General features: G+C 42.4%; 4 protein-coding genes, 2 long non-coding RNA genes and 1 other non-coding gene across 10 annotated transcripts in view; 3 read left to right on the forward strand and 4 right to left on the reverse strand.

Annotated features, from left to right (window-relative positions):
• Positions 1-1,811: 1,811 nt before the first annotated feature.
• On the reverse strand, positions 1,812-34,653 carry LOC138969155 (sorting nexin-25-like). The gene is made up of 23 exons (XM_070341876.1): positions 34,460-34,653; positions 32,950-33,497; positions 28,059-28,228; positions 26,734-26,865; positions 18,715-18,899; positions 17,786-17,972; positions 17,254-17,327; positions 16,953-17,029; positions 15,826-15,951; positions 15,368-15,459; positions 14,583-14,622; positions 14,013-14,132; positions 13,246-13,432; positions 11,944-12,116; positions 11,295-11,435; positions 10,451-10,681; positions 9,045-9,158; positions 8,325-8,455; positions 6,375-6,434; positions 5,424-5,570; positions 3,708-3,889; positions 3,175-3,275; positions 1,812-2,620 (listed from the first exon to the last, which is right to left on the reverse strand). Exons 2-23 carry the CDS (start codon positions 33,154-33,156, stop codon positions 2,516-2,518), a joined length of 2,982 nt encoding a protein of 993 aa, XP_070197977.1. The 5' UTR covers positions 33,157-33,497; positions 34,460-34,653; the 3' UTR covers positions 1,812-2,515.
• LOC138969790 (5S ribosomal RNA) lies at positions 25,410-25,528 on the reverse strand. Its single transcript, XR_011456586.1, has one exon. It is a non-coding gene; the product is annotated as a 5S ribosomal RNA (ribosomal RNA).
• A 265-nt stretch (positions 34,654-34,918) lies between the features above and the next one.
• Positions 34,919-89,138, forward strand: LOC138969141 (inositol polyphosphate-4-phosphatase type I A-like). 4 transcript variants are annotated; one of them, XM_070341861.1, is made up of 26 exons: positions 34,919-34,983; positions 36,077-36,571; positions 37,117-37,181; positions 38,614-38,701; positions 39,928-40,137; positions 40,953-40,976; positions 46,875-46,913; positions 57,192-57,313; positions 58,428-58,544; positions 58,972-59,051; positions 60,092-60,191; positions 60,596-60,801; positions 62,069-62,126; positions 64,074-64,176; positions 69,396-69,506; positions 69,778-70,055; positions 72,243-72,452; positions 79,646-79,840; positions 81,910-81,978; positions 82,761-83,008; positions 83,529-83,564; positions 83,748-83,891; positions 84,533-84,630; positions 84,929-85,038; positions 85,535-85,689; positions 87,335-89,138. In XM_070341861.1, exons 2-26 carry the CDS (start codon positions 36,457-36,459, stop codon positions 87,465-87,467), a joined length of 3,114 nt encoding a protein of 1,037 aa, XP_070197962.1. In that variant the 5' UTR covers positions 34,919-34,983; positions 36,077-36,456; the 3' UTR covers positions 87,468-89,138. The 4 variants fall into 4 exon arrangements, with proteins under 4 accessions (XP_070197962.1, XP_070197959.1, XP_070197963.1 ...); XM_070341858.1 differs by lacking the exon at positions 64,074-64,176 and adding an exon at positions 66,076-66,178; XM_070341859.1 differs by lacking the exon at positions 64,074-64,176 and adding an exon at positions 66,076-66,178 and having other exon boundaries at positions 34,955-35,039.
• A 4,106-nt stretch (positions 89,139-93,244) lies between these two features.
• Positions 93,245-103,861, reverse strand: LOC138969142 (thyrotroph embryonic factor-like). Its single transcript, XM_070341863.1, has 5 exons — positions 103,706-103,861; positions 102,014-102,412; positions 100,939-101,061; positions 99,206-99,288; positions 93,245-97,838 (listed from the first exon to the last, which is right to left on the reverse strand). Exons 1-5 carry the CDS (start codon positions 103,797-103,799, stop codon positions 97,599-97,601), a joined length of 939 nt encoding a protein of 312 aa, XP_070197964.1. The 5' UTR covers positions 103,800-103,861; the 3' UTR covers positions 93,245-97,598.
• Positions 103,862-125,913: 22,052 nt separating this feature from the next.
• On the reverse strand, positions 125,914-135,472 carry LOC138969627 (protein mono-ADP-ribosyltransferase PARP12-like). The gene is made up of 4 exons (XM_070342486.1): positions 135,429-135,472; positions 134,800-134,815; positions 130,845-130,998; positions 125,914-127,910 (listed from the first exon to the last, which is right to left on the reverse strand). Exons 1-4 carry the CDS (start codon positions 135,470-135,472, stop codon positions 127,597-127,599), a joined length of 528 nt encoding a protein of 175 aa, XP_070198587.1. The 3' UTR covers positions 125,914-127,596.
• A 3,409-nt stretch (positions 135,473-138,881) lies between these two features.
• The window catches only part of LOC138969144 (uncharacterized), a 9,964-nt gene continuing 4,666 nt past the window's right edge, over positions 138,882-144,179 (forward strand). The window contains exon 1 of the long non-coding RNA XR_011456383.1: positions 138,882-139,098. This is a non-coding gene — a long non-coding RNA (uncharacterized lncRNA). The remainder of the gene's footprint in view (positions 139,099-144,179) is intronic.
• LOC138969143 (uncharacterized) overlaps positions 140,197-144,179 on the forward strand; it is a 5,082-nt gene continuing 1,099 nt past the window's right edge. Inside the window, exons 1-5 of the long non-coding RNA XR_011456382.1 lie at positions 140,197-141,193; positions 141,478-141,519; positions 142,046-142,124; positions 142,848-142,944; positions 143,623-143,669. This is a non-coding gene — a long non-coding RNA (uncharacterized lncRNA). The remainder of the gene's footprint in view (positions 141,194-141,477; positions 141,520-142,045; positions 142,125-142,847; positions 142,945-143,622; positions 143,670-144,179) is intronic.

The raw sequence follows: 144,179 nt of genomic DNA on the forward strand, positions 1-144,179 counted from the left end.
GACCTCACTGTAACCCCGACATTCTACTATGGTCAACCAAACTTAATCAATCAATGAGTCTTATATCGCGCATATTCCGTGGGTACAGTTCTAGGCGCTCTGCAGTGATGCCGTGTGAGATGAAATTTTATACGGCCAGTAGATTGCAGCCATTTCGGCGCATATTTACCTTTCACGGCCTATTATTCCAAGTCACACGGGTATAGGTAGACAATTATTAACTGTGCCTAAGCAATTTTGCCAGGAAAGACCCTTTTGTCAATCGTGGGATCTTTAACGTGCACACCCAATGTAGTGTACACGGGGGGAGGTTCGGACACCGAAGAGAGTCTGCACACAAAGTTGACTCTGTGAAATAAATTTCTGCCGAACCTGGGATCGAACTCACGCTGACAGCGGCCAACTGAATACAAATCCAGCGCGCTACCAACTGAGCTATATCCCCGGAGCTATAAAACGGAGACTATCAAACCCTGGAATTGCCAGAAGTGTTTTTTAAGAACTGTAAACATTGAGTCTGAAAAAATGATGTCCGTTTTTGAACTTGACCCTGCTATGACCTTGAAATTTGACGAGGGTCATCCTAAGTTGGGACATGTCTGGATGTCATCCAACCCTAGAAGTGTGCAAAGTTTCAAGCCCTAGGTTTGATAACATCTGAGAAAATAATAATTTTCCTTTATTTTTTACGTGAACTCAACCCTGTCATGCCCTTGAAAATTGACGAGGGTCAACCCGACTTGGGGTATATCTGGAGGTTGTCAAACCTCAGAAGCGCACAAAGTTTTAATGTTGTAGCTTCAAGAATCAATAACAATTCCAAGAAAACCTATAAACGTAACTTTTGTTGTGGTCTACGCAAGGAGGGCTAAAACACTCTTCATTATCAAAGCTCACCTGAGTACTCACACGAGTCAAAAACAACATAGAAGCCTGGCTGTATTATTTTATGCATACACAATGAGATCAACATCACTCCAATTATCACATATTTGCAGTGAATGTACAAGTTAACATATTCCATTTTCACACACCAGGCATGGGAATTGAAAAAAGTAACAAAGGCTGAACATTTGTAAGTAAAGGCAAAGTTGACGGCGTGAAGCGCCTAGCCCTGCTAGGGGGGTTCGGGGGCATGCCCCCCCCGAAAAAAAATTTCTCCAAAGAACCCAAATGGTGCAATTTGGTGTCTTCTAAGCTCCAAGTTTGCCATTAAATTCAGTTTTTAGAACCATTTTTGCCTCCCCCATTTATTTTTTCGGCGGACACTTTTGCTTTTTCGGCAGAACAAAAAAAAAATTCGCCGGAAATTTGCCTTTCGGCGGACAATTCCCATGCCTCACTCACACACACACACACACACACACACACACACACACACACACACACACACACACACACACACACACACACACACACACACACACACATTTTTTCTTTCTTACATTACTTTCAAAGCGGAAATCCAGAAGAAACACAGTGAAGTGAGAGAATTCTGTCAAGTTCACAAGTTCCTCTTCTCCTTTTCAAAGTTTCAAATTATTCTCATTACTTGAAACAGAGAAAGACAAAAAGCTGAACGATTGCTTTTTATGACGGATTCCCCCACAATTAACTGATTCACACTTCAAGGACTTGGATTTTTCATTTCATGAAAATTACAATTACATGACTAGTATATTGTTTCAGTCAACGACTAGCAGGATTTCTGCAAAGCACCTCTTACTTTTCTCAATATTATGAATAAGTACATTAACTTTATGTGCAATTTTTCATCACAAACACAAGACTCCTTCAATCTAGATCAATTGTGTGTCGGCACGCACACTTGATTTGTGTCGGCACGCGCACTTGATTTGTGTCGGCATATGCACTTGATTTGTGTCGGCACGCGCACTTGATTGTGTCGGCACGCACACTTGATTTGTGTCGGCACGCACACTTGATTTGTGTCGGCACGCACACTTGATTTGTGTCGGCACGCGCACTTGATTTGTGTCGGCACGCGCACTTGATTTGTGTCGGCACGCGCACTTGATTTGTGTCGGCACGCGCACTTGATTTGTGTCGGCACGCGCACTTGATTTGTGTCGGCACGCGCACTTGATTTGTGTCGGCACGCGCACTTGATTTGTGTCGGCACGCACACTTGATTTGTGTCGGCACGCGCACTTGATTTGTGTCGGCACAAGAGAACTTGAACACTGTTTATTATTTACACGTTTTAGATTTGTGATAGAAGTGCAATGCATTGGTTAAATCTCTTGCCATCAACTCGTGTATGTGAGAGTGTGCGTGCAAGGGTGTGTGTGTATGTCTGTGTGTGGGTAGTATGGATGTGGGCGAACGTGCCTGTCTGGAGTACTTTGGGTGTTCTTACTTCGTATGTTTTATTGTTTTTATGTTTATGGTTGTTGTTATATGTTGTTTGGTTGTTTTAATGGCAGATGAACCACATGTTTCCATCCATTGTTTAATTGTATGGACAATAAATTAACTTATGTCTTATGTGAACTCAGGCAACAGCCTGGGCTGCCTGGTGCTGTAAGGACTCCAGCAAAGACTGTCGAGTTTTCTTCAGCTCCGGACAAAGCTCCAACACGAAAATCTCCAACAGATTCTGAAACAAAAGAGATGAGAAAATGATGCAGGAAAATTTTATTTTTTATAAGTAAAATGACTTCAGTATTTCTAAGAATTCTCATCTCAATTTAACTAATAGGAGTTACCTTACTTACGAATGCTAGCCTGAGAAGCGTCCCTTGTTATAAGAAATATCACAGCCTCACAAGCTGCATTAAAGTTAACTGTCCTAAAAAGATACCCTTACAGACCTTCAGAGATGCATGGCCAAGCTACTGGAGAACCTTCGCTTATAAGTTATAATTGCGTCTCTGACAAAGGTCATGGTTTGCCAATCAGCAATCATCAAAGACAAATTCTCATTGTGAGCTACCAAAGCTATCTAACTTCTGAGTCACAAACAAAGCTCAAACTATCCAGTCACCGCTGGAGATGCATGTTTAAAGAGTATGTTTTTATTCATAGTTAATATGTAAAGTGCGGAGAGCATAGATTACTGTGGTTCGCACTATATATAAGCTGTCATCATTGTTATTATTATTATCATTATTTCACAATCATGGTGACAAAAACAGCAGTACTCAAACTTACATAGATGAGGTGTTTGTTGAGAGTTTTGTTCTGCAGCACCTCAAAGACTTTGATGGTCCCTCGACGCGCATTGTCCTCTCCCACCAGAGTTTTCAATGCATCTGTATAGGACAAACAACACCATAGATCTCAGTTATGTTTAGAAAACAAAAATGATGATCAAATAGAACAAAACCACAAGAATGGGAGCATCTTTTTGTATCAAGCATACACGTACACACACACTTTTGATAGTTTGCTACTCAGCAACAATTTGTTCATCAGCTTTTTCCTTTTTGAATTCATCTGCTTTAAATGCAACATGTACTCCTAAACTAACTATCTGACATTCTCAATATCATGTTCCAGTTTCCCCTGAACTCGCCGTATGCTGCTTGAATGCCGGGGTAAAAAGGGTCATACATGTACAAATCCACTCATGCAAAAACATGAGTGAACGTGGGAGTTTCAGCCCATTAACGAAGAAGATGTTCCAGCTTATTTGTCCAATTTTAGTCTCAAAATATCTGCAAAACTTGAAGGTTAGTCCTCACCAGGTATGTTCTTGAGCAACTTGTTTTTTGCGGCCATCCTGGTTTCAAACTTCTGGGCGTCTGTCTTGGTGGGAGGTGACTCTGCCAGCTTTCCGCCGGGCCACATGGCCTCATTGAATGTTCTGATGTAGAAAAGCAGCATCTGCTCTGAATATGTCCATTTCACCATCTCTCTCAGCTGTCTGTGTACAAATAGAGAATACACTCAGTGACAAAGACACAGACTGCAACAAATTTTTCAAGAAAATAAACTGTGAAGATGCTGACAATTGGTTACAAAGAACATTGAAGAAGACAAACTATGTGGATGCTGACTGCCTTCTGTGCATTTTTAGTTTGCACACAGGGAACCATGCAAGTACATGCATAATTAAAAATAAAGTTGAACCCCCTATCAAGAACTGCCCCCCCCCCAAAAAAAAAACCCAATCTTGAAAGAGTGAGTCTTAACGAGCCAGACGGGCGCTGTGGCGGGGTGATAAGACGTCGGCCTATTAATCAGAAGGTCGAGGGTTCGAATCTCGGCCGCGGCCGCCTGGTGGGTTAAGAGTGGAGATTTTTCCGATCTCCCAGGTCAACTTATGTGCAGACCTGCTTGTGGCTTATCCCCCTTCGTGTGTACACGCAAGCACAAGACCAAGTACGCACAGAAAAGATCCTGTAATCCATGTCAGAGTTCGGTGGGTTATAGAAACACGAAAATACTCAGCATGCTTCCTCCAAAAGCGGCGTATGGCTGCCTAAATGGCGGGGTAAAAACGGTCATACACGTAAAATTCCACTCGTGCAAATACACGAGTGTACATGGGAGTTTCAGCCCACAAACGCAGAAGAAGAAGAAGAAACATAGAGGCAATTTTACAGAGGCTTTTAACCGAAAGTCTCAAAAACAATAGAGGTAGGTCTTAAATTGGGGCATCTTTTTTTAATTTTTTTTTAAAACTTTTTTTCTTTCTTTTTTTTTTCTTCCCACAAATAGCATATTATTACAAAGTACAGAAAAAATGTGCTTGTTCCTCTAATTAATGTACATCAAGATATATTTATTATACTTGCTTAGCAGGTTATGTTGAGCATGTCCGGGGTTTGGAAATGTATTTAGTGTCTCTGTTTATGTGTGTGGTGATTGCTCACTTCAAAAAGAAACAACAAGTTTGTGAATTCCCTACCAGTAATACAGACAAGCGTAAAGAGGTGAACCATAGGTTAAACAAAGTATTGCGAAAAGCAGTAACAAAAGCACCCGCGGATACATTTTATATAGGCTTCATTGAACCTTGTCTGAAGAAACCACACACATTTAAACCAGTCTGGCAGCTTGTTCGGTCTTTGTTACACCAATCCGTTCTAGTTAATGTCTTTAAACAATCTACACAGTCATAGAGCTAAGGCAAGTTACTACAAAAATGCAACCCTGATCGATCCTTTTTTCCCAACAGAGCATAGAGACTTGACTAAGCAACCAAATCACAGCTATATACGCACAATAAAGATCCCAAGTTCACAGCGAAAATCTCAGGGCTTGGATACATGGCCACACACATGCAGGAAAAGGAAAAAAATGGGTAGCTCGGTACTGTATGGCAGCTCGCTTTCCTAAGGGAGAAGGCAACAAGAAATTCCATGAGGGTAACCTTGCAGGACTATATGATTCTTAATGCTTATTTTTTTCCAACACATTTTTTTTTTTTTAACTTTGTAGGCTGATGGACTTACCTGTTGATGTTACCACCAAAGGTCAACTCCACAAAGGTCATGAAGCTGCGGCGCACCCACTTGAACATTCCCCGCAATTCAAACACCTCTCCCAGAAGCGCGTACAGGGGTTTGGCAATTGAGTCGTGGGTACGGTCGTCTTTTGAACTGTAAGAAACAACAGTTCCGGAATGTTAAAAGATGACAAAATACATGCAATCCCCATGAGTATATATAATCACAGATGCAAAACTGATCAATTTTTCAGTATAGTATTAATGGTTGAGATTGTCTTGTCAATTGAAGCACATATCAACCCAGCCGTCATCTTTTGAACCTCAAGTAACAAACAGTCCTGAGATAATGACAGATGACAAAATACAGAAGTTTAAAATTGCTGATGAAATATCAAGCAATTCTTCAGTTTACATGCGATAGTATTTTTTCATTGAAGCATATATCACCCCAAGTTGTGCTGTGACTAATAGTCTTGAAAACAGCGCTACCACAGCTGTTACAAGACAAAATCACTCTCTTTTTGCAAAACATCTGCTGTTTGGCCTGAAGAGCAATCCTTTGTGGGATCTTACGACAACAAGAAACTCCGCCAAGGACGGTCCCAAGCCCGGCTGAAAAAGGAGGAGGGTTGGGCGTGGGGTTAGCACCCCCTCCCTGTAAAAAAGACTTCGCTACAGAAACGTCAACAACAGAAAGAGCTGTTGTTGGCGGCCCATACCCTGACAGGAGTGACGGGCATTGACTTGACTGACTGACGACAACAAGAACCACACACAAACACACACATGCACTCACACAGAGAAAGAAACTCACACAATCAATCCTCAGAAGAATGCACATATTCAAGTCAAAGTTACAGCGTGCACATAAATGCATGGATGATGTCATTAGTAATACATGACTAAATGAACAAAACATAACTCAGCTCTATGTTTTCATTTGTTTTAAACATACCTGTCTTCACTGAAGAACAAGAAGTCATCATCCTCTGCTTCTTGCTTCAAGCTAGGTAAACTGAAACGCAAGGACATTGTGTGAGATAAATGTGGTCAAGTGAACTTCAATATCTCAACCATGAGAAATTACAGTGGTGATGGTGCCATAACAGGAAAAGACAGACACAACACACACTGCAAGCATTTAAGTACAAACATGTAAATAAAATTACAGAATTAACATCTCGGATACAAAAATTAGAATAAAAATTGCATTTTGTTCTTCTTAAGATCTTGAAATATACAGATGGAACTGGTTTTTAGAATGTAACTACAGTGTCCCCCTTTTAAGACCTTCAAAATTCTGAGAAAGTCAGGTCTTAAAAAAAAGGAAATCTTGAAATGGGGTTAAACTTACAGAGGCTATGAAAAAAAAATCTTAGAAAACAGGATCATAAAAGGGAGAGAGTCTTTAATCAGTGGCGCAGTGGCCTCGTGGTAAGACGCCGGCCTCCCAAGCAGGAGGTCGTGGGTTCGAATCCCAGCCGCTGCCGCCTGGTGGGTTAAGGGTGGATATTTTTCCGATCTCCCAGGTCAACTTATGTGCAGACCTGCCAGTGCCTTATCCCCCTTCGTGTGTACACGCAAGCACAAGACCAAAAGTGCACGGAAAAGATCCTGTAATCCATGTCAGAGTTTGGTGGGTTATAGAAACACGAAAATACCCAGCATGCTTCCTCCGAAAGCGGCATATGGCTGCCTAAATGGCGGGGTAAAAACGGTCATACACATAAAAATCCACTTGTGCAAAAAACACGAGTGAACGTGGGAGTTTCAGCCCATGAACGCAGAAAAGAAGAAGAAGGGGGTCTCAAAAGGGGGTCCCACTTTATAGCACTGACACAAACGAAACCTACACAGCAGCATCAAGATCACTGACTAAAAGACAAAATATTTCTTTAACATTTCAGCTCTAGAAGCTATCATTAGTTGTGGAGGCCCTCACACGCCTTAATGATTGATTGCAAAGATCATTCTTTTAAATGTGCTCACAGACATTCTTAGGCATTGCTCACGAGGCACTTTTTAGTGGAATAATTCATCAGGCAAACATTATTTCATCACAGACAGCACAATGCTGCTGCAATGCCTCACCAAGCATGCCAAACGTTTACAAATTCTCAATGTTCATCTGTGGGTGTAATGCATCACAGGTATAAAACCAAAATCAGAATTAGGTCAGATTCTGACCATAAACAGCACTGATAGAACTGCAAAAATTGTTTGTCTCAAAGAAGACTCAACTCAAAAACAAGGAACCTTTAACTGCTGAAGTAACAGGCTTAAAATCCCCAAAACAAGCAAATGCATGCAAGTGCACACTTAACACAGCTAGCGCTAATGTACCCCATAGATTTATCCCTGAAAGAACGGTAGGATCTTCTTTTGAAGAAAGCACCCAGTCTTGGATAAAAAGAAACAAGGCACTGGTATCAAGGCATATATCACTTAGCTAAAGTTGCAAAAGCAGTGAAAATGGGTGCTAGATATCACCTGCACATAAGAAGGAAATAATATTAAAACCTGATCAGTGTATGCAAACTTGTGTTTTTAGTCCGATATCTTTTACAGGTAGAACTGAGACTGCTCGAACTTTTTCTTTAACAAGTCTCCACCGTGAGCATCACACGTTGTCTTCATACCAAAATTCAGTCTGAAATCTTCATTCAGAGCTCCCACACAGAAAAAGTAAAAATCCCAAAAACTATGGCAGGGCTTGAAAATGTAGCAAGTTGCCTTCTAAATAGTGCAATCTGATGCAAATCTCAGGAAAATAAAAGCAGTTTCTCATGTTATCATTTCTTGGAAATCCACAAATTTGCGGAAAAGTGGGAGCCCTAAACATTGAGTCACTCTCCTTCCATTCATGGCATATCTGAGACAAGAGCCTTCAGCTTGAAATATTCACCTGCGTTTGAACATGGACACGGAAAACTTGTTGCGTCGCTGTGTGCTGGGCTGATGCAGAAACTGAGGACTGGGGGCGAAGAAGGCATACAACGTCTCACTGTGGATCATCTTTTCATCTTGCATCACCGCCTGCCCCAAAAAAACATTTATCAGAATTACCGTTTGGACATTAAATACAAATAAAACTAACAAAATCATAAGTAATGAAGCTGGACATGAGAATAAAAAGGTTTTGAAATTAGGTGTGTTTACAGGCACATTCAGAAATTCAATTAGACACAACGGTGTGCCATACATCCTATTAGAAACATCGATCTAACAGCCTAGCTTCCAACAGAAAAAGTTGGTGGAATCCCCTTTCCTCCTGCATAGCTTCTAGTGATCTGATTACTAGTACTGAGTGGAAACTACTTGGTTAGGAGTCAATTGTTTGTTCATCAGTGGTGGTTTTAAAAATTTTGAAAACAAAGGTTTGAGACTGACTGAATGAGTAAAGAAGTATGAAGCGGCTTACATGATGGTGGTTTTTCTGTGAAGCCTTTATTTCCTCATTGGTGGTTTTACAAATTGTGAAAACCAAGTTTTCAGTCTGACTGAATGAGTAAAAAAGTTTGAAGTGGTCAACATGATGGTAGTTTTTCTTTGAAGCCTTTATTTTTTCTTTGGCCTTACTCCCCTCCAAAGTGTTTAAACTGCTGTTGTAAAAGCAAAACCTCACCATGAGATAGTCACTGAGTGTTGCCTTGGCTTTTTCCAAGTATGCAGCGTCCATGGAACGAAAAGGACCTCTGCTTTGGGAGGGTAAGTCTTTCTTCTGAAGCCATGGACCAATCTATGACAGACAAAGGGACATTTCTACAGCTGAAAACATGCATTAGTTTCAGAATAACCTGGAGAAAAATAAGGAACAGAATGATTTTCCCCCTGTAAATGAATATAGTTTGGATCCAGCCCTTACTCCTATGATTATGCCCACACTCCTTCGTGAAGGAGAACTTAACTATAAGCCAGTTACACTGGAGGTTTCAAAATCAGTTAACATCAAATAAATGCCTCCTTACTCCTTGTGCCCAAGAAACTTTTCTGCCATGCTATACTCAGGAAGAGTACATATACAGGGTGACCCAAAAAAAGAGTACCCAAACAAAACGTCATAAATTGAACAAAAATAAAGCAATCTTCATAAAATTTATTTACACACACAAGTAGCCTCTGCATGATTTGCACAGAAAATTTTAGCGTTCTAGCTTGTCTTTCAGAAAAGTTATGCTCATTCTACAGAACATGCTCCAAATGGCCTCCGCGGCGCTGCAGGCAAACTTGAACTCGCCGCGCAAAGTTATCAAGCACCCGCACACACTCCTGTTGCGAGATTCCGCGAATGGTTGTTGTGATGGCTCTCTTGAGTTCTGTGATTGTCTGTGGGTTGTTCCTGTAGACGTTGTCTTTCAGGAACCCCCAAAGATAGAAATCTGGGGGATTTAAATCCGGGGGAGGCCATTTGGAGCATGTTCTGTAGAATGAGCATAACTTTCCTGAAAGACAAGCTAGAACGCTAACATTTTCTGTGCAAATCATGCAGAGGCTACTTGTGTGTGTAAATAAATGTTATGAAGATTGCTTTATTTTTGTTCAATTTATGACGTTTTGTTTGGGTACTCTTTTTTTTTGGGTCACCCTGTACTTGGAAAAACGCAGATGCTTGAACTGCCATGCCTTCACTTAGAAACTGACTCTACCATGTGAGATTGCATGCAGCCATCATCACATCAGGAACAATCTTTAACATACCTTATGTATAAAATCACAGAAATCAAAGGTGCACTTTCAGGTCACACGTGCAGTGGGGCCTCTCTTGATTCACAGCTTTTGGGGGCCAACATTTTTTTTAATTAATGAAATGTCAAAAATCTTCCAGGCATACATTATAGCATGTAACCCTGCGACATGGGTGTCTGCCTGGTAACTTAACCTTAATTAAGGCCTTCTCAATTAAGTACTGTTAAAAGATATCTTATGAACGGTGAATCAAAATCCAGTTTGTGCCCACAGCTAATGCAGTTTGAAAATCTGCCACAGTGGAAGTACTGATGATGTATGTACACTGGTCAGATTTAAACAAACCTGTGTAAGTTTTTCATGAAGGGCGTAAAAGTCGTCAAGCGTTCGCTGAACGGCCCACCCTTGTGATGATGACCCCCTGGCCTTGTGGGTGGCACTGGTTACCGTTGTTGTGGGAATTGTCACAGGTGATGCTTCCTTTTTACCCCCATCACCACCACCTGCTGCCTCGCCGTTGTTCAGACTGACCAGCAGGACAAACTGCGGCACTTTGCGTTCCTCCTCCACTTCCACCTGTTGTAAAATCAGAAGACAAACAACACTCAGTGATGTTTGTAGGAAAACACTGGTCACAAGCAAAATCTTGTATGCCTCATCCACAAATTTTCAGCTCTCAGCTTTTACTTTGTGTGAATATGTCGTGAAAGTAGACATTAGTTTTTCTTCTTTGATCTTCCTCATTTGCTTCTTCAATTAGGCATTATAGTCATGAGTAGAGCATTGTGCTGTAGCTGAGTACTGAAGCTTGCTCTGTAAAGTATGTCAGATTAAAGCATACCAGCAAACTCATCTGCACACTCACAGTTCAATCATTATTTCCTTTACAGAATCAATTACAGCACAACTCTTTATTCCCAACAGATGTTTTTGTCGATGAAGTATTCACACAAAATGAATGCACTTTTGGAATCACTCAAAACTAATCCACCTTCTAAATCACAACAAATTTACCGAACCACTTTGGAACATGTCTCCTCATTAGCAAAATAGGGTAACTTTTGTCGCTTAAAGTGAGAAGCCTGTACTGCCTTCTGAAGTTTCTACAAATGACCTTCATTTTCATATTTTCTTTCACTAAATCTCTTCCACCGCAAATCCCAAACACAGGCTTGTAACACACACTTACCGTGGCATTGACAATGCCGACTTTCCAATGGCCGATGTTTTCTGTCCAGAGCTTGGTGCGCTCAATGTGAGCCTCCAGCTCTTTCTGTTCGTTCCTCATCTTCTCTACCTCATGTTCCAGGTCTTCGTACAGTTTCTTCACCTGGACATTTTCAACATCATCAAGCTATATCAACTGAACAATTTGAAAATTATGAGTTTTTCACCTAAAAAAAAAAAGATTTTCACCTGAACATTTACAGAATCGCAGAGCTTTTTCCACATTTCCAGAACCACAAAGTTTTTTCACATAAAAATGTCCAGAATCAAACAGCTTCTTTATCTGAAAATGTTTTAAAATCATAATGCACCTACACGTGATCATTTCCAAAATTACTGTTGCTTCATCTGAAAACTGCCATAAATATGGAACTTCTTTACTTACAAATGTTCACAAGTATACAGCTTCTTCATACAGAAAATCCCAATCAGCAGAGCTCCTCCACCTTGAAAATGTTCAAAGTCAAGAAGGTGGCGGCTTCAGAATTGTTGCTACCCATAAACATTTTGAATAAACGCACATTTTTGTATTATTTTGCAAGAATGCATTACATTTGAAGCTGTCCCAGCAACCCTCCCCCCATGCCTAATTAGGACCCATCCATCCCCACCTTTTCTTTCTCCAGCTTCTGTGATGACTGCAGCGCTTGCATGGCCTGGGTTTTGTTGGTCATCTTGGTGTCGAGTTGCCGTAGCAACTGCCTGGCATGATATGATTGATCAGCTAGCAGCTCCTTATCCTCCTCTTCCACCTCCTCCCCCTTGTCATCCAGGAAAAGCTCATCTGTTGTAACAGCGTCTGAACAATTATCTCCCTTTGGGGTCCATTGAAACGAGTATGTACCTGGATCGTTCTACAGTGGAACCCCCTTTTGGCATCTCCACAAATCTGAGGAAATTAGATCTTATTTATTTATTTATTTATTTATTTATTTATTTGTTGCTTAACGTCCAGCCGACTACGCAGAGCCATATCAGGACGAGGAAGGGGGGGATGAAGGGGGCCACTTGTCAAGCGATTCCTGTTTACAAATGCACTAACCCATTACTTGTGTCCCAGCAGGCTTTAGTAAAACTAAATTAATACCTACTGGAAGATTACCAGTTTCCAGTATGTTAAAATAGGCTTAACCTATCTACTGCTGGACTTACATCAGAACACTAACAGATTAAACTATACATGAATCGCGAGACAAGCGGCAAGAGAAGAGATTTTTGGAAAAAATACAGGTGAATGAGCAAGAAGGCAGAAAAAAGAAAAGAATTCATGAAGAAAAAGAGAGCATGACAGGAAAGAGGAACCAAAAATCTACCTAACAGCAAACTAGAAAGCTCCTGCGGTTCCAAAAACAGGAGGGGCCTTTAATTTCATAACCGCAGTGCCCCACTGCGGGAAAATTAGATCTACAAAAGTAGGGAGTCCTTAAAAAATGGAGGTAAAGTTACAGGGGTTATGAACAGAAAATCTGAAGAAATAATGTCTTAAAAGGGAGGGAGCCTTAAATTGGGGGGGTCTTAAAAAGGGGTTCCACTGCATTGGCAACAGTCTTAGAAAGTCAAAGATAAACAGATCGAAAACAGATATAAAAGTTTCTTCGCAAACTGCAAACAAATGTTATCATTCCATCTTTTAGGTATGCGTGCTCATCTGCAACATAATCCTCCTGAAATTCATTCTGATGAAAATACACCCCCACCCTTCCATCCTGCTTCTTCTCCCACACCCCCGATGACTCCCAGAATGCTTACAAACACACACACACACACACACACACACACACACACACACACACACAGAGAGACACACACACACACACACACACACACACACACAGACACACACGCATGCACACACACACACACACACACACATAAACATACACACCTACACACAAACAAACAAGGAAACCTACTAGATACAATTGACAAGTTATCTAGGTTGTCATCCTCCTCTTCCTCCTCCTCCAGTTTCTCCTTCTTTTTCTTCTCAAGCGTGGAGATATACTGGTGGTACAGGTCGCTGACGAAGAAGGAATGGTAGTGCTCGTTCTCTAGTTCTTCACGAATCTGCCGGTCTGCCTCGTAAAACGCTTCTGGTCCCTGTGTGAACATGTGGAATATTAGTTTCTTTCTTTCTTTGTTTCCTTCTTTCTTACTGCCTGCCTGTCTGTCTGTCTCAATTTTTCTTTCTGTCTTTACTCCTTTTTTAATTCATTTGTTTGAAGATTAATTCACCATAGAATCTGAATAAACAAATCAAAACAAAAAAACTAACAGACTCAGCACAAAAATCCTCAAATGAACCCTTTTATTTACCAGACATAGTTTAAGCTTTGGACAATGTACAGAGCTATAGTTTACAGTTAATCAAGTTCATCAGCATTCAGTCTCTTCCTTTCTCTCTTTCTCCAGTTCTCTTTTCTTCCATTATCGTCACTAGTAAATCATGCCGCAATGGGACTTGAATACAAAATGAAAAAGCTTACCCTGACATGTCCCCCCACCTGAAAAGCCCCCCTGAAGCTAGACATTTTTATAACTTAGACACCAGAAATCGGCTATTTCATGTGTTTTCAATTGACAAAAAAACAAAATTACATCAAATAATAATAAATAAAAGTGTTTGTTTTTTTAAATTGCCCAGATCCTTCTAAAACTCCCACGCCTAAACATGGCTTACCCCATCTCCACGCAGAAAAGTTTCCATGCCCTTGATGGTAGTCTTTTCAATGGGCAGAGGGCGGGCTGACTTGGAGACATACTGCTGGTAGATCTCTGTCCCTACCTGGTGCTGTTGGTCCTGAAATCAACAAGACATTTCATGATTAACTATCCCACCGCTGGAAAATAAAGAGTGCTTTCTCCAAGTGGAAAGCTCGCAGCAACAAGTGTCACATAAAAAGAGAGTGCATGGAAAGAAGAAAGAGAATGAAGTTTTTCCTCAAAAATAAGTGTTTCAATCACAACTACAAGATAACTGACCATCTACCCAGCCTCCCCCTGCCACCCCCCCCCCCCCCCCAACCCACTCAACCACTCCACCTTCATCCCCTCAACCCCAAAAGCTAAGTTATCAAGTACAGTAAATGTGAACACAGATTTAGAAACTGTACTCGAAAGCGGCGTATGGCTGCCTAAATGGCCGGGTAAAAACGGTCATACACATAAAAACCCTCTCGTGCACAAAAAACCACGAGTGTACGAGGGAGTTTCAGCTCATGAACGCAGAAGAAGCAGAAACTGTACTGACCTTGCTACAAGCACGCAGTGTTTCAACATCTATACAAAACCTGAAACAAACAACAAGATTCACTTTAGTATGCATATATAATATGTCAACAAATCATCAGGAGCTGAAGAAATTACTGATAATGAAAACATTGTCTTTTTTATATTTAGTCAAGTTTTGACTAAATATTTTAACATCGAGGGGGAATCGAAACGAGGGTCGTGGTGTATGTGCGTGTGTCTGTGTATATCTGCTCTCTTTTACAAGAGATTAAGCTCTTTGCTCATGACACTAGGGAATGTGAATACTTGTTCAAATCTTATCGCAGAGGTTTTTTTCAATTGTTTGTTTGTTCGTTCATGGGCTGAAACTCCCACGGCTTTTACGTGTATGACCGTTTTTACCCCGCCATTTAGGCAGCTATACGCCGCTTTCTGAGGAAGCATGCTAGGTATTTTCGTGTTTCTATAACCCACCGAACTCCGACATGGATTACAGGATCTTTTTCGTGCACACTTGGTCTTGTGCTTGCGTGTACACACGGGGGTGTTCGGACACCGAGGAGAGTCTGCACACAAAGTTGACTCTGAGAAATAAATCTCTCACCGAACGTGGGAACGAACTCACGCTGACAGCAGCCAACTGGATACAAATCCAGCGCGCTACCGCCCCTTTTCAATTAATTTTACTTAATAAAATTGTCAAGAGAGAAAAAGACAAACAATTTACTAGAAAGCTGGCTCACAACAACATCCATCTGGAAATGTAAATCGCAACAGGCGCTTCAGTTTTCATTTGGAACTTACCCCAACATGAAGTCGTTGCCATCTTCCTCCAAGAACCGCATGAAATATTCTCTGGCTTTTGGCGTTTCCATAATCACAGCAAAAGACAGCACCTTCAGACACACAAAAAAGCAAACCATATTTTTCACATTCAGAAAACAACATCAAGGGTATGAAGGACCACCTCTTTTCTATTTGAAAAAGTCTTTATTTCCAGCAAAGATTTTTTGCAACTATCAAAGACAATTTTGTTCGCTTTCAACATAATACAGAACATTTTAAGAGATGACCACACACACACACACATTAACAAACGCACATCCACACACACACACACAAAGTAGCAGATATTTCAGAAAAAAATATCTTCTATGGACTCTCCATGTCAATTCCAAAAATGCAAAGCTTGAACTTTTCACACATGTGACTCTAAACAACTGAGTAGCTGTCCAAAATGTTTTTTTCACAGGTGTGCATACCTTTTGGCCAGGTAGGGTAACACCATCGGCATCAGTAGATGGGCCAGTAGTTGGGGACTGTGCTGCTCCGCCCCCACCCGACAGGCCCTGCATGCGTTTCTCCACCAGCTGTTTGGCCACTGTCAACTGCCACAGTCAATCAACTCATTATTCAGCATTAGTTTTTATCTCTTCTTCGTTCATGGGCTGAAACTCCCACAGCTTTTACATGCATGACCGTTTTTACCCCGCCATTTAGGCAGCCATATGCCGCTTATGGGGGATGCATGCTGAGTATTTTCATGTTTCTATAACTCACCCAACTCTGACATGGATTACAGAATCTTTTCCGTGCGCACTTGATCTTGTGCTTGCTTGAACACACAAATGGGGAAAAGGCACTAGCAGGTCTGCACATGAGTTGACCTAGAGGATCGGAAAAATCTCCACCCTTAACCCACTGGGCGCGGCCGGGATTCGAACCCACCACTTTCTGCTTGGAAGGCCGGCGCCTTATCCACTAGGCCATTGCGCCCGTCAGCTTTTGTCTCAACACCGTCTAAAACTCAGTCAAACAAAGTTTAGATCTATACAACTGGTTGCATGCCATTATCAAAATGACCTTGCCTGGCATCTAAGTTAACCTTAGATTGGTCTATCACAACTCCACCTTCTATAAACCTCATTGTTTGCTGTTCCCAGTTTTACCAATTTCATTTACGGTCCGTTATTTGTTGTTGCGGTTTGCGTTAAACATCACTAACAGCCTCATTTGGGTGCCAGTTAATACTGACTTCTCGCCCTTCTTCTATTAACAACTTAATAATTTGATGCGTAATTAAGTATTCAAGTGCTGTGTTCGGTGAATACAATGCCCTGACAGCTATCGACCAGAATACCAATTGGCTTTCACTGCAGCTAAACCTTATACCATATGGAATTTATCCAAAATAATCTTCAGTTCTTTCCCTTTATCTCCTCTTCTGTTCAAAGGACGCATGCCAAGATTAAATTACTTTCCACTTCATCCAATGTCTCATACATGCAGGCAATATCACCTTCTTCTGGCATTCTTCATGTGCATTTATAAATAAACAGCTGTTTACTTCCTAAAAACCAATGACACCCCCTTTCTTCAGATAACATACCTGGTTAATATAGCGTTTAAGGTTTCTGGCTTTCAGCAATTCCCCTTTTGCTAAGCTTCTCGGAGAACTCTCTTTGTCTGAAACAGAAAATTCCACAGTTTCATACCAGCATTATTTGCACATGAAACGACTTTTCAAAGGATTAGATTCAAAGAAACAGGTCTGAATAAGTCAATACAAAATGAAAGAGGCTTCAGGGAAAAGGACAACAGTAAATATAAGGAACACGTAAAAGAAATTCTAAATTTAGACTTTCACAGATCACCGCTGGTAAACAAAGTACATAAAAGTATAAACTAACCTGTGTTGATTCCCTGAGCTTTCTTCAGGTTGTTGATTGTTGTTGCCTGCATTATTTCTGAGATGATCTTAAACCTGGAACACATACAGTAAATCAGTCAATTCGATTGTTCGATTAATCAATCAATAAATAAATTTAGCAATCTTCTTCTTCTTCTTCAGCGTTCCATAATTGTCTGGTTACGTGTGAGCTCGTTTGCCCATTTGGGTTCCCCACACTATACTCTGAGAGCATAGTCAGCTTCACTCCGCTTTTGTTAAGTAGGCATACTGGGTATTTTCGTGTTTTCATAACCCACCGAACTCTGACATGGATTACAGGATCTTTTCCGTGCGCACTTGGTCTTGTGCTTGCGTGTACACACGAAGGGGGTTAAGTCACTAGCAGGTCTGCACATAAGTTGACCTGGGAGATCGGAAAAATCTCCACTCTTAACCCACCAGGCGGCAGCGACCGGGATTCGAACTCACGACCTCCCGGTGTACTTAAATCTTGTCTCATCTTTTCTCAACTAAACAAGAGGGCTGCACACCTCATCTGTTTGAGCTCATCAAGGCTGGCCGAGATGTTGATCATTTTGACGAAATCCTCGTAAGAGGCAGCGTAGGTGTATGTGCGTTTGGTGTCAGCCATCAGCTTCTCCTGCTGCTTGATGTAGGCCAGAATTTTCTGGTTGATGTAGTCTGGGTCACACAGCATGTCGATCGTCACCTGGAACACTGAACAGTTCACACCCTGTGTTAGTGTCTGTGAACACTATTTTCTTGTTTTGTAATAGGGGCATTTTAACACTTTCTACCCCACCTATGTTGACCAAAGTTGTTTTTAGCCAAGACCAGCTGTGCTGCAACAGGTCACTCAGAATTGTAGTAACTGTGTAGTAACTGTGTATCAACACGTTGGAATGCAGGTGCTAGATCGACGTTACAGGAAGCGACTGAAGCTAACAGTCTGAGCCGATATATCCGTACCTAGTCAGATAGAGCCATATGAGTGGGTACGGATATATCGGTACCTGGGAGACAATGAGTTTTTAAGCCATCTTGGAAAATTCATCCCTTGCTTAAGTGTCTGAGCACACTATTATATTTTCTCGTGGGTTGTAGAGGAGGTTGAGTATCACTTGAACCATTATAAGTCTAGGCTCTTCAATAATAAAAAAAATGCACACCCACAATCTATCAAAAGTAGCTTCTGCTTATAAAAAAATCCCATGACATGCACACTCAGGCAGCACATGTTTACAAAGTTCTACATCGAGGATTCTGTGGCATGCCCTGCGGCTGATCTCTATAGTTACAGGGACACACTTCCTGCAAGACTCTCTGACACACACGGAACCTACAAGCAGAGGTCTGGCTTACCGACCCTTAGAGGGAGAAGCTTCTTAGACTTTTGGAGAGCCTCCAGCATACGTACTACAGCATTCATCAGGGGCTCAACCACGGAGAAAACAAATACCCGAGGTGGAGATGATTTCTCGCAGGAGATGCCTGTGGCTGTCGCAGCGAGCGTAGGCTGGTGGTAGCAGGATCAGCAAGAGTGCTTCCGTCACCTGTCTCAGACACTCCTCCTCCCTCTCTTCATCACGCAGCCAGGAGTGCAGCAAGAACGGACCCTGCCCCCCTTCTCCTGGGTCTCCCTCCCTGTATAGACAGTAGAAGTTCTGTGCATTATACAGTGGAACCCCCCTTTTAAGACCCCCTTCCTTTTAACTCATTGTCTCCCACTCATATGGCTCTATCTGACCAGGTACGGATATATCCGCTCAGACTGTTTAAGCTTCAGTCGCTTCCTGTAACGTCCATCTAACGCCTGCATTCCAGCGTGTTGATACACAGTTACTACACAGTTACTACAATTCTGAGTGACCTGCTGCAGCACAGCTGGTCTCGGCTAAAGAAAACTTGGTCAACATAGGTGGGGTAGAAAGTGTTAAGACCCTATTTTCTCAGACTTTTTGTTCATAACCTTAGTAAATGTACCCCCATTTTAAGACTCCCTCCTTTTTAAAACCTGATTTTCTCAGGTTTTTTTTTAGGTCTTAAAAGGGGGAGTTCCACTGTACTGCTGAAGTGTACGCATCTGCTTGATAGGCCAACAGAAATACACTGTGCCTGAAAGTGAAATGTTATTTCAGAGCTAAAACTGGAATTAGCATGTATAGTTATGAACATCTAGCTTGGAAAGTTTTACATGTATACAATTGTAAGGCTTCTTTTTAAGCCTACTGTCTATATGATACTTACCGAGACAGTACTATTCTTGCACATTATCTATTATAGGCCGAAAAAATTGGACAAAACGCTGAGTGGGTACAATTATCTCCCATAACCATGCGCCACCGTGGATCCCAAGCACTGTCCGAGTGCTTCCCCCTTACAGGATGTAGGTGGCGCGTCCTCTTTCTTTATGAGCTGCAGACCCTCAAAAAGCCCATAACATATCAAGAGGGGAGGCGGGAGGGAAATTCTAATAGTACTGTCTCGGTAAGTATCATATAGACAGTAGGCTTAAAAAGAAGCCTTACAGTCAATATAACACTTACCTCGACAGTACTATTCTTGCACAGAATACCAGAGTGGTGTGAGGGTGATATGTAGAGTATTAAACTCCTTAATCAAAATCACTTAAATCCAAGGATTAAGATACCCAGGCAATTTTCGAACAGTACTACCGTAAAAGAAAATATACCCAAGAAACATACCTTAGACTGACGTGACCATGCTAGCAACCACTGCTGTGTGGTGAACTCAATGTCAAAGTCCAGGCCACTCAAAGCTTGACTACCACTGAGTCTACGGCAAGTGGCTAAAGCGATGAGGAACAATTAGTCTTAAAAATCAGCAACTTGATACTGATGCCTGCCAGGGGTTCAAACTCATTGCTACGCAGGAGTTTGAGGACCAGAAAGACATCCCCCTTGGGAAATGAAACCCGAGGTTTAGACACCGCTGCATTGCTAATACCCGAAAGGACATTAGCGATGAGGGAGGACCTGATCAAGTGTTCAGTTCTGCGACCAGTAGCGGCCGCAATCGTGGAAGCGATGGCAGATCTGTATCCAAGAAGAGTCTTAGAAGAAAGACTCTTCTTTTGATACACTTCCACCAGGAAGTTGGCCAAGTCCTGTGTTGAGGGATAAAGCGGCTTTATCCCCTTGGACAAGGCGAAGGTGGCCCAAGCTCTCCAGCGTAAGTCGTAGAGCTGATTAGTTGATCGCCTCTTAGCGTTCAAGGAAAACTCTACTGAACTCTTGTGCAATCCTAGTGCAAGCAGTTTGGAGCGCACAAGAGCCATGCGGTCAAGCACAGACTCTCTGGACGTGGATGAGGGAGGCATGATCGAGGCTGGAGCAGACCTCCCCCGTCCAGATCCAGAGGTAGAGGGTCTACGTGGGTGAGACCGCGAAGATCTGGAAACCACGGAGCTGTTGGCCAGTAAGGCGCGACCAAAATCAGTCTTGGTCGTTCCTGCAGATATTTTGCCAGCACCCTCGGAATCAGAGATGTCGGGGGATAGGCGTAAGCATCGAGGAGCCTCCACAAGAGAGTGAATGCGTCCAAGTGGAACGCATTCATGTCTCGAAAGGGGCTGACGTACCTGGGAAGCCGAGCGCTGAATCGAGTTACGAACAGATCGATCAGAGGACGGTCCCACCTTGCCCACAGACGCTGTAGAACGTTGTGAGCGATGGTCCATTCTGTGGAGAGAACCTGATCGCCCCGACTGAGAATGTCGGCCAGGGCGTTCAGTTTCCCCGGAACGAACTGGACTGACATCCGGACCTGATTGGTCTGGCACCAGAGCAGAATCTCCTCCGCCAACAGGGAGAGGGACCGAGAATTGGTGCCCCCCTGGTGGCGAAGGTAAGCTAAGCATGTGGTGTTGTTGTCCCCGTTGAAAATCAGAGGGGCCAAGGACAGGCCGAATGGGAGGGCCCGAAACTCGAACACCGTGCCCTCCCAAACGAACCGGAGCAGATGTCGGTACCCCGGGGCCACCAGGATGTGGAAGTAAGCATCCTGGAGGTCCCAGACATGGCCCAATCGTTTGGCCGGATGGCCAACCGGACCGACGAAGGGGTTTCCATCTTGAACTTGCACCTGTGAAGGTACAAGTTCAAGGTGGAGAGGTCCAACACCGGCCTGAACCGGCCGTCCTTTTTGGGGACGGTGAACAGGCGGGAGCAGAACCCCAGAGAAGGCTGAGAAAGGGGGTAGACCGCCTTCTTCTCGACCAACGAGTTCACCTCGTCCTGAAGAGCCTGCCATCTGGCAGGCTCTCGAGGAGGGGGGAACGTCCAAGGTAGAGCGGACAATGGAGGTTGTGACGACAGCGGTAGAGAAAACCCCGACCACACCACCCTCAAGAAAAACTGGTTGGAGACCAGTCTGCCCCACATGCCGCGGGCCCGAAAAAAAGGGAACCGCCGGACGAAAGAGGGGCAACTTGAGGGGGCGTCAACGTAGGGCCGGGACTCACTGAAAATTCTGCTGGCGGGCAGGCGCAGGCTTGCGACCACCCCCCCTGGTGGTGCTGCTTCCCCTTACCTGTCTGAGCACCCTTCGTCTTGCTTGGGAACGCAACAGGCGCCTAAGAGGAGGAAGAAGGAGGCAGTGAAACTGGCTTCTTCTTCTTCTTCTGAGGCTGGGAGCTGGAGGTGACTGTAGCACTTCTCTTACTCCCCGCCGCCGTCGCCGAAGCAGCGAGGCCAACCATCAGAGAATCAGTGTTCCTCTGGCGTGTGGACTCCACCACAGAACGAACAGTGTCCGGATGAAAGAGGGAAGAAGGCTGAGGAAACGTGTTCCTCAGACTCTTCCTCATATCCGGAGGCACTATAGAAGTAGGCAGAAAATGATCACGGAACAGGGCCAATAAAGTGGACCAGTGTTCCAATGGCCAATTCTGCCGCAGACGTCACGCACGATCGCACGGCATGCAAAGCCCGATCCACTCGAACCGTGTCAAGGACCCGAGTGGAATCGGACTCTGCCCGATTGGGAGGGTCCAACAGTGTGGACAGCGTGCTCATCCATGTCAAGGCCTGTGATTGGGCCTCGACTGTGGAAGAAACGGTGGCCTCAAGATTGTGGAACGAAGCAGAGCTCAGTTCCACCTTCTTGACCGAAGGCACCTCCCCAACGAACACATCACCGTCAGCCCCACCCTAAACACTCGAAGTCTGGAAAGGGAGAGTTCGAGAGTCAAAGGGAAAAGGGAGGGACGAAACAGATTGGACACGAGGAAACAGTGGAGGTGCGCCTCCCGAAGGAAAGCATGGCACTGAACCCGCGTCCTCCCGAGGAACATAGGTCGCGTTTGCACGTGAATCTGTACTCCTCAGGCGATGTGCTGCCGCTTCCACCGTGGCACTTAGACTAGGGTGGAACGCGAATTGCCGGCGGCCGGATCGTTCATAAAACGAGCCGCCGGCAGACGCGGCGTGAGCCTCCCGCGCCCGGGCCGAAGCGGACTCAAAGGACGAGAGGGCGTCTCAGGGAAGGACGTCCTGAAACTGTTCAAACGTCCTTCTAGCTGTGCGAGGACGAGCCTCCTGCCTCTCGTCCTCAGACCCCGGGTCCACGTCCTGTGTGTCAACACTAGACGACAGACGCTTAAGAGAGGCATCCGTGACGTCAAGACGCCGCGTGATGTCTGTCATGTACTGTTGGAAAGTACGAAGCATAGCTTCGGAAGTTCCATCAGAAACCGGCAAGGGTAGAGTTTCAGTGTTAACCTCAGGGCGACCCTGATCCTCCTCCCTATCGTCCTCCGACTCACTCTCCTCTTCACTTCCCGACAACTCCTCAAAAGCAGGAGTGTAGGGAGCTTGAGGGGGAAGAGCCGAAAGCGATGAAGCAGGCTGTGAAGAAACGCCCACAGAAGCAAGAGGCCGCGAAGACCCCTGCCCCAAAGACGAAACGTCTCCAGCAGCCGAAGGGGGAGAAAAACAACAACCCTGCGACTGTTGGGTCAGCCCAGCCAACGAACCCCCGCCATTTATAGACTGAACAGGAACCCATCGGGTCTGATCAGAAAAGAAATGGTCCGGTCCGGTCGGGGGTGCCGATCCGGTCCGGTAGGGTGGTCCGGTCCGGTGCCGTACCATCCGGAGGTCCCGTTCAGCACCGAACCATCGTACCCACAGAAGTGTTCGGGTGGTTAGGTCCGGACGTGGACATACCGTACCATCCGGACCCGTAGGTCCGGTGGTCCGGTATGGTCCGGTTCGGTGCCAGACCATCCAGACCAACAGAGGTGGTCGGGTGGTCCCGCACCGGACCATCCGGACCCGTAGGTCCGGACCCGTAGGTCCGGTACCATCCGGAGGTCCTGTTCGGCACCGAACCATCCGTACGCACAGAAGTGTTCGGGTGGTTCGGTCCGGGCGTGGACGTACCGTACCATCCGGACCCGTAGGTCCGGTTCGGTGCCAGACCATCCGGACCAACAGAGGTGGTCGGGTGGTCCGGACCGGTCCGGTAGGGTGGTCCGGTGTTCCGGTCCGGTGTTCCGGTCCGGTCCCGTACCATCCGGAGGTCCCGTTCGGTACCGAACCATCCGTACCCACAGAAGTGTTCGGGTGGCTCGGTCCGGACGTGGACACACCGTACCATCCGGACCCGTAAGTCCGGTATGGTCCGGTTCGGTGCCAGACCATCCGGACCAACAGAGGTGGTCGGGTGGTCCGGTCCGGACCGGACCACCGGTCCAGCACCGGACCATCCGGACCCGTAGGTCCGGTCCGGTCCCGCACCATCCGGAGGTCCCGTTCGGCACCGAACCACCCGTACCCACAGAAGTGTTCGGGTGGCTCGGTCCGGACGTGGACATACCGTACCATCCGGACCCGTAGGTCCGGTTCGGTGCCAGACCATCCGGACCAACAGAGGTGGTCGGGTGGTCCGGACCGATCCGGTAGGGTGGTCCGGTGTTCCGGTCCTGTGGTCCGGTCCCATACCATCCGGAGGTCCCGTACGGCACCGAACCATCCGTACCCACTGAAGTGTTCGGTCCGGACGTGGACCTACCGTACCATCCGGACCCGTAGGTCCGGTGGTCCGGTATGGTCCGGTTCGGTGACAGACCATCCGGACCAACAGAGGTGGTCGGGTGGTCCGGTACCGGACCATCCGAACCCGTAGATTCGGTCCGGTCCCGTACCATCCGGAGGTCCCGTTCGGTACCGAACCATCCGTACCCACAGAAGTGTTCGGGTGGCTCGGTCCGGACGTGGACATACCGTACCATCCGGACCCGTAGGTCCGGCATGGTCCGGTTCGGTGCCAGACCACCCGGACCAACAGAGGTGGTCGAGTGGTCCGGTCCCGACCGGACCACTGGTCCGGTACCGTACCCTCCGGACCCGTAGGTCCGGTGTGTTCCGGTTCGGTGCCAGACCACCCAGACCAACCGAGGTGGTCGGGTGGTCCGGTCCCGACCGAAACACTGGTCCCGTACCGTACCATCCGGACCCGTAGGTCCGGGGGGTCCGGCAAGGGCCAGAGGTACTGTCCCGCACCGGACCCTAAGGTCCGGTACGGTCCCGTACCATGGGTCCCGTCCGGACCAAACCCGGAGGTCAAGTCCAGTCGGGACCCGTGGGTCCGGTTCGATCCCGACCCGTAAGCCTGGAACGTTCCGGACCCTTGGTCCGGACCATCCGTCACCCGAACACCAGACGCTAAGGAATGGCGTGGGGTCAAGACGGTCCGGTCGGAGGTGTCGGTCTGAGCAACAGAAACAATGTTCCCGTCGCCCTGACCATTCGACAGAAGTACCACGTTCTGTCGAACACCTCCACGTCCAGTAACTAGTCGGCCGGAGCGTTTCAAGAGGGACAGCCACCAGTCACACGGACGTCAGAGGGAACCGTAGTAGCAGTGGTCGTAGGCACGAAGCCTGAAACCCCTGCCCCCACAGGACCGCCCTGAACGGGGTCAATTCGCATCCCAACCCCAGCGGGGAGGGAATTCAGAGACCCCGTCATCTCCTCCGATCTCCCCCCCCAGGAGGCCGAAACTACTGTCAAAACAGCAGCAGACGACCCAGCGAGGGAGTTCAGAGGAGGACCCGTGTCCCTCCTGGCTTCCACAGCGGTGGAAACCGAGGAGGGCACAGGAGAGGCACCGGAAAAAGAAAGATTTTAATGCCAACTGCACCCGGTGTTCCCAGGCGGTCACCCATCCAAGTACTAACCGGGCCCGACGTTGCTTAACTTCGGTGGTCGGACGAGAACCGGTGTTTTCAACGTGGTATGGCCGTTGGCTGTCAAAACCTGAGTCTCTCCAGTAGCCCCTAGATCGGATTCACCAACCCCCAAAGAGGGTTGGGAATCGACCTGCCCCCGGATTCGAGCCAGGGGGGAGAAGGAAACCTTCCCCCCAGGCTTGAAACCGGGAGGAGCTGAAGCCTGAGATTGAGGGCCGGACAACGGCGTCGAAGGGGGGGAAGCCTGTTCCACTGAAGGAGAAGGAGAAAGAAGCTTTTTCTTTCCCCTCGACCTTCCCCGAACCTTCGACGGCGCAGCCCCGCCCGAAGTCCCAGGCTCAAGCCCAGCCTGTTTGAGCAAGCTCGCATTGAGCTTGCTCAAACAGGCTTTCTCCGCCCTCCCTCGCCGCAAACGCAAAGCGTTTGGGGAGGGAGAGTCGGAGCGCCGAAAGATCCCCTTCTCCGTGCGTAAAACATGACGCTGGGCGCCCGGAGAAGGGTTGCCCCCGGCAGACTCTGGTTCCGTAGAACCAGAGCCCAAAACAGGACGAGACATCCTACCTCGCCCTGTACGTACCCTTAAAGACCGAGAATTAACAAAATTCAAAGAAAATTTAGGTCAATACTCAAGTGAATGCGGCGAAACGAGAAGCAGACGACCGGTCACCACGAAGTAGGACGGGAGGCACGCCGAGTCCGCCACACAAAAACGGAGGCACAAGTTGAAGGAAACACAACGTAGCCTCAAGCCAGAAGTGGAATAACACACAATAATCCAACAGGTGATAGTCCACACAGAAAAGGAGCCTCTTAGTCCAAAATAATCCGGGAGCGTAGCAGAAACACAGCCGGTCTGACACGCGCGAAAAAAGAAAGAGGACGCGCCACCTACATCCTGTAAGGGGGAAGCACTCGGACAGTGCTTGGGATCCACGGTGGCGCATGGTTATGGGAGATAATTGTACCCACTCAGCGTTTTGTCCAATTTTTTCGGCCTATAATAGATAATGTGCAAGAATAGTACTGTCGAGGTAAGTGTTATATTGACATACAGATTTTTACAAGATAACAATACAACTTAAGAATGTTTGCATACATTTGACACATTTTGAACTTCAAAAAAGTTCACATGAAACAAACCAATTCAGAATGGCTCTGGAAGACAGCCAGCAAGTCGACTCTCTCTCTTTCTCTCAAAACACAGACAGACAGACAGATAGACACACACATACATGAAGAGACACTGTATCAATTTACAATTACCGTTTCTGAGCCAGTCGGATGTGCTTAAAATGCTCATACAGGGTGGCGACAACATCCTGCGTAGCAACCGTCACCACGTCGATGTTAGATAGCCGTGAGCTGAAGTTATCCACCAGCTGCCACATCTCTGATCTGATGCACCAAAAATATTGAAACTATCAGGTATCTTTAAAAACTGTTTGTAAGGAATAAAGGATGGATGGACTAGACAGATGATCAAAGAGTTTGAGACTGAAGTTAACATAAAACTTGCAGAAGAAACTGGGATGTAAGCTTATGTGCACTCAGACACAAGCTAACATTTCAAGCAAAAACAAGAAATTCCTCTGATAGGAAAAACACCCCCGTCAAGGGAAATAACTTTCTCAGTTGGTGGCAGTGAGAATGGTTATTTCCCTTTGACCAACGGGGGTGTCCGTCTATAAGTCGTTGTATAATTTTAATCCACCAATAACTCCCTAACCGTGTGTTTGACTGGTCCCAATTTTTGTAAGGACCGTCTCAGGAATGTATAGAACCTGTTCACCAAGTTTGGTGACGATCGGTCCGTTCATTCTTGAGATCTATATGCGAACACAAACAAACAAACAAACAAACAAACACATCGAGTGAAACCTATACACACCCCTATACCGGGGGTGTAAAAATGTGCATGTGCAAGTGCACACATATAACTTTTAGTTGTCAAAGTGCCCACACACAATTAAGTCAGACACACAATTAACCTTCACAGGATCACGCTTTGGACTACACAGTCTGGATGATGTGGGTTGTGTACGACCCATACTTTAAAATAAGGATTCAGCGTAATAAGTACGGGTCACACACGACCCACACCATCCGAATAGGGATAAACATTGCAAATGCCTTCTTTAACTCCACATGGGTCGCCCACGACCCACATCATCCCAGTTCAAGTTACGTCATTGTTTATTTGCTTGTTTACAAAGAAAATCCTTCAGGAATTTCTTGATGGGAGGGTCATATCATATGGTGTTTGAGGATTGCATAAAGTCGGTCTTAATAAAAAAAATCCTAATAGTTTAGATATACAGACACTTTTGTGAGGCTCTGGGTTTTATTCGGATGACGTGGGTCGTGTATGACCCATACTTATTACGCTGAATCCTTCTTTTAAAGTATGGGTCGTACACAACCCACATCATCTGGACTGTGTAGTCCAAAGCGTGATCCTGTGAAGGTTAAACATCAGAGAATACAGACTAAAGTCTTAAAAGGGGGGTCAACTGTATAGACAGTCACAAGCTGAGTACGAGTCTTGAGGGAGCCAAATAAACAAAAAACAATCACATATAAACACTCACTGGACACTGTTGATGAGAGTGGTCTGGTCAGAGCTGATTTCCTGGTACCAGTTGAGGATGAAGTCGCGACAGACCAGCTCGATGACCTCCTGCAGGGCATTGTCCAGACTGCGCGAGATGATGGTTTTGCGAGACAACTGAGGTTTTTGACCCCCTGCACCCTCTTTCTCCTGGAAAGCATGCAAGTACATTATTTATTTATTTATTTACGAGGATTTATATCCCGCACGTATCTCACCACACAAGGCGACTCAAGGCGCATGTTACCTATTAATGCCGTGTGAGATGGAATTTTTTACACAATATATCACGCATTCAATCAATCAATCAATCAATCAATATGAAGCTTATATAGCGCGTATTCCGTGGGTACAGTTCTAAGCGCTTGTCGAAGAGTTGTCAACACAGGACTAACAAAGAAACTAACATCTACAGACGGACACAAACCCTATCACACACTAGCAAACCCTGATAAACATACAACAAACAACTGTTTAACAACAATGTACACATCAATAGCTAGGTCCAAACAAAATAATATCAAACACAAAGAAAACACCTCTCACAGAGCACAGCACAAGAATGTCTTTTGGGGCACAACACATCACTGTCGAACATGAAAGTCGCAGCCAGCTACGGGAAGAACTGAGTCTTCAACCTACTCTTGAACGCGTCAAGAGAGGGGCTCTGGCGAAGCTCAAGCGGCAGGGAGTTCCAGACGGAGGGGCCCGCAGAGGAAAATGCACGCTGACCAGCAGATGCGAGTTTTGAGCGAGGGATGTGAAGGCGGAGTGGGTCAGCAGCAGAACGAAGGGGACGGTCGGAGGCCTGGGTGTACAAGTCCAGGGAGGATTGAAGGTACTCGGGAGCAAAGTCGTTGAGACACTTGTAGACCAGAGTGGACAGTTTGTAGGAGATTCGGGTGTTCACATCGGCCAGTAGATCAACAGCCTATAGGCGCTGCATCCACCTTTCACGGCCTATTTACATGTACCTGTATTATGCATATATATGTGTAGCCAAGTGCACTTCGCTACCCTAAACACTCTACTCATCGCATAGCGAAACAGCCTTGTGTACAGCACAAAGGGGATCACCCATCCCATAGCAGACGATACGATGATGCGCGCGCACCTTGCCGGCGCAAATTCTAATACAATACCTTTCTTTATATATCTACCTAACTTCTATCTTTCAAAGTCCCTTTTATCTTTGATACGGTCCTAATTATATTTAGGTTTGCATAGAAGTCACTGATTAGGCTGGATGGCTGCATATTATTGTGTTATTTACGATAATGCTTCGAACTGACCAAAGCGTCACTCTGACCTTGACCGGTTTTCATGTATCGTCGAGAGAAATTGATTCTCACAAACTCATCTTTGTCTTTTCAATCATTGTTTTGTCATTTTTGTATCACTATTACATATCCCGTACCTATGTTGCATATGATTTTAGTTTGTTTATAAGGATTTGGTTGTAATGAGTGATGCTTGGTTCCTCTGCAAAGATTGCTAATTTATGCAGACAGGTACTCGCGCAGGAATTTAGCCGATTCCATTTACTTTCGGACTTTACCGCTTCGTACTAAGTCAATGTATAATTTTCCCCCAAGTAACGCATATCATGATGTTTGTCTAGGGTTCTTCTTTTTATCTGTATGATTTATGAGTTTGTCCATTATTCCAGTTTAGAGAGTTTTGTAATTTTCCGCACTGAAGTTGGTTCAGTGCCTTCACTAGGACCATTGTTTTTGCATCATCTATATATATATACGACTAGTGTCTGTGTGTCTGTGTGTCTGTGTGTCTGTGTGTCTGTGTATCTGTCTGTGTGTCTGTGCGCGATGCGCGGCCAAGGTTCTCGATGGATCTGCTTCAAATTTGGTGGGCTTATTCAGAGAGACCCCGGACACAACCTCATCGATGAGATATTTCAACAAGTGCTCTCAGCGCGCAGCGCGGAACCGATTTTGGTTCCACCTCAGCTATTTTGGTTCCACCTCAGCTTACCCGGGCCCCCATACCGACACACCATAGCCGCTACACCACATCACAACGCCAAAGTTCTCGGTGGATCTTTTTCAAATTTGGACACCGTATTCAGCTACACCCCGGACACAATATCATCGATGAAATATTTCAACACGTGCTCTCAGCGCGCAGCGCTGAACTCATTTTCGTTTTTGCGTTCATTTCACCATTATAAGTAACTCTTCCTTATCTTCTCCAGTGTTTGGCGTTTATCTCCCTTCCTTCGTGTGGCTTTCCCGTTCAGTTCTAAGTTACTATTACTATTTTTAGAATGTCACTGCGCTGTCCACTGCGCTGTCCAGAACGCTTCCCTTGCACCCATAAGTTGTTCTTACTGTCAAAGTGAAAAGGTCGAATCAATTTATAGCCACGCGAAAAATACACTCTCACCTATCTCTATATATTTATAGATACAGATATGCATATATATATACGGCTTCTCTGTGTGTGTGTGTGTTTGTGTGTGTGTGTAGGCAAAAACCTATGTATTATAGAGTTCTGTTTGTGATGGGGTCTAGCGGCTTTTGTCTGTCTGTATGTTCTGGCATGTGAGAAGCCACAGCAGATAATATAGGGCTAAGAAATAAGCTCTAAAATTCTCAATCCCGTTTGACAGGACTTCGCCTTTCAAAGGTGATTGTGGTGAACCGCCACGCTGTCTGTCTCTGTCGCGCCGGCCGTTCACCCCAAATTCCCGTTTCTGAGAGTGACTATTTTTAGAATGTCACTGCGCTGTCCAGAACGCTTCCCTTGCACCCGTAAGTTGTTCTTACTGTCAAAGTGAAAAGGTCGAATCAATTTATAGCCACGCGAAAAATACACTCTCACCTATCTCTATATATTTATAGATACAGATATGCATATATATATACGGCTTCTCTGTGTGTGTGTGTGTTTGTGTGTGTGTGTAGGCAAAAACCTATGTATTATAGAGTTCTGTTTGTGATGGGGTCTAGCGGCTTTTGTCTGTCTGTATGTTCTGGCATGTGAGAAGCCACAGCAGATAATATAGGGCTAAGAAATAAGCTCTAAAATTCTCAATCCCGTTTGACAGGACTTCGCCTGCAGAGGTGATTGTGATGAACCGCCACGCTGTCTGTCTCTGTCTCGCGATACACCCCGGCGAAGCCGGGTATTCCTCTAGTACTAAATAAATATAAGTTTTTACGAAATGTGATCTATTGCAATGGAAAGCTAAAGGTCGTAGCTTTAATTTGATGTATTGTTTGTTATGATTGGTTAGGTATTTGTTTAAATAACGTAGGGTAAAGCAAGTGTAAGAAACACAGATTTCGTGTTTCTGGCCGTATTCAGGCGATTTTTATTCTCGGCGGACGGTGCTTTCTGTGCAGTCCGCGCCGGGGCTATAAGTATAGGCCGGACACCGGCATAAGGATGCATTCGCTCCTAGCAGCTGAACACGACACTACACTTGCTTTGCTGTCTACGGGTTTCGCCTTCGGCCTCTACGTTTCCTTGCATTGTTTTCTTGAATAAAAAGTTGAAACAAGACGCTTGGACTTGGGCTTCTCGTGTCTACTACTACTACCCTTCCACTCCTCCACTACATATGTTTACTTGTTTCATGCCATATGAAGCACGTGCCATAAGACTGGTTCCGCATGACTCACTTACTCTTCTTGCAAATGTCGTATGCATTTAGAGCATTTATGTCCCTTGTTTCTCAGATCTTAAATTAGGCACACACAAAAAAAAAATAGGTGTGGTTAAGGTAACATAGCCAAAAAAAATAGGGTAGGAAGGTAGGCAATCACTTTCTTTTTAAACTTTTTTTTCTAATGTATACAAATTAAACCTACTTGACAGGGAAATAAGTGTGCGACTATGGATATTCTTTTGAACAATTTTGAACTTACCTTTTAAAAACAAAAGAAGTTCGCTTTCATTGCGTTTTCTGCACTCGTTTTCTTGTTTTCATTTTTTTTTTGACAAATGTAATAAAAAGTTATAGGGTCAGCCCCTAAAAATAGGGTAGGTCGGGTTACCGTAACCACACCTATTTTTTTTGGCCTTAGTGTTCTGCCTCATTTGATTAAGATTCTCCGAAAAAGTTCAGGTAAATAGAGAATACTACATGGCTTGCTGTGTCGTACCGGATTTACACGAGTTTGTTTTTTTTAAATATTGAACTGCGAGCGAAAGCGAGCTGTTCACTATTTGAAAAAACAACGAGTGTAAATCTGGTACGACACAGCAAGCCATGTAGTATTCTGTTTATCCTACATACTGTACTTACGTGTATTTTACTGAAAATGTTTTGCAGTCGAGGCAGATAAATTGAAGACGCTTGTTTTGGAACCTCAATCTCTTCTAAAGCCTCGTGCAATCTAAATTATTACGTCAAAGCAAAGAAACGTCACTCTGAAAGTATGGCGTGACGTGTTAGTTCTACAGATTCATCGAGGGTAATTAGCGAGCGCAATTTTTGTTTCTATAATGACGTTTGTTTCGGTGACTTTGGCATCATAAGCAGTGGAAAAAACAGGCCCCTGCCAGACTTACTTGACATGACCTCATTTACATGATATATACACACGTGTGATTTGAACGATTATTCTCTCACGGGTGTCTCTCTCACGTATGTAGGATAAAATTAAATTGATGTTCTGGCCTTCATGCAAACAAGACTTTCTTAGGTAGGAAACAAATCACGTACAGTTATATGACGAGACTAAGCAACAGATAAACAACTTAATTATTCTAAAGTTCTGTACACATTTCATTTTGAAGGAATAAATTAAATAATTAAAAGAATTTCAGTCTAGTTTTTGTTCTTGTAACAGAATTACATTTCAAAGGATATTTAAATTTCACACTATTTTTTGTTATTGCCTTACCATCATTTTCTGCAGAATGACACTTGTAATGGTGACCTGGGGCTTTGGAGGCGGAGGATCGTACATCTTGCCACGGACCAGGCTCCAAAGAATAGTGTAGTATGCAGTGAGAAGTGCCACCACAACATAAAGCAGGGGCCATATCCAGCCAAACCACCATGCTGTGGTAGCCACTACTCCGACAAGTACACTTCCAGTGTTCATCATGTCTTCCAAAGTTTTGAAGAATTAGATTTAAAGTAGCGAGCTAATTTGCAACCAATTTTATGACTGATTTCCTCATGATGCCATACTCCCAACTTTATGAAGAAGTGCAGCCATGGGTTGCTTGGTATCACTCATTGTTGTGTTCAGATGTGCGTCTTTCAGGACTAGTATCAACATTTTGGAAACTGAAGAGGTAAATTATACAGCTAAGAATTAAAGGCTGTATTGTTGCCGGTTCAAAAATGGGTAACGGCAGTCAGGATTTTCTACTTGATGCAGTGTTCAGCAGGCTAGCAAGTTCTATGCAGACATCTTGATATTTCAATCCCGTTTTCGAGAGCCTGTAAAATAGTTAGAAACAATACAATACAATTAAAGTTTAAACCACCAACGTTACACATTGATTAAAAAACTCATGCAGTTATGTTTCTGATGTGTCATTGGAATAGACCTTTTCGGTATCTGAGCAGCTCTCGCGAGACACGCTCTTTAATTGTTATGCTTTGAACGTCGCGACAACTTCGAACCTTGGCTTTTGCAGCACACGCGAGACTGCTGTACCACATGCTTTGCTATGCTCTGCGAGAGATTACGACAGCTTGGAATACCGATAGGGTCTGTGATCATGAAAATCTCTATCTTGGAATGATGTTGTAAAACATGTTGATTGTGCATGACGTAGTACTGCACTTCTTTTGCTATTTAAAACTGCACATTCAGTATAGTATGTTGTCTCATTTTAATTCAAATTCACAAACTGCGACATTAGATTAATTGCATGTGTACATATCTTGAACACCCCAACTGCATTTGCACAGGCTATTCTCATGTGAGAATGCTCATATCGAAATGTGTGTGTCTGTGTGTGTGTGTGCATGTGTACTCACAGCACTTGTGCATACATATGTGTGTGTGTGTGTGTGTGTGTGTGTGTGTGTGTGTGTGTGTGTGTGTGTCTTCTTCCGTTTAGCAACCACGGTCATAAATGACCATTATTGTTGCATTGTTGTGTGTGTGTGTGTGTGTTTGTGTGTGTGTGTGTTTGTGTGTGTGTGTGTGTGTGTGCGTGCGTGTGTGTGATGTGCGTGTGTGTGATGTGTGTGTGTGCGTGTGTGTACTGATCTGCAAGCTTGTCATAGTCTCTTCATACATGCTTCGATTTGAAGATTGTAATAACCAGTTGCAGAGAGAGAGAGAGAGAGAGAGAGAGAGAGAGAGAGAGAGAGAGAGAGAGAGAGAGAGAGAGAGAGAGAGAGAGAGAGAGAGACTCAGACTCAGAGAGAGAGCGAGATATTTCCACTACCTGCATTTTGCAACTCCTCGACATCCCGTTTCCGCATGTAGCTGAAAGTCTTGGTGCCTGAGAATACCATAAAGTGACAAGCAACGAGGACACCAGCAAACAGTGCAGCTTTTCTGAACAGCGACTGTGTATTCATTGCTCCTGCCGCTGTTTGCTCGCCCCTTTGCCCTGCACCTCGCGCATGTGATTCTACCGGTGCTTCTGGATATTTTGCAACCTGTGAAATGCTGGTCCATTAAATGCATCCCATGGCCTTTTGGTCTCATATTTCTGGAACCTTCTTTCTTTCCTCACTCGATTGACCCTATTTCTCTTTGTATTTTTATTAGCCTGGCATCTTAACCTGAATCTCACTACTGTCCTATAATGCCTAAATCGAACACATTCGAACCAACAGAGACAGAGTTTCATGTCAGAGAATTTTCTTATCGGTCCAAACCGGAAACATTCAACGCGCGTATGTTGCAGCTGGTACTTCCTTTTTCGACTCATTAGAATGTACTGTCTACTAATCGGTGCTTGTTGTGAGTATGAAACAACTTTCTGCTACATTCTGATTGCAAATGACAGTTGGACATATGTACTATTTTTTCCTTTGTTTTGTTGTTCGTTTTGCATTTATTTGCAAAGTCAAAGTGGTCTAGTAGGTAATGTCAATTTTATGTCACTTGTCTAAGTTGTCACTGTCAGCAAGATGTCAGTTAAGCTTACTGCATTGAATTTGAAACGTACCATTGCATGACTATGAGCCCATTGAATACTTTACACCTGTTTGCTTCCAAAAAGAATGTTCGGCCATCCTACGAGGCCACTGAATGCTTTAAAACTGTGAGCTTAGAAATAGAAGGGAACTTACAAGTTACACTGTTTCCTTTATCCCCGAGTACGCTAGTACAAGGGTCCAGCAGACTTTAATTGTCTGTGTGTCTGTGTGTGTGTCTCGACTTAACAGCTTATTGCTGGAAAACTACTGGGCGCAGTTCGTTCAAAAGTTGATACACTAACTTGATAATAGGTCCGATTGATCGTATTAAAACTTCATAATGTTACCTGGGACCTAAATGCAAAATAAACCACAAAAAAACGACTTGGCGGTGGGAGGAATTCGCGGTGCAACAGCCAGCCAGGCAGTCTGATAGAACGGTGCAAGGTCTCGGCAAACCAAGACTATGCCATACTCGTAGCAAAGCCGCCGAATGGTACCGTAAACCAAGAATAGTGACGTAAGAAAATAGAATGTCGTCTTTTGATTTGGAACGTGACGTGTTTTAGAATGGAGATGTGGTAGTGTGTGTGTGTGTGTGTGTGTGTGTGTGTGTGTGTGTGTGTGTGTGTGAGAGAGAGGGAGAGAGAGAAGGAGTGAGGGAGAGAGAGTGTGTATGGGTGTGTGTGTGTGTGTGTGTGTGTGTGTGTGTGTGTGTGTGTGTGTGTGTGTGTGTGTGTGTGTGTGTGTGTGAATGTCTGAAGAGTACTCGGGTCCAGCGCGAGCGTTTTTTATTAGGTATTTAAATGTTTTGTAAAATTGTAGTTGTACACCAAAGTTATAACTTATATTCAGTAAATCATGCAGCAGAGTTCTGCCAATGTCATTCACTCATTGTGTTTGTTCTGTTGCAGGAAAGAGAATGCCATGAAGTTCATCCATCCATGAGGATTAGCGAAATGTTCAGTGTTTCTCTTACGTCTGACTAAACATGCATTCTCAAAAGTACAACAATACAACAGACCTTAATTGTAAACACAACAAATGAAACAATGTACAGGTAGCATTTGAGCTTGGCAAAAGCTGAAAAGTTAAGGAGCTTGGAAGTCAAAGCTTGATCATCAGTTACTATTGTGGACTTTGCAATTTAGTTAGACTAGCTTGATTTATGATAATGATATCTTTCAAACACTCCATGAAGTTGTTCTGGTAAAACTGAGCCAAATCTGATGTAAATTATTGTAAACAAGGACGGACACGCAGTTGTCACAAGAGGCATAAACAGCAGTGCACCATGCGCTTCAACTCCAGAGAACTGGTGCAGGTTGCACAGCAGTCAGCTAATGTTGAGAAGGAAGGAGTCTTGTACATGAAGGAAAAGCAGGATGGCATCTTTAAAAGTAGAGAAGGTATGGACAGGTTTATCTTGATTCAGTCGGAAACATTTTTGCAAGCTCATTGTGCTGTAAAATAGGCAGGGGTTAAAATCTGTAATATTAGTAGCAATAGAACTAGAAGAATTCTTTGTTATTAGATATTAGATAATAGCAATTGGTATGGATCAGCTTAAATAATATTAATGATAATGACAATTAACAGTAATTTCATGGTGCAATTGTCCTATAAAAGCTCTTAATTAGCGCCTAATAGTAATAGTGTAACAAAGACTACTTTTTGTGTGCGCTGGCATCAGAGAAAGGTTGGTCCTGGTTTTTTTTTCGGGGTCCAATCCAAGCATGTCATCACGATAGCAGAATTTGCGATGTATGTATTGGAACGCGATACAGTGGAATTTCCTCTGTATACAATGTGATACATAAACTGAATCTGATAAAATTGTATAATTTCTTTATTCAGAAGTTGAATATCATATAGTTCTTAGTTTTGACAATGTTCTTTGTCGTTATTATAATTTGTGTGACTTCAGTATTAATTGTGTGTGTTTCTTTTTCAGTGTACATAGACCGTTTCTTTAGGCTGAAAGGAAATCTTTTGTTCTACTTCAAAAACAAAGAAACGGTAAGTGCGTTTTCTTGTTACAAAGTTGAATTACATCATGTACACTGTAGTTTTGTCCTTTGCAAGACCTTTTCCTGGAACTTTCCTGCTCCTCTAGAAAAGAGAACATGAAGCAATGCTCCACAGTGACCCTACCTCAACTTCCCAATCCCCAGCACCCCCCCCCCCCCCCAAAAAAAAAAGTACAGTGACTTGTTATCAATTTAAGGACATGCATACATTGTATTACCCCAGCATTGTGATAAAAGGAGTTTTGTTATTCTTTGGTAGTTGAGTTTTTGTGTGTTGTACTTATAGATCATGAGATTCAGAACTCAGTAATTTATGATTAGTTTAAGTTCTTTGTTTCTAATCAATGTTGCTAAAGAGAGCCTTCAGTATGCATGTGACCTGATTGTGATTAATGTGAAGTGCAACTCTGAAAGTACAAACTGCAAGAACACTGTTAGTCAAGTAAGTTAGTGTTAGTCTGTTACCTGCTTTATACTCCAACCACATCTCTGGTGCACCACACCAGTACAGTGGAACCCCCTTTTAAGACCTGATTTGTTCAGATTTTATGTTCATGACCTCTGTCAATTAACCCCCAATTTAAGACTCCCTCCCGCGACCACCAAACCACTGAACATACCCCCCTCCCCATTTCATCCTCCCACCCCATGTATGTTGTAATTGTTCAAGTATTTTTTCTGTTATATAGTTCTGTCCCTTTGGTTAGGTGATGTCCTGTAATGTACAGCATATACATGTATAAAAACTTTACAAAAAGAGAATATAAAAATAAAAATAAAAATAAAAAAGACTCCCTCCTTTTTTCTTGAGGTCTTAAAAGGTGGGTTCCACTGTACTCTTCCCATGTGTGACCCTCCACCACGGAATGAGTCGCATGTCACCTTTGCATGGTTTTCATATTTTTACATTTTCTTGAAGAGTTTTTTATGCTCTATCCAGTGGTGAAAACTGTTTTAGAAATGAGCGAAAACTTTTTGAGTAATAAGCCTGTGACTAAGGTGACCCTCACACTGTTACCAGACACCCCCTGGACTTATAATATTATGCCTAGCGCAGAACCGCGCGAGGTGACATGCGACTCATTCTGTGGTGGAGGGTCACATTTACTTCAGCTCTACAAACAAGAAATCTGACAAACAGCATAAAATCCGGCACATTGAAACCTCCCTCCCCCATTTTTTTTCAAGACAATTTATCTAAGACAGTGCCCCTTTGAAGACCTTGCTTTTTGAGATTTTCAGTTCATAGCCTCTGTAAATTTACCTCCCATTTTATTTGTAAGAGTTAGACTCCCCTCCTTTTCAAGACCTGAGTTTTGTTCTTATTTTGGGAGGTCTTTGGATTTCTGCTGTAATATTTATTACAATGTGATCTCACTTGCTTTGTGTCACATTCATGTGAGCTTGTGTCTTATGTGCAGAAATTGGAACCATTGGGCGTTCTGGTGATAGAGAGATGCACAGTGGAACTAGATCTGGAGGAGGAGGCTTCCAACTCCTTTGTCATAGGTGAGCGAGTAATACTAATACTGTACCATATTTGGTTTTCCTCCATTATTTTTGTTTTGCTTGTAAATTTAATTCAATTTTGATAGTTTTGTTAGTCCCTCTTTGAGGGAAAAATCAGCACTTATGATTTTTTTTAGTCACTTGAGAAAAAGTGACTCTATGTAATCGGTCAGTGTTAGTCTGTCCGGCCGGCCGGCCGGCCGTAGACACCACCTTAACGTTGGACTTTTCTCGGAAACTATCAAAGCGATCCGGCTCATATTTTGTTTAGTCGTGACCTCCAATGACCTCTACACTTTAACGATGGTTTCGTTGACCTTTGACCTTTTTCAAGGTCACAGGTCAGCGTCAAAGGAAAAATTAGACATTTTATATCTTTGACAAAGTTCATCGGATGTGATTGAAACTTTGTAGGATTATTCTTTACATCAAAGTATTTACATCTGTAGCCTTTTACAAACGTTATCAGAAAAACAAGGGAGATAACTAGCCTTTTCTGTTCGGCAACACACAACTTAACGTTGGGCTTTTCTCGGAAACTATAAAAGTGACCGGGCTCAAATTTTATGTGAACGTGACTCCCAGTGACCTCTACACTTTGACGTCTGCTTTGGTGACCTTTGACCTTTTTCAAGGTCACAGGTATGTCTTGAAGGAAAAAAATTGAAATATCATATCTCTGAAACTATTCATCGGATTTGATTCAAACTTTATAGGATTATTCTTTACATCAAATTATTTACATCTGTATTGTGTTGTGAATAGCAATTTCTTCCTGTCCATCTGATGCCTCATATAATATTCAGAACTGCGAAAGTGACTCGATCGAGCGTTTGCTCTTCTTGTTAATTTACTAATTCTACTTTTTATAAGTCAGTTATTTACTTTTAGTAAAATGGGAAAAAATCTGAGAAAGCATGTCAGTTTGTCACTTCTTCATTTTTGTTTATTGCCAATACACCAGGCACTCTCTAATTATTCAAGAAAAATAATTTTGTATTCGAGATGGAGTATCAACAATTGTGTATCCCAGAGGGAGTATTTAGAATGTTGTAATTGTTGGAAAGTATTTACAAATTGAAATAAGGAGATTTATGGATGTTAATTCTACGATTAATTGATAAGTTCACAGCAGATTCTTATTTGTCCTTTCTGTTAATTTATCATCTATCTGTAGTCAAATGTACATATATATATGTAATTATGATGTTTTATGAATGTTTTAGTGTGCGAAGGAGAAGACAACCCATTCAAGTTTGCTGCCGTTTCTGAAGAGGAAAGGGACAGCTGGATCCAAGCATTGCACATGGCCAGCTATGAATGCCTTAAGATGCAGCTACAGTCACTACGGGAACAGGTTCAAGCCAAGACAGGTCGCGACCCAGTGACCATGCCAGATTCTTCCCCTTCTGGCCTTGACCTTGACGTCCAAACTGGTGCGAAGCGTTGAACCTTTGTTTTGTTTTGATCTGCATGTTTTAGTGTAGATAGCAAGTCTGTGATCTCTTGAAATATTATATCACCTGTTGTTCTGCCTTGTTTTCTTTAACTTGTCTTTTTTGTTCTGAAAACTGACACCGACAGCTGGTACACAATGAATCTAAAAGAAGCCCTTTCTGTGAACGGGTGTTCAAGAGCTATGTCATTCTTATTTTGACGCCATTTTCAACCTTATAATATATCATTTCCTTTTTATGGCATGATCATGATGAAACTGATTTGGCAGAAGGATGTGAAATTCTTGAGCTGCGTACAGGAAAGTTTTCTGTTCTACCACAGATACATATATATATAAATATATACATTTGAAGCCAGTAACAATTTAGAAGCTAAAATGCTTTCACGTGTTCATAGTATCACTTTCATGTTTAATGTCTGCAATTTTTTGGCAGTGTAATGGCACTTGCCAGAGTTATATTTTCAAGACTATTTGTGTTGTGATATGTGTGTGCATTTAAAAGATTTCTTGTATATACATATATATTACAAAGGTCAGCATTCATTCTGTTAACACTGCTCAACTGCTCCTTCCTTGCACTTATTAGCATAATTATCCTTTGATAATAATGACAGGTGTTCATTTTGTTATTTTATTTCATTCTCTGATGTTGGAAGTTTGAGAGGGAAAACATATTCTGTACATATTTGTACATAAGTACATAAGTAGACATTTCTAACATTTTCCATGTCTCAAACAATAATTGCAGCATTGCGAACATATTCTAATGCCTTACTTCTGTTACAATTTCAGACAACTTCAGAAGTAAAACTAAAAGTAATTCTGTTATCATCATCATGGTGCTAGAAAACTTGCATGCAGTGAATATATATATTTTTTGTTACACTTTCTGCTGGGACTTTTGTACAATCTGCCTTGAAGTGTTGTGTGTGGATTGGTTGGTAAAATCTTCGCACTAGCAGACAGGCAGGCAGTGGTGTTTTTTTTTTTAACTTGAACGCTTTATTGGCTATTTGCCTAAACATGATATGGACATTGAAAGCGCTTTTTAAAGATGCTTTTGCCTATTCATCTGTATGTTTTTTAATTAAATGCTTGCTGTCGAAGAAAGATATATATATTTATGTAGTTTAGCAGATAGTTTTGAATTAAATTTTTGTATATACTTTGTGCTTGCTTCTTTCATTTCAAATGATAAACAAAAATGTTGTTATGGCAACCCTTTATGAGGCCATTTGTCTCTTAATGTTGGCATAGCATGATTCTTTTATTCCAATATATTGTATTGTGGTAGACAGACAGAGGTTAAGTAGGTAAATGAATATATGGTTTGATGGGTAAGATAGAGACAGATAGGTATGTAGGTAATTAGAAGGGTAAATTAACAGGTTGATAGGTAGGTGACGTTTACAAACAATTAAGTAACATTCTCAGGGATAAGTTTTTTTTGCAAGCATTTATATGCCCACACAAACACATCAACAGACACACAGACCCACACATTCAATTACACAAACAACCAAAAAAGAATTTTTTGTGATTAAATGTAAAATTATGGTGGTTTTGGTCTAGTTCTTATTGACAAAGTGAAAATAAAGCTCTGTTTGAATTTGTTTGCTAAAGAAACTGTGAACATGGGATAACTGCAGATATTTTGGATTGTCATGCTACTGGATATTCAAGTCAGGGTATGGATAGACATCTGACATGAACTGCTGCATCTCGCCTTAAAATTCTTCTCTCATAGTTTCATCATTATATTTTTTTTTCAAACTATGCATCATTTCTCCAAGTCTAAAACTAATAAGAATGTTTTTGTTTTGTTTTTTGTACTTTACTTTTTTTATATAAGTCTTGTTAAATGAATTTGTAATAAAGGTTTTATAGGTGCGGCGCCTGTGTTTTGGAGTTACGTTGATATTTTATTTGATATGGTTTTTCTAGATGTATTCTTCTTTTATTTCATGAAAATAGAGTAGGCATATGATACTTTCGGTCACTTTTAGTTATAGCAATAATTGCCCACCAAATGATTTTTAAGTATTATTTAATTTCTGATCGAGTGCTTTTGTTTTCATTTTATATTTTGTTTCGTTATTTATTTATTTACAAGATTTTCTGTAAGCAGGTAGACAAGCTATCATCAGAAAAAAGAATGGTGTTGAGGAATTTTAAGTTATTAGTTTTATGTAGCTAGATGAAATACTCTATAATTACACATTAACATGCTTCCATTTGAAACTTCGAGGTCTTCATCGGGGATTGACGCCCGACCAAAGGTAATTGAAGCCCGACGGAGCGAAGCGACGGAGGGCTTCAATTAGACTTTGGGAGGGCGTCAATCCACGATGAAGACCGAGAAGTTTCAAATGGAAGCATGTTAATGTTATTGTAATTCAATCTGACGACGATCTCTTTCCTGCTTTCATGCGGTTGTAAACAGACAGAATTGGTTCTGTTCTGTTCACACACTACTTTCAGTCCACCTACCTGCAAGGGTCAAGTCCCAAGAAATATGTCTCTGTATTCCTATCGTATCACTCTGCTCCTGTTTTGTTTTCTTTCACACACATTTTCCCTTCTTTTTTGACGGGTTTTTGGACAGCAAACTCTAAAACAAATTCTTTTTATCACAAAAGCGATCTTTGGAATTGACTGACGTAGTCCGGAAGAATTCATGCTTCAACTTATGTCATGTATTCGACGTCATCACTTCGCATACCTTATGGTCTCGGTATTTCGTTGGCCTTCATATTTCCTACTTGTAAAATGACCCTCAAAGCTAACCGAGACTAGTTGAGGCTGTATCAATGCGCCTCGCCAGCAGGTTGTTAATGGATTTTTTAGCGAGTGGTTATCGACAATTAATGACCGGTAATTTTTAATGAGTTGGGGCATTCTGACCAATCACAGGATCTGTTTCATTAAAACGCAAACTTGATTGAATTACAATACGACTTAAAGCTAATGAAAGGATGCACCTTGCAAAAATAAACAATATCTCAAATGGTTTTTTTTTAAATTATACAAGTATTATTGTGTCGTAAGGGACTCTTAAAATGGGGGTACATTAACAGAGGTTATGAACCAAAAATATACCCCCCGCGGGTTAGGGGGAGGAATTTACCCGATGCTCCCCAGCATGTCGTAAGAGGCGACTAACGGATTCTGTTTCTCCTTTTACCCTTGTTAAGTGTTTTTTGTATAGAATATAGTCAATTTTTGTAAAGATTTTAGTCAAGCAGTATGTAAGAAATGTTAAGTCCTTTGTACTGGAAACTTGCATTCTCCCAGTAAGGTAATATATTGTACTACGTTGCAAGCCCCTGGAGCAAATTTTTGATTAGTGCTTTTGTGAACAAGAAACAATTGACAAGTGACTCTATCCCCTCTCCCCCCTTTCCCCGTCGCAATATAACCTTCGTGGTTGAAAACGACGTTAAACACCAAATAAAGAAAGAAAGAACCAAAAATATGAAAAGGCAAAGTTTAAAAAATGTGAGGTCTTGTATTGGAGGGTCTTGAAGGGGGTCCACTGTAGTTACCTACAACACTCACAATTAAAGACTTACTGTTCTTCAACCTGTTTTAGAGACATTGTTTTTCTCGACCTCTGTGCAATGGTAAAACTACTGTATTGCAAACAACATAACAAGAGTCCTCCCAATTTTGTAGTACTTAGCTAAGAATACCAGTTAGTAGATTTTAATGTCTAATGTTACACAGGCTTGCATCTTGCGTTGCACCAACAGAGCTTGTAATTTCTGAAGAAAGTACAGCAGGCAGGTTTCATTTGTTTTCTTTTTTGAGTGTTTTTGTTTGTCATACAGCAAAATGTATATACATTTGTTAGCCATGTTCTTAATAACGGCTTCTTTCTTTGAATGGCATAGAGAAGATTATTTCTTTTCAGTTTGTACCATACCCCCCGCGGGTTAGGGGGAGTCCCATATTGGTTGGGACGAGAAAGAATTTACCCGATGCTACCCAGCATGTCGTAAGAGGCGACTAACGGTTCTGTTTCTCCTTTTACCCTTGTTAAGGGTTTCTTGTATAGAATATAGTCAATGTTTGTAAAGATTTTAGTCAAGCAGTATGTAAGAAATGTTAAGTCCTTTGTACTGGAAACTTGCATTCTCCCAGTAAGGTCATATATTGTACTACGTTGCAAGCCCCTGGAGCAATTTTTTTATTGGTGCTTTTGTGAACAAGAAACAATTAACAAGTGGCTCTATCCCATCTCCCCCCTTTCCCCTATCCCATCTCCCCCCTTTCCCCGTCGCGATATAACCTTGAATGGTTGAAAACGACGTTAAACACCAAATAAATAAAGAAAGAAGTTTGTACCATAATTTTCTTGTAAACCTTGGCCATAGGCAATTGACAAGACAGGGTTATCAGTCAAAGCAATCATGCACCTAGCACAAGTTTGATTGTGTGAGCTCTGAAGTGCATTTTGTTTTTTACATTATTGATCACTTTTGTACATAATGCACTTTTTAGATTGACATTATTTTTTATGTATACATCAGATGTTCGATTGTCAAAGTCAAACACTCAAAAGTAATGGTTTTGATGGTTGTCATAAATGTACTGAAGGGTATTTAAATCTGGCAGTCAGTGTGTAACTCAAGACCGTTAAGATTTATTGCTTCACATCTGATCATCTTTTTCGCAAGAAATTGTACTACAGCAGTACCTGCGATGTGTGGACCCTCCCATGAGAGGACACCTCCCTTAAAAGGACACCTTGTCCCTTTGTCTATTATCTCTACCAAAGTATACCTGTCATGAAAGGCCACCTGCAATGTAGGGACATTTCTGGCTGGTCCCAAGGGTGTCCTTTTATCGCAGGTACCACTGTACTGTTCTATGGTAATTGCTTTTTGTTATATTTAGTCAAGTTTTGACTAAATATTTTAACATCGAGGGGGAATCGAAACGAGGGTCGTGGTGTATGTGCGTCTGTCTGTCTGTGTGTGTGTGTGTGTAGAGCGATTCAGACTAAACTACTGGACCGATCTTTATGAAATTTGACATGAGAGTTCCTGGGTATGAAATCCCCGAACGTTTTTTTCATTTTTTTGATAAATGTCTTTGATGACGTCATATCCGGCTTTTCGTGAAAGTTGAGGCGGCACTGTCACGCCCTCATTTTTCAACCAAATTGGTTGAAATTTTGGTCAAGTAATCTTCGACGAAGCCCGGGGTTCGGTATTGCATTTCAGCTTGGTGGCTTAAAATTTATTAATGACTTGGGTCATTAAAAATCTGAAAATTGTAAAAAAAAATAAAAATTTATAAAACGATCCAAATTTACGTTTATCTTATTCTCCATCATTTGCTGATTCCCAAAACATATAAATATGTTATATTCGGATTAAAAACAAGCTCTGAAAATTAAATATATAAAAATTATTATAAAAATTTTTTTTTCGAAATCAATTCAAAAACACTTTCATCTTCTTCCTTGTCGGTTCCTGATTCCAAAAATATATAGATATGATATGTTTGGATTAAAAACACGCTCAGAAAGTTAAAACGAAGAGAGGTACAGAAAAGCGTGCTATCCTTCTTAGCGCAACGAATACCCCGCTCTTCTTGTCAATTCCACGGGCACTGCCTTTGCCACGGGCGGTGGAGTGATGATGCTACGAGTATACGGTCTTGCTGCGTTGCGTTGCGTTCAGTTTCATTCTGTGAGTTCGACAGCTACTTGACTAAATATTGTATTTTCGCCTTACGCGACTTGTTTTGTTTTTCTTGTTACATGTACCACATCTTTATTTGTACTGTATTTCATGATTGAGATAACAAATGATACCTAATGATAGGTGTGACAAATTATGCTTGCATTTTAAATGAGATACATGTATCAGGTAATGAAAGAAAGTTGTCAAGGAAAAAACAGGGAGACCCTTGAGTCCAACAACATCACTTGCACAGTTTTATTTATTTTACCACTCAAAGATTGAGCCTTGTCTTTGAAAATGGTTGTTTGCTGTTTTGTGGTTGTTCTTGTACAGTGTCTTTGGATACTAATGCTTTTTGTATACTCACAGGAGGTTCAGCTAAGCTGACAGGGCTATTTTAAGTTCACCTTAGAAATGTTAAAATCATTAGAACTGAACATCTTAAACATTGCACACTTTGAGTTTTGACTGGTGATTAATGTCCATGTTATGTGTGGTTATCCATCAAATTGTCAAAAACTGAGTTTCCTTGTAGTTGTGTTGAAACTCATTGTCAGTGAAGTGAAGTTAATTCGTCTTGACCCAAGCACAAACCTTTTGAAACTTACCTGTCATCAGTGAATACTTGCAACGTTACTGGATTTTCGAAATTGTCAGATTAGGATACTTGCATTCTTTGTTGACCTTTGTACTGGAAACTTGCATTCTCCCAGTAAGGTCATATATTGTACTACGTTGCAAGCCCCTGGAGCAAATTTTTGATTAGTGCTTTTGTGAACAAGAAACAATTGACAAGTGGCTCTATCCCATCTCCCCCCTTCCCCCGTCGCGATATAACCTTCGTGGTTGAAAACGACGTAAAACACCAAATAAAGAAAGAAAGAATTCTTTGTTGAAAATGTAAATTGAGTCAAGTGAATGTGCAATATATTTTGGTAAAACCTTTAAGACAGTCAGTTTCAAGTTTACCAGCCTGTTTCATTAAAACCACATTTTAAAGGAGGTTTTACTCTGATTTCAGATACTGCCTCCGAAGATCCTGTTTTGGAAATTTCTCTTTGTAAGTGGCAATTTTTACTCTTTGTGTCTTAATGCATGCAATTTAATGTCCTGGAACCCCCCGCGGGTTAGGGGGAAGAATTTACCCCCCGCGGGTTAGGGGGAAGAATTTACCCCCCCGCGGGTTAGGGGGAAGAATTTACCCGATGCTCCCCAGCATGTCGTAAGAGGCGTCTAACGGATTCTGTTTCTCCTTTTACCCTTGTTAAGTGTTTCTTGTATAGAATTATAGTCAATGTTTGTAAAGATTTTAGTCAAGCAGTATGTAAGAAATGTCAAGTCCTTTGTACTGGAAACTTGCATTCTCCCAGTAAGGTCATATATTGTACTGCGTTGCAAGCCTCTGGAGCAATTTTTTTATTAGTGCTTTTGTGAACAAGAAACAATTAACAAGTGGCTCTATCCCATCTCCCCCCTTTCCCCGTCGCGATATTGCCTTGAACGGTTGAAAACGACGTTAAACACCAAATAAAGAAAGAAAGAAATGTCCTGGAAGATAGAATATTGTGTCTGTGTCAAAGCAGTTCAGATGCATGCATTGAAAAGATTATTTCCTTATGGACACAGAAAGCTTTGAAAGGATTTTACATTTTTGATAACTGAACAATATACTGTATTTCAATGTCCAGAAGTTTGTTTATATTTTTTCTTTGTCATTGTGACCATCACAGGGTTAGTGTATCATGGACAAAAAAATCAGAATATTTCAGGAGGCATTAAAAAGTTTATTCTGATGTCTGTTTTTTTAGTGTTGTTTGTTCACAATTTATTTGTTTGTGTGTGTGTTTTCTTGTTTGTTTGTTTATTTATTAGTATAGTGATAAGTTGATTCGTGCCTGGTCTTGTGTTTGGTATGTCTGTAATTATCTGATGAATAGTTCATGATAAAAAATGATCTCCAGGTTTTCAAATTAATAGTTTTTCTAGGACAGAGTTTGCATCTGAACAGTTCATTATACATGTATGTCATTGGGCATATAACAGAAGCGGAATTCACAGTCATCATCAGTGCCTTTTGTAACCCTGGGATAGATCAGCAAATTAAAACCACTTCGTAAGGTAATACATTGTACTACGTTGCAAGCCCCTGGAGCAAATTTTTATATTTAGTCAAGTTTTGACTAAATATTTTAACATCGAGGGGGAATCGAAACGAGGGTCGTGGTGTATGTGCGTGTGTGCGTGCGTGCGTGTGTGTGTGCGTGTGTGCGTGTGTGTGTGTGTGTGTGTGTAGAGCGATTCAGACTAAACTACTGGACCGATCTTTATGAAATTTGACATGAGAGTTCCTGGGTATGAAATCCCCGAACGTTTTTTTCATTTTTTTGATAAATGTCTTGATAAATGTCTTTGATGACGTCATATCCGGCTTTTCGTGAATGTTGAGGCGGCACTGTCACGCCCTCATTTTTCAACCAAATTGGTTGAAATTTTGGTCAAGTAATCTTCGACGAAGCCTGGACTTCGGTATTGCATTTCAGCTTGGTGGCTTAAAAATTAATTAATGACTTTGGTCATTAAAAATCTGAAAATTGTAAAAAAAAATAAAAATTTATAAAACGATCCAAATTTACGTTTATCTTATTCTCCATCATTTGCTGATTCCAAAAACATATAAATATGTTATATTCGGATTAAAAACAAGCTCTGAAAATTAAATATATAAAAATTATTATCAAAATTTTTTTTTCGAAATCAATTTAAAAACACTTTCATCTTATTCCTTGTCGGTTCCTGATTCCAAAAATATATAGATATGATATGTTTGGATTAAAAACACGCTCAGAAAGTTAAAACGAAGAGAGGTACAGAAAAGCGTGCTATCCTTCTCAGCGCAACGAATACCCCGCTCTTCTTGTCAATTCCACGGGCACTGCCTTTGCCACGGGCGGTGGAGTGACGATGCTACGAGTATACGGTCTTGCTGCGTTGCGTTGCGTTCAGTTTCATTCTGTGAGTTCGACAGCTACTTGACTAAATATTGTATTTTCGCCTTACGCGACTTGTTGATTAGTGCTTTTGTGAACAAGAAACAATTGACAAGTGGCTCTATCCCATCTCCCCCCTTTCCCCGTCGCGATATAACCTTCGTGGTTGAAAACGACGTTAAACACCAAATAAAGAAAGAAAGAAAACCACTTCATCGGAGGAAAATATTGAATGTGGGGATAAATTTACAGAGATCATGAACAGAAAGTCTGAGAAATCATTGTCTTAAAAGGGGGGTTCCACTGTATGTGAATGAAATGTGCTGTGAAGTGTTTATGAGCGTAGCCTCAAGGAAATGTTAGCTCTGACACAGAGAAAATAATGATGCCATAAAAAGGTTGCCCACCTCAATTGATACTACCCATTTTAAAAAACTAGGCAGATCTTTGTGATGAGACCATTTATTGTAGAACCAGTTATTTGACTGGAAAGGCCTGGCATCCTTTCCCCTACCATATCCAGCAAACAAGTCATTGATTTTACATAATCTAGTGTCTGTGCAGTAAAATCTACAACACAGTCAGCCCCCTAAATCAAATTCACATGAGCAAGGTGCCTGCGTTAAAATTGTGAAACAAATCACAACAGCTAAAACAGAATAAGTTTTTACTTTGCATGTTAATTTGCCTAATTAAGGAATAAAACCCGAAAAGAAAGAAACAAACAAAAACAACATATTAATTATTATTGCGCCTCATCCTTTGAAAAAGTACTAGTAATTAAGTCACCGTCAGGCGGTGCACGAGTAGGGGGTTACAGTTTGACCCTTTGACCTCATTTGCATGATATACACACATGTGACAATATGGTTTAGTTATCACAAGGGTGGTCAGGCTCTGTCACATATTGTAAGATAAACTCGAATACATATGTGCACAGACACACACACAACAGGCGCTACAAATGGTCTAACAAAATATTGTATGTCGACTAGTCTGATCCATACATCATTTATGACACACTTAAGACCAGACCGATGTCAATCCCCTCATTGTAAATTCCATGTAATTGTCTGCGCTTTCACACAGATAGACTGCCCATGTGCAGGCATGTGCATGCTCATGCGCACGCACGCACACGCACACACACACACACACACACACACACACACACACACACACACATATATATATTCACACTCACACATCCCTACTCACCGGCACGGTTGGCCTTGTGGTAAGGCGTCTGCCCCGTGATCGGGAGGTCGTGGGTTCGAACCCCGGCCAGGTCATACCTAAGACTTTAAAATTGGCAATCTAGTGGCTGCTCCGCCTTGCGTCTGGCATTATGGGGTTAGTGCTAGGACTGGTTGGTCCGGTGTCAGAATAATGTGACTGGGTGAGACATGAAGCCAGCTGTGCTGCAACTTCTGTCTTGTGTGTGGCGCACGTTATATGTCAAAGCAACACCGCCCTGATAAGGCCCTTCGTGGTCGGCTGGGCGTTAAGCAAACAAACAAACAAACAAACAAACATACCTACTCGCACTCATGTTTTTTTTTTTCCTCTGTGCTTTCTCAGTATCATTTTAATTTAATGTTTTCCTCAGTCTGACAAATAATATCAAGAACACAATGCAAATGTATTAATTGCTTTGATCAAACTCCTGCATTTGATGGCAATCTGAGAACAATGAACCAGAGTCTCCTGTTTCGCTTCCGTAAGAGCCCACTTCATCCTTTATCTTTCCTGTTGACATCTTTCCTTTTGCTCACCCATGGTAGTCTCAGCATATCTGAGAAACAGAGAAGTCATTGTCTTTCAACATGACCCTGGCTAATGTGACATTATAATAGCAAAGAGACAGATTTTCTGTGGAGTACTAGCCTGCGGTAGCTCAGTCTCGGTGAGCACTCCAGTGTTTTACAGTAAATGTAACAGGTAAGGTACTATGTTCTGTATTTCCTTGGGAAGACAACAGATTAAGAATAATAGCTTAAATAACTGATCATAGGGAATTCTAAATTTGGATCACTTTTTTTGCAACTATCCTTTGTCTTGTTTTTCATTGTGTGATCAAGGAGCACCCAAACTCTGTGATATTTCTATGTTGTCATGCATACAGAAGAATTGTATTAAGAGTTTCAATTGAGACTGTGGTGCTTGGATGTTTGTTCGTTTTTGACTCACATGCGAAGCAAAAGTGAGTCTATGTACTCACCCGAGTCGTCCGTCCGTCCGTCCGTCCGTCCGTCCGGAAAACTTTAACGTTGGATATTTCTTGGACACTATTCAGTCTATCAGTACCAAATTTGGCAAGATGGTGTATGATGACAAGGCCCCAAAAAACATACATAGCATCTTGACCTTGCTTCAAGGTCAAGGTCGCAGGGGCCATAAATGTTGCCTAAAAAACAGCTATTTTTCACATTTTTCCCATTTTCTCTGAAGTTTTTGAGATTGAATACCTCACCTATATATGATATATAGGGCAAAGTAAGCCCCATCTTTTGATACCAGTTTGGTTTACCTTGCTTCAAGGTCAAGGTCACAGGAGCTCTTCAAAGTTGGATTGTATACATATTTTGAAGTGACCTTGACCCTGAACTATGGAAGATAACTGTTTCAAACTTAAAAATTATGTGGGGCACATGTTATGCTTTCATCATGAGACACATTTGGTCACATATGATCAAGGTCAAGGTCACTTTGACCCTTATGAAATGTGACCAAAATAAGGTAGTGAACCACTAAAAGTGACCATATCTCATGGTAGAAAGAGCCAATAAGCACCATTGTACTTCCTATGTCTTGAATTAACAGCTTTGTGTTGCATGACCTTGGATGACCTTGACCTTGGGTCAAGGTCACATGTATTTTGGTAGGAAAAATGTGTAAAGCAGTTCTTAGTGTATGATGTCATTGCTAGGTTTAGTTATTTGACGTCATGTAAAGGTCAAGGTCAAGCATGTGAGTCGTATGGGCTTTGCCCTTCTTGTTCTACTGTAGCTTTTGTGTCGGCAACACTGCAATTCAGAAATAGGTTTGTTGTTGCACTGGTATTAACACTGATGCGCACTAACAGTGAAGAGTCTTGTGGCATAGACTCAATCAAGTGATGCACTGCAAACAGTGGTGTCCTTCAATCAATTCAGATCCAAGTATTGCTGCTTTTTTTGTAAGCATACAGCTGCAATGTGTTAGATAACATTTTACCCTTGAAGACGGTGCCATGTTGCAGCGTTGAAAACGGTTTGGTTGCAATGAGTTAGACAGCAGCCCTCGAATATGGTGTCAAAATTGATCCCCATGTGGCAGGGTAAAATACGGTTACTGTAATGGCAAGTTGAATTCACCATAAGGTGACCCTAAGAGTAACAAAGATCTTAAAAGGGTTATTCCACTAGTTTCCAGATCAAGTCAGACTGATGTTTTGGTGTTGTATCATGCAATAGACCTTTTTCGTATAACCTTTGCCCCCAGCGTTTCGACCAATCAGATTTTAGGGCACGGCAGCCTCTCTCTGATAACCGGAACTAGGGGGCAATGGGTGCCTGGCCTGAAATACCTCTTTCACTTTCGATGCTCCAAGATTACTTTGCCAGAGGATTACTTTGAGAAATTCTGCAAGAAAATGGATTATCTTGTTCAAAATCATGAACAAAAAGTCAAGGACATGCACGAAGGTATGGTTTGAAATGGCTATTGGTGGTATATGGACGAAAGACTTGGCGAACTTCCCCTGCATAAGCGAGGGTGCGTATCGCTAGCGCTACGTGTCATTTGTGCTGAGTGTCATTTGTCCTACGTGTCATTTGTGCTACGTGCCGCTATCGCTACGTTGATTAGTGCTACAAATAATTTGTCGATGAGTCGCTATCATTCGTTCATTATCACTACGTGTCGACAGCACTACATCTTTTAGCGCGACGTGTCATTATCGCTATGTGTCAATACCACTACTTACTGACGACTCTCTTTTTCTCATTTTTTCAGTCTCTCGCTCTCACTCGTGGTTTGTGTGTGTATATGTATGTCTGTGTATGTATGTGTGTGCGTGTGTCTGTCTGTTTCAGTGTGTGTGTGTGTGTGTGTGTGTGTGTGTGTGTGTGTGACTCTCTCTCTCTCTCTTGCTCACTCGCTCGCTCACTCACTCTCTCTCTCTCTCTGCCTCTCTCTCTCTCTCTCTCTCTCTCTCTCTCTCTCTCTCTCTCTCTCTCTCTCTCTGTGGCCTTAATAAACCATCCTGAGTTCTGAGTTCTCTCTCTTTCTCTCTCTCTCTCTGAAGGAATATTTTGTTGTTCCTTTCAATTTTCCAGAGATTTGTAATTTTCGGAAGAAAGTCTCTGCATGATTTTCAGTTGTTTCTTTCGGATTTTGATCTTTTTAGAAAAAAAGGGCTTTGTTTTTGACTAATTGTAAGACAGTGTTTTTTGCATATATTTGTAAATGGAAATATTGACACAAGGTATAACCGAGGATATTGAAACCTTTTCTTCTCTCCCAAATTCTTTTATGAAATGTGAGGGGGAGAGAGAGAGAGGGGGGGATTGACAGCCAGAAAAAGCGCGAGAAAGCGAAAGAGAGAGACAGTTAAAAGGGATGGAGGGTGCTTTTTTGACTCACATGCGAAGCAAAAGTGAGTCTATGTACTCACCCGAGTCGTCCGTCCGTCCGGCCGGCCGGCCGGCCGGAAAACTTTAACGTTGGATATTTCTTGGACACTATTCAGTCTATCAGTACCAAATTTGGCAAGATGGTGTATGATGACAAGGCCCCAAAAAACATACATAGCATCTTGACCTTGCTTCAAGGTCAAGGTCGCAGGGGCCATAAATGTTGTCTAAAAAACAGCTATTTTTCAAATTTTCCCCATTTTCTCTGAAGTTTTTGAGATTGAATACCTCACCTATATATGATATATAGGGCAAAGTAAGCCCCATCTTTTGATACCAGTTTGGTTTACCTTGCTTCAAGGTCAAGGTCACAGGAGCTCTTCAAAGTTGGATTGTATACATATTTTGAAGTGACCTTGACCCTGAACTATGGAAGATAATTGTTTCAAACTTAAAAATTATGTGGGGCACATGTTATGCTTTCATCATGAGACACATTTGGTCACATATGATCAAGGTCAAGGTCACTTTGACCCTTATGAAATGTGACCAAAATAAGGTAGTAAACCACTAAAAGTGACCATATCTCATGGTAGAAAGAGCCAATAAGCACCATTGTACTTCCTATGTCTTGAATTAACAGCTTTGTGTTGCATGACCTTGGATGGCCTTGACCTTGGGTCAAGGTCACATGTATTTTGGTAGGAAAAATGTGTAAAGCAGTTCTTAGTGTATGATGTCATTGCTAGGTTTAGTTATTTGACCTTGACCCTGAAGGTCAAGGTCATGTAAAGGTCAAGGTCAAGCATGTGAGTCGTATGGGCTTTGCCCTTCTTGTTATTTTATGGTTGGTTGGTTTTTGTTCTTAATGCACTGTTTTTGACAATAGTTTTCATTCGGTAAAAGCCAAATTCAATTACCGCTCGCTCGCTCGCTCTCTCTCTCTCTCTCTCTCTCTCTCTCTCTCTCTCTCTCTCTCTCTCTCTCTCTCTCTCTCTCTCTCTGTCTGTCTCTCTCTCTCTCTCTCTCTCTCTCTCTCTCTCTCTCTCTCTCTCTCTCTCTCTCTCTCTCTCTCTCTCTCTTCATTACACACACACCACACACACACACACACACACACACACACACACGAACGCATACGTACACACGGTATCGTACACACAAACTCACACACAGAAAAACATCCGTGTATGTATATACGGTATCATGCGAGAGAGAGGTAGAGAGTGGGGAGGGGGAAATCCAAGATTAAGGGTGGGTACGAAGTCAACGTAGTTGGCATCGCTGATAGCCGTGCCATTGCCAGACACGAAGTGACTCGAGCAGACTTTTCAATGGCACGACAAACCCCTGTCGTCGGATTGCTTGCACCCATCGCGTCCTTCGCTGTTGCGCCTTCGCACTTGCACCCATCGGAAAGCCATACAATGACAAATTCTGTCCACCGTATTTCTTTTTCTTCATTCCACTGTTGCACTTGCAGTTGCAAACACAACAGTTTGCCTCGTCGTCTCCCCACTTGACTTTGCACCAAGCCTCATTGTCGATTTTTCCTTTTGCCCCCTAGTTCCGGTACAGCAGTCCCTGCAATGTACGGCCCCCGGCGTGAGTGGACACCTGACATGTACGGACACATTTGCTCGGCACGGAGTGTTTTCCTTCTATATTTGCCCCCCCTTAAACGGACACCTGCAAAACGTGGACGCGGACACTCATTTTCGGTCCCAACAGCAGGTCATACCTCCAATGTACGGACAGACCATCGTCAAATTTTCACCACAACAAAATCGATAACAGAGCAGTCCGGCTCTTGGTACAAAGATCACAGCCGCAATGGCGTGACGACAGTCACTGCTAACTTGAGTGCACCTGTACCCATCAGGAGGGGGGGTAGTTTTGGTCAGGAGTGGAGTACATGCAAAGATGCCAACATGAAACTGCACTGTGCTCTTTATTCTTGTCTGTTGGTCGTAAACAACAGAAACCACAGTCGATGAAGGTCCTGAGCGAAAGAGAGTGAAAAACCGGCCACAGTTCTCAGCATCGTGTGTCTGTGTGTAACCTCTTTCACTGATTGACAAGATACTCTTGTTTCCCCTCAGCCTTGACCAGTGAGTCGGTTGCCTAATCTGTGAACCCTTCAGTTGTCTTGCTTTGTCAAAAGTTACGACACAGCCAACTGGTTTTGCTCTGAGTGAACAGTGCAGCTGGCCTCTCTGGCCACAGCCCCAAACAGTACATGGCTGGAGGGAGTGAGAGAAAGGGAGGGGGGTAGCTGGCTAAACTCTGTGGGGTGTCCGGTGTCACTGCATGTCAGCAGGAAGAGCATTGGAGAGAAATAGAGAGGTGTACTCTTCCACACAATTTCCAAGCATCAGTTGTCACGGCTTGGGGTATAGGCATTAGTGAGGGAGAGTGGGATCTGTGTTATGTACAGTGTATTTCCGACTGAAGAGTGAAAAGTCACTGCCATGCCACATGATCGGCATGCAGTCAATAAAGCCACACAAGAAGAAAATAAATTATATGCTTAAGACATGCAGCTCTATCTGCTGCTATTTATTCAAACTGGTTTTCAAGCTTATTCTTGCAAAGCATCTGCACACGCTCCTCTGTGCTGTGTTTGTGTGGCTGCTTTCGTATGTCAGTGCATGGTGAGTGTGTTCACTGCCTTGAGGATTTATTTTATCTCTTCTTTTCAACACTTTTCATACAAATCATTTTTACAGAACGTTTAAAGAAGTATTAGGAGTTTATTGTTATTGTTTAGTAGCCACAAGAAGTGATTAGCATAGACTCAATCCTGTTGTTTGTGTGTCTCTGTGTGAGTGTATGGGGGAGGGGGTGGTGTGGTCACCCCTCCCGTGACCGGACACCTGCAATGTACGGACAGTTTTGCTATGTCCCAAGGGTGTCCGTTCATGAGAGGGACTGCTGTAGATCTGACAATAAACTTCACAGCGCATGCGCCAAAATTTAAGTGAAAAAGGTCTATTGCAAGCAGTATGACGGTTTGTCATAATTTTCACGAGTTTTCAATCATAACCAGCTGTGTAACAAAAAACAATGTTCATATGTGACAAATCGAATGGGTAATTTGAACTTCAGGTGAAAAGTGGATGTCAATTAAAGTAAAAGCCAATCAGGCTGTTTATTTAAAATGTGGAACCATTTCGGCTTTGGATTCGTGTACACTTAATAGAAAAGGTACATGCTAAAAAGTGACTGACCTGGCAAATATTATGGCATAAGCTGAAGGAATTTTTAGACTCAAAGAAAAGCAACGCAATGTTTACGTTTGACGTCACATAAAAATATGACGCCATCGCTTGAACTTCTGGTGCTTTTTGGGTTGCTATTAAAAAGTCTGGCTTCCTGTCGGTGATTGTGCATACTTTTGCACTACCAAAATGATGACAAAAACTATGTTTGGTGGCTTTGATGTTGCCAGACCAGCTTTTATTTGTTGGTCTTCGGGGAGCATATCGCCTTCTGTTACATCTTTATCTTGCGGCGTTGGTTAATAAAGATGAAACCGAAGACGATATGCTCTCCCTCGGACCAACAAACGACAAGCCACCAATTGCAAGCAGTATGATTGTTTGTCATAATTTTCATGAGTTTTTATTCAGAACCAGCTGGGTAACAAAAAACAATCTTATAATGTGTTGTGCAAATGAAATGGAAAATCAAAGGGGTCTGCGTTATTGAGCAGTGTGCATTTTTGTGTTACAGCCTGCAGTGATTTGCCATGTGACAGTCAGGGCACTCCGCCTAACTCCCTGGTTGTGGTCCACATCATCGTGCCGCAACAACAACAGTTATGGGTCCACCACAACCACACTGAGATTGCAGATGTAAGTGATAACAAAATGTGCACACTTTCGTGCTGTTTTTTTAGGCAAGATACCATAAAGATACTTATCTTGATTAGAAAAACGGTATAGATTTGTGAACGTCTCCTGCTTACTTCTCTGAACTCCTCACCGTCTATTCTCCAGCAAGACAACTCCGTGCCTCTTCTGACTGTCGCATCCTCACCATTCCACACACCAAAACCAAAACATACGGACAACCCACTTTTACTTTCTGCGCACCCGCACAATGAAATTCTCTCCCCTTTCACATCCGCCACTCTCAGTCACCCCAAGCATTCAAACGAGCACTGTTTGATTAAGGGTATTCAGCTGGTATTTCCTTGTTTTCACTCACCTATTTCATTCATGTTTTTATTACTTAGTTAGGGAAGAATCTTTTGTAATGTATGTTTGATGGTGTATGCTTTTAATTAAGCGTTGCTGACTATGAATGTAGATGTAAATGTTTGTATAACTGTGTTTAAATGTGTCAAGCGCAAAGAGCATAATTGTAAAGTTATGATGTTGTGCTATATAAATGCTCATTTATTATTATTATTATTATTATTATTATTATTATGTCTTTGACGCATGCATTTTTATGATAGGCTGAACTATGACCCGAGGCAAACCTAAGGTTTAGTCAGTAGATAGCAATTGCACACATCGCTCTTTTAACGGTGCAGACATTTTTTAATTTGTGTCAAATCTGAGAAAGTTACGATTTTGTCAATTCATGTCACTAAAAATGTTATGCATTGTGTCTGCCTGAGGCCTTAAACAAAGAAACCAGCAAATAAGAAAATAGAAAACACAAAAAGAGGTGTTAATATGCGTGTAAGTTAATTCATATTTATGGTAATTGTGTCATGAAAAAAATGTAAGCGAGCATGGGGGTGAGCACTTGTCCCAAATGTTGCATTTGCAACATATGGAAAGTTGATTATGGAACAAAACAATAAGCAATAAGATATGATGCCCTTGCGAAATGACCTCCTTTGAAAAATATGTTTGCAGCAGCTAACTTTGCTCTGCAGCGATTGTTGGTGCCCACCCCTGCACTGTTTGCACTGCTTTATGTGTTTCAACAATTTCTTCTGACTTCTCTTCACAGAAAAACAACAATCCTTTGTTCCTGAAGACAATAGGGTTTGGTGATGCTAACGGCGTTGACACAAGCACCAGAGTGCGGCTCACTGTCTACAATGTGAAGGAACGTATGACAGGAACTGTGAGTTATTTCACTGGCAGAGATTCATGCTCTCATCTGCCTTTGCTGTCTTCACATAGTCTTTCAGGCAGAAATGTGTGAGAGTAGAGTTTCTGTTTCATGAACATGTGAATTGAACTTTTAATTTAATGAACTAGTCTTTTATGGAAAACAATTCTGTAAAATCACTTCTTTTCTAACAAGTGCATTTACAATTTTACAAGGGTGAGATACCAGTGAAAGCTGTCATCAACTTTTTTAAATTAATTTTGTTTACAGAGTTGCAATAATCTCGACCAGGAGGAAATGACAAATTCCTCTAAACAAAAATCTTCTTTGAGAAATTTAGTAAACATAGTCACAAGTGTTTGCGGTACCAATTGTAGACTACATTAATTGAACCATACACAGCATACATACATAATAATGTTTTTTGCGTTTGCTTCAGATGGCCCAGCTGGGACAGGCTATTTTCACTCTACAAGATGTGCTAATGGCCTCAGACATGAGCCTTACTCTTTCAATGCAGTAAGTCACAGTGGTGTCTTTACAGGGCAGATCAGTGGAGTTTTGGCTGGATAATAGAAAAAAAGCTTGTAACTGATATTTCTGTAAATGGCATTCTTTTTTTTTTTTATTATTAATTTGTTTAGCTGATTTTGCCTGCGTTTTATGGGCTTAGCTGCCAGAACAAATTTACCAAATGCTTTTATTTATAAAATATGTTTAATCGCTTATTTTTCATTGATTTGTGAAACTTTATGATGCACTCTTATATTTTTCTCAATGAATAATCCTTGCTTGTATACGAAAGTGAGCCTGTGCATATGTGTACAAATGTATTTGTGTATGTCTGTCTAGTATGCAGTTCTTCATTTCCTGATTTGTAATGCTAAAAGAATCTTGAACAAATGAGGCAGAGCGCTATTTATAGATCAAATAACCAAAAGGAAGGAAGCGCTCTAAATGCATAGGACATGCATAATGGAGTAAGCGAGAGTTATTCGGAACCATTATCCTGGCACCAGAGAGAATAACAAGTACAGTGGTACCTGCGATGTGTGGCCCCTCCGATCAGGGGACACCTCCCTTAAAAGGACACATTCTGGGGTCCCTTTGTCTATTATCTCTACCAAAATGTACCTGTCTTGACAGGCCACCTGCAATGTAGGGACACTTTAAGCTGGTCCCAAGGGTGTCCTTTCATCGCAGGTACCGCTGTATTGGAATGAACAAGCGACTTTCATCCTATAAAAAAAAAGATAAAAAAAAGAGGATTAAAAGTCGCTTGTTCATTCCAATGCTTGTTATTCTCTCAGGCGCCAGGATAATGGTTCTGAATAACTCTTGCTAACTCCATTACACATGGTGAACGCATTTATAGTGCTTACTTCCCTTTGGTTATTTGTAATGCTAAGTAATAGTCTATCTTTATTCCCTCGATCTGTTTCACACTTTGCTTTCATATTGTACATAGATTCTTCATGTTTTCCGCTTAAAAAATACTTATGTCTCTTTCAAAACATAAAATTCTTTATTAGTATTTGTTTTTTAATAACTGTCTACAGGAGTCATGACATAAAAAGCAAGGGAAAAATTACAGTTATGGCATGGATCAACGACAATAAAGTCTCTCTGCAAGATCTGCAAGAAGCATCTTCCTCTTCGGTAAAATTGTGCAGTTGCAATTCAGTGTTTTTATCTTTAAATATGTGTGTGTGTGTGTCTCTCTCTCTCTCTTTCTTTGACTCTCTCTCTCTCTCTCTCTCTCTCTCTCTCTCTCACTCACTCTCTCTCTCTCTCTCACATACTCTCTCCCTCTCTCTCTCTCTCTCTCTCTCTCTCTCTCTCTCTCTCTCTCTCTCTCTCTCTCTCTCTCTCTCTCTCTCTCTCTCTCTCTCTCTCTCTCTTTCTCTGTCTGTTTTTTCTGTTTGTGTCTAAATCCCTGACTGTTTGTCTCTGTCTGTCACTGTGTGCATCTAGTGAGCATTGTAGGTGTTACGACAGATAGTTTAATGGCCATTTGGATTAAGAAGGATCCTTTCAATTCACTTAACACATTTCTATACAAGCACCCTGACGCTCCAGCCATAGAGCATCCTCCAAGAGAGCACAGGACTCTGTCTTCGGCCCACGTCAGAGAGTCGCTGCGGGTTCATTTTGACAACGTCATCAAGCGCTCGTTCCGATTCGCCACCAACAAGGAATCGGTCAGCCTGCAAGTCCATGAATACATGGCTGAGTTCCAGCACTCCTTCAACATTCCTGAACAACTTCTGTGAGTAGATAGCACAAATATCTATGAAGGCTTGGGTTCAGTGGGCTGGGGGAACTCTGCAGATAGTTTAACTGTGAATGTTAAACTACATTGTGTACACTACATTGGGGTGTGCACGTTAAAGATCCCACGATTGACAAAAGGGTCTTTCCTGGCAAAAGTGTATAGGCATAGATAAAAATGTCCACCAAAATACCCGTGTGACTTGGAATAATAGGCCGTGAAAAGTAGGATATGAGTCGAAATGGCTGCGATCTGCTGGCCGATGTGAATGCGTGATGTATTGTTTAAAAAAATTCCATCTCGCACGGCATAAATGAATCCCTGCGCCTTGAATATGTGCGCGATATAAATTGCATAAAATAAAAAAAAAATTAAAATAAATCCCTGCGCTTAGAACTGTACCCACGGAATACGCGCGATATAAACCTCATATTGATTGATTGATTGATTGTTATCACTATCAGATACTTCCCGAACATTGTCAATGAAACATTCACTTTTAACAACAACGATTTTGGGGAGACACTGACAAAGCCCTAAACCGTTGAGGGGAGGGGATGGTGGAGGGTGTTCTCAAAGAAATCTGTGCGTTTTTTGCGTGTCCGCAGTCTCTTTTTTTTTGTTCTTCGCCGAGTCCCCACGCTTTGATTTTTTTAGGCAGACTGCAAATATTCCATGAGAGAGGAGTCCAGAAACAAGCTTTATAAGTCACTGATTGACATTACAGTAAGCAACTCATGTACTCATATTGTTTTCAGGCAAATCAGAGAGAAGGGAACTGTGAGTGTGAACCCTTACAACACACTGTCTGATGTTGTTAAAAATGCACAAACTATTAACACTTTCAAAAATCTGCTGGACATACAAAAACTTATGACTGAGTCACTTTATTTTTACGATAATTGATATTGAGTAAATACGACTTTGAGCATGTTAATATGATTGACCTGCAACAAATTTGATAATGAGATGGGACGCGAAAAAAGCCGTGAGGCTTATGGATACCAATCCAGTCCCTAACCACTACTACTACTACTACATGTCTTTAGTACCCTTTTGGTTTGGTTGAGGCATTGCTAGGACTACACACCATGGTTCCATTATGTACAAATAAATACTTGATCCCTGTGGATTCTGTGATGTTATATTCAGATATTTTAGAGCATGTGTTCAATTTTACTGTTGTTGAATGTGTACTTTTAAAGCTTTTGGTATTTCATTAAGAGTCACTTGTTACATTTTTCATGCATCTGTTTTTCTGCAGGCGTATTTGGATCGATGAAGAGAAACAGAAAAACTCCCTGCTTCAGGACCTAGGAGAGGTAAGAAGAGGTGTAGCTCTGTGACAAGATAGTCTTCGTCCTGACGGAGATGGAGATCATGTTGATTTTTGACACAAATTTTTTTTCTCACTTGTGTACATAACTTTCAAGGAGAAAATTATTGGGACACAGTAAGAATTTCAGAGTAAAATCTGCTGGAATACCTTGTATTTTCTGTACCCTTCACATCTTTTGTTTACTTTTCTTCCCCTCATATTGTGTATGGTATTATTCTGTTTTCTTCATGTTCAACAAAGTGCATTTTTGTATTGAGTGATGTTTTTCAATCTGTTCTTACTTATATATATCCAGTATTGCTTGATTTTTTGATTTTTTACATTATCTTTGACAACTGCTTGATGTTTATGGCAATAAAGTCAAAATAAAATGGGTCTGCCTTAATAGATACTTGGTCAGAGTGTGCACATTCTGATTGTAGGTGACACCTCTTTCATACTATGTAGTACCACGCAAGTTAGTATTGGACTATCTGAGTTGTAGATGGCACTGCTTTATGCAAATGTTTTAACAAGGAGTTTTTATTTTTGTTAAGATGCACTAAATGGTATCATCTACACCTTGCTTTATTGAAAGGTAGCTGTTACTAAACTTGGATAGAACTGGGAACTTATAGTAGCAAGGCATCTGATTTTATTTATTTGTTTATTATTATTGTTTTTTGCTAAAGTGGTTGGATGCATTTAACATAAGATGAATAGGCATTCACAAGTTTAGTAAAACCGATAGCTTTCAAGGGACTTCACATACTCACAATTAATCTGCTTAAAAAAACAACCTCCACAAATCATGTTATTTTTAAACAGCAAGATAAGAACTTAATTTTGTAAAATGAAACATTTGGAACCTGCTAATAATCCATGCAAATAGCATAAGAGTGATTGATGAAGACGCTTTCTTTGAAAGTTTTTTTTCTAAGTACATGTACATTGTTGAATTTGACTTATCAGCATTTCTGAGTGAAGTGGCATATGTGTCCATAAATTACTTAGTTGTCATGGATACCCCTTATTCTTGTTAAAATCTGAAACAACAGAAAATGGCTCATAAAGGGATTGGTAGAGATACAAACTTAAAGCAGTGCACATAACACAATGTGTTTATCCACCCTTTTTCTGTCATACTATTTGTATGCAAATTGCGATGTGTAAAAAGCTTCCATTTCTTTTTGAATGCATTATGGAATGCATACTTTATCTATCAACATTTTCCCCAACTTTTTATCAACATTTTCCCCACAAGATATGTGCAGACACAAATGTTTTGTATTGCATAGAAGGTGCATTGTGATTTGTTATCAACATCTGCATTATCTGTGACTGCCTTTTCTTTCCAATACACATACATATAAAGAATTACAGGGTAGGTGACCATATTTCAGAGAGATAGCTTTAGATAAATATATTAAATGTAATTTCAGCTGATACTGAGAAAAAATGCAATCAGAATAAAAATGAGAGAACCAAGCGGTTGAGATTTTTGCTATTCTGGATCTAAAATTGAGTTGTGCAGCCATTTAGATCTACTGGGTTATGCGGTGTAGTGTGTCCTTGTGTTTTGAATGTTATGACATAATACTTTGCTGTAAGGGGGTGAGCTCTTCAGCGTAAATATAGACAAATCCTTTTGTTCAGAAAAAAAAGGTTAACATAACGGTTTCATTTCGCACAGAAAAATGGATAATCTTTTTAGTGGGTTTTTGATCCTTTTTGTAACTTTTGTTATTTTGTTTAATTTATTTCATTATTACTCAATTCATTTTTTTATTTAATCTTTTATTATAAATCAGATTGAACACAAGTCTGTTGTGTGACACATGAAGCAATGATGAACACGACACGCTTTAAGTTTCTGTGCGGTATTACTGGAACACAGAGTTTTTCGTAGCATAGCACTCACGCGTGTAGTACTACTGTGCATTACTTTCAGCTGTGGCCAGAGTGGGAGGCGCCTCAGATTGGTTGGATCACGCTTGCCGCTCGCACGGCCGAGCATTACACAAACACTCTGGACACGCTGATAGAGTACAAAGGTTCACTTAACTCTTGCCTGCTTGTTACTGACCCGTTTCTGCTTTTTTCTCTCCCTGTTTTGCCTTGCCTCCTGAATTTGCCTTGCCGTCTAACTCTGGAAATTCAAACTGACACCGCCTGTACTCCTTGGCTTGGCCTGTGTCTCGAATGAGTTAAAACTCTGAATTCTGTTCAGTCTTCGGCCAATACCTTATATTGCAGAGCTGGTCTAATATGAGTTAATGGACATGTGTATACCCTCACTTCGACTTCTTGGCTTTTCTATCCTAACTTGAATGAATTCACCTTGTATATCTTTGGCAGCATGGTCTAACCCTTCTCCTGTAAAGAATGTGTATATATCACACTGTATCTATCCTTCATATAAACTGTCCTATATCTTTTTGGCTTTTGCAGTCTTGTTGGGTTAGATAGAGGGACGTTCTTCTAGGTTTTATTTTCCGGAGTCTGAAAGCAGTATAATGTGCATGCTGGGCGCTCATGAGTTAATTGAAGCCAGCAATGGGTTGTTGATGTCCCAACTTAATTTTGAAGATGTGGCTGCTTTTACCTATAGCAGGCCCAACAGGGCTATTTAATTCATTAGCAGTTTTAGGAAGCAGCTTGATGAGGTTTCGTCCAAGAAATAAAATCTGTGCCAAGAAAATAAAATTCTCTGACACTGTGACAGTTTTGCTAGTTCCTAATGTCACCGGCGGATATGGCAAAGGTGGGGCTTCTTTGTTTGTACGGTACTTTCCGGGTCATAAGGCGCGACTTTTTTCCTCGAGTTTGCTTATGCGCTGTAGCGCCTTGTAACCCGGAAAGTACGGTAAGTTTGATTTGATTTTCTTTGTGTTTCAGAAATTTGCATTTTGTTTATGTTAATTTGGGTTTTATTTCTTTCAGTTTGGAATGATTTGGTGGGCTTTGTTGGCTTAATTTGTGTGTGTTCTGTTGCCTTTGTTTCATTTTTGTTTCATTTTTTTCCAGGTTCTTAAAATTCAGGCTAGCAAGTGGGAGGAGAGCTTTGTCAGTAGACCTCTTTTTTTTTTAATTTCTTAAATTGTTTTAAACAATTTGTTTTTTAGGGGTTTAGAGACGGGTTGAATATCTTTAGTTTTTGCTTGCATTGTAATCAGCAGATTCTGTGATTACTGAGTATGCAGTGTCTCTTTTCACTTAAGAAAAAAAATGTACTTTTGTACCAAGGAGAGTTTACAGGAAACGTGTTCAGTCATGCAGTATGTGTATGACGTTTTAATTACTTACTCTAATTCTATTGTGATAGCATGATGTTCATTGGATTGAGACAATATGATGGAGATACAATTGGTATCATCATCATTTTTTTCTGTTAATGTTTTGTGTGTGTCTTCAATGAGAAAGCAAGCATTTCGATATGGTTGATTGTTTCAGATGTGATCTTTGTTGTGTGGATCGAAGCATCTTTGCAGCCTGTATGTGGACGTAACTGTTGTGTGTGACTTGTGTGTCTTGTGTGTGCCTGTATCAACAGCATTGTTGTTGTTTGCTGGCCTGACGAGTTTCACCAGAGATGCTACGAAAGAGAGATCGCTCACTCTTTTTTTGTCCTTCGGTTATGATTTGAACCCAAGAATTGTAGTTTCAGTCAGCGCATGGAAAGACAAAATAATCAAAATATAAGGAATTGTTGCACAATGTCGTCTCATTTTTCATTTACGGTAAGGACAAGGTGTTCGTGGCGGCTGCACTTTTAGGCTCAAGTGATCGATCTCTCTTTTATATTATAGAGTCTCTGGTTTGACTTCAAAGAGATGGAATTTTTGCTTGTACTGTATTGTCATCAGTGAGAAGAAGAAAGACATCAAAATGTGTGAACATGAATGCACAAAGGCCATGCATGTATGCATTTGTCGATGTGTGTGTTTCAACAGCTGGACCCAGACGGCAATGCTGCCACGAAACAGGCACGGGAGTTAAGTCTGAGCGCCATAAATCTCTATTCTCACCGCTGGCAGCAACTGTCACCACGCAGAGGTGATCGTCTCCCCTTTTCTGTGGCATCTTTACCTTTAAGTTTTTATCAGAAAAGTATTGTTCATTGTATTTAGGTGCAGTTGTGTTTTGGTATGAAGAAGGATTTGTTTGTATAACTAGTCTTTTTAAGATGTAATTCTTGTTAAAAAGCTTACTATGCTGTTAACCTTTGCTTTAAATAGAGAGCCCCCCCCCCCAACACACACACACACACGCACGCACAAATTTAACATTCTCAAAAACAGATCAGAACCCAACCTTCCCAATTTAAGAATATAAGAATAGTGCAAAATCGATAAATCTGCCTGCAGTAAAGTGCATTTTATATTGTTCAAAGTAGGAAGTACTGTCTTTACTAATCGCAGCAGATCTTTTAACATTTTCTTTCGTTATTTATGAGCACATCTGCAACCATAAAATGTTATTGTCAGATGCCAATACATTAGTTTTCCAATATGATGTGGTTGTGTGATATTTAACAAATTGTTGTGCTTGATATTGTTGTGTGAGGTTGGGGATGCACCATTGTTTGTAAGTGTTTGATGTTCTTGTTGTCTGTGGTTGTTGTACTTGTGGAGGCTGCTTTTGTAAATAACTATGGTTTTGTGATCTTGTAATCACAGGAAATATCTTCAGTTGTTCTGCGAGAGGTGTGCTGACGATTGTTGTAATTGGCTTCTTGAGCATGGTGTGCAACATGTTCCTTAATTCACAGGCTTGTCTTGTTTGAAACTTTATCTCTGTTTTATTTTTGGCTCACGTAAGTGTAGCCTATGCGATCATAACTTTGTCTGTCTGTGCGTGTGTGCGTGTGTATGTCTGTGGTAGAAACTTTAACATTTGAAGACGTCACATTATGGCGTAAGAGGGTTAGACGTCACGCGAAGGAATTACTGAAAGTCTCGGTCATTGTTATTTTGAGCGGGCCGAGACTAGTTGGCAGTCGTGTCCCTGTAAGTTACAGGCTACATGCAGACAGACAGATCTAGATCTAGTGTCTCGCTTTCTTGCACAGTGTCACCTATGCTTACTGTGTGTGTGTGTATGTGTGACGGAGTGATTGAGTTTGTGTTACTGTTTGTCGATTTCTTACGTGAGCCTTGAAGGCTTCGCCTCTTGTTTTGCTTGTTGTTGTTATCAAATTCTTGTCTTTGTGTTGTTTTGAGTTTAGTCTTCTGTTCGAGAGTTTATACTACAATTCATAGAACACAAAGAGCCACCTCTGACTCTCTCTCTCTCTCTTTCTCTTTCTCTTTCTCTCTCTCTCTCTCTTTCTCTCTCTCATGGGTGCATTATGGCTGTGTCTGAAATTGGAATTCTGGCATTATTAAAGCATTCCAGCAGGAGGATGCTTGAAGAAAACAAAGGTCTAAACTGAGGAAAAGTCAGGATTATTCCATGTCATGATTTGGTAGCTCACAAAATGTCCAGAGCACAAATTGCTTCCCCCATGTGCATGTCTATACTCTCTCTCTCTCTCTCTCTCTCTCTCTCTCTCTCTCTCTCTCTCTCTCTCTCTCTCTCTCTCTCTCTCTCTCTCTCGGGCTCGCTCAGTCTCTCTCTCTCTTTCTCTCTCTCTCTCTCTCTCTCTCTCTCTCTCTCTCTCTCTCTCTCTCTCTCTATCTCTCTCTCTCGAGCTATGTGGGAGGTGTGTTTATAACCTGCCCTGTTATATAGTGCTATATGCCTTATGTAAAAACAATGTCCTGTTTGTATTATTGTTATGTACCACGCCTGAATTTCTCTATGAGATAATAAAGTATTCTTATTCTTATTCTTATTCTCTCGAGTAATAAAGTTCATAAAATCTCCATCCTTGAGTAATAAAGTTTGTTCGTTCGTTCGTTCGTTCGTTCTCTCCTCTAATCTGGTGTAACCAATATATTAATTATTGTATTTTAATGCCTCCAACTATCTTATAAACTATGTTGGTTTTTTTCAGTGTATTTTTCTCTCATTTTTGAATGTTGCCTGTAACCTTGCATGCAAGTGCATCGTGCATTATACCCTAATGTATCAGTACGGTCTTCAAACATATATATATGGTAAAGTATTTGAGAATAGTCATGACCCGTAGTCTTTATTTTATATCCAAGAACTATAATGTTCAGCTATCGACCATCCCTAAAATATCAAGAAAACCACAAGTCAAATTGTCTACTAATGCTTTGCTTTTATTTCTTTTGTTTTATATGTTTAAACATGAATTTTTACTGTTACGGTAATATTTTAGAAGGCTAGATAGAATGAGTTAAGGCTGAACATTCTATTTTGGTGCACAAGCAGGGTTATTGAAAATGTCTTTACAGTTTTTGATGATGAAGTTGTTTTTTTGTTTTTTGTTGTTTCGATTTGATAAAGGGCAAGGATTGGTCACATTTTATCTGCCACTGAATGATGGTTTGGCTGGTTTTTCTTCTGTGATTCTCAGGCTATTGCTATATTCTTCAGAATTCTGTGCATCGTTTGAGTTATGCTCACAGTCTCAAGCATGAATGACTGAGCAACCCCTTGCTGTAAATTCTGAACGCCTTTTGCATCAATCTCTTGCCTGCATTTTCCTATTCCCCGTGTTTGATAGCTTTTTACAATTTGCAAAATCCCTGCAAAAGGATTCTTTTATTCAACCACAGCTTATTTGTTATTTTTATTTTGTGACATATTTTCATCAAAATTGACTCTGCTGTTGTTGTTTTGTTACTTTTTATTTTTATTGAACTAGTAAGTTTTGACTTTGAGGTAGGAAGGCAAGGGGTTAATGGACCAACTTGTAAAATTATTTTTTAAGCCGACTGACACACCTACCATCAAGTCACTTGGAGCACCAAAGGCAATTTTAGGCAGCTGTCTTTTGTATGGTTTACTTGAAGGGAAAGCCCAGGATGATCAGTATAGAGATCACTTCATGATTCTTAATGGACTTCAGTGCATGTTTTTCTTTCATCCTATTTTGTTCTTATTTGTTGGTGGTGATGTTTGAATTAAGTAGGTTTCCTAATGGAATACATGTATAAACAAAGATCACTAGCGTACCATTAAAACACAACTGCAGTTATATTATTTTGGTAAGGCGTATCTGTGCATTTTGCAAACATCTCCCTGAATTTGGACCGATGCTGAAGTGATCATAAAAGCTATACTTAAATGCAGAACAGCAGTGAATAGTAATTTGTGACATGTCGTCGAGCTAATAACTAGACTCCATGGTTTTTGACAGGCACCAGTTTCAAACGCAGTGTGGAGAAGGATCGAGCAGAGCTGGAGTTTGTCCCCGTTAACCTTCATCTTCAGCGCATGGCTGTCAGCACTGACTCTCGCTCCTCTCAAGGTGTGTATTTTTTGTGAATGTTTTGCTTTGTCATGATTAGCAGTACTGGTCTTTAGGGATATTGTTTGGTTATGTTACTTGTTTTTTGTAATGTTGTGATATGCACCTCGCATGAATTTCTCAATTTTAATAATTAATTTTAATAATGTTGTCTCTACGTGCAGGTGTGATTTATGTTATGTTACTTGTTTTTTGTAATGTTGTGATATGCACCTCGCATGAATTTCTCAATTTTAATAATTGATTTTGATAATGATGTCTATGCGTGCAGGTGTGATTTATGACTTGATCACCATGGGCGCACCAACAGCCTTCAACAAGAAATACAAGAACGGAGGTCTTCGCAGAATGTTGCAGCAGCAACACACGTCACACACAGCGGAAAGCACTCTGGGACCGCGCACAAAGCTCCAGCGCACATGTTCTCTTCGTAACGAGGCCACAGACCTGCGTGTCAGCATCATTAAGAAGTGTGAAGGACTGCCTGAAATCGCTCAGACCGGTTCTGGCGAAAACCTTCAGGCAGCCATGTCCAGCCTTTCTAAGAAGGTGTGCACATGTTTTTGTTATTGTGTTAGTAAGGCTGGGATAAAGCTTTCACTCTCTACATCTAAATTGCTGCCTCTGTCGAAATTGGTCATGATAAGTGTAATGCAGCGGTGGTCTCCAGCTTTCACTCTCTACATCCAAATTGCTGCCTCTGTCGAAATTGGTCATGATAAGTGTAATGCAGCGGTGGTCTCCAGCTTTCACTCTCTACATCTAAATTGCTGCCTCTGTCGAAATTGGTCATGATAAGTGTAATGCAGCGGTGGTCTCCAGCTTTCACTCTCTACATCTAAGTTGCTGCCTCTGTCGAAATTGGTCATGATAAGTGTAATGCAGCGGTGGTCTCCAGTTTTCACTCTCTACATCTAAGTTGCTGCCTCTGTCGAAATTGGTCATGATAAGTGTAATGCAGCGGTGGTCTCCAGCTTTCACTCTCTACATCTAAATTGCTGCCTCTGTGGAAATTGGTCATGATAAGTGTAATGCAGCGGTGGTCTCCAGCTTTCACTCTCTACATCTAAATTGCTGCCTCTGTCGAAATTCGTCATGATAAGTGTAATGCAGTGGTGGTCTCCAGAAATACTGTTTCACGGTGGGAAAATTATGCCAGTTAATAAAATAAGTTCAGTGTGTGCATCTGGCTGGGACTAAAGGATTTTTTGAGGGAGGATGGATTGTGTGATATGTACTGAAGTCTGTTAGGCAAATAGCCTGATGTGAAGTACATCAGCACACTGAATGAATCTCAGAATGTTAGCTCTTCTTTCAGTAGGTGAGATCACTTCCACAGGGCTATTTGGGGAGATAGTTGTGTGTTTTTTATTAAATAACATGGGGGGAATTTTGCGTTTCCTGCATCGCTCACAACTGTGCAGACTCAGTTCTTCAACTTTATTTTCTGGCATCGGATCCGAAAGTTGTTTTGCCTTGCACTGCCATGCCAACTAGATTATGAACTGCGGAATTTGCTGTTATACTTGTGAAAGGAGGTAAACAGTGAAACACCACCCCCCCCCCCCCTTTTTTTAAGACCCCCAAATTTATGAGATTCTTTCGTTTTAAGACTGTGCTTTTGTAGACTTTTGTTCAGAATGTCTGTCAATTAACCCCGATTTGAAGGCACCCTCCTTTATAAGATCTGATTTTTAAAGTTATTATAAAATGGCAGGGATTTAATGGACCAGCAAATTAGATGGACCAGCAGCAAAAAAGATAGACCAGCAGCAAAAAAGATGTGTTTTGACAGCAAATTAGCTGCGATAAATATTTTGGGAAGATTCCGACGATCACGGATTGTTGTCTTTCGTGGAGTACTTCAAGGGGTCATGAATCGACCGCAATGACACCTGGTACGAAGGCTACGCCCCGGGAATTCCTTTCACAAACAATGGACTGGAGGCAATAAACCAGACCATCAAACGTCAGAACACATTTCGTGAGAGACTTGACTTGTCCAGATTCCTAACCCTTGTTGAAAGAGACATTGTCCTGAACTGGTCCAGAGAGAGAGACAACGCTCAGCCTGATCATATCCCAGTGGCCCAAGAACCAGACAGAACCTTGCCCGGCTGGACGGCTGCCTATCAGTGGGCATCTTCAAACGCAAAGTCCATCAAGAGGAACCAGAAAGTTCGTGGCCTCGGAGTCGCTTCAGAACATGGACCTGAAGACAGCTGTCAGGATTCAGCAAGACCAGTTCCAGAGAGCCTCTTGGGAATCGTTTGACCAGTACAAGGAGAGCCGGAACTCGGTTTGGAGTCTGACCGTGGAGGACAACAGAATTGACTGCAATTGCCCTGTCTACATGAAGTCCAACATATGTAAACACCCACTTGGCATGGAAATCCGGCTGTCCATTTCTGAACCACCAGCGCAGGCAAAGACCGTCCCCCTGGGAGAGAAGCGAAAGAGGGGACGACCTATTTCTGCCCCATTTTTACTGTTAAAGAAATCTGCTTGGCTGTTCAATTAATCTATTCTGCTGTTGAATTCATCCAATTTGCTGCTTCACATTCGCTGCTCACTCCTTCCTATTTGCTGCTGAAACCATCTATTTTGCTGGTAAACAAATTTTATGCGTTATAAAATCTGATTTTCTAAAATATGTCACAACCTTACGAAGGGGTTTCCACTGTGCATTAAAGTGCAGAATTCACTCTCAACTAATTCACTGTTGATGTGTTGCAGGTCACAGAGTTGGTGAGCCTGTGCAAGGACTCTGTGCTGTGCAGCGCTGCGGAAATGTATGTGCAGGCCAAGCGACAGTCAAACGTAGACGGGCAAGATGTGGCCGCGTCTCTACGCAACATCAGCACACACAGTTCCTCACAGTCTCAGCAGAACACACACCGCTGGTCAGGAAGCAGCTTTGTCAAGAGCCCGACCACTGAGCCTTGGGTAAGAAGTGGAAATGTGTCTGTGTATGATCAGGCTGTGTGAGTACAGAGGTACCTCCCTGTTAAAACCACAAACAAATCTGAGAAAATTAGGTCTCGAAAGGGAGATAGTCTAAGCAGTAATTGGGGTTGGGGTGTGATAGGGCGTCTTAAAATATGGGGTTTACAAGGGGTTCCACTTTATTCAAATTATAATTACATATTCTTACTCCGAATCACATGATTTGCATTGACCCACTTCGATGCTTAGGTTATGATAAAAGCTACCCCGTCTAGGTATAAGGGGAGCAACCCCAACTAAAAAAGTGACTGCACCAGCATGACTGACACCCTGGGTTACGTCCCATGTAGCCTACTACGTCATCAATGGTGCTGGTCACGTGATACCCCTTCAATCGACTACTATCACTCAAGGGTGACGGTTGTGTACGCTTTTGCTCTGGCTGGTTTTGTGTCTACGGCACCCTCCGGCCTCGGCCCCCGTCTACTTCTTGCTGGCTTGCAGCTGGTGAGATCGTTCATATTTTCTTGTATATTTTATTGCTTCTGCTGTGAATTTCGCATGTCTGGTGGACTCTGAAGTTCTCAGCAGTTGTTTGGCTTCCTCTTGGTCGCCATTTGCATTAGCACGTTGTCTGGCTTCTGTTGTTTTAGCCGTGTTCGGCTATTAACGCTGTTGTAGCTTGCTTTGTAGCTGCCGTCGGTAGCTGTTACGTATGTGCTTATCTATTTGCGTGCTTGCTTCTGAAATGTTTGTGTCTGTACGGACTTTATTATTTTCAGACTTGTGGCTTCCTCTTTGGTCGCCATTTTTAGCTAGCATGTTGTTGTTATGTTGATTTTTCGTCCGTACTCGGACGCTTAACTCTTCGTATAGCTAGTTGTTTAGCTGCCTTTGGTAGCTCCTAAACTGGTTTTAGCTGCCCTCTTTGCTGGCTTCTGAAAGGTTGGCGTCCGTTCGGACTTTGCTAGTTTCAGTTGTTTGTTTATTTTTCTCTCGGTGCTTACATGGCCGTTAATGAGAATTAGAGGGAGCTAAGGCCGAGGGTAGGGCTTGGGCCCTGCTAAGCTCTATCCCTCAGCAGCCTCTTCTTTTGATGAACTCCGTTGTTGTTCATGTTGGCACAATTTTAGGCAATTTTTTACGTTGTTCTGTGCCGTTTTTTTTCTGTTACGGACGTTTGGCCGTCTGGCTCTCAGCCGTCCGTTTTGGCCTCTAAGGCTGTCGTTTTACGTCTGTTTCGGCTCCAGAGTCTAGGGCTCTGGGGTCTGCACGTATCTTTTGCTTATTTCCAGAAATAGATTCCCTCGTTCGCGAGGTTTGCCGCGGCGGACTTCGTCGCCAGCTCTGCCCCCCGCCTGGGGGTTAGGCGACGTTCTCTCCTTCAGACTCTGGGTCTTCTCCGGACCAGGCTGCTGTCCACCGTGATGTTTCTGGACGGTCCCTTGGGGATCTTCTTCTCCTCTTCCTGGCCGGCATTTGTTGCCTTCCGCTTGCGGTAGCGCAACAGTGCATGTCCCTCCGGGGATCCGGCCACAACAAGGTTGGTGTCTGCAGCAGCCGTTTACGGCAGCTGCACTTCCGGTTTCCGGAATCGGATGTTCTCCTGCTAGTGAGCAGACGGTGTTCACGTCAGGTCTGAACCTCTCCGTACTCCAGCAGTCGGTTCTGACAGCTGGGCTTCCTGCTGTTGCAGGAAGTAGGGGTTCACCGTCTAGTGAGCAGATGGTGTTCACGTCCGGTCCGAACCCCGCCTTACGTCAGCAGTCGTCCGCGACAGCTGCTTCCGGCTCAGGCCGGAAGTAAAAGGCTCACTGGCTAGTGTTCGGACTACGTTCACGTCCGGTTTGAGCCTTGCCTTACGTCAGCAGTCGTCCGCGGCAGCTGCGCTTCCGGTTCCGGCCGGAAGTGTAGGTTCACCGGTAGTGCACAGGCTGCTGTCACGTCCGGTTTGGGCCTTACCCTACGTCAGCAGTCGTCAGCGTCAGCTGGGCTTCCGGTTCCGGCCGGAAGTGTAGGTTCACTGGTTAGTGCTCAGGCTGCTGTCACTTCTGGTTCGAGCCTTTACCTACTTCAGCAGTCGTCCGCGACAGCGCCGCTTCCGGTTACGGCCGGAAGCGTAGGTTCACTGGTTAGTGTACAGACTGCTGTCACGTCCGGTTTCGAGCCTTGCCCTACGGCAGCAGTCGTACGCGACGGCTGTGCTTCCAGTTCCGGCTGGAAGTATCGGTTCACTGGTTAGTGCACAGGCTACTGGCACGTCCAGTTTGAACCTTGCCTTACGGCGGCGGTCGTACGCGACCTCTGCGCTTCTGGCTGCGGACGGAAGGTGAGCTCACCGGTTAGTGCACAGGCTGCTGTCACTTCTGGTTCGAGCTTGCCCTACTTCAGCTGTCGTCCGCGACAGCTTTGCTTCTGGTTCCGGCTGGAAGCGTAGGTTCACTGGTTAGTGCACAGACTACGGTCACGTTCGGTTTGAACCTTGCCTTATGTCGGCGATCGTACGCGACCTCTGCGCTTCTGGCTCCGGCCGGAGGTGGGGGCTCACTGGATAGTGGACCTGCTATGGTCCCATCTGGTTTGAGTCTGGTTTTTTCGTCAGCAGTGCCCTTTGGGCTTGCAGGCTCCCTGCCTCAGGCGGATTAGCAGCTACCACACACTTCGGTAGTGGGTTCTGCCGTTCCCCTCACTTCCTGTGCCTTTGGTCTTCGACGCCTCTCATCCTCCTCTTAGTCAGGGGTGAAGTTTGGCCGTTGACTTGCAGGAAAGGGGCTTCAGGCTCCGGCCTTCCCAGCTTCGGGACATTAGGGCTCAGAGGAAGTTGCCTTTGCCCAAGATGTCCCGGAATTTGCTGTCGTCTTTTGCCCCTCTGCGTGCACCTTTGCCGGTCACGCCGGAACTTCTTCTTTGGGGAACGTTTCGAGTCCCCTGCTCTCTGAGCAGACTCTCTTCCCCTCTGAGGAAGTGGGCAGACAGCTTTTGGAACTTGCTTCCATTTCGGAGACACTCCTTTACGGAGTCCTTGGCGCCCTTTACACTCAGTAAAGAGCAGGACGCAGGGGATGCTTTCTCCACCTTTGCTAGGGCGAATTTAGAGCGGAGAAGGCCCTCCTCTCTGCACAATGCCCATACGGTCATGTACAGACGGGACTTGTTCCTCGCCCATTCCTAGTTTGTGGGGAATCAATGAGAGACACCCTTAGTTCTTCACCCTTGGTGGATGGGTCTCTCTTCGGCCTCCTGGCCTCTAAGGCCCCCTGGCCTTCAAGTCCTCCTGGCCTCCTGGTCTCTGAAGCCTCCTGGCCTCTAAGGCCTCCTGGCCCCCAAGGCCTCCTGGCCTCTTAGGCCTCCTGGTCTCCAAGGCCTCCTGGCCTCCAAGGCCTCTAAGGCCTCCTGGCCTCTAAGGCCTCTAAGGCCTCCTGGCCTCTAAGGTCTCCTGGCCTCCAAGGCCTCCTGGCCTCCAAGGCCTCCTGGCCTCCAAGGCCTCCTGGCCTCTACGGCCTCCTGGCCTCTACGGCCTCCTGGCCTCTAAGGTCTCCTGGCTTCCCAGGCCTCCTGGTCTCCAAGGCCTCCTGGCCTCCATGGCCTCCAAGGCCTCCTGGCCTCTAAGGCCTCCTGGCCTCTAAGGTCTCCTGGCATCCAAGGCCTCCCTGGCCTCCTGGCCTCCAAGGAGATAAAGATTTGTAGGGACCTTCAGGTCTCTTCTTTTGCTCTTCAAGCTTTGAAGCAGCAAAACGGGCTCTACCTAAGCAGACTCAGCTTTTTCAGGCTAAGTCCTCAGCTCAGGTTTATCCGGAGAGGTTCTTCCTTTCACAGACGTCTTAGTCTGTGTTTTTTGGGAACAACAGCCGGCGTTAGGGCATCCGGGTTTTTTAGCCTCGGCTGGTGCAACAGCCATTTCATCTGTTGGTGGTGGTGGTTGTTGTTTGCTCTTTTGGACTCGGTCCTTGTGGGTCTTTCGCCGATTTAGACTCTGTCTTTCTCTAGCGATCGGACTTCTTCTGGTGTTTCGTCCAAACTTAAGGTTTACTTGAGTTGGCCTCGGAAGTTACATTCAGATTTTACTGAGTTTGCATTGGTTTTAGCAATGCATGGTGAGGGGTCATTCTTGTGGCCTATCACTTTTCTCAGCTTTATTGGCTAACCCTCCCCTTTCGGTAGAGGTCTAGTTAATTTCCTGGTTTCTTGGTGCGGGCTTTCAGCCCAGCATCTTTGATGGCAGGTCTACGGGCGTTACGGCTCTCAGCCTTAGCTCGTGTAATAGTCTCCTGACTGGCATGGGCGACTACGGTCTCCGTGTCTCTAGATTTTGTGTCTTCCTCTTCTCCCTCATCCTGCCATGAGGCGAGTCGGGTCGACTTCCGGTGGGGTGGGTTGCCTGTTAAGGTCACCCTTCTACCACTTGCATAGATCTATTACGGACTCTTGCCTGTTGTGTTCCGTGTCTGATTCTCGGTTCTGAGGTATCAGACGTGTTTGGTTTTTCAGCCAGACTCAGGAATTTTCTGGTCTCGGTCGGCCGCGAAATTTACTTCGGGCCCTTCTTCTTGAGGACTCTCGTTCAGGGAGTCTTAAGGCTGGTTAGCTTCACAGTTTTCTGTTTTCCTTTCCAGTCTCGTTTCTGCTTTGGGTTTTTGATTTTCCTTCATTTACCTACAAGCAGACTGCTTTGTGATCACTCTGACTTTAGTCATTTCGGTTAGAGTCTCCGGTCACATCAGGCTTTGGCCACCGCGTTCTCCGCTCTGCTGGCGGCTTACACTTTTCGTAGGCCGCTTCTTCCTCTGTTTACCTCCCTCTATGCTTCTGCATGGACTGGTAGTGGACTTCTGGTAACCGTCTCTTCTGAGATTTTTCTTTGAGTTTGACTCTGGTTTTTTGTACTCAGACGTCTCTCTCTCTTTCTCGGAAACAGGTCACTCCTCTCTGGAGCTGACCGTTATCTCTCCGGCCTTTCGGGCCTCTCTCCATGCCAAGGCTTTAAACTTTGGCATGATCGTCTTACGGTCCTGGGGAAGGTTGGTGCTTTTCATTTATGATCGGTCAACCTTACGCTTAGGCGTTTCCAGGGTTTTTGGCATTTCCTTCCAATAGTAAGGGGGGGGGGGGGCAGCTTGTCTGTCCCTCTACTCGGCTCGGGTTATTCAAGGCTTGAGCCCCTTTCTGGGCTGTTTTTTATGGTTCAGGGGATGGGAAGAAGTGCTGAGCACAGCTTACGGGCTCTCTGATGCTGTCTTTCGCTTTTTTTTTTTTTTTTTTTTTTTTGCCTGAGCGGCATTGCGACTGTCATTTAGGTTGGTTCTTGGTCCTCGTTCTGTCATTTGGCAGTGGGCCAGTTCCTGGCAAGGGTTTTGGAGTGAGCTAGATGTTTTCTTTCTCACCGGCTCTTTTCCTGATTTTTGGCAGTGGGCCAGTTTTTTGGCGAGGGATTCTCTTTCCCTCCGCCTTGGCGTAGCTATCGGCTATCTTTCCCCTAGGCTCAGCCCGAGCTCTTTTTCCAGGGCCTGGGCCTCCTCCTCGGCCGTTTTACGGTCTGGGAGGTTGGATGATGTCCTGCACACAGCTTACTGGTGCTCGGCTTTTGTCTTTATCAGTTTAATAGGGAGACATTGCTGCCTTGGGCCTCTTCCTTGGCCGTCTTGCGGTCCCACAGAATGAGCGAAGTTTTGAATACAGCTTATTGGCGATCAGACGATGTATTCATCAGCTTTTATCTGAGAGACATCGCTTCGCTCTGTAACGATGGATCTAGGTCCCTGCCTGCCTTGGTGGCAGCGGGCCAGTGCATTTCCAGAAATTGATGGTGAGTTTGAACTTTTTTGATCTTACCCACCTCCTGGTTGGAGTTATCTGCAAATCATGTGATTCGGAGTAAGAATATGTAATTATAATCGAAAATTTTTATCTAAATTTTGATTTGATTAATATACTTACCCGAATCACATGAGTAATTCCCTCCCTCCTGCCCCGCTCGATATTTTAATGTTCTATTAGTCGATTGAAGGGGTATCACGTGACCAGCACCATTGATGACGTAGTAGGCTACATGGGACGTAACCCAGGGTGTCAGTCATGCTGGTGCAGTCACTTTTTTAGTTGGGGTTGCTCCCCTTATACCTAGACGGGGTAGCTTTTATCATAACCTAAGCATCGAAGTGGGTCAATGCAAATCATGTGATTCGGGTAAGTATATTAATCAAATCAAAATTTAGATAAAAATTTTCGATTATTGCAGTATGTGTTTGCATCATAGTGAAATCCTGGAACGCCGAAGAAGAAGAAGAAGAAGCATCATAGTGCCAGTTGTTGTGTTTGAAAATTGTTACTGTTTTAGTAAATATGCCTCCATCACCAGTGTGGACACACAGAAGGTTAAAAATGGATTTTACTTACTAGTTCTTTGTCATGCTGTGTTTCTGTTTTGTAGGGTTTTTCGTTTATATAGTTCTTCAGAGTTTTTTTTTTATCTACGATAGGAGGTTTGTACATGTATCAGCTTTAGAGATTGCAAGTGGCCAAGGCAACTATGTTTGCGTAAATCGAGTGAGAAAAGAGGAATTTGTTTTCAAGTCTTTGAGTGTACATCCAGAATGAAAAAAAACAAGAAAGGTTATTTGTTGGAATGTTCACTTTGTGACAAAACATCAAATAACCTTTCTTGGTTTAGTTTTTTTTTATTCATCCTTTTGGCAGATTGCCAAACTTTAGGTCTTCTTTCTTTCTTCTTGGCACTTGCAAGGGATTACTCTGGTAGGCCAAACAACTACAGTGGAACCCCCCCAGTTTAAGACCCCCAGGTTAAGACCCCCCAGGTTAAGACCCCCCAGTTTAAAACCCCCCTGTTTAAGACCCCCCGTTTAAGACCCCCCAGTTTAAGACCCCCCAGTTTAAGATCCCCCTGTTTAAGACCCCCCAGTTTAAGACCCCCCAGTTTAAGACCCCCCAGGTTAAGACCCCCCTGTTTAAGACCCCCCCAGTTTAAGACCCCCAGTTTAAGACCCCCAGTTTAAGACCCCCCAGGTTAAGACCCCCCTCTTTTAAGACCCTAGCATTTGAGACTTTCTGTTCATAACCTCTGCACATTTACCCCCATTTTAAGACTCCCTCCTTTTTAAGATCTGATTTTCTCAGATTTTTAGAGGTCTTAAAACTGTATAACTAAAATGAAGAAAGTTTCTTCTTTTTTTCCACAGGAGGTGACCTGGCTAAACCTGGAGGCGGCAGTGATGTGTCTGATGTCCCAGGTAGAAGCACTGACGAGTCATGGCAGTGACCCAGACCCAGGTGATTGGAGGGAGGCATTGGGGGAGGGAGTGGCCAAGCTGCAGACCTCCGTGGACATTGTGTCTGCCAAGATCTCCCTCTTCCTCACCTTCCTTACAATCATGGTCAGTTTTGCGTGTGTGCATAGGTTGAGAATGTATTCCTTTTAAAAGAGGAAGTGGATGGGGAGAAAGAGAAGTGGAGAATCCTCCGAAAGCGGCGTATGGCTGCCTAAATGGCGGGGGAAAAAACGGTCATACATGTTCAAATCCACTCGTGCAAAAACACGAGTGTACTAGGGAGTTTCAGCCCACGAACACAGAAGAAGAAGAAGTGCAGAAAAGGTTGAGATGGAATAATGTAGCTATAATTGATTTGGGTGGGTGAAAACTGTCAGATGCAATCAAAACTGCAATATCTGACCTGTTAAAAATGTCCTTACTTATATTTTTAAACAAATGCATACCTAAACACAAAGCATTCCCCATTTGTATCTCCCCTCACACCCCATCCTCATCCCAAGTGTCCTTTTGCAGGTGTCCCATTTGTTCTTTGTTAACGCCACGTTTATTTTCAACATTGATTTTAACATGTTATTGTATTGTGTCTCTGATTGAGCTGGGGAATTGAGAATCCTTTCTTTTTCTTCAGCGTTCCAGAATTTTCTGGTTACGTGTGAGCTCGTTTGCCCATTTGGGTTCCTCAAACTATACTCTGAGAGCATAGTTAGCTTCACTCCGCTTTCGTTGAGTAGGCATGCTGGGTATTTTCGTGTTTCCATAACCCACCGAACTCTGACATGGATTACAGGATCTTTTCCGTGCGCACTTGGTCTTGTGCTTGCGTGTACACATGAAGGGGGTTAAGTCACTAGCAGGTCTGCACATAAGTTGACCTGGGAGATCGGAAAAATCTCCACTCTTAACCCACCAGGCGGCCTCCCGATTAGGAGGCCGACATCTTACCACCACGCCACTGCGCCCGTCATTGAGAATCCAATCGCAGAGGGGTTGGTGGGGGAAGATAGAAAGGGAAGAAAGGGCATAATTATTATGAAACTCAGATTTTGGCATTGAAAATACATTTAACACTATTGTGACTAGCATTGCCACGGCGTTAACGTCCTGCCTGCCCAAGCTTGCCACCAAGAAACTTCCCAAAAAACAGTAACTGTAAAGAAATCTGTCTAGCAAGCTTGAATTAAGTCCAATCACCACCAAATTTTGTGTACTAATTAAAAAATGGATGCCCAGTTCAGTCGTGCTATTTATAAGTTTGTCACACGATTTGTTTTAGCAAAGGGGAAAGGGGGATAATTTGTGTTTTTAACGTTTTTTTGTGTGTGTTTTCTTTTCCACTGCTTTTTTACAAGTTATTTTTTAACAGAAAGTATTATAAATAATTTTATAACCAAACAAGGTGTAAAACCTATGAATTAGCTGAAATATTGTTAAAATTCTACACAGAAATAAGGAGACAGTACAAAGAAAAAAACAAGCAAATCCCGCATTCACTCACAGCATCCTGACTCAAATGAAACAAAACTGTGACACTCACCAAATGATGTCTAGGTAATCCATATTGAATATAAGTCACATTTTCACAACAAAGTCCCAACTGTACACCTATGAACATTTCCAAAAGGATTAGGCTCCAGCCATCCATTGTTATCAGTGCTGCCACGCCCCCCTTGCAACTACACATTCGAAGATTCATGCAGTACCACCCTAACACGTGTAGTTTGCCGACTCATACTAGCAACAACAGGACTGTTTCTTCCTCAATATCACTGCTATTATCGCTTTCTTGAGGCGAAAACAACACGTCGGAATCATGATCTACAGGGTCCTCAAGATCCAACATCCGGAGAATCTCCTCCCGTGACAAGGCTCGCCTTCGATTCATTTTTTTTCTCGAAAAAACCACACAAATCAGGCTAATTTTGCATATGGCGGAAGGGCACGCCAAGTGTGTCAAGGGAAACAACTCAATTTACTGCAAGCTTCAAAAACCGGGAAGCAATCACGAGTCGTGTACCTTGTATGTCTAATACTAAAATAGTCACTTCCCGTCCGTGGGCGTGTCAGCGCTATTACTAATATAGTCACCTCCCGTCGCGAAAGTGTTAACAGTGGTTAGAGAAATTGTTTTGTGCATGCATATCTTCAAACATCTGTTATCTGTTTTGTTTCAGGAGAACAAGGACAACATTCAGAAAATGCACGAGATCAAGTACAGGAGAGACATCGTCAACTCTCACGCTGTAAGTACAGACTTGTTTTGAGACACTGAAGATTGGTTGGTTCCTTATTAATAAAAAAAATTTTAAACATAAAACAACGTATGCTGAGAACTTCAGCTACTCAGTCACATTGCATTATTCCACCTGTCTGCATTTTCTGAATTTCATGGGTACATCACAGGGCATGTAACAGGATTAATAACAAAGGTTTGGTTAAGAATGAGAGAAGGTTTGATCAGACATGCTTGAGGGGTGATGGAGTTTTGCATCATAGATTCTTCAACAGTCTTTTTTGTATACAACGTTTACCTGCTCAGTCTTAAGACTATAAAACAGGAAAGTGTAATTTATGGAATTTTTAATTGAAAACGAGATGAAAAACACTAACAGATGTTCAACTCAGAAGCATATACATCAAAATATGCAGAAACAGGTATGAGAGGGTGAGAAAATCAAGAAATGTCAGCTTACCTTCATGTAGATAATGAAAGTATGTCATTTTGCTGTATTTTAGACTTAGAATGCATGGTCGCATTAATTTTTATGAATAAGCAAAAAAGCAATCATTCATTCGCTCGGCTTCCTGACGAGTGGACGTAAACTGATAGAACTATCAAGATAAGTTTTGTGTGAATACTTGTTTGTCTGTTCACTTAAAAGACCGTTGGGTCGAAACATCTGTGAATGTATTGTTTTGTCAATAACAAATGTTCCAACAACCTACCTTTCTTGTTTTTTTGTTTTTTAAACAAAAAACTGTTATGAAAGGAACTTCCATTAATGACAAAAAATTGTTTCACTAGATATCAGCACTAATAGCTGGAGTGTGCGCCATGCTGGGACACGAAAGATTCACGTCCCCTCGCATGATGAAACAGCTGCTTCACTGCGGCCTGCTTGTGGAGGTGGAGGGGCTCCTCAGTTGCTATGGCGATGAGATGGGGATGATTGAGGACATGGCTGTGGGTGTGGAAGACCTGGGTTTTGTTAGGCTTCAGTTTTCCAGAGCGGAGAACGAGGATGACAGGGATCCTGTTATCACCATGGGAAGGTGAGGGTTGTGTTCTTATGACATGTCTTCTCGTTGTGCATGTTGTGTGTTCTCACGGTGGGAAAATGGGATCTTAGTTTTGTATGGTTTATTGTCTTGACTATTTCAGATATATTGTTGCTGTGTGTGTGTGTCTGTGTGGGAATGTGTCTGTGTGGGAATGTGTCTGTGTGGGAATTAGAATGTGTGCCTGTGTCTTTCTTCAAGAAGAATATGATTGGAGGGGGGGGGGGGGGGGGGGTGTGAGGAGGATTGGGCGCTAGTTGTATCTGCTTGCTTTTTTTATTTGTTCAGTTCTAGTGTCTGATTATTGCAAACTTCTCCAATAGACATTCTGTTTGTTCTTTTGTTGTTTGTTTGAATTTTTTAAAAAATATTTTTTTTAAGATGACATGGTTTATTATGTAATGAGTTGAACTGGTCCTACTGCCTCCTGAAATTATCATGTTTGCATTTTCTTCTGAGAATAATAGTTTTTGCTGCTGATGTACTCTTGATTGCGTTTTTATTTTATTTTCAGTCATATCAAAGATGGAGCATATCCAGACTTTAACAGGTAATGCTTGCATTTGTTCGTTGTCGGGTGATCATAAGCGTGGACTGCATTAGTGCATGCATGCATTTAAAACAACTTATCCTAAGTATGCTTTGTTTCAATGGGTCATAGGTTTTGGAATTTGAATTGTATGCTATACTCATTGGGTCATGGGTTTGAGAATTCACATTTTCATCATTGCAGACATACGCTAGACGTACAAATACCAGTGCAGGGAGAGCTGTTTGATCGTCTGCCAGAGGAGATTCAGAGAAGCCATCACATCAGAGTGTGCCCATCACTTTTCAACATTGGGATTAACGAAGATGCTACATATGCTGAGACTCGGTAAATCATTAGTTTTATGTGTAATTGCTAGACAGATCTGAAATTTTATTGATGAGATTTATGCTAGTAAGGGGTTGGAGTTGTCTTCGCATGTATTGAGCGATGCTTTGATGTCTGTGTTATTTGAATTTTTTGTAGATTTGATGAAACCTGAATGGAAATTTTAGTTAAGAGGCAATATGTTTTTACCAACATTTGATCCCACAGTAATTTTCTTCTTTGGAAAGTGTTGGCGAAATTAACTACCCTTTTATGTGTGAAACGTAGTCATTTTAGGCTTAGGAGATTTCCGATTGTATACCAAGATTTTTTACCACAAGGCTACAGATTTTCAACAGATACTGAGTTTATGAATTAGCCTTGACATGGCATGAGTCTGTGCAAGTGTTATTTCAACGAAATAAGAAGATGGGAAAGAAAAAAGTGTGTGATGAAAATAATATCTGTTAAACTTAAATGCAGAATTTTGAGTAATACATCTTCAGCTGAAAAGAAAATTGATGTTCCTGAGCAAAATTGAAATTAGCCATATTTAAAATATTCCAGCTTAGAAGATTAACATGTGATGCTTGGTGCTTAGTCATTTTTCAGCAGCATATATTTTTCCAGAGATTTTGATTTGTTGTACAACAATTGTGCAGATTTGGCAGCACAGCTCTCCAAGAACGCATAAATGCAGAGAATGTGGCGCGCCTGTACAGTTACTATGAAGAGGTAGCAAGTCTTCACCAAGACACAGGTATGTGCAGTCAGTGTGTGTGCTTGTGTCTGCTTGTATGCTAAAGTGTGTGTTTTAGTTCACACACACATACACACACATATGCTCGCATGTACACTCTTACCAATCACAGACAAGCATGCAGATGCACGCATGGATGCATGCACCCACAAACACAAACGCACACACACACACACACACACACACACACACACACACACACCCCCACCTGACCCCGCTTCACCCCAGCTGTCTCTGTCCCATTCCAATTCTTACGCTACACACAGAACTCTGCTGACAAAAGCTTTGTACTGTGCAGATGAACACGCAGGAGGCGCAGAGAGTATCAGCAACCTTCTGAAACTTCTACGCGCCAACGTAGCGGCCAAGAAAAGCAAGAATGTGGAGGTGTTACATTTGGCCGCAGAGGTTGGTAGTCTCCACTCTTTTTTCACCTCATAGTTGTTACCTTGCATCAGGTCACATTATTTTGATTTTTTGGGGCAATAAGGGGCAATGCTAAGCATGAAATCCTGACGATGGAATTGACCTGGGCTGTCTAATTTTGTTCATTTGCAAGTGACTTTCTATGCACCGATTTGTGGTCCTAAAGCTGAGATTTTGTTACTGAAGCACAGATTTTTTATTTGTAGATCACCTGATCTGTGCTGGTCATTTTCTGCAACATTTTTCCATGCAAATGTTTTGAGGCCATTGTTTGCTGTATCCTCCTGGTAGAGCAACTGAAAATGCTGACGAAGAAACGACAGTGATCAGTGCAAATAATATCACATGAGATAAAGTTGTTTGTTGTATCCTCCTAATACTAAACAGTGCAGCTCAAAGTTCTGACAAGGAAAATGACAGTGATCATTGAAAATAATATCACATGAGATAAAGTTGTTGTTTTTTCCACTGTGTGCAGATCTGTGAAAGACTGGGTGGAGTGCGCATCACATCGTGCAAGAGTGGTAAGGATCGGACGTCGATGGGCGTGACACTAGAGATGATTCAGATCTTGCAACGGCATCATGATCTAGCCCCCCACGTCTTCACCCAAGCCCTGGACTGTATACGCAGGTGAAGATGCTCTTTGTGCAAACATATCACGCGGGGACATTTCTTTCTTTTTATTTCTTCGTTGTGTGTAGCTGTTCGCGCAGTTTGTAAAGCACTGGACCTGTGATACTCACAGGTCTGCCTACCGTTACGGAATTTCCGTATTTGTCCCGGAAATCAATAAATTTTATCAAGTGTTCCTGAAAATACGGATGTTCGAAATGCGTCCCGGAAACTCAAAAAAATTCCAAACATGCTCACAACAGTGTGAGCGAGAGAGATTGCCTGGTGAATGTCTTCCGGAAATTGCCGAAGTCATAGCTGAGAAATGACGTAGGCGGGTTCCGACTATTGCCGAGCAGCTTTTTGTAGCTAATACGCATGCGCGTCAACTTCTTGCAAGAAGAAAAGATCGAAGAAAAGATGGCGTCAATGTTCCAACACTTGCCAATGGTCATGCTGTCAATCCTCACCATTCCACACTCTTCAGCACACTGCGAGAGGATTTTCTCGGTGGTCCGCAAGAAAAAGACAGATTTTAGAGGCAGCATGGCAAAAGACACTCTCGAAGCACTTGTTGTCGCCAAGTCGAGACCCGGTGAAGCTCTGGATAGAGTTTACACCAACAAGGAGCTCAAAGACATGAAGAGTGCCTATTACAGGTCCCTTCAGGCCAGCTCCAAATGAATGCAGTGACACCACCAAACCTTGTACAAAATGTAAATATTGTAAGTTTGAATTTCATTTTTTCAGTGACATTTACAGTGACAATGTTCAAGTTTGGCAAGATGATTTGAAGGCAATGTCAGGGTAAAATGACACCAGATTGCACCAATTGTGTCCTTTTGGCCAAAAAAAATTCCGGGGGAGCATGCCCCCGGACCCCCCTAGCCGGCTCGCTTGCGCTTTGCGCAACCTCGACTGTTGCGCTTCGCTCAAAATTAACTTCTTTTAATCTTCAACAGAACTTTGTCCCTGAAGCTTCACTTGGAGGGTAGGCAGACCTATACTCAGGTCATAGGTTCGAATCCAAGTTGGGACGGACACAGGTCAACTTTCTGTGGTGACTCAGAGATGGTATCCATGTTGGATCCCCGTGTCACCGCTGTGACCTGGATCATTGTGCCAGAAGTGCAGGTAGCTGATGTCACCTAAGCATGCACACACCTGGATGGCACGATTCTTGTTGCTGATAGCTTTCCAGTGGGAGGAAGCAGCATGAATTGTGGCATGTGTGGACTGGGTGGCCTGGCTGATGTCACCTAAGCTTGCACACACCTGGATGGCACGATTCTTGTTGCTGATAGCTTTCCAGTGGGAGGAAGCAGCATGAATTGTGGCATGTGTGGACTGGGTGGCCTGGCTGATGTCACCTAAGCATGCACACACCTGGATGGCACGATTCTTGTTGCTGATAGCTTTCCAGTGGGAGGAAGCAGCATGAATTTCTCAGCAATGGGATACTAAAATATAAAGTTTATGTTACTGTAGCTTTGGCGATTGACTGAACATGTTTTCAATGACATCCTTTAAAATATTGCTCTTATCTAAATAAATACAAGGACATTTGTTGCTGCAAATCTATGGTTCAGTTCCTGTGTTCACTGATTCACTCGATGTATGTCTGCTGCATTCATTCATTTTGGTTCTGTCCTTTTCTTTGCAGTGTGGGGTGTCGTCGAGAGAACACACACAAGAACACAGGCGTTCGCAAGTACGCATTCAACCGATTCCAGATGTTGTACATTCCAAAACTCTACAGAGCCCCTGGGGGCACATACGGCAACATTATCACCTGAGTTTTTGTATGAAAGAAACCATCACCTGATGTCAGCATTGAAATTTCAAGAATCGTAATTTGAAGTTCTCACCTGAATCGCAATTTCAAGTTCCCACATGAATTGTTCATCAAATGGATTGTACCTATTGGAGGAACTTTTGGACTAATCATCTGATTGTGAAGTTCCACCTTACATCACATTCTGTTAGCTGTGTGTGTCAGATTGTTGAGTGAGGAATCACAGCCAGTTGCACACCTGCTAGTTGTATTTGTTACTAACAAAGGTTATGTGTGATGTTTTAACTAGTACACTCTCAATCAATGAATTGTAGTTCAAACTGCATACTGGAATGAAAAGACAGCAACTCCACACAAGAAAAAGACAAGGAAACCTCTAATCCTCCATGAACTAAGCCATGAAAGCAGACAGTGAAGCATAATAGTGTGAAATGCAGAAAAGTTCACCAAACGGATGGCAATTTATGTTGGGTTTAACACCCAGCCACCAATAGGAATAAAATCTCTCTGTATTCCATTCATTAGTCTTATTTGCTTTTTGGCTTCCTTTTTAAAATGGCTGCAGTTCCGGCTCATTAACTTTAATTTAATTATTTTTTAAATGATTTACTATACTGTACACGTATTTGATGGAAGTGCAGAACGTGAGATGCTGCAGTCAAGAGGACTCATTCCAGATTAGAGACTTCACATTAAGTTATGGTTTTGATGTGAGCTTTATGTGGGTTGCATTCTTAGCTTTGTGTGTGTCACATTCTTTTGTTTAAAACGGAACCTGGGTAGAGACTTCATTCTTAGCTTTGTGTGTGTCACATTCTTCTGTTTGAAACAGAACCTGGCGAGAGACTTCAACCTTATTACCATACTTAAACTCTGTGTGTCACAATCTTAAACAAACGAGGCATAACGCTGTTTAGAGATCTGATACACAAAGGGAAGTAAGCGCTCTAAATACATACGACATGTGTAAGTCATGACATGTGAGGATGAAAGTCGCTTGTTCATTTTAATGCTTGTTATTCTCTCAGGTGCCAGGAGACTGGTTCCGAATAATTCACTTACTCTATTACACATGTTGTATGCATCTAGAGCACTTACGTCCTTTGTTTATCAGATCTGTGTGTCACAATGTTGAGTGAAGAAAAGACAAGACTTGCTGACTTAGGTATCATGCGTCCACCTAACATTGTCCTCTACTTGTCTGCGTGACTTTTTGGACTAGATCTTACATTTTATTACTGGCCGGAACTTGACTCATAAAATGAATGGTGGGAATTCGTGTTCAGGAGCAAAAGAGATACTCCTGGTAGCTTGTGGATCACTGGATATTATATTATGATTTTATTCTTGTAGTCGTCTTGCAATTAACCAGGACTGAGGTGCATGAACTAAAAGTGGGTGCCACCCAAACAGGAGAGAACAAACCGCAGGGTCTGGTTCGTTGAAATCACAAGCGTCAGTTTCAACCAATCCAACACTGCGGGTGGCTCCCGTTTGGGTGGTAACTTGATCGTGCACCTCAGTTTCAACCAATCCAACACTGCGGGTGGCTCCCATTTGGCTGGTCACTTGATCGTGCACCTCAGTTTCAACCAATCCAACACTGCAGGTGGCTCACGTTTGGGTGGTCACTTGATCGTGCACCTCAGTTTCAACCAATCCAACACTGCAGGTGGCTCACGTTTGGGTGGTAACCTTGTCGTGCACCTCAGTTTCAACCAATCCAACACTGCGGGTGGCTCCCATTTGGCTGGTCACTTGATCGTGCACCTCAGTTTCAACCAATCCAACACTGCGGGTGGCTCCCGTTTGGGTGGTAACTTGATCGTGCACCTCAGTTTCAACCAATCCAACACTGCGGGTGGCTCCCATTTGGCTGGTCACTTGATCGTGCACCTCAGTTTCAACCAATCCAACACTGCGGGTGGCTCCCATTTGGGTGGTAACTTGATCGTGCACCTCAGTTTCAACCAATCCAACACTGCGGGTGGCTCCCATTTGGCTGGTCACTTGATCGTGCACCTCAGTTTCAACCAATCCAACACTGCGGGTGGCTCCCGTTTGTGTGGTCACTTGATCGTGCACCTCAGCCCCGGTACCCACTTTTGAGTGTGTGACTTTTTACAGTTCAGAGCTGTAAAGCATCCCATTTGAAGTGTACAATTGCCCATGTTTGATCTGTTTGTTGAAGCCAAGTTGTATGTTCATAATACGTGAAAGTTAATGGGGCCGGTTTTGAGATTATAGTGATATCTTATACCATCTGGTTTAGAATGATATGCTTGAACCATTTGTGTTCACAACTTGATGGTTTTTAGAGTCACAGACATGTTCAAGCGTATATGACTATCTAAGGTTTCCAGTTCTCTGCAACTTAAATGAGACTCATGCACACACAGATTACAAATGCAATATGATATCTAATCAAGAACAGTATGCATATATCATACCCAATTTTTTATGATCAAGTGTACCTCTCTCTTTTTGCAAGCTTTAAATTCAACAACACATGTTCTAGATTGATGATGTGACTCAGAAAATCCTTGCTGATTTTGTACAAATGTATGTTGTTAACAGGTGAAGGCTGTTTCACCAGATTCAAAGCATTCTTTGGTACACTTACTGCAACAGATTCTTTGTGTTGTACTTTGAATTGCTGATCCATCATAGAAGCAGCATGTGTACTGCACCCCGTGCATAATTCTAAACTGTGATGCTCTGTGCAATAGACCATTTAAACTTACAGCTCACTTACAGGTATGCATAAATTGTATTGTTTTATTGACGGCTCTAACTTGCACTCTACAGGCATGCATGTATTGTTTCCTGTTCCTTTTTTTTTTAAGGCTATTAGGTCCAGTGTTTGTTTGCTACCCTGTTTATTTAATTTCTCATTTTGAGATAATAAATTATTATTGTATGCATTGTGTATCATATAAATCATTTTGTTTTTGTTGCAGAAGATGAACAAAAGTGTTTTTTTCTCTTCATGATGTACAGAAGTAGCATTTTTTAATCCATTGTATGTTATTCTTACTTTTTAAATTTTTGAAGAGCTTGTGTAATTCTGAGCAAGAATTGCTAGTGTTCAGACATGCGTTAAAGGTCTCTTTTGCCTGTACAAAAGCTTATTTATTTATTTCGTTAGTCCCATTTTAATGTTCTCACTAATAAGCATTGCATGATTTTGTTTGTTTGTTCGTTCATGGGCTGAAACTCCCACGGCTTTTACGTGTATGACCGTTTTTACCCTGCCATTTAGGCAGCCATACGCCGCTTTCGGAGGAAGCATGCTGGGTATTTTCGTGTTTCTATAACCCACCGAACTCTGACATGGATTACAGGATCTTTTTTGTGCGCACTTGGTCTTGTGCTTGCGTGTACACACGGGGGTGTTCGGACACTGAGGAGAGTCTGCACAGAAAGTTGACTCTGAGAAATAAATCTCTCGCCGAATGTGCACGGTGGAGAACTAACGCATGTTGAGTCAGCAGGGAATGTGTTATTTTTACACCGACCCTCTCCCTTCCATTTCCCTTCCCCCCACTCTCCTTCCCCTCCTGCGTGCGTACCGCCCTAGACAGTGCCACACAGCCTACCCACAGCACAAAGACGAACGCTGTGCGAGAATAGCTCAGTATCCATGCATTCCTAGAGCTGTCTGCGATTAACCGTCCATTGGCCCACACAAACTCACTTCCTCCTAGCACACACCGGACCAGCACAACACAGAACCACACAGACACTTGTAATTGTAGTCGTTATTTCAGCACAAAACAACACTTTTCTGTGTATATTCACTTGTTGATCGCAATGTTAATATGTTTGATGGACGAAATCCGTTCAAATGAAAGAATATCGGATAGGCACTGTTCTTTGACACTGTAGTGAAAAGAGCGCATTTTCACAGACAGACAGCTTCCCAACAAAGACAAAGAGGGAAGGTTCTGGAATTTTTCTCGGCGCTGTGCAAGCCGGCGTGATCGCTGGCGCGCGCGCATGGTTAAAAATAGCTACAGCAGAGCATATTCTCAAGTTGTTGTCTCAGTGCCAAGTGAAGGGACCGTGTGTGGGGACGAACTCACGCTGACAGCGGCCAACTGGATACAAATCCAACGCGCTACCGACTGAGCTACATCCCCACCCGCATTGCATGATGAAGTTGTGACAAGCATTCTTTGTGTGTGGCACACTGAAGGCAGTATCCTATTTTAAACAATGTTATGTTTGTTTATTACTATATTGGGTGCAATAAGCATAAGGAGGAAATGTATATTTCAAACTCTTATTTCAAGCAATGAGTTTTATGCATTTCTTTGACATATAGGGTAAGCTATATAATACATGTAAATTGTATATATGCTGTCATAACATTATGAGTACTAGAGAGTATGCTGCAGTGGCAACCACCTCTCAATTAGGGCCACCTGCCCACTATGACCCCCACAAAGGAACACCAACTAGCTTTCGTTCTCTATAACTTACCTTTCCATAGTGACCACCTGTCTGTAGAAACCACATTCAGTTTGTCCTTTTGTTATAAACAGGTTTTGATTACAGTACTGGAACCCCCCTTTTAAGACCCCCCAATTTAAGACTTCCTCCTTTTTAGGACCTTGCTTTTTATAGATTTTCTGTTCATGTCTTTTTAAGACCTGATTTTCTCAGATTTTTGAACGTCTCTGAAGACGGGTTCCACTGTATATTGGAACACTTCGCTACATTTGTTGAAGTTCCTGTAAAAAGGAATAACTGTCGGATCTGGCTGCATGCTGTGCATACTGTAAAGTGCAATTGTGTCTGATTTTAGCGAGGGCTAGGTTTCCTCCAAGGAATGTTGTAATGTGAGCTTTTTGTAGTGTACTGTAATAGATCTGTCACAGTATTACTATTCCTGACACCAGCTGGTAGCGCTGGTCTGTGTGTGTGTGTTTGAAGCTTGTAATGTTAGACCTTGAACACCTGTTACATGGCAAAAATGACCCGGTTTTTAATAACTCATGTCTGGACTAGAGATTATAGCCCTGCATTGAGAGTTGAACTTGGTATTGTGGCAGATAATTAGTTATGGGTGAAATAGGTCACTTTAGAGTTTGCGTGTATGGTTCTTTCAAATAAGAACTGTAGGAATAGTACACCGACAAGGATTCAGAAGCTAGTCATTGGAACCGACTCTTTGGTTTCAGATTAGTACTGTGGAACCCCCGTTTAAGACCTCAAAATATCTGAGAAAAACATGTTTCTGTAGCGGAGGTGTTCTCTTACAGCAGTGAGATTGCGTTAGTTATATATTATAACCAGCGAAGGTCTCCTTGATTGCTAAAGTGATTGCAGTGCAAACTTTTCTCTCCAAAGTCAAACCTCATTTACTATTTTCTTCTTGCTTATCTACTGTTCTTTTTAAGCAAAACAGTGCAATCATGTGTGAACCGCCCTTGTCTTACCCTTCCTTCTAAAGGACAGGAAAGAAAAAATAAAGTGTTTCACTGTGTTTGCATTGAAATGATATATCTTAGTACTGAAGCAAGAGAGTGTGTGTGTGTGTGCATGTGTGCATGTGTGCGTGTGCATACCAGCATGGATGCCCATGTGTGCACGATATGTAAAATGCAGGTCTGCTGGGAAACCTATGCGCACTGCACACAAGCCAAAGCTAGTTTTGAGAACTCTTCCCCCCAAAAAAGATCATTATGTTTCACTGAAATACACTCTGTCTTCACCACACACAAAAATCCTGACATCACATCCCACATTCTCAGCACAGGCAACATAAACATCTTGTTTGTTGAGATTTTGTTCAACTTACACAACGGAAACACATAAATTTGACAGTGAGTGGGTCTACCAGCCACAATGTTAACAGCAATTATGCACTGCTTAATTAGTGTCACGTTACAGGTGAAGGAATGATACAATCAGGTTCATATTTACACATAATTATATATACATAATATAGCAATCTTATCTACATTTAGAAACTCGCTCCACTGTCTACATATTCCTTATTGTCACTCTCTCCATGCAGACCATTTGTCAGTTATGCAAAATGTCCCCCCCCCCCCCAAAAAAAAAAAAATTTGACTATATTCTATACAAGAAACACTTAACAAGGGTAAAACGAGAAACAGAATCCGTTAGTCGCCTCTTACGACATGCTGGGGAGCATCGGGTAAATTCTTCCCCCTAACCCGCGGGGGGTAGTTTTGCTTTCCAGTGTTAAAGTAGGCTAAAGTTAACTCATGCCCCATCCCTTCCCCAAGTGTGACATTTGACACTGCTGCAAAAGATAATCTGTCTCCTGTCACTCTACTGCACAATGCAGACTATGTCTGTGTGTGCCCCGTGTTTTTTTTAATACCTTATACCATAACCTTTCCTTGTCGGGTTTTAGCAAAAACTCATTAGTGCATGTTTGAAAATAAAAGTAATCAAGCCAAAGAATACTAAAGTTGAATAGTTCATGCCCGGATTATGCTGTAGAACACTGACAGTGACATTTTCAACCCATAACTTTTATCTACATACAACTGAAGCTGAAATGTATCATGATATTATATACATGTTATCCAAATAAAGGTCTGTACAACCAGAACTAGACAAAATGAGTTAGCTGCTTTCTTTCTTTCTTTCTTTATTTGGTGTTTAACGTCGTTTTCAACCACGAAGGTTATATCGCGACGGGGAAAGGGGGGAGATGGGATAGAGTCAATTGTCAATTGTTTCTTGTTCACAAAAGCACTAATCAAAAATTTGCTCCAGGGGCTTGCAACGTAGTACAATGTATTACCTTACAGGGAGAATGCAAGTTTCTAGTTCAAAGGACTTAACATTTCTTACATACTGCTTGACTAAATTCTATACAAAAATTGACTATATTCTATACAAGAAACACTTAACAAGGATAAAAAGAGAAACAGAATCCGTTTGTCGCCTCTTACGACATGCTGGGGAGCATCGGGTAAATTCTTCCCCCTAACCTGCGGGGGGAGTTAGCTGCTGACATAGTGAAATCTAAGTCATAACAAGAAGGGATTTGAAGAATGAACAACTATTCACAAATGACTGGAAACAACTCCAACATTACATCTGTACACACACCAAAGAAACAATCCACTATGCTGAATGATCAACACAACATTTCTTTACTGCCAACACAAAACAGATTTATGAAAACCTGAACATCAAGTCACATCAATGAGGACCTCAGAAACCAAGAGGGACAAAAGAAGCATGATATGAAAATAAATCACCTTCATACATATGGGTGAACAGTACAGCTGAAAAGCAGCTGAAGCAACAGTTATCATCAACATCAACAGCAAACGTTTGATAGGATGTGACTATGAAGGCTTTTCTCTCTAAAGACGAGATTCATATCATGCATGTAAAGGTCCGAACCTGCTATGCGATCACAAATTTTCATCAAGTGTAACATGTAAAGAAATAACAATGGAAACGGGGCCTTTGTACGGCAGAATTTTTGAACGTGACGGAAACAAAACTAACCATGTAGGAGTTTATGGAGGGTTTCGGACTCTCTTTCATCCATATATAGTTGTAGGATGCTCATTGCAAACAAGAGATGTACATGGTATGCTATCCTGTGAGTGAGATATGTCTACAAATATGCAAACGAGGACACAGTGCAATCCGCAAGACCTACAACAGTCACTCGCTGCAAAGAGTGCCGTACAGACGGGTGCAAAGGAATAGGGGAAAGACTCAATGTGTATGCAGAATAATGAGAGAATTCCTCAATGTCATATCATCTTCAGCCAAGTTCTGGCAATCACTAAGAAACCATCAGGTGTCCCCGACTCTGAGCATGCATTTGCCTGATAGAAACAGAAAACTAGCGTCTGACCAAACTTCTGAAGATAACACAGATCAGGAATTTTATTCTCAAACCCCTTTCCATACTTTTAAAATAACTTACTTTCCAACAACGCATTCTCATCCTTTGTAGTGGAAAGGGTAGCATGTAGGTGAAAGAATGGAAAAGAAAGAGATCCTAACAAAAACTGAAAAGACCCGAAGCTAGTGAAAATGTCTACCAGTCCACACAACTCACACAGCTGGTTTTGTTGTTGCAGGCCTGTAGACAGGACTCCTTTACGTACTTTCATCAGAATGATTATTTGCACTTTAAATTTCAGCAGGCATGGCACACTGCAACTGATTTCATGTAGATGATTAGATGAGAGAAAGGACAAAGAAGGGACAGAGTGTCAAGGCTTGTATATTCTGTGCAGAACCCCTGAGTTTAAAACAACTTTCTCATTCAAACACTACACACTTGATGCACCATTACAGACAAAAAATAGGTATATGATTCATGTATTATCAAATGTACATCATTACTTCCAAAATCAATCACAATATCCTCAGTAAACCCCGGAATCCTGACTTACTTTATTTATTTGGTGTTTAACGTCGTTTTCAACCACGAAGGTTATATCGCGACGGGGAAAGGGGGGAGAGGGGATAGAGCCACTTGTCAATTGTTTCTTGTTCACAAAAGCACTAATCAAAAATTTGCTCCAGGGGCTTGCAACGTAGTACAATATATTACCTTACTGGGAGAATGCAAGTTTCCAGTACAAAGGACACTTAACAAGGGTAAAAGGAGAAACAGAATCCGTTAGTCGCCTCTTACGACATGCTGGGGAGCATCGGGTAAATTCTTCCCCCTAACCCGCGGGGGGTCAGAATCCAGACGGTTTAAGAACATTTCCTTTAAAGCATGAAGACATTCCAAAGAAGCTGGCCTTATAAAGTTATATAAACTTCAGCCAATTGAATCTTCATGGCCCGACATCGAACTCCTGTCTAAGAAACAAAGAAAAGACTCTTCTCGAAGATGTTTCCACATAACATTAACAAAGGAGACAAATTTTCGGAAGTACTTTTGTTTAACTAATCTATTCACATAAAACCCAGTCTCCTAAAATATTGCTTTTCTTAGAAAGGGAGGGAAGAGAGCAATGCTCTAGATCAGTAGATGGTAACAATAAGAATCAATAGAGAGATTAAGAAGCACTACCACATTCGTTTCGTTGGCATTTTCGGTTGTAAAACGTCACACCTTTTTGAGTACACGTGACTTCCGATCTCTACGAACAGAAATTCGCTTCGCCAAGAGAAACGAAATTCGTAGAATTGGTCATTCTGACGAAAGTGACTTCGGTCGCGTTTTATATTCGAATAGTCATAAAATATGCCTACCTTGTGTAATCGATGTATGCTCTGACATCTTTAGGTGCGATTTATCATTGAAATGTTTTTAAAAATCAAGTTTAAAAAGCCGTAAAGCAGGCTTGAATTGGGTAAGTGAGTGTCTGAGCAGACGAAAGAAATTTCAAGATGGCGACCCAAACATCAGGCCGACTCAACTTTTCAGTCGGCTGGTCAAGCCGCCTAGAGGAGAAAAATGCATGAAGCAGTTAAAGTTTATGATGTGTTGAGTTGTGGCCTGAGTATCTGATGCGTTTCAGCAGAAGTGAGGCAGCTGGTATTATCTGATCGACACTTCTGAACCGGTGCGACCAGCGAAACAAAATTCTTCTGTCCTCTTAACCGCTGTACTAGCGACACATGGTGTTCCCCCGCCGAGTGTCTTTTGCAACCACGAAAATGCCAACCATATGAATGTGGTAGCCCTTCTTAAAGTCTCTATTATGTCTACAACATATGCCTGCACGCCCATATATAAGACAACAGCGAACAAGGCACAATCAACAATAAATTCATGATTGCTAACAAACAAGCCACAACAAAAAACAGGCATATGAACGCATGGCAGTGCTCATCTTCCCGACTCCAAAAGCACACCACAGTTTGTAACTCATTCACGCGCATTGAACCCTGCTGCTTGCCCCAACCATGCACCAGCAGGTGCCTGTACGCATGGATATTGCAACCTCACTAAATAACCAACAAGCCCATGGTTCAAAGACCATCACAATCCAGTCTTTCAACCAAGTCCTCAAAGTCCAAGCTCAGACGCCTGCCTATTTAGGAAGATTACAAAGTGTCAAGCCAGAACCATCCACTGGCATTTAATCTAGCAGTGGCGACCCAGGAAAGCCCTGCAGCCTTCTTGCGAGGTCGCAACCAATCCTCGGGACAGAAGCTATGATGAGCTGTTTGGCGACTCATACTTGTTGAGACGATGTTTCAGGCGAGTGTTGTCGCGACGGAGCTTCTCCATCTCTGACCTCAGAGTAGAGTTTTCGGCCTCCAGGTAGGATGCTCGCATGGCGATTTGGTTCTCCTTGATGCGTCGTGCATCCCTCGATCTCTTGGCTGCATAGTTGTTCTTCCTCCTCCTTGCCCAGTACTTGTCATCTTTCGATTCTTCGGGAACAAATATCTGCAAGCAGAAGGAACATTTAACTGAGGGTTCAGCAGAAAAAATAGTGTATTCAAAGAAACACTATCAAGTTAAGTGACCCAACTCATCAGCTTAAACTCATCACATGCAAACACAATCAAATAATGAACATTTATTTTAAAATGCATAAAATCTATCCGTTTTCACACAATTTTGTTAACACTAAAAAAGAGTCAAAATCTAGGAACACTGCCATTGTACGGCACAGCCACAAGAGAAGGCACTGGCCAATGAAGATGAAGAGTTGGTTCTTTGGGGCTCAGGACCTTAGCAACCCCGAAAGCAGTATGGTGGAAGAACCACCTTTTTAAGACCCCACCCCCCCACCCCATTTAAGACTTTCTCCCTTGTAAGATCTTGCTTTTTACATTTAGTCAAGTTTTGACTAAATGTTTTAACATAGAGGGGGAATCGAGACGAGGGTCGTGGTGTATGTGTGTCTGTCTGTGTGTGTGTGTCTGTCTGTGCGTGTGTGTGTGTAGAGCGATTCAGAGTAAACTACTGGACCGATCTTTATGAAATTTTACATGAGTTCCTGGGTATGATATCCCCAGACGTTTTTTTCATTTTTTTGATAAATGTCTTTGATGACGTCATATCCGGCTTTTTGTAAAAGTTGAGGCGGCACTGTCACACCCTCATTTTTCAATCAAATTGATTGAAATTTTGGCAAAGCAATCTTCGACGAAGGCCAGACTTTGGTATTGCATTTCAGCTTGGAGGCTTAAAAATTAATGAATGACTTTGGTCATTAAAATTCTGAAACTTGTAATTAAAATTATTTTTTTATAAAACGATCCAAAATTACGTTCATCTTATTCTTCATCATTTTTTTTATTCCAAAAAAATAAATATGTTATATTCGGATTAAAAACAAGCTCTGAAAATTTAAAATATTAATGAAAATAAAATGTCCGAAATCGATTTAAAAACAATTTTATCTTATTCCTTGTCGGTTCCTGATTCCAAAACCATATAGATATATGTTTGGATTAAAAACACGCTCAGAAAGTTAAAACGGAGAGAGGTACAGAAAAGCGTGCTATGCAGCACAGCGTACCTACTACCCCGCTCTTCTTGTCAATTTCACTGCCTTTGCCACGAGCGGTGGACTGACGATGCTACGAGTATACGGTCTTGCAGTGCGTTCAGTTTCATTCTGTGAGTTCGACAGCTTGACTAAATGTTGTAATTTCGCCTTACGCGACTTGTTCAGATTTCTGTTGACAGCGTCTGTAAATTAACCTCAATTTTAAGACTCCCTCCTGTCTCAGACCTGATTTTCCTCAGATTTTTGAAGGTCTTAAAACTGTATAACTACAAGTACAAGGGAATGGCCAACTGACCTTCTTGGACTTCTTTATCATGGGTTGAGGTTTCAGCTCGTCGTCATTGAATGTGTGCTGTGTGGGGTCAAACATGTCCTGACCTGAAAGAACAGAAGCAAAAATCCATAAAATGACTTTTCAAGCATGTAATGGGGAAATTCGTCAATCATTCACCGATTAGTTCAGCACTTGAAGTTTAAGTTTTATTGAATGAATCAAAAGGAAAAAAAAAGAAAAAAACAAATAAATCCAAAATAGTTAAGTTCAACGTATAGCTGAGTACACATTCAATAGCTGCTATAAAAAATAAGCCAAACAAATAGATATGAAATATATATTATATATATGTATGAACATTCATGTTCATTTGATTTGCCATTCATATACTACAGTGGTTACACATTGCTTCAAACACGAAACAACGATCATTAGATGGGTAGTAAATAAAAGCAATGAAGTATTTAGGTGCGTAATGGGTCCATCTGAACGACCACTTCTGTCTCGCCTCACTGACCGATGGCACCGACGATGAACATGCCCACGCTTTGAGGCAGATCTCTCAAGCCCACCCTAGGTAACGCAGATTTATGGCAGGACTTGTTGCTAGCCTATTGTGCAAGTAGGCTATTTCCGCAAACAAATGTTCACAGTGCATAGGTTGACACATTGGTACTTATCTTGATGCGCATTTTCACTCGCTGAAAGAAATTCTTACTGGTCATGTCATATCTTTTAGGAAACAGAACCCTGACACCCACTTAAACACAATTTCCCTATCATTTTATTGCCTACAATTGTTTTCATCACTATATGTATTACACTGTGACCCAGATCCAATTTGATTGTTTCATCGCTATGATTATTTCCCTTTATTCATTTACGATTGTAGCCTCCCTACTTTCCCTCTTCTTTTGACGGTATGTGACATATGTGGTTTTCCTTTCTGTTCTAGCACCTGTCTTCTTGTTTCTTCTTTGTTGTGTGTGTGTGTTTTTTAATAATAATAAATATATACACACCTGAAGAAGACCGAAAGGTTGAAACAGTTGAGAAATCATTGTATCATTACTTTTCATCTTCATAAATACGTGAGTACAGAACACTTTATTTGTTGGTCTTTTTATTTCTCATCTCATGCACAGTCACCATTGTTCGTTAGCTACAAACACAGCTCAAGACATTGGAACAACCACCAAAAAATACAAAAAGACTACGCATCAAATAAATCTCAACGACGGCTGCAGCCCTATGTTCCCCCGAGAATCCAGAGGCGTAATGTCGACAAGACTAAGCACAATAAACAAAAATCTGACCACTAAACCAGCAAAGTAAAGAAAGTAAAACACAAACTTTCTTTTCTTTATTTGGTGTTTAACGTCGTTTTCAACCGTTCAAGGTTAAATCGCGACGGGGAAAGGGGGGAGGGGGGAGGGGGGGGGGGAGAGAGATGGGATAGAGCCACTTGTTAATTGTTTCTTGTTCACAAAAGCACTAATCAAAAAATTGCTCCAGGGGCTTGCAACGTAGTACAATATATGACCTTACTGGGAGAATGCAAGTTTCCAGTACATAGGACTTAACATTTCTTACATACTGCTTGACTAAAATCTTTACAAACATTGACTATATTCTATACAAGAAACACTTAACAAGGGTAAAAGGAGAAACAGAATCCGTTAGTCGCCTCTTACTGGGGAGCATCGGGTAAATTCTTCCCCCTAACCCGCGGGGGGTAAAACACACACAGGTACCTGGGATAGAGGAAAGGGCAATGTCTTGCTCCGTCAGCTTGAATTCCACCTGAACTGGGAGGGGGCTGACAGGAGGGGTGGACCCTGTAGATACAGCGCTTGGTGATGTCGCACGGCTATCAGCTGAAAAAAACATAATTTTTACTCATAATCATATTCTGTCGAAATCCCAAAACAAGAAAGGTAAGTTGTTGATACATTTGCTATTGACAAAACAATATATGTTACATTCACAGATATTTCGACCCAGCGGTCTTTTAACTGAACAGACAAACAAATATTATTTATTAATTAAACAGAAAAAGACTTAGCTCGCAAAAAGTGCAGCCGCTTGGGGAGAAGACACAAGCCAGGCAATCTTAAAATCAAACTTAAAAGACCGCTGAGTAAAAATATCTGTGAAGGTAAAGTATTGTTTGTCAATAACAAACGTTCCAACAACTTACCTTTCTTGTTTTTTTTAATTCTGAATAGAACGTTGGCAGTCTTTGTTTTTGGAATTTTTCATAATATATATTCTATCAGTTCAACTGCTTGCAAACTGTATGTGATAACATGAAGACAAATAGAAACTAGAGTAGAAGCTTACACACAAAAACAATCACAATGATGTTCAAATTTGACATGAACCTGGTAGAAATGGACTGGTCAGTTACTGGAGACAGCCTACATCAGTCTCAACTAAATGTAGCATGTAAATTGTAATGCATACACACCACATTTTATTACTATACATCTCCCTATTCATCTTCAACAATGATTAAATTAGTCACTCCTTCTCTTCTTGTCGATCACTCGTCACTCCTTCTGGAAACTTGCACTCCTCTAGATAGCTACTACAGTTGAATAAACCACAACTAGCTGAATAAAAAAGGAGATGCCAATTTTCACACAGCTAATCCTCACCACCAAAAACACACATACATTCAACTCAGTGCACACAAACAAACACATATAGAACACATCAAAACAACCCAAAACACACACACATTCAATGCACACACAAACACACACACACTCACAGAACACAACAAAACTACCACAACCTAAAGAAACCAACACACTTCATCCATACCTAGTTTCTGCACAACCTCCTCTGCCTTCTCCACTTTGGGCTTGACCAGAAACTGATTGTGACTGGAGACGGTGATGGGGGGTACGGCCATCATGTGGGCGATAGGGGGAGAAAGGGGCATGCGCGGGCTGTGTGGCGTAGTGACACGCGGACTAGAGCTTCGCTCACAGACCGGAGAATGTTGAGGGGAGGGTCTGTTGCTGCTGACCAGCTCATCCAGACCGGGAGTTTCCACCACAGGGATGCCGTTCTCAGACAGAAACTCGTCCAGGTCCATGTACTCAAGGTTGAAGTCGGATCCATCGTAGGTTTTGTCCCAAAGCTGCGGCCCCAGAAAAGCGGAGGTAAAGTCGATATCCCCTGACCCACCGACTGCCTTCTTTCCCTTGGAGCTTGGTGCTGCAGGTAGGAAAAGACATTACAATTTAAATCAAACCTAGTTAAACAAGCAAAAGTATAAACACAATTACAGATTACATTTCTCTCTTTCCCCTTTCCATTGCAGTTTTCACATCAAGGTAACTTAATTTCTGTCTAGGCAAGAGTAGGTTAAATAGAGGTGGGTTGTTATCATATCACCAAATGAGCAAATCAGAATCGCTTTCCATTTTTCTTTTTCCTGCAAAAAGTTGCAAGAGGGGTGGGGCTGACAAAGGATCGACTGTCATCAAAAGTTCTCTTCAAAAATAATATTAATTACTACTAGAATAACGATGACAAAGAAGCATCTCAGAGTCGGAGGACACTATAGCTTTCTTTACTTTCTTTATTTGGTGTTTAACGTCACCACTTACTATAGCTAATTACTCATTAAATTAGTATAAATTAGAAGCAACCCAAAACATTATACATCTCTTCTTTTACATTTACAGGACAAGCATATGGCCAACAGACTAATATTAAATGCCCAGGGGTTCCCTTCAACTTCAACATGTATAACTATTAACTAAAAGCTCAATAGTGTTGGCGAGATATGAGTGATGTCTTTGTTGCAGAAATAATATTAATAATGAATACAATTTTAAGATGCAGCTAAATAAAGAAAAAAAAACCATGTTCCAAACTAAAAATCCGGCCCCATCAAAAAGGCTAGTTGTCAGTTGAACTTAAACAGTTAGGCTATGTTATGACACAAAAATGTACTTAGCCAAGGTTACAGTTCACAGGGTCACTGGGTGGTGGGTAGTCAAGCCGCTGTGTTGTCTAACGCAGAAGCAGATACGACTCATTACTACATTAGGAGACGGACAGACCGCACATGAGTGTAAGTTTTAACTCGCATTAATATATGTCGAAGCCGCTGCTCTGACCACTGGCCAGTACTTGTTGACGTCAGTATGGCCCAGTTCACGCGCACTGATCAAATGACCTTGGTGTAAAAATAGCAGTCACGTTGCAGCAAGCGAGACTTGTATGTTTCCCCTATTCAAGCAGTGTCTACCAGTACCACTCCCGTTTGTATAACCCCTTCCAAAATGGTCAGTCAGACGCTCAAAATTGCCGACATGTAGACTCCAAATATACCTAGGTACATGAAAAGCTTTGATCTTCGCTCTGTTTCTGAATAAATAGACAAGTGAGGCCAACCTCGAAACGATGTTTCTACCATAAACTGCTGAGGCGAGAGAGTAGGGGACTGACAAGGCAAGACAAAAACCTCTCTAAATCAAAAATCAGGACAAACACACTAACCTCCACTCAAAACAGCGGGTGCATGTTGAAGATCTGGATTCTCAAGAAGCGCCTTGAGAGTCATTCCGCCGAAGTTAGTGCTGTTTAAAGCCATGATTCTCTCCGGTTGTTCTTTCGCTTCTATCAGGTCGACGACTGATACGTCTTCTTGCTGGCCTATAAAACAACCAATCAAAAACACGCTTTAGTCATGTGGTATGCCATGTGACTTACGGTTCAGGATACGGGCCTGTTTTCTATGGTTGTCACAAAATGGCAATATTTAAAAAAAATGAGGCCGTTTACAATGATGGCCTTATTTTCACCAAATAAGGCTGCATTTCTGAACAAAGGCCGGAGGAACAATTCGGTTTAAAATATAAGGCTTTATTTTCTCAGGTTAAAAGGCCATGATCAAATCGTTAAAAAAAAGTCTTACTTAATTCATGGAACAATCATAAATCTGATGAAGACAAGTGATGTGCACCATGCATGAATCAGAATGATTCAATTATTATTCTATTGCTTGGAAATTTTGGCTGATTTCTCCCAGTTGAAACGGCTTGCAGTCGAAGTCAAAGTGGTGCTAACCAAGAGTCATACAGGTCAGTGCAACAGATTAGCCCGACCAAAGTCTTTCGCGTTCCATTGCGGTGACACTGAAAGAGATGGGACATACATAGCATGACTGAGACCATCTCTGAGTCTCCATACTAAGTTGACCCGTGCCCGTCCCGGCCTGGATTCGAACACATGAACCAAAGATCACAAGCCAAGCCACAGCTCTTGTAACTGAGCTACCTGCTTAGGCCCCCCAAACTCAGAGTTCTGATATCACACATGGCGGGACTTGCCCGGGCAGTGATCATGGAGTTCTTGAGGATTGTAAAGCCACAGATGAATACATGAACACATGATCGAGCTTAGTCGGTTTTGTTTGTATGACTGAATTTGAATTGACTGTTTGAATCTCACGTCTGACGAGTGCTTGCTTGTAACAATTTTCGGCTGCAAAGTAGGGATTCACCGAAAAATACCACCTACACAAAAATAGGCTTTTTTTTTTAAACAACTTTATTTCTTTTATGGACATACTCAAATGATGGACTGAGGTTCTCTGAAGAGCAGCCAGGATGTTCTCTTGTGGTAAGTGTTCAAACCGGCGAAACAATGTTTTTACTGCATCATCCTAGCAGTGCCTGTGATTAGAAACTGGTGGTTTACAGGAGGCGCTAGGAGGATGAAACTGATTCACCCAGACAAATCTCAACTCTGCATAGAAAGCCGCATCCAGACTGTTGATTTTTGTGTGGATCTACTTGCAGTGATGGTCTTATCACACATAACATCTTGGAATTTTAGTAGCCTACACAAGAAGGACTGTGCCTATGTACAAATAAAATATAAAAATATTTTTAAACAAAAGTGGTTTTATTTTTTTTTATGCCCTTAATTTTTGTTACTGCCCTAATGATTTACCACATTATTTTTAGAACGTTTTATCTGGAAACAACCTTTCATACTTATATCACGAAAGAGTTTTAGCAAATTTGTGTTCTTTTGAGGTTTTGACACTTTACGTTCACCATAGTTTTCACGCGGCAATGTTGTGAAGTATAGTACAAGGGTTCGTGGTGACCTTGGTCAAATTTGTCCAACCCTTTATTTTTTAATTTAAACTTAGAAATTTGATTCATCCTAAAATGTTTCCCTTCTCATTCAAGGGACGTAACCACTCGGTACACGTTTTCGAAGAAATCGAATTTTGGGGTGAAATCTATCACACCGATGATATCCGAGTTAGCTTATTACCAATATACCTGGCCAATTGTTCTGAGAGGTCGATCTGTATTTAAACGTCAATAGTCAGTAAATCCTACTCGGGTAGCTCAGGTGGTAGAGCACTGGACTTGTGATCGAGAGGTCGCTGGTTCGAATCCGGGCCGGGACGGACACGGGTCAACTTTATGTGCAGACCCAGAGACGGTATCCATCTCCCACCCCCGTGTCACCACAATGGCACGTTAAAGATCTTGGTCATTCTACCATAAGTGCAGATGGCTGATACCACCTAAACACGCAAACATCAAAAGCCGTGAGGGCGTAAAAACTCGAATCGTATAAACCAATTCATGTCCAATATAGGCAATTAAGACCTGACGGACAATAAGCCCTTAAACTTTACTTTAAATCCTACTGAGCTGGAACGCGTGTTTTTACTGAACTGGAACATCGTCACAGTCTCCAGCGACTGATTAATCAAATAAGCCGATTATATCTTTTTGTGTCCATACATTTAGTATTATAATTGGGTGAAAATTTCAAGGGAATCAATACATATGGCCACTAGTTCCCAATTCCAGTGGGGGAGCTTGTTTATTTTATCTTGTCAGCGAGCCGCGCGGTGATAAATCCCAGCCGCGTAAACATTGCAGCCAAGGCAAGAAGAAGGGGGAAACTCGGGGACTTTTTCTACATTTATGAAGGGTAGGGGGAAGCAGACGACAAAATGTACGCCATCTTGTTATTCAGTTGCCAGGTTGGAAACCTAAAAGTTTGGACTCGATTTGCTTGTTTTTTCATTATATTGATATGTACAATTATTCATATTGCAAAATATAACATACTACAATCCCTTCAAGCTAAAAATGTAGTGTAAAACTGAAGGAACTTGTACTACAGCACTACAAACACAAATTCAGTATAGTTAGAGAGTATTTTACCTGCGTTTGGATTATGATGTTGTTGTTGCAACATTTAAAGCGTGTTCGATGTTTCTGACGGAATCATAAGCGTTTGAAAACAAAAAAGCCTCGGTTTACCAAACCTTTGAGAAAAATGGCTTAGAAAACGAGGATAGTGTATTTTTTGCAAATTTACTGAGACTATTTCTTTACGACAACGACCGGTATCGGACATTCGCTTTGAGGCAAACAAATTCACTCGTTGCCGCCAACTTCATTCAGACAGTGAAACCTGCGAAGATCACAAAGCAGTCTAAATTGCAGACCAACGTGATGCGTACAATGATTAGCAAACTGTTGCTCTTTGAGGTTAAAATTAATTTCTGGAAACAACCAACCCAGTAACCCTTTTGCGTTTTGTAGGAATATTGTAGTTACAGGATTATGGAGATGTGTTTTAAAGAGGGTCTCATCGCAGGTTTCACAGTGACTTTGATCGGTATCTGATTCTGAGCTGCATGGCTTTCCACCCTCCTCAGCCAAGCTAGTGTGCATAGGCACACGCAACACACACTACTTCGTAACACACTTCGCGGCTGTATAAAAGTGCATATATTTGCCTGGAGATAATGAATTACCAAACATCACAAAAAACAAGTTTAGAAACGCTGCTAGCATGAGCAGGTTCTAGAGGGTTAAGTTCTAAGTTCTGCAGTAGTAAGTCGCCAAACAAAGAGTTTTAAGCTGGGGGGGGGGGGGGGGGGTGTTACACTGGTACGAAACCTGTGAGTGTATGAGTAAAGACGAGCGCACAGACAACATAATATTAATGAATTCGATTTTATTTCAATTAAAAAAAGTCTTAAGATCAGGGGCCTGTTAGATTTTAACCCATCTTGTTTCTGCCAAGGCCTAGTGTAACAGACACAGCGCGCCGACGGTCCGGTCGGTGGGGGGTGGGGGCTTGCCGCTATCGGGTTGTCCAAGACGCATGCCGCGAAAAGATTCCAGGCCCCGATAAGAGTAACAGACCACTTTGTTTATAATAGTGAATTTGGCTCCTCAAGAAGAAGTTATCGCCATATGGATAACTATAGAAGGTGGAACACAAAAACTTTACTCAAAAATATTAAATTTTTACTTTAATAATTTTAACACTATACCAAGAAGACATAAGCGAAAGCTGATTATTGTATTGTAATAAGTGATGATTCATACCTCTTGCATCCAAATATTAAGAGCATAAGTGTTTTAGTTTTACCGCCCTGTAGATCTGTGGTGGGAAACGTGACACGGGACAAGTACAGCTGTACTTTTACGGTACATTGGTTGCAAGCGTCTGTCGTTCCGCATAGCCTCACATGTACTTTGCCTGTACTTTCACCCTAAAGGTACGGGTGGCCGAGCTTTTCGTTACACTTACTCAGGTCTCACTGACACACATCTATGCTCGGGCTGACAGAGGGTTGTGACCAATGATCGAAAGCAATATTCTAGGGCTCGGTACGCGCCTGTTGTAGGCTACTGAATACGCTACATTGAGTATTAATGGGTTACTAGCTTTAGGAATTATTTTGCATGAAAAAAATAGATGTACTTTTTTTTTCTGTTGGTGAGAACAATGAGTGAGTGAGATACTGTTTCAGTTCTAATGGAACTGAAAACACGGCTTAGAGAATGGGAGAAACACACACATACACACACACACACACACACACACACACACATACTCTCTCTCTCTATATATATATATATAAAGATCCAAATCGTGCTTTGTGTTTGATTCTGTTGTAATGCTTTAGCCGCAAATTTACCAAGCTGAAAGACTGAAAAGGGGGGGTCGGGATGGGGGAGAAACTGAGACTGACTGAACGAGAGTGAGAGAGGAGGGGGGAGAGAGATAGAGAGATCGAGACGGAGGCAGGGAGAGACAATGGCTCTAGACAGAGAGAGTCATGCCGAGAGTGAAGAGAGACAGACAGACTGAGAGAGAGAGATGGTGACAGTTATGGTTTTTTTCTTATAACCTTTTCTTTAATCTAATACAACATTCTAATAGATAATAGAGAGAGACTGAGAGAGAGAGAGAGAGAGAGAGAGAGAGTATGTGTGTGTGTGTGTGTGTGTGTGTGTGTGTGTGTGTGTTTCTCTGTGTCTGTGTCTGTGTAAGACAGAGACAGAAAGAGAGAGATTGAAAGAGAGGGAGGGGCCGGGGAGGCCAGACAGACATGCCGATGGACAGACAGTCGGCAGAGAGAGAGAGAGAGAGAGAGAGAGAGAGAGAGAGAGAGAGAGAGAGAGAGAGAGAGAGAGAGAGAGAGAGAGTCTGGAGTCTGTCTGGAGTCTGGATGGTTTATTGATTAGGCCTTGGGCCCATTTCAATTCGGGGTGTACACAGTTTCAAAATTACATGCTTCATGAATAATAATCATAATAATATTAATCATAATAATAATCATCATCATCATAATGACAGTCGACATGACGACAGTGAAAACAGGCATTTACAACAGCAAAACGTTTGAAAATGGACAGTAATGCATCAACACAAAGTCCAGTCTCTATCACACTTCACTCATGTCTCTCTGTCATCCTTCCATCCATCCATCCATCCATCCATCCAACCATCCATCCATCCATCCATCCATCTCATGTCCTTCTGTCATCCATCCATCTAATCATCCGTCTGTCTGTCCAACTATTCATCCGTCATCCATCTATTCATCCCTCCATCCATCCATCCATCCAGAGAGAGAGAGAGAGAGACGGAGAGAGAGAGAGAGACGGAGAGAGAGAGAGAGAGACGGAGAGAGAGAAAGAGAGAGAGAGACGGAGAGAGAGAGAGAGAGAGACGGAGAGAGAGAGACGGAGAGAGAGAGACGGAGAGAGAGAGAGAGACAGAGACAGAGAGATAGACAGATAGACAGAGAGACGGAGAGACAGAGAGACGGAGAGGGAGATAGAGAGAGACGGAGAGAGAGAGAGAGAGAGACGGAGAGAGAGAGACGGAGAGAGAGAGACGGAGAGAGAGAGACGGAGAGAGAGATGACGGAGAGAGAGACGGCGGAGAGAGAGAGAGAGACGGAGAGAGAGAGACGGAGAGAGAGAGAGAGAGAGAGAGAGAGAGACGGAGAGAGAGAGAGAGAGTCAGAGAGAGAGAGAGACAGACAGACAGACAGACAGGCAGACAGAGAGAGTATAAGCGTACAATATATAGAGTAAAGGTGTGCTCTAGCGCCAGTCGCTGTTCAAATTACACGGCTGAAAATATACACAGTCGACCCCCCCCCCCCCCCCTTTTTGCTTAATTGTTTGGATTTTTGTGTTTTTAACCGCTGTACATTTACCTCCAGTTTAAGACTCCCTTCTCACCTTGACCTGATTATTTCAGACTTTTGGAGGTCTTAGAATGTAGGGTTCCACTGTATCAGCCATACATATTAACAGCTAGGTGAACTTACACATTTTAACACCTCATGTCGTGGGGACATTAACCGTTACATTTTGGCAAGTGCAATACAGTCGGCTTAGCCTGTTGCTTCACACGTGAGCCCTTGTCGCTCGCGCTTTAGTTCAACAGACCGTGACCGAGAGAACCGATATGCCGCACAGCCTAGTAGCCTACTTTCAACGACGGCAGTTAATAGAGGTGTACATTTGTAAGACATTAAATGATTAATGGTTGCCGTTTGAGTTGTAGTCTATGAGTGAAAGGAATGTAAAAAACAAGTCGCGTAAGGCGAAATTACTACATTTAGTCAAGCTGTTGAACTCACAGAATGAAACTGAACGCACTGCATTTTTTCACAATGACCGTAGTCCGCCGCAAGTGCAAAAGGCAGTGAAAGTGACGAGCCTGTTTAGCGCGGTAGCTGTTGCGCTGCGCTGCATAGCACGCTTTACTGTACCTCTCTTCGTTTAACTTTCTGAGCGTGTTTTTAATCAACTTTCACGAAAAGCCGGATATGACGTCATCAAAGACATTTATCAAAAAATGAAAAAAACGTATGGGGATTTCATACCCAGGAACGCTCATGTCAAATTTCACAAAGATCGGTCCAGTAGTTTAGTCTGAATCGCTCTACACACACACACACACACACGCATGCACGCACGCACACACACGCACATACACCACGACCCTCGTCTCGATTCCCCCCTCTACGTTAAAACATTTAGTCAAAACTTGACTAAATGTAAAAAAGATAGCCCGGAAGTGTGTCCCGCAAAACGTGGTTCTCGTAGCAGACGAATGTTCTGCATGTCCCCAGTTTCTTTGAACGTCGTGTGACTCGCAGCCGTTTGTTACGTTTTAGATTCAGAGGTACACAATAACGTGCTTTTGCAGATACAGTGAGTCGCATTGAAATAACAAACTAACTACTAAATTGTCAAAAAAAGGAAAGTGGATCACACGAGTTCACGATGGCTCAGGGGTTAGATAAACAACGAAAACATGTGTGTGGTTTACGCGAGCTAAATAGCCATTCAAACGAACTGTGTCATTTAATGCTATTAAATGCTATTGCAAGTGTGTTCGATAAGGTTAGAACTGCTTTTTTCATGAGAAGATTTAAATCATCGTTCTGTAAACCATTTGAGACGGACTCAGTGGGGCTTTAATTAAGATGTACTTCTGACTGTAGTTATTAAAAATACAGCCTGAAGCTAGCCATGTATTTGTAGAAATAGTGTAGGTGGAAAGTGCTCCTTGCATTATCCCTCAGCCTGGGTTTATTTTTAAGTCTCTACCGAACTAGGTTATTTAGAACATCAAAACAATGTGCACGGAAGAACACGGTGATACCTAAATTAAGCTGACTGGTCAAACAAATGACTGCATTAGCATATTTTTTTATTTTTTTTATTTTTTACATCAGTCTGTATGTTCAAATCGTTTCCTATTGCCTATCGCATTTTTAAGTGCACACACACTTAGCCGTTACGGTCCACCATTCACAGGGTATGGGAGAGAAAAAAATGGAGTAGGTTACTGTGAAAGCAAATGTGATAGAATCCAAAAGTTATGATGCGACCTATTTCAGTCTGTCAACAGCAAAATGACACCATACACGAGTGTTCGTGTCAACTCGACAGTTCGACATCGTTTGTTTATCAAACATATTATGTTACTGTGAGTGTTTCTGCACTAACTGATGGCGTAGAAAGACGGTGTAACTTTGCACAGCCAGGCTTTTGTCCATGCAAAGCAAGTTTCTCATTGGTTGAACACATAAGCCTACACACAAAAATCACCAGAAATCGACGAATAACATTGCTAATTCTGATCACATTTTCAGCGTTAACGTGACATGTCTGTATATATCTGTGTATATGAATGAATGGACGAGACGACTGGTTGTCATATATAGATAAATGGATTCAACATAAGAACAGCGCTCCAGGAAAACATCTCCCAAGCGTTTTATCGTGTTTTTTTTCTAGTTTGTTTTTCTCATTTTGAAATTAAATGGTTGTGACAACAAATGAATAACTAACCCTTTTCTCCTGAGCGTGTGCGACGCTGTGCCGCATGTGATCGTCAACTTGGGAGGTAAAGAAGGGGGGGGGGGGGGGGGGGGGGGTGGGTTACCGGGTGGAGGGGGGAGTGGGAGGGAATTAGAAAAAACATAGAGAAAGAAATAAAGACTGTTACAAACGGCTTACGATGCACATTTCTGAAATTGTGGGTCCACGCCTCACTGCATGCGAACGTGAGCAGGTGTTACGGAACGTTTTCCTCTAAATTTACAGCAGGCTAAGAAGAAATGTATCTCAACTAGGTCTGAGTACGGTAACATGGCATTAGTCGTCAATTTTCCTTTGAAAGTGTCCTAGATTTTGTTTGTTTGTTGTTGTTTGCTTAACGCCCAGCCGACCACGAAGGGCCATATCAGGGCGGTGCTGCTTTGACATTCAGTTATAACGTGCGCCACACACAAGACAGAAGTCGCAGCACAGGCTTCATGTCTCACCCAGTTATGATTATTCTGACACCGGACCAACCAGTCCTAGCACTAACCCCATAATGCCAGACGCCAGGCGGAGCAGCCACTAGATTGCCAATTTTGAAGTCTTAGGTATGACCCGGCCGGGGTTCGAACCCACGACCTCCCGATCACGGGGCGGACGTAGTGTCCTAGATGCCGGAAACTGAAGTAGCTCAAGAACGCTACAGTAGAACCCCCGTTTACAACCTTGTTATGTTGGTTTGTTTGTTTATTTGTTGCTTAACGTCCGGCCGACTACGCAGAGCCATATCAGGACGAGGAAGGGGGGGATGAAGGGGGCCACTTGTCAAGCGATTCCTGTTTACAAATGCACTAACCCATTACTTGTGTCCCAGCAGGCTTTACTAAAACTAAATTAATACCTACTGGAAGATTACCAGTTTCCAGTATGTTAAAATAGGCTTAACCTATCTACTGCTGGACTTACATCAGAACACTAACAGATTAAACTATACATGAATCGCGAGACAAGCGGCAAGAGAAGAGATTTTTGGAAAAAATACAGGTGAATGAGCAAGAAGGCAGAAAAAAGAAAAGAATTCATGAAGAAAAAGAGAGCATGACAGGAAAGAGGAACCAAAAATCTACCTAACAGCAAACTAGAAAGCTCCTGCGGTTCCAAAAACAGGAGGGGCCTTTAATTTCATAACCGCAGTGCCCCACTGCGGGACCTTGTTAGGTCCCCCCCCCCCCAAAAAAAAAGTCTGTTTACGGTAACATAGGCCCAAAAAATAGGGTCGGTAGGTCGAGATTTTTTTAAATTTTTAAAAGAAAAATTTTCTTCCAAAAAAATCATATTTTTAAGTTAATTTGCCAAAAAACAAAGATTTTTATTTTTTTATTTTTATTTTTTTCCCCCAAATGCCCCCCCAAAAATCTAGGGTCGCGCGAAAAAATAGGGTCGGTCGGGATACCGTAAACAGACTATTTTTTTGTGTGTGCCTTATCTCAGACTTGTTGCTCATACCATCTGTAAATTTACCCCCATTTTTACGGAGACTCCCTCCTTTTTAAGATCTGACTTTCTCAGATTTTTGTTAGGTCTTAAAAAGGGGAGTTTTACTGAATAACCAAGACAGTTTTCATTTGGAGATCTCGGAAAATGCGCGTGGATGAGTGGGTGGGTGAGGTACGTGGGTGGCGAGGGGTAGGGGGTGGGGGGGGGGGGGGGAGGAGGAAGGTGGAGGGCCAGGGGGAGCTTTCAGGATATAGGAAACCAGAGAGCCACTTTAAGTCACGATTCCTATCTTCTTTTTTTGTGGACATACAACACAACTGATATTTGGAGGGTATCATCTCGTTTTTCCAGGCAACAGCTGCAGGAAACAAATGGATCGTTTGCCATGATAATGACATTTTCACAATTAAGTCGTGCACGGAATGTGTGTCTTTTGAAAGTCGTGAAAAGTAACGAGCAATCATATGACGTTTTTGTTGTTTAATTTCTTCTCGTTTCATTGACCAAACGGCACCGTTTTTTGTGTGTGAAAAGAAATTCATCAAAATACGTATAAACTAAGTCTGAACTGACTTCTGTGACTGAATGACTAACTTCGTAGATTTTCTATGTGAGCATCGTGTACCAACCAGAGCGCTAACAAAACGTCGTCATTTTCATACAGTCTAAGAATTTATGTGATAGGTTGACCCGCGTTTCTTGTTGCATCATTTACATACATCAGTGTAAGTCGTGGCGGTATTCGTGCATTGTGCCACGTTCAGGCCTTAAATAGTAAGCCCTATATTTCAATCCTGGACAGGAGGGGGGGGGGGGGGGGCCGGGGGGGGGGGGGGGGGATTGTAGCTCTATGCTACCTTGCTTATTGTTGTTTTTCCTACGAGTTTCCCAGATGGTTAGACTCGCATAGGACTACAAAATTCAAACTGAGACACCCTGCCCCCCCCCCCCCCACCCCGCCCTTCCCAATAAAAAGAGGGGGGTGGGGTATAATCATGGCTGCTCACATAATGAACATTTGTTTTCTTTGTTCGCAATGGTCAGCCCCTCTTTTCTCTGCCACCACTTGAAGCGTCCATCCCCTTGCCTCCTCCATTATTCTATTCTAAACACACCTCAATGAAGATTAGGATCAAATGTAAGCCGGCGAAACAAATAATGATAATCCGACATCTAATTAGCCACCTGTAATGACACCAGTTTCAATCACAATATAATAGTTTGCATATTTTAGGGGAAACAGTATTTTGTACACGGTGGATAATCTTGCGGTATCACCTCAGTGTCTCTGATGTTAACTATGATATTCTAGCTGTAGTCCCCCCCCTCCCCCGCATCTCCCCCCACCCCAACTGATTCTTAAGTTCCTGATGATTTTTTTCGCGACATTTATGTTTTGCCATTGTCCATGCTTGCAATATTTGGTCTAAAGAAGACGGTTGTGCAAATGGTTCCAAAAATAAATATCGTGCCCTGCCTCAATTTAAATCAACCGACGATGTTTTTCTCACATGGACTCGTTTGCACATAATCCTTCGTATTGAAAATTTTCATCGACCAGATTGTGTCCGGGGTCTACCTGACTATGCCCACCAAATTTGAAGCAGATCCATCGAGAACTTTGGCCGTGCATGGCAAACAGACAGACAGACACACACAAGCCGTATAAAGATATGCAGCTCGCGTAAAACAAATGGATTAGTTTACTTGGGAAGGTAATGTTATGAAACTCCGAAAGTTATGATGCGACCTACTTCAGTCAGACAGAAAGAGAAAACAAAATATTGAAGTAGGTTACTGGGAATGCCAATGTGATAAAACTCCATAAGTTATGATGCGACCTATTTCAGTCAGTCAACAGTCTAAGAATGTATGTGATAGGTTGACCCGCGTTTCTTGTTGCATCATTTACATACATCAGTGTAAGTCGCGGCGGTATGTCGTGCATACTACACCACGTTCAGGCCTTAAATAGTTAGGACCCTATTTTTCCATCCCTGACAGGAGGGAGGGGGGGGGGGTTGTATCTCTATGGTATACCTTGCTTATTGTTGTTTTTCCTACGAGTTTCCCCGATGGTTATATTATATTAGACTCGCATAGGACCACAAGATTACAAGTGACTGAGACACGTTTTTGTTTTGCCATTGTCCATGCTTGCCATATTTGGTCTGAAGAAGACGGTTGTGTAAATGGTTCCAAAAATAAATATCGTGCATTACTTCTATTTAAATCAACCGACGATGTTTTTCTCACATGGACTCGTTTGCACCTATAATCCTTCGATCGTTCTGCGAAAACCATGGCAACTGAGACTGATGATCATGTAGGATGAGGCTGATGTCAAATTGAACGCGGCCGTCTCTATTGTGACCAATTGACTCTGACGTTTGTCTGGGATTTTGGCTAGCTGTGATTCTAGTTTGTCAAACGTGTTTCCGTTTAGCTGAGCTGCAAACATTATTATGTATGGGCGTAACAGTTTTATCACGTTTCCTCTGTCGCGTAGGCCTACGGCTGCATAACGGGCCGATGCGCGTTGGTATTTATTCGGTGTACGGGCAGCCGTTGTAACGCAGGTAAGTACTAGGGTGGGTGGTGGTGGGGGGGGTTACAGATGGGGGTCCAGGGGGCGACTGAAGCGCCCCCTTGGTGAGGGTTGCAAGGGGGCGGCGGGCGAAGCCCCCTTGAAGCTGAACGTTTTTTGATGTTTGCTGTATAGGCAATGAAGAAGAATTGAGATTGTAAGGACTCATACTTTTCATCACAAAAATCGTCGAAGAAAAATGTCTTGAGGGGGTGAGAGGTGCGATTTCTCCTCGGATTTCATGATGATCCAGATGCAACCCCCCCCCCCCCCTGGCCTCCCTCCCCCACCCCCCCCCCAAAAAAAAGCGTTTGGGAGGTACACGCTTAAGCCAGGGGGGGGGGGGGGCGGTTGCGCAACCCCTGTAACCCCCCCCCCCCCCCGTAGTCCGGCCCTGTAACGCGTGCTTGCTTGCGTGCGTGCGTGCGTGCGTGCGTGCGTGCGTGTGTGCCTGTGTATGTTTGTTCGTGTGTGTGTGTGTGTGTGTGTGTGTGTGTGTGATTGCAGTCCTGACTTTGTAAACTGCAGTATGAATTAAAGGATCAACAGAAAAAATATTTGCTTTTAATGATATTCACGAACGCACGCACTCAAACACACATACCGTCACTAACAGATGTTCATCAGCGGCAACAACACATTCTTGTCTAGCGCGTCAAAGAATCCAAGGGACACAATCAGTCAGATTTGTTTGCTGTTAGTGCTCCTTAATTCTTTGTCTCCCTTGAAACACTAGCCCAGTAACACACGACATGTCTGTGGTCCAGTAACAGCAACAGACTAACTGACACTACAGTATTCTCAAGAGCTGCAGCAGTACAGCAAAAAACAGGTACAGTGGAACTCCCCTTCTAAGATCTCCACAAATTTGAGAAAATCAGGTCTGTCAGGCTTTTACACACAGTACAAAGACCCTTTCGTTTAAACACTTACCGCTAGAGATCATTCTAGGGGGGCCTTCCATAAAGAACGAGACTTTGTCAAAGAATTTATTTTTGCGTGGCCAGCCGGATTTACAAAAAAACAAATCGGAAGCCTCGTTTTGGCGCTGGAACTAACTTTTAAAATCTAAACAATAAATTGACAGCATGTGAGACAAACATTCTTAAATCATAAAAGAATTCTTTTTTTCATCAAGACAAGATCAGTACAATTAGAAGTTTTGAAAGTTTGAAAAAAAGAGCTCGGAAGCGAGTCATGCAAGGTTGTGTTTGCCCAAGCAGACAAATTTTCTGCATGTCGCTGCTTTCTTTGAAGTCTACCCACAGGCGGAAGGTATCGTCCACTGGACTACTACTATCACAGAAAGACTAGTCTTTCTGTGATAGTAGTAGTCCAGTGGACGATACCTTCCGCCTGTGGTCTACCGCCGCTGATAAGTTTGTGTGACTCGCAGTCGTTTGTTGCATTTTAGATTCAGAGGTACACAATTATATACAGCGAGTCGCATTGAAACCACAAACTGATGTCTACATTGTGAAAAAAGGAAAGTGGGTCACACGGGTCCAGGGTCGTTCAGGGGTTAAATAAACCACGAGAACTGGTGTGTGGTTCACGCATACTAAATAGCCATTCAAACGAACTGTGTCATTTACTGCTGTTAAATGCTAGAGCAAGTGTGTTCCATTAGGTTAGAAAAGCTTATTTCGTGAAAGATTCCATCGTTTTGTAAACCTCATCTGAGGCGTAGTGAGGCTTTAAGTGGCGTAGTGAGGATTTAAGACTTAAAGCCTCACTACGCCTCAAATGAGGTTTTAAGTGTTCACAAATAAACTGAAGCAAGAACCCATGTTATAAATATAGAGGGCCCCAAAGGGGGGGTATCATCACGATCACGGGAAGGGAAATTTTAGCTTTCACGATCACAGTTACCTTGATTTTTGTTTTCACGATCACGAACACCTTGACGAATAGAGGATCATAGAGTGATACAGCTGTGAAAAATGTACGTTGAAAATAAAATGCTTTGCAATAATGCCCATCACGATCACGAAAACAAATGACGATCACGATCACGAGACTTGATTTTTTGTCATCACGGATCACGGGCAAAGTCCCATCACGATCACAGAAATGGAAATTTCGGCAATCACGGTCACATCGCGTATCTGTGTGTAACCTCTTTCATTGACAAGATACTCTTGTTTCCCAGCAGCCTTGACCAGTGAGTCGGTTACCTAATCTGTGAACCCTTCAGTTGTGTTGCTTTGTCAAAAGTTAGACACAGTCAACTAGTTTTGCTCCGTGAGTGAACAGTGCAGCTGGCCTCAATTAGCCGGTGACACCTCTCTGGCCACAGCACCAAACAGTACATGGCTGGGGGGGAGAGAGAGAGATAGAGGGGGGGGGGGGGGGGGGTAGCTGGCTAAACTCAGTGGGGTGTCCGGTGTCACTGAAGTCAGCAGGAAGAGCATTGGAGAGAAATAGAGAGGTGTACTCTTCCAAACAATTTCCAAGGATCAGTTGTCAGGGCTTAGGGAAGTCAGTGAGGGAGAGTGAGAGCGGCACGGTTTGTGTACAGTCCGACTGAAGAGTGAAAAGTCACTGCCACAAGATCGGCATGCAGTCAATAAAGCCAGACAAGAAGAATGATTATGACATGCGGCTCTATCTGCTGTTTTTTTTTAATTCAAACTGGTTTTCAACGCTTATTCTCACTGACAAAGCATCTGCACACCTGCCTCTGTGCTGTGTTTGAGTGGCTGCTTTCGTATGATGTCAGTGCATGGTGAGTGCGTTCACTGCCTTGTCACCACTTCCCCACCTTTTTCAGAATGTTTTCTTGGAGTTGGATAATTCTTTGAATTTGCGATTTTCCAACATCAAGACTTTTTGCAATTGCGATGGCAGTTTCTCCCTTTTTGTGTCTGTTCACAACATTCACTTTCGAGAGTTAAATATTTTCTTTTCTTTGTAGACGTCATGTCGATCTCCACTGCTCTTCTGTCCAAAGACTGTCTATTCTGACTGAATTGAACGGTGTGTGTTGGTCACGTGAGTTTGTTTTCTCGATGATTGGTTTGTGATGTTTACTCAGCCCACCCAACCATCACACCTCTCAGCGGTTAATTAGTGCCTTTGCTTACGCAAGACGGTTATAACTGGTTATAACCGGTTTGTCAGTGATGCGTTACGCTGACTGAGTCTTGGCTTTGTCTGACAAAGTCGTTACACAAGCTGTTAGGTCGGTCCTTAGACGTTCGAGCGGGGTGGTCGCTACACTGGTGACAACTATATATAAGGAAAAACATCGGTTAAAAAAAAAAGGGTCGTTGTGGCGGGGTAGTCCTTAGAGAGGGGGGTCGTTGTGAGGGGTTCCACTGTACAAGCAAGTTAATTTGTTGTGTGTAAAGTGAGCTTTTCATAGAGCAGATTGCACTTGCACAACTGAGCTGAATCAGCATACATTGCATTAAAAAATCAATTAAAGAAAAGTCATACGTACATTGCATCGAAGCATGCTGAATCAAGAAAATAAGTGTGTGGGTTTTTGTGTGTGCTTATTATCAAAAGGGTAACAGACCTAGGAAGGAGGCCAGTGAGTGAATAGCACATCTGGCAGAAAAGCATGGTGCATCAACAGATACACATACCCTTGGCCTTGTGAGCACTCTACTCTAGTCAACAGCTCGTCCCTACACACACACACACACACGCACTACAAACGCAGACATGTGCGTGTGTTGAAGTGTAACAATGCTTTCATTTCTTGTATTGATAATTTTTGTTTGTTTATAAACACACATGGCTGTAATGGTTTGATGCAAGTTCAAATGAATACGTTTCGGTTCTATTGTGTAACCTTACTGTTACACTTTGTAACGCTACAGTCATATCCTCTTTCAAAACTACCACACAAAAAAAATCAGGTCATAAAAAAAAGTTTTAAAATGGAGGTAAATTCACAGGGCTTACGAAAAGAACATTTTGGGAAAGCAGGGTCTTCAAAATAGGAGGCGTCTTAAATTGAGGGGTTATAAAAAAAAATTGGGGGGGGGAGTCCATATTTGTTAAGGAAAAATTCCCTATTATTTGTTTATTTACAAAGCTAATTTAGATATATGGCCCTGTCTTTCCATATCCTTTTTCTCTTCAGGCATGAGACCAAGGGTAGGGCAGATGGTTGCAAGAGGAGTGAAGGGACGGGGAATGTTTACAGTGTCGGTGCCGGTGTAACACGAGAAAATTACTCCCACGAGATTTTTACTCCGGAGTAAACATTTCGTACGAAAAACTTACTCCCTTTACGAAAAAAGCACTCCCCCATTGCACGAGAAAATTACTCCCCAAGACAGGTGAGTTCCGAGTAAACATTTCGTACAAAAATGTTACTCCCCTGACGAATAAATAACGAATAAATTACTTCACCCCAACACGAGCAATTTAACTTCCCATGCCAGGTGTACGAAATTTGTACTCCCTTGTCCCCTGTTAGTCTTGGTGGTGGAAGGCGTGGAAGGAGGGTAGCGCGACATTCGTGTGCGCGAGATCACTTATTGGCATTATCCCTTCGCCCGCATCCCATTTTTGCGTACGAGATTTTTTACTGGAAGTAAAAAAAATGGGGAGTAAAAATTTCGTGGAGGGAGTAATTTTTTCGTGCCTTGGGGAGTTCTTTTCTCGTACGAAAAGTGTACTCGGAGTAAGAATTTTGTACGAAATATTTACTCCGGAGTAAATTTTTCGTGGAGTACAAATTTCGTGTTACACCGGGCTGTGAGCAGTGCCTGCCAATGTTTAGCTCAGGCACTGTCGCGGCAGACGCTATTCTAGCCATCTGACCAACTGTTGTCCTCATCTCTAAGGCAGACTGATACCAAGAGTTGTAAGTTAATACCCGCCTTTAGGCTCAGCATTTTCAAACACTTGACTCAAGACTATCTTGTCCACAGCCAAACAAGTTCTGCATGTTTTGCATCTGCTACATTTGTTGGAATATACCATCACTATTTTCTGAGTGCCACAGCTCAAGTTAACATCAAACTTTATGCATACCACTATTTAAATGCAGTTTCAGTTGTTCTTGACCTGGAGTGCTATCCAGGAAAATTAAATATTTGAGGTGGTTTTAGATGCTGGAGCCGTTTTAGCTACTTCGGTGTTATTTCCGATTTTAACTGGCATGCAGGAGACCATTATCGAGCCTTTTTAGATAATGAGTTTTTTACCTCGCCTCTTGCCCTGTTCGCATGCGCACAAACACCCTTATCAAAGGAAATCACCGCCACTTGACGCTTCCTACTAGACGAGATAAGCAGGGTCAGCGAGGCGACCGATTGCATCAGACCAGATCCGGACACAGCCATCCGAACATCAAAAGATTACCTGGCGGCATCATGCCGTTAGCCACTTTAGCGCCGAGAGATAGGTCCCGCAAGTTTAACCGTCACGTGACGGGGTTTCGTGAATGGCAATTAGTGCGACTTACAGAACAAACAGTGCCACCATGCAGTCAAGTGCCGCTAAAACTCTTCCTTGCATACCACTCCTGACCTTTAAATCTGTCTAAAAACAAGGGACATAATTATTTCAACTGATGTTGTTGTGCTCACTTCTGTTCACAGCATGAACACACAATACATAACATTGTCAGACACCATGCATCCACACACCAACAGCAAATGACCAACACAAACATTTTACACAGATGAGAAACTCACAATAAAATTGACATTATGAGTTATTTCTAATATGCTGACTGTTATCAAATGATAACAAGACATGTCGAGAAAAAAGATATCAAGAATGAGCCTTTTAGGCGAATGCTGATATCGTTTGTGACACATGTCTGTTATCATTTGCTAACAGTCAGCATATTAGAAATAACGGTTTTATTACCGTTTACTTCGACCAAAAGAAATTTACAAGAGAGATTAAGCTCTTTGAAAATGTTCCTCGTGTCATTACAAAAGAGTAAACACAAAATTTTCTAACATAGAAGCAAGCACAATTATAAAAACAACAGTGACGGGAGCAAGAGTGGTACCAGTGGTGAAAGGACACCCTTGGGACCAGCCTACATAAGTGCTAGGTTACCTCCATGACAGGTGTATCTTAGTAGAGATAATAAACACAGGGACAACAGAAGATGTCCTTTGAATAGTGTTCTGTCACAAAAGGGGCTTCATGTAACAGGTACCCCTGGTACATGTTATTCTGTTGTTGTTCTTGAGTTTGTTCCCCCTTTTCTCCAGAGCAGATGCTGAGAAAAAAAAAATGTTTAACACTACCAATGCAATAATTACATCATGCACTAGTACAGAAAACAAATATACATGTACATAATAAAAATAAACAAGCCCAAAATAAAAAGGCACACACCACCACCACCAGACAATCCTCAGGCTCTGTTACAGGAAAGTTCTAAAAGTTGACACACTGCTCTGTGGTATATCATGAAGTATTCTGGCCTAACATGCACTGTATGCAGCAAATGATATATTTAGTGTTCCAGGTACTCACACTCACTAATAAGCAATGAAGTGTTCAGGGTATAATCATACCCTCTGGCAATTGTAAAAGTATCCAAAGGAATCACTCTCTCTAGTAGGCCATTAGAAGTACATGTATTCAGCGCAAGAATTCTCTGGTTAACAAAGAAGTACAAGAATTTAGCATACTCACACACTCTAGTAACTGAAGAAGTATTCACTGAGTATTCAATGCAATCACACATTCTAATAAGCAAAGAAGTATAGTCATTCAGGGTATAATCACACTCTCTTGCAATTTAGTAATGAAGTATTCAGCGTAACCACACTCTCGACAAGTGAAATTCAGGATAAGACCATTCTCTTTTACACAGTAAGGTACAGTGGAACCCCCCTTTTAAGACTTCCTCCCTTTGAGGACCCTGTTTTCGTAGACTTTCTGTTAATTTAATTTACCCCCATTTTAAGACCTGATTTTGTCAGACTTTTTGAGGTCTTAAAAAGGGTGTTCCACTGTACTCAAGGCAATAAAAGTTTCAAGCACGATGTAAAGTACTCCAAATAATCACACTCTATTACAAGTGACAAAAGTTCATAATGATCGCACTCTCTTCATTATGTAATGAAGCACTTACAGTAATGACATTTTCTCGTCCGTCAAGAAATGTGCAATATTCAAGGTAATTGAGTCTCTAGATTATTAAGGCTCATAACAATAAAGGCAATTATCATCTGTGCTCTGTTATGGGTTTTAAGTGCCAAGGGTAATCAGTCTCTGAAAATAAAGAGATGAATAATTTAGTATAATGATGTAATGCGATGCATGCACTTCTAAATATCACGTCTACTCTCTGGCCAGTGACGAAGTACTCTTCTTCTTCTTCAGCGTTCCAGAATTTTCTGGTTACGTGTGAGCTCATTTGCCCATTTGGGTTCCCCACACTATACTCTGAGAGCATAGTGACAGCTCACTCCGCTTTCGTTGAGTAGGCATGCTTGGTATTTTCGTGTTTCCATTACCCACTGAACTCCGACATAGATTACAGGATCTTTTCCGTGCGCACTTGATCTTGTGCTTGCGTGTACACACGAAAGGGGATAAGTCACTAGCAGGTCTGCACATAAGTTGACCTGGGAGATCGGAAAAAATCTCCACTCTTAACCCACCAGGCGGCAGCGACCGGGATTTGAACTCACGACCTCCCGATTAGGAGGCCGATGTCTTACCACCACGCAACTGCGCCCGTCGCGAAGTACTCAGAATGCTATCACACTCTCTGGTAAAAAGGTACAGGTTGTCCCATAACCATGTTTGGTCGTAGGGGAGCAAGATTTTAGAAATCTCAGCTTCTCTGGAGAAAGCTTTATGAGGGCTGTGCCTATCTCCTCTCCGAGGTCCTGAATACGATCAGGTACCCATGTCCAGCTGGAGAGGGATGGAAAAAATCGGGTCCAGTGAAACCCCCCTTTTAAGACCCCCCAATTTAAGACTTCCTCCCATTTACGACCATGTTTTTTCAGACTTTTTGCTCATAACCTCTGTAAACGTACCCCCATTTTAACCCTTAGGCTGGTTGTCGCGACATATACTGTCACCTGGTTCTCACGACATATGTCGCGCTACTGGCTCAGTCTGTTTGGTCGGTTCCGATTACCTCCCATGGATGCAAAAACCTATATGACCGTTTTTCTTTATTTTTCTCTCTGTTAATTCACCAGTGGCTATGTAACATGTGTTACAGAATTGCACCAGTGTAAGGGTTAAGACTCCCTCCTTTTTAAGACCTGATTTTCTCAGATTTGTGGAGGTCTTAAAAGGGGAATTTCAATGTCTCTTCACCACCAAAGGAGGTCAATCATCGACCTCCAGGGTAAGTGGCACTGTGGTCTTTCTGGTAAGTGACAAAGTTCTCAGAATGTTATCACACTCTCTGGTAAGTGACAAAGTTCTCAGAATGTTATCACACTCTCTGGTCAGTGATAAAGTTCTCAGAATGTTATCACACTCTCTGGTCAGTGATGAAGTTCTCAGAATGTTATCACACTCTCTGGTAAGTGACAAAGTTCTCAGAATGTTATCACACTCTCTGGTAAGTGACAAAGTTCTCAGAATGTTATCACACTCTCTGGTCAGTGATAAAGTTCTCAGAATGTTATCACACTCTCTGGTCAGTGATGAAGTTCTCAGAATGTTATCACACTCTCTGGTAAGTGATGAGAAGTTCTCAGAATGTTAATTGTTATCACACTCTCTGGTTAGTGATCAAGTTCTCAGAATGTTATCACACTCTCTGGTAAGTGATCAAGTTCTCAGAATGTTATCACACTCTCTGGTAAGTGATAAAGTTCTAAGAATGCTATAGATAGATAGATAGATAATTTATTGCCAAGTGTACAATACATGAATGAACATAAAAAATACACGAGGAAAGCAGCTTGCTGTGTGATAAAAACAAAAATAAATAGCATTCATACATCTCTGGCGCATAGCATCATACATACATGGGTAAGACAATTTGGTATCACAGTAACTAATACATACACTATACAGACATGGTGAGAACTATGAAACTCTAAGAGCTATCGGAACCACAATAAAAGTACGCAGAATAAGATAGGATCCCCCCCCCCCCCCCCCCACTATCAACTACTGTAAGAACTGAACATGTTCCATACTGATAAAATGTACCTCTAAAACAGCACATAAAAATAAACTCTTCCAACACAACACAGTGGTTAAAGAACGACTAAAACTACTAAAACATACTAGATGTGTATTCCGGTAATATAACCAGCTGCTAAAACATAGTCTGGCTTCATCGCGTCACAGTGGTGTCACCATACTAAAACCCACTCTATATATCACAGTATGCAATGTCAGCTACTAAAACCATACTCCTAGAGCATCCTAAAACGTGTCACAATCTGTAGAGTTCATTTACCGGTTATTAAAAGCCAGGACAGCCTGGGGGTAGAAACTGTTTCTGAGTCTTGCCGTACGGCATCTGAGGGTTCTGAGCCTGCGCACCGAGAGCAGAGGCTGGAAGAGGTGACCAGCCGGGTGTGTGGGATCCTGCATGATGGACCTACATTTCCTCATCATGCGCAGGATGTGAAGGGAGTCTATAGAGGGGAGATCTCTGCCAATGATCCTGCTGGCAGCCCTAACGACCTTCTCCAGTTTTTCTTTCTCAAACTGGCAGGAGCTGCTGTACCAAACCGTGATAGAAAAGGTAAGGAGACTCTCTACAGCAGCCCTGTAGAACTGGGACATGATGGAGGAGGACACTTTGAACTTCCTCAGCTGTCTCAGGAAGTAGAGACGCTGATGGGCCTTCTTTACTGAAAGGTCAGTATGAACAGCCCAGCTAAGGTCATTGGAGATGGTCACCCCTAGAAATTTGAAGGAATCAACCTGCTCTACGTTCTCACCGCTGATGGTGAGTGGTAAGAGGGGAGTTTTTTTCTTCCTACGGTCAAAGACCATCTCCTTGGTTTTGGTGACGTTAACCTTTACACTGGTGCAATTCTGTAACACATGTTACATAGCCACTGGTGAATTAACAGAGAGAAAAATAAAGAAAAACGGTCATATAGGTTTTCACATCCATGGGAGGTAATCAGAACCGACCAAACAGACTGAGCCAGTAGCGCGACATATGTCGTGACAACCAGGAGACAGTATACGTAAAGTAGCGCGACATATGTCGCGACAACCAGCCTAAGGGTTAAGGTCAAGGTCATTAGCCACACACCAGCCCGACACTCTCGCAACCTCCGCTCGGTACCCCGACTCATCACCGACACTGATCAGGCCTTCCAGAGTAGTGTCATCTGAGAACTTCAGGATGACTACTGTGGGGTCTTGGCTCACGTTGTCGTTGGTGAAGAGGGAGAACAACAGTGGGGAGAGAACACACCCCTGTGGGGCACCAATGTTCAAGGTGATTGAGCTAGAAGTACTGCTGCCTACTCTTACAACCTGAGGCCTATCCAACAAAAAATCTAGAACCCACTTACAAAGGGATTCCTCGACGCACATGCCAGTGAGCTTGGAGAACAGTTTATGTGGAACAATGGTGTTAAAGGCAGAGCTATAGTCAATGAAAAGAACTCTAGCATAGCTACCAGACTTCTCCAGGTGCTCAACAATATGATGTAGACCTAAGGCTACTGCATCGTCCACGGAACGGTTGGCCCGATATGCAAACTGGTGAGGGTCAAGACTAGCATCAGTGGCTACCTTCAAGCGCTGGAGCACTAAACGCTCCAAACACTTCATCACGACTGAGGTCAATGCCACAGGGCGGTAGTCGTTGAGACCAGAAACGTTAGCCTTCTTCGGTACAGGCACCACAATGGAGCGCTTGAAGCATTTAGGAACATGGCACTGTTCTAGCGACTTGTTGAAAATGTCCGTGAAGACTGGAGCAAGTTGGTCTGCACACGTCTTCAGAGTCTGAGGAGTGATCCCATCTGGGCCTGCAGCCTTCCTGGGGTTCTGAGCCAAAAACAGTTTACGAACCTCGCTCACTTGGATAGGAAGTGGGCCCAGAGGGAGGGACGTTAGTGAAGGTGGAGACGTACAGCCATCTGAGGGTGAAGGGGGGCCGTAGACGTCAGTCATCGCAGGGGGTGAAGGTGGTAGACCCCAGCCATCCGGTGATGGGGAGCGGCCGTCAGCGACGTCTGTCGACGCAGAAGGTGGTAGACCCCAGCCCGCCAGTGAAGGAGGGCGGCAGCCAGCGACGTCTGTCATCGTAGAGGAAGGCCAGCTGCCCCCCGCCAACGAGCGAGGAAGACAGCCAGCGACGTCTGTTATCGTAGAGGAAGGCCAGCTGCCCCCCGCCAACGAGCGAGGAAGACAGCCAGCGACGTCTGTCATCGTAGAGGAAGGCCAGCTGCCCCCCGCCAACGAGCGAGGAAGACAGCCAGCGACGTCTGTCATCGTAGAGGAAGGCCAGCTGCCCCCCGCCAACGAGCGAGGAAGACAGCCAGCGACGTCTGTCATCGCAGGGGGTAGAGGTGGAAGACCCCAGCCAGCCGGTGATGGAGAGCGGCCGTCAGCGACGTCTGTCATCGTAGATGAAGGGGTCGGAGGTGAGCAGCCAGGGACGTCAGCAGTCTGGCCTCCAGAGGGTGGGCCATGGTGTCGCCTATCAAACCGCGCATAGAACTCGTTCAGTTTGTTTGGTAGGTCAGGGTCATCACTCACAGAACTAGCCTTCGACTTGTACTGAGTTATAGTTTGCAAGCCTTGCCACACAGAACGCGCATCATTTGATGCAAATTTACTCTCTGGTAATGGATGATGTACTCAGGGTAACACATGTCTTGGCTGTAGACGACAAACTCTCGGAAGTTTCTGCCAGCATCATCAATGACCGAATCAAAGCACTCGTTATTTTTGCACGCACATCGATCCTGGAAGCACTTCTTGCAAGGTGCACGCTTGTACTTGGTAGGGTTCCCGCTCTTGCTGATGAAGGGCTCCCCCAGGAGAACCCGCATCAGCATCATGGTTTTGTTGCCGCCTGTTCTCTGTCCTTTAGTATCTGAAATTAAAAATGTTCATATTACTTTGAACCCTAAGAAACTGCTCTGCAAGCAGTCTTTGATAATAAAACATTGCTCCTACCGTATCAAGTTATATGAATAATGTATTGGTACTGGTCCAAATGAAGGAGCTGTCAGTGAAAGGCTGCTGCACTACAGCAGAAACCCCCTTTCAGGATCTCCAAAAATCTGAGAAAATCAAGTCTTAAAATGGAGGGAGTCTTAAAATTGGGGTAAATTTACAGAGGTTCTGAACAGAAAGTCTGAGGAAAAAAGGTCTTAAAAGGGAGGGAGTCTTAAAGGCACAGTGCAGCTCACAGCCTTCGTTTTGCGTTTTTGTTGCAGCTGAGTGCATTTACAGTTCAAAAATCCTCCTATGGTAGTAAAACAAACCCAAAACTACCCAACGACGACATCTGTGAAGCTCGACAGTTTCTTGTTCACGCGAGTGCATAAATTAACCTAGTTATTACGTTGGTGTTTGGTCGGAGTTCGACTCAACTTGAGTGATTCCGGCCTCCATTTTGTTGTACACAAACTCATGATGACGTCTGACATAGTTTGCTTTAGTGACGTGTCTTTTTGTGCATATGATGTGGTGATCTACCTGATCTAAATTTAGATCCAAAAATAGGTCAAGACCAGCCGGGTCCGAGTACGAAATTAATTCGTAAAAAAACCGCAGTTCTTCACTCTTTGGGTGCAAGTCAATGAAACTTGGTAGTTCTTCTAACGGATAGCTGCCTGAGGTATGACTAAAAGCCCCAGGGGCTCCGTGCACCTGGATTTGACAAGTTCACTACCTTTAAAAGGGGGGTTCCCCTGTACAACTGTCAGAAATGCTTGTGTTCAAAAGCACAGTCCTTCCAATGCATACACACGATAATGCTCCCCAACTCAGATCTTGCACAGCATTTACATGGAATAAGATATTGCACTCGGACTCGAACCAAAATGCAGTCTGGCTGCTTTCTGTGCAGATTGGGACGGTTCTTGTTTTATGAAACGACTTCATAAAAACTAAGGCACTTCCATTAAAGGACATGCTATTCTTTGATATACAGCAGTCCCTCTCATGAACGGACACCCTTGGGCCATAGCAAAACTGTCCGTACATTGCAGGTGTCCGGTCACGGGAGGGGTGACCACACCACCCCCTCCCCCATACACTCACACAGAGACACACAAACAACAGGATTGAGTCTATGCTAATCACTTCTTGTGGCTACTAAACAATAACAACAACAGACCTGGGAACCCCTGTTTTGCACTTCGAGTATTCTCAAACAAACTTGGTGTATTTTCAGAAAAATGAGCGTACTCCACACAGCGTTTGAACATCCATGATTAAAACATGCCTCACGCGCGTCCGTCACACCGTTAATTAAGTTTACCTATACATTTAAAACAAATGTTTTTTTCAATGTTTACTGACAAAAACTGTTATCATGTGACAAAATACTGGATCGGCTTCGGGATGGGCGTGTGAAGAAAAGTTGTCTAGGAATTTTTCTCGTCGTATTTTTTTTCCACTGACCGTACTGATCGTATTCTCGACAATCATGCGTACAAAATACGGCGAAATCGTATGGGTTCCCAGGTCTGCAACAAACTCCTAATACTTCTTTAAACGTTCTGTAAAAATGATTTGTATGAAAAGTGTTGAAAAGAAGAGATCAAATAAATCCTCAAGGCAGTGAACACACTCACCATGCACTGACATACGAAAGCAGCCACACAAACACAGCACAGAGGAGCGTGTGCAGATGCTTTGCAAGAATAAGCTTGAAAACCAGTTTGAATAAATAGCAGCAGATAGAGCTGCATGTCATAATCATGAAATTTATTTTCTTCTTGTCTGGCTTTATTGACTGCATGCCGATCATGTGGCATGGCAGTGACTTTTCACTCTTCAGTCGGAAATACACTGTACATAACACAGCTCCCACTCGATCTCCCTCACTAATGCCTACCCCAAGCCGTGACAGCTGATGCTTGGAAATTGTGTGGAAGAGTACACCTCTCTATTTTTCTCCAATGCTCTTCCTGCTGACATGTAGTGACACCAGACACCCCACAGAGGTTAGCCAGCTACCCCTCCACCCCCCCCTCCCCTCTCTCACTCCCTCCAGCCATGTACTGTTTGGGGCTGTGACCAGAGAGACCAGCTGCACTGTTCACTCAGAGCAAAACCAGTTGACTGTGTCGTAACTTTTGACAAAGCAAGACAACTGAAGGGTTCACAGATTAGGCAACCGATTCACTGGTCAAGGCTGAGGGGAAACAAGAGTATCTTGTCAATGAAAGAGGTTACACACAGACACACGATGCTGAGAACTGTGGCCGGGTTTTCACTCTCTTTCGCTCAGGACCTTCATCGACTGTGGTTTCTGTTGATTACGTCCAACAGACAAGAATAAAGAGCACAGTGCAGTTTCATGTTGGCATCTTCGCATACATGTACTCCACTCCTGACCAAAACTACCCCCCCTTCTGATGGGTACACGTGCACTCAAGTTATCAGTGACTGTCATCACCCATTGTGGCTGTGATCTTTGTACCAAGAGCCAGACTGCTCTGTTATCGATTTTGTTGTGGTGAAAATTTGAGGATGGTCCGTCCGTACATTGGAGGTATGACTTGCTGTTGGGACCGAAAATGAGTGTCCGCGTCCACGTTTTGCAGGTGTCCGTTTAAGGGGGGGGGGGGGGGGGCAAATATAGAAGGAAAACACTCCGTGCCGAGCAAATGTGTCCGTACATGTCAGGTGTCCGCTCATGCCGGGGCCGTACATTGCAGGGACTGCTGTATACAAATTATACCTGTCTTGAAAGGGCACCTGCATTGTACGGGTACCTTTGGCTGGTCCAATTGGACTGGCCATGCACCATTCATCGCAGGTACCAATGTTAAAACGGAGTCATGTGACTCACCTGTGTACTGATCGGCCTTTGTGGGACTTTCTGAGGCATAGATTCCAGGTCCCAGCATGGCTTGATCATTGGCAATACGAGAATCGAGGCCCTCGTTGACAATTTTGTCGATGAACTCTTGTTTTGTGCCATGGAACAGGTAATGTTCATTCACCTAAAACACACAAAAAAGGGAATATACTGTGACATGTCCATTGACCTATACATGAATATAACATACAAGAAGTCGTGTATGGCAAAATTACTACATTTAGTCAAGCTGTAGAACTCACAGAATGAAACTGAACGCACTGCATTTTTTCACAATGACCGTAGTCCGCCGCTTGTGCATAACGGAGTGAAACTGACGAGCCTGTTTAGCGCGGTAGTGGTTTCGCTGTCTTGCATAGAACGCTTTTCTGTACCTCTCTTCGTTTTAACTTTCTGAGCGTGTTTTTAATCCAAACATATCATATCTATATGTTTTTGGAATCAGGAACCGACAAGGAATAAGATGAAATTGTTTTTAAATCAATTTCGGAAATTTAATTTTGATCATAAGTTTTATATTTTTCAATTTCAGAGCTTGTTTTTAATCCAAATATAACATATTTATATGTTTTTGGAATCAGGAAATGATGTAGAATAAGATGAACGTAAATTTGGATCGTTTTATATAAAAAAAAAAAAATTATTACAATTTTCAGATTTTTAATGACCAAAGTCATGAATTAATTTTTAAGCCACCAAGCTGAAATGCAATACCGAAGTCCGGCCTTCGTCGAAGATTGCTTTACAAAAATGTCAATCAATGTGATTGAAAAATGAGGGTGTGACAGTGCCGCCTCAACTTTTACAAAAAGCCGGATATGACGTCATCAAAAGTATTTATCGAAAAAAAGAAAAAAATGTCCGGGGATATCATTCCCAGGAACTCTCATGTCAAATTTCATAAAGATCGGTCCAGTAGTTTGGTCTGAATCGCTCTACACACACACACGCACAGACAGACAGACAGACAGACAGACAGACAGACAGACACACACACACACACACATACACCACGACCCTCGTCTCGATTCCCCCTCTTTGTTAAAACATTTAGTCAAAACTTGACTAAATGTAAAAAGGAAAGATATGGTGAAGCCTCTGCTAAGATACCCGCAAACACATGATAAAGATAGGTTTTATTTAAAGGTAGAAGGTGTAAAGTGCATGAGCACATTTTTAATTGCAAGAGAGAGAAAGGGTAGTCATGCACAAGAAATGTGTGTGTGTGACTTAACACTGTTAATATTGATGTTAATATTTTTCTTTTAACCTTAAAGGACCAGACCACGCTGTTTTAGCGTCAAAAACGCTTCGAATCGTGTTCCTGCGCGACATTATGACGTAAGAGGGTTAGACGTCACGCAAAGGAATTACTGAAAGTCTCGGTCATTGTTATTGTGAGCGGGCCGAGACTACTTGGCAGATCCAGGGTCTCGCTTTCTTGCACAGTTTCACCTATGAGTATGTGTGTGTGTGTGTGTGTGTGTGTGTGTGTGTGTGTGTGTGTGTGTGTGTGTGTGTGTGTGTGTGTGTGTGTGACGGAGTGATTGAGTTTGTGTTACTGTTTGTCGATTTCTTACGTGAGCCTTGAAGGCTTCGCCTCTTGTTTTTAAAGGCTATCAAGAAAACTGTTGTCATTTAAATTTGTAACACTCAGTCACATATAGTTTCACACACACACACACACAAGATTAACTCACTTGCATGCCCACAGAAGAAGTTTGCTCTTCACATTGTTCTGTTGTTGTTGGCTCACGTAAGTGTAGCCTATGCGATGATAAACTTTGTCTGTCTGTGCGTGCGTGCGTGCGTGTGTGTGTGTGTGATGGAAACTTTAACATTTCCGAGTCTATGGATAAAGCTTGCATAAGAAGATTACGTCTCGGTCAAAAGTGTTTGACGTGTGTGATAGAAACTATTTGAAGACGTCACATTATGACGTAAGAGGGTTAGACGTCACGCAAAGGAATTACTGAAAGTCTCGGTCATTGTTATTGTGAGCGGGCCGAGACTAGTTGGCAGATCCAGGGTCTCGCTTTCTTGCACAGTTTCACCTATGCTTACTGTGTGTGTGTGTGTGTGTGTGTGTGTGTGTGTGTGTGTGACGGAGTGATTGAGTTTGTCGATTTCTTACGTGAGCCTTGAAGGCTTTGCCTCTTGTTGGCTCACGTAAGTGTAGCCTATGCGATCGTAACTTTGTCTGTCTGTGCGTGCGTGCGTGCGTCTGTGCGTGTGTATGTCTGTGGTAGAAACTCTAACATTTGAAGACGTCACATAACATTGACATCACATTATGACGTAAGAGGGTTAGACGTCACGCGAAGGAAGTACTGAAAGTCTCGGTCATTATTATTTTGAGCGCGCCGAGACTAGTTGGCAGTCGTGTCCTTGTAAGTAGGCTACATACAGACAGATCTAGATCTAGTGTCTCGCTTTCTTGCACAGTTTCACCTATGCTCTTTCTGTGTGTGTGTGTGTGTGTGTGTGTGTGTGTGTGTGTGTGTGTGTGTGTGTGTGTGTGTGTGTGTGTGAGTGTGTGTGTGTGTATATACGGAGTGATTGAGTTTGTGTTACTGTTTGTCGATTTCTTACGTGAGCCTTGAAGGCTTCGCCTCTTGTTTTTATAATGTAATCATTGTAACATCAACACTCAGTAATAACCAATATTACAACACAATCACTTTTTCATCAGAACTCACTCACATACTACATGACTTTGTATTAAACCCTGGTTTATGGACACTTGCATTTGTACTTTGCATGGGAAAGCAGCCTGAATTTCAGGTGAACTTTAATAAAAGAAGATTTATATGTATGTTGCTCTAGATGCATGTTTTAATAAATAATAATGACATTCAGGAAAGTAAAAGGACTGTTGAAGTTTGCTGTTGTAAAATGTCTGATGATTAGGGTTCTGTTGCACATTTAGTGAATTGACTGTACCAATTGCTGTTATTATTTACACCCAATCAGTGCATCCACATGATATTATGTAGCTTAAATTAAAGAAAATGTTTTGATGTGTTCAGAACATACCAACAAGTTGCACACTCACTGACTTTCCGAAAGAACAGGAAAGTTCTTCCTGCCTGTCTGGTCGCTGCCATCAGAGACCTCTTTCTGTCACAGAGCTACACAGGCTTCAAATATATATATATATATATGTAAGATAAATAAAAGGTACATTACAACTCTCAACTGCGGGGTGTGTGTGTGTGTGTGTGGGGGGGGGGGATGTGCATAACCATTGCATACTTAAGGTCGGCTTAAACTGCAAACAGAAATGTGGAGCTTGCGTAACAATTCTTGCTTTGTCAGATTTGGAGATAGGCAGCCTCAGTCTATATAGTTGGTCGCCAGTTGGGGCGTCCTGCTTGGTGACAGACTGTTGAGTACGTTGGCATCCAGTGATAGTACTGATAGTAACAGCGATACTGTACACGCTTGCAGTGCAACTACTGCAACGTCTTCAGAATCCTCAGGACTGCAGTTCCAGTTTGGTGAAAAAACCCCGTCTGAGTGGCGTGATCGTTTTGAAAAACGACTGAACGGTTTTAGTGACGTTTTTATCAAAACTGAGTTTGACATTGGTAGGGCTGAGACAGGACTTTTTGACATCGAACTGCAGCCTGGGCCTGACATCAGAGAAAGAGCCAGACCACTTTCACCCAGAGACTTCGAGGAGTGTCGTCAGCACATTCAGGGGTTGTTAGATGCAAAGATTATCCGACCCTCAAACTCTTCTTTTGCGAGTCCCATAGTTCTTGTGCGAAAGAAGACTGGTGCGCTCAGAATGTGTGTTGACTACAGAAAAGTTAACGCACGTACAGTCAGAGATAGTTACTCCATTCCAAAGGTAGAGGATTTGTTTTTAACACTGAGCGGAGCTAAGTATTTCTCAAGCATGGACCTGTGCAAAGCTTACTATCAGGTTCCCATGTCTGAACATGCCAGCAAAGTGTCAGCATTTATTACTCCCTTTGGTTTGTATGAGTGGGACAGATTATCCCAAGGACTAGTGAATGCCCCTGCTTGTTTTCAACGGCTTATGGAGACTGTTTTTAGTGACATGAATCTCGTTGAACTGATAATATTTCTGGACGATATACTTGTTCATGCACAGTCGCTAGAGGAGCTGGAGGAAAGGACAGTTAAAGTGTTAGAGAGACTGAGAAAATTTAACCTGAAACTCGATCCTGCGAAATGTATTTTCGGAGCCACCGAGATCCGTCATCTGGGTTATCTGATTTCTGAGGGGACCATACGCCCTGACCCTGAAAAGCTTGCGGCAGTCACTTCATGGCCGAAACCTACCACAGTCAAGGGAGTCAAAAGTTTTGTCGGTTTTGCTGGGTTTTATCGTCGCTTTATCAACGACTTCGCCAGCCTTGCAAAACCTCTGAATGACTTGACGGTAGGCTATGTCCCAGCTAAGTGTCAGAAGAAGACAGGATCAAAGAAGCCCTCTCTGAGTCTCTCATCAGATTTCCCATCTGTGGGGTGAAAAACAACAACAAGCGTTTCAGTCAATCATTCATGCGCTCACAAACTCACCTGTTCTGGGGATTGCTGACAAGAGAAAACCCTTTACTCTTCATTGCGACGCTAGTGGCACAGGTCTAGGCGCCGTACTGTACCAGGAGCAGGACAAACAGTTGAAGGTGATAGCCTACGCAAGCCGAGGGTTGAACAAGTCTGAGCAGAATTATCCGGCGCATAAACGGGAGTTTTTAGCACTGAAGTGGGCCATGAGCGACAAGTTCAGCGATTACCTTCTGGGCTCGCCAGTGACTGTCGTGACCGACAATAATCCGCTATGCTATATCCTAAAAAATGCCAAACTTGATGCAACCAGCCACCGTTGGCTTTCCTCACTATCCATCTTTGACTTCCAGCTGCGGTATAAGAAGGGAACCACTCACATCGATGCAGACGCTCTATCCAGACGTCCACAGGAGCCGCCTGAAGAGGACCAAGCGTACCAGAGAATGATGGAGGAGACAGAGTTTCTACGCGACAAGGCAAAACGGTTCGACGAAGAGGCCCAGGCAACCATAGAGTTGAACAAGGAAACTGTGTGCGCCATCCTCACTGCTAAGGGGATTAGTCGGACTGCTTTTCTTTGTCGCCAGTCAGTCCAGCCTCGAGAACAGTCTCCAGATGATCCAGAAGTTCAGGATTCTGAGTGGTATCCAGCAGTGGAGAATTTGGTCAAGAATCCAGAATTGCTCAGCGATGATGTTCTAGATCCGCCGGGAGAAACAACCCCTCGATCTGAGCGCTGCTGGCGGAAACTTCAGCTAGACGACCCAAATTTAGCGATAGTGATGAAACACTTAGAACAGAGAGTGAAGTTGGATGCCAGTAAAACCGAACACTGTACCCCCGAGTTGAAGATGCTTGCCAAAGAACAGGGAAAATTAGAGGTGAAAGACGGTGTCTTATACAGAAGAGTGCTGGAAGAAGACAACATCAGGTGGCAGCTAGTTGTTCCTTCCTCGCATAGGGCTGAGGCCATGAGAGGGGTCCATGAGGATTTGTTTCACACACATGCGGAGGACGCGATCCGACAAGCCAGACTCCGGTTCTTTTGGCCGTACATGGCGCGCGACATCGAGAATAAGATCAAGAAATGCAGTCGCTGTATTCGAAGAGGGGCGCGTCAACAAAAGGCTCCTATGAACACCATTGAAACATCTTTCCCTCTTGAGCTACTCTCCATCGACTATCTTACCATCGATGTGAAGGGACAGAAGCAGAATATCTTAGTGGTAATGGATCATTTTACCAAGTTTGGTACTGCTATTTGTACTAAGGATCAGACTGCTAAGACTGTTGCTAAGGCTCTGTGGAACAACTTCTTTATGATTTATGGGTTTCCTAAGCGCATTTTGTCCGATCAGGGACGGGATTTCGAGTCACAACTCCTGAAGGAAGTATGTGACCTTGCAGGCATTAAAAAGTGTAGGACGACACCCTACCACCCTTCTGGGAACCCAGTGGAGAGGTGGAACAGAACCCTAATCCACATGCTGCGAAGCCTGGAGGATGAGCAAAAGGTTGACTGGAGGAAGAGCTTACCCGCAGCAGTCCATGCGTACAACTGCTGCATCCATCAAAGTACTTCTTTTAGTCCCTATTTCTTGTTTTTTGGGAGACAACCGCGGCTGCCGATTGATCTAGCTTTTGGCATAGATCTGAGCAAAGATAAAGGAACTCCACGGCAGTACGTCAGAACACTGAAAGAGCAGCTGAAGAAATCATATGACTTGGCCACAGCAAATATGACCAAGTCAGCAAACAGAAACAAGGCCAGATACGATTCTGCTGCTCATGCAGCTGAGTTGGAATGTGGAGATCGGGTTTTGGTCAGACGACTGGGACCCAGGATTGTCTCCAAGGTGACAGACAGGTGGGAGAAAGGCGTCTACATTGTTGTGTCAAAATCACCTAACGTTCCAGTATACACGGTTCAAGAGGAGACGGGCAGTGGTCCCAAGCGAACACTACACAGAAATCTCCTCCTTCCCATTGGTATGCTGGGAGGTGACACAACAGCGGTACGACCTACACCTGCACCCAGACGCAACATTCCCAAGAAGAACATCCCAGTCATCGAGTCAGTTGATGAACAGATGGAGATTGATATGGAACCTTTTCAAGTTTTAATCAAACCTGAGAGCGATGGGTTAAATGTTAATGCTCCAGCCTTTGTCCCCTCTACCCGAGATGACAGTGAAAAGGCTAAGTCTGAGTCAGAAGACAGTTCATCAGGAGAGCAGGCAGATGCATCGTCAGAAGAGACCGAGACAGAGGAAGAAACTTCTGAGACTGAGGAAGAAACTTCTACTAAATCACCTCCACCCAGGCGATCGAATCGGAGAAGACGACCCATAGAAAGGCTTAACCTGTCTCATCGTGTGGGTCTGGAACGCCTGGTAAATTGTCGACTATCCGAGGTTGTGACTCAGTCTTTGGTCACACTTCAAGACATTCCCATGTCAGATAGTATGGCGAGGGACATAGAGGATGCTCTTCGGACAATCATACATTTATGTTCATGATTATGTGCTGATTTGTCAATTGATGTGCTGATTTTGTTTTTCTTCGGCTCTTGTTCCTTTTGAAGTTCAGAATTTGGTTCTGAGGATTGTTTGCAGTGTTGAAGTCAAAATAGGATATTTTGGTGCCTGTGTGAACAAATATGTGTTGATGATTTTTCTTTTATGTTGAAATTTTTGCAGTCTTACTTAACTTTACTTGCTTATTGTAAGTTTAGTGGACAGTGAGATTTGCTGAGACTATAGTCATTTTGATTTCAAAAGAATTGTTTTCTTTTGATGATGTTATGATTTGATGGTGCTACAAGTTGAATTGTGGAGAGTAACCAATTGTTGTGACTGCTACTTGCAACTGTGTTTGGTGCTACGATGAGTTAACAAAAGATTTTGTTTTCTCCAGATGTCATAATTATAATACTCAGGAAGGAGAGCATGATGACTTACATTTTTTGTGTTGTGTTTTGTACTGTGTTCCGTGTGTTGCGAACACTGGTTTTGTGAACATTTTTGTGTGAAAATGTTGTTTTATTTTTTGGTAAATGTTCCACTTCTTTGAGAAATAAGGAAACATTTTCTTTGGAGGGGTGTATGTAAACATGTGAAAGAATCATCTTTTTCAGTCATATTCTTTCAAGGTTTTACTAGTCAAATCGGTTATATAATTCTATATCAAGGGGAAGAACTGTGGCCGTTTTCCACATATGCTATGTTTTTGGATTACTTCCCTTGGTTCCATGATCGTTTTACCATTTTGTTGTTGTAAAGATTAAAGTTGTATTATTGTTTAGTTATGCTTAACGTGTACTATTTAGTAATGAGATAATAATGTTTTTGAATGTTATTATTAGAAAATTTGGTTTAGTTGAAGATGCTAGGACATGTCTTTGAATCTCACTTTTTAAAAACCAGGAATGTTAGTGTTCATTAACTTTATAAATACATTTAGTGTTAAGAAATTATTTGGAAAATGTTTAATTAATGCTTGGTAATTTTAGTGAATTTTGGGACATCTTGTTTTATTTGTTAGGAGGTAAACTGATGTCAATTAATAACTGATTTTGGATTTTTACAAGACTTGCATCCTTTCTTTGAGAACCTGACTGAGCAGACAGTCCCAGGCCACAATTTGTCTGAAGTGAAAAACGTTTTTATTCCTAAATCAGGTAAGAAATGGCTTTAATATGAATTTAGTTGGTTTCTTATATATGCTATATACTGTTTTGAAAAGTTAGGTGATGTGGCATTTTTTTATTCTTAGAAGATGTTTGGGATTGAAATTGATTATATTGTACTCTGGAAAGATGCCAAACAAACCATGTGCTCTGAGCAAAATGATGGTATGAAGATACAGAAGAGATAAATTGTGACATGATAAATTAGTGTTTTGATGGAAATGAGGTGATTATACAAGATGTCTTTTTTATGTATTAGTTGTTGGGTAATAGTTGATTATTATTTTAGGACTATATTTGATGAAACTTCATTTTTCCTTGTTGCCTGACTTATTCACATGGTACTGATAATGTGGATTTTCTGGAAGCTTCAGGATGTTGATTGTTTATTTTGTTGAGGCATGGAAATGATAAGTGTTAACAACTTGTTCATGTCTGCAGTTAATTCAAGTTGATTTGTCATTAATTTGAGAATTGTATAATTGTTGTTGTGTGGAGCAGAAGAAGATTGAAGTATTTGTTTTATGTGGATTGTTGATGGTTGTAAGAAATGGAATATAGGAATTGTATTGAAATAAGAGGAATCACCACGCGAACTGAGATTACTAGTCTGCACAGTTGTTTTGTTAACTGTCAGCTTGTGAGAGATGTAATTCCGAGTGGTTACTGGTTACATCAAGAGTAATTTGAGACATCAAGTGAATGTCTTAGATTTTCTGTAAGGTGATTATGCTTAAAGCTAGTCACTAAATGGATGAAGTATAGTTTTGATTGACTCTGCTTGTAGCTGTGTCTGAATTAGTCTTAACATAACTTCTTGTCCATTATTGAGGAATTTTGTTATCACAGACAAGTGGGGCTGTGGTTTAGACAATATTTCTGGTTGGGTTGGATTCCATATATCATGTATTACATGATATGATATTCCTATTGTATTCCATTCTTCAATCATAACAAGAGCATTGCATTGTTTTAGTGTTGTGTTGTATTAGGTGTTATGTTCTTTTTGTTTTGTTCTATGGTGTATACAAAAGTGTTCTAGTGGAACTGAAATTTGATCTTGATGATTGTTTAAATGTATACTTATTCACGACTTGTTTCCGTGACCTTTCGAATTTCATGGGGGCTGCCATTTTGGTTTTGATGCGCTTCCTTTTCCGGTTTACGTATTTTCCGGTTTAACATAGCATTTGCGTTTTTTTGTCAGAAGAGTGATATTTGGTTATGAAGGAAGTCAAGTCCGCCATTACCTGCCACCTCAGTTGAGTGTTTACTTTGAACTTAAACTTGAACCGTAACAGTGTGTAGCCAGTTCACAAGACCTGTTCATCTTCCTACCAGTTCCAACTGTTGTTATCAATGGGTCGCGCAGCTGGAGGAAGTGTTTATTTCCATTCGGAGCCCAACTTCAGTTCAAAACCAGTCAAAAACTGGCCTTGACATTCCCACACCCTTGAATGACATTAGATCTACGTCGTTTCCGCTTGCCAAAATCCCACATGTTACATGTCTGCTCTTCGAGTTGTTTGGAACTTAGTTCGAGTATTTTCTCGAACGTAACTTTTGACCCAGCTGTCAGGTAGGCATCATGAATTAGACGTACACTGGCAGTTATAAATCATGTTGTGCAAAAGACTCTAACGAAGTAGAGCATTGTGGAAAATCGGGAATGCTTTCTCAGTTTGTGCACCCTGGCAACATTCAGCAGGAAAAAAAAACCCTGCATATGCCTTCCTCTGCAAAAGTCGCGCGAAGAATGCTGAACGGGCAGCGACGACTAGCTGTTCTTCTTCACTGAAAGTAATAAACTACCCCCCAAACCCTGCAAGTTTGTGCGATTTACTTTGTGGACATGAAGCCAGCAGAGGACTTCGGAATGCCCACTTAATTCCTTGATTGTACTTCCGTCACAAGAACTAAAAGAACATTCAATGTTCGTTAAATCTGTGGATCAAGTGACTCACGAAGCGGAGGAAATGAAAATCACCGGCAGATCTGTACAAGATGTTGAATTCTGCCAGGGAAACGAAGCCGCCCTCACGGCAGAGAAGTCTTCGCCTACGAAAATCAGTAGATCTAGAGCAAGGTAAACATACGTTTTTCAAAGCTTGTTCACAAACACACACACACGTACACAAACACACACACGCTCACACCATCACACACACACATGAAAGAGATGGAATAGCTGATCGAGTGATGACAATGTTGATTGATAAGGTTTTTTTGGTGCGGTGAACTTGAGGCTATATTGTTCTATCAATCCATCGATATATTTTACACTTTCACCCCAGAAATGAAGCACGTGTACACATATTGAACAAAAGAATCATTTTAAGCTTTCATTGGCATTGTTTCCTTTTTTTGCAGACATGTTGGCAGGAAGTGAGTGTTTCACCCCACTCTTGCAAGGTAGGTTGATCACTGATGACAAGTTCTGATTGTTTTTCCTTTTTAAACGGATGACAATCCGTACTCTGCAGATGGATCTAACCGAGATGGATCTAACCGACACGGAAGCAACATTGGGAACAAACTGTTATTCAATCTGTGAATATGTCATGTGTGAGGGGTATAACTGCAAGTAGCCTACGTTCGCTAATGTAGAGAAATAATTTTGGACTCAAACTTCAAGTTAAATTGTTTCTGCTGTCAGAGCCATCTTTCTGAAGGAACAATATTTTACATGCCACTGGATTGTTGTATATTCCTTCTTATTTTGCAATGACAGGCTCAGCTTTCATTTGATTGTAATGTGTTTCTTATTTGAAGCTTTGTACCATAAAAGCTCTGTAGAAGTGTTGCACTTGTTTTGCAGACTGCATTAGGCGTGGTAGCTATTGCACACCCCCCCCCCCCCCTGCCTATTTATCTAACATTCCCACCCACACACATACACAGGGTGCTGACAAAGGATTTTTTTTCCATTCTCCTTCAGGCCATCGCTTAATTTCTTGCAGACTGAGGAGCAATGGACGTTTGAGCAGCTCCTAAACCTGGGGCACACAAGCCACAAGGTAAATAAGGTATCAGTATACAAACAATTATGAACAAATGTTTTCCCTTTGATTTTTATCGCATCATTTTTTCATAAAACTCTGTAAATTGTGGCAATTACACATTATGCCAATAACATTATTATGAAGAATTTTTTCATAAAACTCTGTAAATTGTGGCAATTACATATTATGGCATTTATGCCAATAACATTATTATGAAGAATGAAGATTTTCAACTTATCATTGAAGAAATGAAATCAAGCATTTTTGTTCATTCTGTATTTGATTATTATTTTTCAGTCTTTGGGTTGGCATAGTGGGTGAAATAAGGGTGAGGAGTGTCGGTTGGTGTTATTTTTTAGGTCTTGGTGATGTAATATTTTCCCTACGGTATTATTCATGGTTATCATAGTGCAGATTCCAGGGAAACGGTTTTTTGAACAGCCTCTTAAACTGAAAAGCTACAAGGTCAACAACATAAACAGGTTACTGGTGTCTCGGGCATTGATGTTTTTAAAAAGATTTGCACAGCAATTTTTGTGTGTGTAAAGAGATAATGAAAATAAAGCATAACAACTTTTATATTTTTGAAGTGGAATTAAATGTTTTCATTTTTTTTATTTTGAAGTGTTTTTGTATGCAGGTTTTATTGGATGGGTGGGGGGTGGTTTTGATGGTTCTGATTTATTATGATGTAAGGGTGTTTTTTTCCTTAATTATTTATTTAATTGGTTTATGCAGACTTCATGGCAGCCACTGACCTGACGATATGACAGCCATGAATATCGAACGCAGAAGGAGAAAAAGAAGAAGACAGTCTAACAGGAAAATAATTCTGGTATGCTCATAATGTCTATGCCAGTTAAAAAAAAGTCATGAATTAAAGTTTACCCAGGTTAGACATTAGCATGTCGTAATTGTGACAATGAATGTATCCGTAAACGCACCAAGAGACTTACTTAGAAAAATTGAAGTCATGCATCGTCAATATGACTACAATCACAAACTGAATAAGGGGAAATCATGTCAATTTGGTGGTCTGGATCATCAGCTGTTGCTCATTCGCTATAATGGTCTACTTGACAAAGTCCGTCTTCGTGTGCTTCTTTGTTTCTTTATACCTAGTGTAGACAACATGTAGGCGTTTGCAGACTGTTTATTGTATTGCTGTTGTTTGTTTGTGAGTAAAACTATGGTGTGACCTCAATTGTTTGGAATTTGTTGTGTATGTTCTACTTTGTGTAAGGTGTTTCTCCATGCCCCCAGAAGAACCGACATCATATTAAAACCTTTATACCCTGAAAATACTTGCATACTAGATGTTTCTTATTGTAATGATTGTCACTTCACTTCAGTGCTTTTCACGCCTGGTGGCGTGTAGGGCAGCGACAAAGGACGATTGGGGACAGGCAAGCTCTTAAGTTGTGCAAGCCTTCAGAAAACTGTCAAGTCTGATTTGCTAGAACAAGCGATATTAACACGTTATTAAGATGAATATTTGATTAAATATGTGCAGGAACTACTTCAGCAGATTCATATGGCCAGTCTCACAATGCAAGGAAGGTGAGTAAATTGAATTATGTCTTTCCCACCTGTTCTGTGTTTAGTGTCAGCCGTGATTGCCTGATGAGAATTTGAAAACATGTTGCTAACTAACATGAACCCAACCATGAAACGTGATGTAGGTGAGTAGCCCATCTAGAACAAGAGGCGAAGCCTTCAAGGCTCACGTAAGAAATAGACAAACAGTAACACAAACTCAATCACTCCGTCACACATACACACCCACACACACAGTAAGCTTAGGTGACGACTGTGCAAGAAAGAGAGACACTAGATCTAGATCTGTCTGTGTCTGCATGTAGCCTACTTACAGGGACACGACTGCCAAATAGTCTCGGCCCGCTCAAAATAACAATGACCGAGACCACACACACCACGCGAGAGAGAAAGACTACAGGGAGGCATGCCGTCATGATGCATTAATTGACGTCAAACACTTTTGACCGTGACGTAATCTTATGCGAGCTTTATCCATAGTCTTGGATAACCACTCACACATAGACTCGGAAA

This window comes from Littorina saxatilis, linkage group LG6 (genome assembly GCF_037325665.1).
Source record: "Littorina saxatilis isolate snail1 linkage group LG6, US_GU_Lsax_2.0, whole genome shotgun sequence".
NCBI classification, from domain to species: Eukaryota; Metazoa; Mollusca; class Gastropoda; order Littorinimorpha; family Littorinidae; genus Littorina; species Littorina saxatilis.

Coding starts and splice junctions, on each gene's coding strand:
- LOC138969627 (XM_070342486.1), bottom strand. CDS start 135,472: ATGAAGAGTAAAGGGTTTTCTCTTGTCAGCAATCCCCAGAACAG. Junction 127,911..130,844: donor AAAGGCCGATCAGTACACAG/GTGAGTCACATG, acceptor TTTTAATTTCAG/ATACTAAAGGACAGAGAACA.
- LOC138969155 (XM_070341876.1), bottom strand. CDS start 33,156: ATGATGAACACTGGAAGTGTACTTGTCGGAGTAGTGGCTACCACAGCA. Junction 11,436..11,943: donor AGAAGCTGGAGAAAGAAAAG/GTGGGGATGGAT, acceptor GAAAATGTCCAG/GTGAAGAAACTGTACGAAGA. Junction 10,682..11,294: donor TCGGCATTGTCAATGCCACG/GTAAGTGTGTGT, acceptor ATTTTACAACAG/GTGGAAGTGGAGGAGGAACG.
- LOC138969142 (XM_070341863.1), bottom strand. CDS start 103,799: ATGGCTTTAAACAGCACTAACTTCGGCGGAATGACTCTCAAGGCGCTT. Junction 102,413..103,705: donor ACCCGCTGTTTTGAGTGGAG/GTTAGTGTGTTT, acceptor TCCTACCTGCAG/CACCAAGCTCCAAGGGAAAG. Junction 99,289..100,938: donor TGCCCTTTCCTCTATCCCAG/GTACCTGTGTGT, acceptor CTGTTCTTTCAG/GTCAGGACATGTTTGACCCC.
- LOC138969141 (XM_070341861.1), top strand. CDS start 36,457: ATGCGCTTCAACTCCAGAGAACTGGTGCAGGTTGCACAGCAGTCAGCT. Junction 60,192..60,595: donor AAGAAGCATCTTCCTCTTCG/GTAAAATTGTGC, acceptor TTTCTATACAAG/CACCCTGACGCTCCAGCCAT. Junction 62,127..64,073: donor TGCTTCAGGACCTAGGAGAG/GTAAGAAGAGGT, acceptor CATTACTTTCAG/CTGTGGCCAGAGTGGGAGGC.